General features: G+C 41.3%; 5 protein-coding genes across 6 annotated transcripts; 2 read left to right on the forward strand and 3 right to left on the reverse strand.

Moving 5' to 3' along the window:
• The first annotated feature begins 3,009 nt into the window (after positions 1-3,009).
• LOC114563123 (zinc finger protein 638) lies at positions 3,010-41,137 on the forward strand. The gene is made up of 27 exons (XM_028589930.1): positions 3,010-3,186; positions 3,515-3,713; positions 9,077-10,800; positions 14,167-14,228; positions 14,621-14,650; positions 16,158-16,357; positions 17,150-17,248; positions 17,684-17,883; positions 20,113-20,328; positions 20,842-20,940; positions 22,040-22,071; positions 22,190-22,236; positions 22,846-22,877; positions 23,115-23,234; positions 31,831-31,962; positions 32,134-32,175; positions 33,886-34,023; positions 34,231-34,392; positions 34,559-35,005; positions 35,123-35,368; positions 35,705-35,896; positions 35,996-36,067; positions 36,132-36,513; positions 37,736-37,987; positions 39,454-39,576; positions 39,730-39,851; positions 40,855-41,137. Exons 3-27 carry the CDS (start codon positions 9,454-9,456, stop codon positions 40,903-40,905), a joined length of 4,845 nt encoding a protein of 1,614 aa, XP_028445731.1. The 5' UTR covers positions 3,010-3,186; positions 3,515-3,713; positions 9,077-9,453; the 3' UTR covers positions 40,906-41,137.
• Positions 41,138-43,465: 2,328 nt separating this feature from the next.
• LOC114563131 (nuclear factor 7, ovary) lies at positions 43,466-71,710 on the forward strand. Its single transcript, XM_028589940.1, has 12 exons — positions 43,466-43,699; positions 53,208-53,781; positions 54,825-55,013; positions 56,343-56,523; positions 56,647-56,742; positions 61,633-61,722; positions 61,880-62,023; positions 64,624-64,771; positions 67,844-67,888; positions 68,019-68,045; positions 69,253-69,428; positions 71,057-71,710. The coding sequence occupies exons 2-12, from the start codon at positions 53,219-53,221 to the stop codon at positions 71,423-71,425; spliced, it is 2,028 nt and encodes a 675-aa protein (XP_028445741.1). The 5' UTR covers positions 43,466-43,699; positions 53,208-53,218; the 3' UTR covers positions 71,426-71,710.
• Positions 71,711-77,902: 6,192 nt separating this feature from the next.
• Positions 77,903-90,383, reverse strand: adisspa (adipose secreted signaling protein a). Of its 2 annotated transcripts, XM_028567376.1 has the most exons (6): positions 90,198-90,383; positions 89,365-89,437; positions 86,824-86,960; positions 81,943-82,096; positions 79,655-79,780; positions 77,903-78,613 (listed from the first exon to the last, which is right to left on the reverse strand). In XM_028567376.1, the coding sequence occupies exons 2-6, from the start codon at positions 89,381-89,383 to the stop codon at positions 78,513-78,515; spliced, it is 537 nt and encodes a 178-aa protein (XP_028423177.1). In that variant the 5' UTR covers positions 89,384-89,437; positions 90,198-90,383; the 3' UTR covers positions 77,903-78,512. The 2 variants fall into 2 exon arrangements, with proteins under 2 accessions (XP_028423177.1, XP_028423183.1); XM_028567382.1 differs by lacking the exon at positions 90,198-90,383 and having other exon boundaries at positions 89,365-90,187.
• Positions 90,384-100,816: 10,433 nt separating this feature from the next.
• On the reverse strand, positions 100,817-104,374 carry LOC114563140 (GTPase IMAP family member 4-like). The gene is made up of 3 exons (XM_028589953.1): positions 104,246-104,374; positions 101,121-101,812; positions 100,817-100,960 (listed from the first exon to the last, which is right to left on the reverse strand). The coding sequence occupies exons 1-3, from the start codon at positions 104,259-104,261 to the stop codon at positions 100,817-100,819; spliced, it is 852 nt and encodes a 283-aa protein (XP_028445754.1). The 5' UTR covers positions 104,262-104,374.
• Positions 104,375-106,719: 2,345 nt separating this feature from the next.
• On the reverse strand, positions 106,720-112,080 carry LOC114563149 (GTPase IMAP family member 7-like). The gene is made up of 4 exons (XM_028589965.1): positions 112,000-112,080; positions 109,953-110,736; positions 108,491-108,630; positions 106,720-106,727 (listed from the first exon to the last, which is right to left on the reverse strand). Exons 1-4 carry the CDS (start codon positions 112,019-112,021, stop codon positions 106,720-106,722), a joined length of 954 nt encoding a protein of 317 aa, XP_028445766.1. The 5' UTR covers positions 112,022-112,080.
• Positions 112,081-144,179: the final 32,099 nt, after the last annotated feature.

Here is a 144,179-nt window from a genome sequence, read left to right on the forward strand (position 1 = left end):
GTTTCATCTGATCTGAGGCCATATGTTTTGGACACTCGGGTGAAGAGAGGGGCAGAGCTGTCAACCGATCACCATCTGGTGGTGAGTTGGGTCAGGGGGTGGGGGAAGACTCTGGACAGACCTGGTAAGCCCAAACGTGTAGTGCGGGTAAATTGGGAACGTCTGGAGGAGGCCCCTGTCCGACAGACTTTCAACTCACACCTCCGGCGGAGCTTTTCGTGCATCCCTGTGGAGGCTGGGGTCATTGAACCCGAATGGACAATGTTCAAAGTTTCCATTGCTGAAGCTGCGGCGAGGAGCTGTGGTCTTAAGGTCTTAGGTGCCTCAAGGGGCGGTAACCCAAGAACACCGTGGTGGACACCGGTGGTCAGGGAAGCCGTCCGACTGAAGAAGGAGTCTTTCTGGGATATGTTATCCCGGAGGACTCCGGAGGCAGTTGCAGGGTACCGAAGGGCCCGAAGGGCTGCAGCCTCTGCCGTGAAAGAGGCAAAGCAGCGGGTGTGGGAGAAGTTTGGAGAAGACATGGAGAAGGACTTTCGGTCGGCACCAAAGTGCTTCTGGAAAACTGTTCTCACCTCAGGAGGGGGAAGCGGGGAACCATCCAAGCTGTGTACAGTAAGGATGGGACACTGTTGACCTCAACTGAGGGGGTAATAAGGCGGTGGAAGCAGCACTTTGAGGAACTCCTGAATCCGACTAATACGCCCTCTATGTTAGAGGCAGAGCTGGAGGATAACGGGGGATTGTCGATTTCCCAGGCGGAAGTCACTGATGTAGTCAAACAACTACACAGTGGCAAAGCCCTGGGGATTGATGAGATCCGTCCAGAAATGCTCAAGGCTCTGGGTGTGGAGGGGCTGTCCTGGTTGACATGCCTCTTCAACATTGCGTGGAAGTCTGGGATGGTGCCAAAGGAGTGGCAGACTGGGGTGGTGGTTCCCCTTTTTAAAAAGGGGGACCAGAGGGTGTGTGCCAATTATAGGGGTATCACACTTCTCAGCCTCCCTGGTAAAGTCTACTCCAAGGTGCTGGAAAGGAGGGTTCGGCCGATAGTCGAACCTCGGGTTGAGGAGGAACAATGCGGATTCCGTCCTGGTCGTGGAACAACGGACCAGCTCTTCACTCTCGCAAGGATCCTGGAGGGAGCCTGGGAGTATGCCAAACCGGTCTACATGTGTTTTGTGGATCTGGAGAAGGCGTATGACCGGGTCCCCCGGGAGATACTGTGGGAGGTGCTGCGGGAGTATGGGGTGAGGGGGTCTCTACTCAGGGCCATCCAATCTCTGTATGACCAAAGTGAGAGCTGTGTCCGGGTTCTCGGTAGTAAATCGGACTCGTTTCAGGTGAGGGTTGGCCTCCGCAAGGGCTGCGCTTTGTCACCAATCCTATTTGTAATATTTATGGACAGGATATCGAGGCGTAGTCGGGGTGGGGAGGGGTTGCAGTTTGGTGGGCTGGGGATCTCATCGCTGCTCTTTGCAGATGATGTGGTCCTGATGGCATCATCGGCCTGCGACCTTCAGCACTCACTGGATCGGTTCGCAACCGAGTGTGAAGCGGTTGGGATGAGGATCAGCACCTCTAAATCTGAGGCCATGGTTCTCAGCAGGAAACCGATGGAATGCCTTCTGCAGGTAGGGAATGAGTCCTTACCCCAAGTGAAGGAGTTCAAGTACCTTGGGGTTTTGTTCGCGAGTGAGGGGACAATGGAGCGGGAGATTGGTCGGAGAATCGGCGCAGCGGGTGCGGTATTGCATTCAATCTATCGCACCGTTGTGACGAAAAGAGAGCTGAGCCAGAAGGCAAAGCTCTCGATCTACCTGTCAGTTTTCGTTCCTACCCTCACCTATGGTCATGAAGGCTGGGTCATGACCGAAAGAACGAGATCCAGGGTACAAGCGGCCGAAATGGGTTTCCTCAGGAGGGTGGCTGGCGTCTCCCTTAGAGATAGGGTTAGAAGCTCAGTCATCCGTGAGGAGCTCGGAGTAGAGCCGCTGCTCCTTTGCATCGAAAGGAGCCAGTTGAGGTGGTTCGGGCATCTGGTAAGGATGCCCCCTGGGCGCCTCCCTAGGGAGGTGTTCCAGGCACGTCCAGCTGGGAGGAGGCCTCGGGGAAGACCCAGGACTAGGTGGAGGGATTATATCTCCAACCTGGCCTGGGAACGCCTCGGGATCCCCCAGTCAGAGCTGGTTAATGTTGCTCGGGAAAGGGAAGTTTGGGGTCCCCTGCTGGAGCTGCTCCCCCCGCGACCCGACACCGGATAAGCGGACGAAGATGGATGGATGGATGGATGGATTAAGTCAATGTTTGTTTTGCTGTGTGCAGAATTTACAGGACAGTTGGAAAAAATATGAAAGCCTGATTAAATCCTATGTTAATGCATATTTTGTGATAAGATATGAAGACCAATGTTAGATACAGTTTTCATGACCTGATTTGGTATTCAAATGGTGAGTATTTAAAAATTTAATTCTATATGCAATAAATGATATCAAACAAGGGACATCTCATTGAAAAGCTTCTACAAGAATTTACTTGAAAATCTTTTTAAATCATATTTAAACAGGGTACAAGTGGTCTGTGATGGGGTTGAACTCCAAAACAACTTTCAGTAAGAAAAAACACTCAATATCGATTAGAATTTCATGCCTGAGGTGGGAAAATGTATTTTCTTAAATGTTTGACTAATCCACTATCACATGAAATGATCAGAAATATAACTATTTAAGGTATAAAAAAAAAAAAAAAGGTATGACCCAAAAGGCACCCATCTCAGAGAATCACTCCTGTGCCTATGTTATCTCCTTATACCTACGCTCTCCGTCTCTGCAAGATTGGGAATGATTGAGATTTCTCTTGGCACAGCTAACAGAAGACAACTTTCAAACAGGTTGCTCACGTCACATCTACGTCTTCAAACTCAGTTTGCAGCTGCGCAGTAACGCTCAGCCATCACCCGAAAAATGCTTCTAATATCCTTCACTGGTTTCCGTCCAGAGCAACGGGATCTGTTGGTCCATCTTTAACTGTCTATGATAAAAACATAGTTAAGGGTAAATGGCAAACATTATGGGACAATGGGCAGACTGGAAGATAGTTCTCAAATATCCAGAATAAAGTGGGAAAGAGCAGAAATATGAACAGAAGCAAGGAGGAGTAGGAGGAGGATGTATTTTCAAGAATGAGGTATGGATACACAATATTAAATAATACTTTGTTAATAATGAAGAAGCATGCAGATGGCAACTGTGTATTCTGTGGTAGTCCAGCGTCTATAGAGCATGTTATTCTACACTGTCCTAAATATCAGGAAGAAAGACAAAGATTAATCTCATAATTGCAAGGAAAACAGTTAAGGTTAAACTTAGAGGAAATTCTACAAAGAAGCTCAGGTGAAATATGTTTTAAATATGTATTAAGCTTCCTGAGGAATACAGGACTAATTAAAAGAATTTAGTTTTCTTTTTGGTTTTGTTTGTTTGTTTTATTTTATTTTTGAATCATACTTGGAAAGGTTAGACTCCAGTACCACACCCCAGTCCAGCTGGTGGCGCCAATGAGCCATTCAAGTTTGTTACCAACCGCCATAAAACCGAAGGAAGAAGAAGATGTTGTTTCCTGATGGCGGAACCATAGACAGTAATGACAACGGTCTGAAAAGGAATCAAGACTTCCCGGTAACAGCAAAGGCACACTTCGACTCATTGTGAAAGGTATTTATGAATGTGTTATGCACTCGAAAATGGCACAAGTGGTCATTAAATGTAACGGAAGTGTTGATATGCTTTCCTCTCGGTAGCTAACGTTTACTAGCTAGCTAGCTATATCTATGGCTAGCTAGCTAGCTAGATAACGCTAGTAAAAACACCCAAAATGGCTGCTATGTGGTTCTACGTAGGGTGGTCGTTTATTCTCCGGTTTTCATTATGATTTGTCCGAAGAAATACGGCGTTTATTTTGTCATACTATTAACAGTTGCGTATATATGTATTAAGTGTGCAGTGACCCGGTCTGTGTGAATTTTAATCCAAATATTACACGGGTGTTTGTGGTTCAGAAACACTGGTGCCTTAGCTGTGCAGGCAATTCTACGCGACATGCACGCAGTACTAAAAGCAAGGCGAGGCAGCTTTATTTGTATAGCACGTTTCAGCAACAGGGCAATTCAAAGTGCTTTTCATAAAAAATTAAAGAGCAGTTCAAAACAATTAAAAATATAAAAACTGATATAATACGAGAAAACTGTACATTGCAGTTATAAGTAATAAACAATTCTTTAAAGAAAGGCAACATTATAAAGAGGTCTCCAGCCTTGAATTAAAAGAGCTGGGAGTTGCGGCGGACCTGCAGTTTTCTGGGAGTTTGTTTCAGATATGTGGAACATTAAAAACTGAAAGCTGCTTCTACCTGTTTAGTTCTGACTCTGGGGACAACAAGCAGACCTGTCCCAGACGACCTGAGAGGTCTGGGTGGTTCATAATGTAGCAGCAGATCAGAAATGTATTTTTGCCCTAAACCGTTTAGTGCTTTATAAACCAACAGAAGTATTTTGAAATCAATTTTTCGAGGGACAGGAAGCCACTGTAAATACCTCAGAACTTGAGTGATGTGATCCACTTTCTTGGTCTTCGTGAGGACTCCGCTGTAGCTGTCTGATTGATTTTTAACGGAGTGTATCTAAATATTAGCAAGGTTCGTCTGTATAACGGTCTGAGTTGTACGAGAATGTTTACAATCCTCTGAATACAGTGGGGGAAATAAGTATTTGACCCCTTGCTGATTTTGCAGGTTTGCCCACTTACAAAGAATGCAAAAATCTACAATTTTAATCATATGTACATTCTAACAGTGAAAGACAGAATCCCAAAGAAAATTCCAGAAAATCACATCATATGAATTTATTAAAATTGATAACCATCTGATGAGGAAAAACAAGTATTTGACCCCCTGGACAAACAGCATGTTAATATTTTGTAGAAAAGCCATTATTGGCCAGCACAGATGTCAAACGGTTTTTATAGTTGGTGACAAGGTTTGTGCACATTTCGGCAGGGATGTTGGCCCACTCCTCCCTGCAGACAGCCTCCAAATCATTCAGGTTCCGAGGTTGTCGCCTGGCAACTCGAATTTTAAGCTCCCTCCAAAGATTTTCAATCGGATTCAGGTCTGGAGACTGGCTAGGCCACTCCAGAACCTTGATGTGCTTCTTCTTCAGCCACTCTTTTGTTGCTTTGGCGGTGTGCTTAGGGTCGTTGTCGTGCTGAAACACCCATCCTCGACCCATCTTCAGCTCTCTCACTGAGGGAAGGAGATGTCGGTCCAGAATTCCACGATACATGGCCCCGCCCATCCTCCCCTCAATACGATGGAGTTGTCCCGTCCCCTTGGCTGAAAAGCACCCCCAAAGCATGATGTTGCCACCACCATGCTTGACGGTGGGGATGGTGTTCTTTGGGTTGTACTCGGTGTTCTTTGCCTCCAAACACGACGAGTTGAGTTGAGGCCAAAAAGTTCTATTTTGGTCTCATCTGACCACATCACCTTCTTCCAGGCCTCTTCTGAGTCGTCCAGGTGGTGAATGGCGAACTTCATGCGGGCCTGTACATGTTTCTTCTTGAGCAGGGGGACCTTGCGTGCGCTGCAGGATTTCAATCCATGACGGCGTAGTGTGTTACCAACCGTTTCTTTTTGTAACTGTGGTCCCAGCTGCCTTCAGTTGATTCATCAGTTCCCCCCTTGTGGTTTTGGGATGATTCCTCACCGTTCGCATGATCAGGTACACCCCACGAGGCAAGATCTTGTGTGGAGGCCCAGACCGAGGGAGGTTGGCGGTGGTGTGGTGCTTCTTCCATTTCCTGATAACTGCACCGACAGTTGATCTTTTCTCTCCAAGTTGCTTTCCGATTCTCTTGTAGCCCATCCCAGCCTTGTGCAGATCAACAATCTTGTCCCTGATGTCCGTAGAAAGCTCTTTGGTCTTGCCCATGGTGGGGATGTTGGATGCTGGTTGTTTGGGTGTTGACAGGTGTCTTTTATACAGGTAACGAGGTGAGGCAGGTGTATTTGATGTAGATAATTGGTTCGGATTGGGGCTGTGTCTTAAAGAAAGACTAACTGGCTTGTAGGAGCCAGAATACTTGCTGTTTGTCCAGGGGGTCAAATACTTGTTTTTCCTCATCAGATGGTTATCAATTTTAATAAATTCATATGATGTGATTTTCTGGAATTTTCTTTGGGATTCTGTTTTTCACTGTTAGAATGTACATATGATTAAAATTGTAGATTTTTGCATTCTTTGTAAGTGGGCAAACCTGCAAAATCAGCAAGGGGTCAAATACTTATTTCCCCCACTGTATATACCTGTCTGCACATCCAGACCACTAATGCACATATCTCTCTGTCGAAAACGTGCAGATGGATGAAATGGTTGCATTTATTCAACCGATGAATTTAAGCAGTGTGAGAAGTCAGCACTTTAGTTTTTATAACAAGAAGAGATGCTGAGGCTTGGATGTTGTTGCTTCAACTGCTTTTTTTTTCTGTTGAAATACACAATTATGTGGGAACTTTCTATTTGGGGAATTTTCTGTGCAGCTAATGTTACTCAACATTAGTGAAATGTATGTGAAGTAGCTGTAAAGGTATTCTAAACAAACTGCTACGACCCTTTTGGAGAAATTGTCAGACATAACGATATTCCGGACATATTGTTTTATGTATCCAGGCTTTTTTTTTTTTATATAAATACTGTCAAATCACAGAAGATATTTTTGCATCATGTTATCCACTTGTACACTTTTGCCCTCCTTTTTTTTTTTTTTTTTTTTTTTTGTATTGGGAATTATGTCAACCTGCATGTGATATCCTTTTCACTTAGGCTAAATGCTGCTTTGGTTTTGACCTTTTAGCTTAACCTTAAACAACATCTGGTGAGCTGATTAGAAATAAAATGAATGTGATATCTATCACTTAAATACTGCTTTACGTTACTTTGACCGTTTAGCTTAACCTTAAAGGTCCCATGGCATGACAATTTCACTTTATGAGGTTTTTTAACATTAATATGAGTTCCCCCAGCCTGCCTATGGTCCCCCAGTGACTAGAAATGGTGATAGGTGTAAACCAAGCCCTGGGTATCCTGCTCTGCCTTTTGAGAAAATGAAAGCGTGAGTGAATGAGTCGTTTTGGAATCTGCTTGTTATGAGGTCATAACAAGCAAGGTTACCTCCCCTTTCTCTGCTTTGCCTGCCCAGAGAATTTGGCCCACCCATGAGAGAGAGACATCATGGCTTTCAAACGAGAAAAGTGGCAGTTGGTCAAGGCCACACCCCCACCCTCCACCTTGCCCCCCCCTCTCTCCTCCTCAATAGCTACAGACACAGAAATGGAACATCCTAAGGAAAGCTCATTGTGGGACTGGCTCTAGTGGCTGTAGTTCTGCACCAAAGCTGAATTTCGGGAAAGAGACTTCAGCTACAGTATTAGGGGACCACTAAGGTCTATATAAAAGAGACTTCAGGTACAGTATTAGGGGAGCACTAAGGTCTATATAAAAGAGACTTCAGGTACAGTATTAGGGGACCACTAAGGTCTATATAAAAGAGACTTCAGGTACAGTATTAGGGGACCACTAAGGTCTATATAAAAGAGACTTCAGGTACAGTATTAGGGGACCACTAAGGTCTATATAAAAGACTTCAGATACAGTATTAGGGGACCACTAAGGTCTATATAAAAGAGACTTCAGGTACAGTATTAGGGGACCACTAAGGTCTATATAAAAGAGACTTCAGGTACAGTATTAGGGGACCACTAAGGTCTATATAAAAGAGACTTCAGGTACAGTATTAGGGGACCACTAAGGTCTATATAAAAGAGACTTCAGATACAGTATTAAGGGACCACTAAGGCCTATATAAAAGCATCCAAAGAGCACCATGTCATGGGACCTTTTAAACATCTGGTGAGCTGATTAGAAATAAAATGAATGTGATATCTTCGTCACTTAAATGCTGCTTTGCTTTACTTTGACCGTTTAGCTTAACCTTAAACAACATCTGGTGAGCTGATTAGAAATAAAATTATCTATTTGTCACTGGTATAGTTTGCCCATGCCCAGCATGCAAACTCGCTTTTTCTTCTGAAAAGCTAATATTTGGTCAAAGGTTGCTCTGCTTGGTCTGTTAAAAGGAAACCTGTCCTCAAGGACTGAAACAAATTGATTGTGCACGGTGCACACCAAATTATGTTTTGGTATATTTATGGGTAATTATACCAAAAACAAGCTAAATATTTAGATCAGATGAATTGTCATGTCTAATGATAGTCTGTGACCAAAGATTTGTGCAAATAGTGTACATTGTCACCCTAGCTTCAGTGGACTTGCTTTCTTACTTTTGGTCTTGCAAGACATATTAAGTATGTCAAACAGGCCTACATGTTGTTAAAGATGTTTTTGTAAGTGCTCACCACTCTTACTAGCGTTATGCAAAGAAAAATTTACATTTTCCAGGACATGGTGAGTGTGATTTTAGAATTGGTAGCATTGCAATGCTGTAATGTTACCTGCAGGAAATATTCAGGGAAAAACTGCACTACATTTTGTAGAAATATTTTGTTCTGCTGTGAACATTTTGGCAAAGAAGCTGCCATGTGTGGACAAAGTCCACTGTATTGTAATGTTGAACATGCATTGCAGGCTAGCAAGTGTTTTTTCGGAAGCAGGATTATATCTTTTTCCCTTTTTCTTTGAGGCCAAGAGCTTTAGGGTTCTTTGTAGTGTCCCAATAGGTTAAATCCATATTTTGCATTTTTCTTTTTCATGGTGTTTGTTGATTCAGTGTTGCATAATGTTACTTTGCTTTCCCGTCCTGAAAGAAAAGCCCAGGGGGACTACAGGAAGGAGATCTTGAAGCGATTTCTTAGTGGTTGACACATTTTTAAAGGAAGGAAACTACAAACAAAATGAGGATTGAGCCAACTTATTATTTAAAAAAAAAGACTCAAAGCTACTTTTGAAATGAGAAATTAAAGCTTGTTCATCTGTAATAGTATATCTCTGCTTTCCACCTCACAGCCTCGCTGTGCACACCGACAGTAATTTGCACCTTGCTCCTACCCTTCATTTGGAGCCCAGTGCAACCGTCTCCGTTGCCAGCAGCACCAGAGGGACCCATTTCATATTTGGACCTGTTGCTGCTGCTGTGACAGCTCTCCGATTGGCTCAGATTGAAACTCGGGCGCAGATTGCTCTTCAGCAGCTTGCTACTCTAGTGACCATAACTGTTGGCAACCAATTTCACAACAACAACAACGAATTTGCAGTGGCATTACCTACTCACCTGGCTCTCCTAAGTCTTCTCAATAGACAGCAGGTGTCAGCTGCTGGGTTTAACGTGGACACAAACTGAAAAACGTACAGATACACACACACACAACAAACTGTCTGCTACCATGTACCACCACCACTCCCAGCAACAAGGGCCACAGCCCTTCTCTAATGGGCCCAGGCCTCCTCATCATCAGCCCCCTCCAAATCAACATCAGAATCCTTCTCCCTCTAATGTGCTGTCGCAGGCGATGGTTTTCCAGTTTCCTCGTCCCACCCAGCTCCCTGATGAGCTAGAGTCCGCCCTGGCTATCCGGGGTGCTAGGGACATGGATCACCGTCTCATCGACCATACGAACCGACCGAACCAACACCAGAACCAAGGCTCAGGTTCTGGGATCAGTCAACATGGAAGCTACGGCTCTAACTTGATAACACCCACCTCTGATAATCAGCCTGGCCACCAGCAAGGAGTAGACTGGTCAAACTACCAACCTCCAGCTAAACTGTTTGCCAATCCTCTACCCAGTGCTAGCCACCAGTCCCAACGACACCAGGGCCCTCAACAGCAGCCACCGAGCAGCCACGCTGGAACAAGCATCCAAAACTGGACTTCCCCCGGAAGTGACTCAGCAACATCCCAATCCCGGCACCCCCATGGTGGCGGGGGGGATGGTCAGGCTTTGTACACACCAGAGAGTGCAGGGAGCATCTTGGCTAGCTTTGGACTTTCAAATGAGGACTTAGAAGTGCTGAGTCACTACCCTGATGATCAGCTAACGCCAGACACTTTACCATTCATACTCCGTGACATCCAGATCAACAAGTCAGGCAACCAGAAAACTGTTGCTTCCTCATCTTCGTTCTCACGTAGCCATGATATGTCACTGCCTCCTTCCCGCTCTTCACCGTTGGCCCGTTCACGCACACCAGAAGTGCCCAGCCTTCTCACTGTTACACAGACGGCAGGTAAAGTCATTGACTATGGTCATGCCAGTCGGGCAAAGGACGAGAGTGGTACCAGAGAGACTTTCAAAAGAGAGCCGCTGTCCAGTGATAGGACAGTTAAAATGTACCCATCCTCGTCCTCATCAGCTCCAAAATTGGATAAAGTTGAAAGGCGGCAGATTCGTTTGGAACATAGTGAATCAAGCAAGCACGGAGACCGGGACTATCGCAGGACCAGTAGCGACCATCGCAAGTGCAGTCGGTCACCTGGGAGAGAATTTCCATCATCCAAATCTCGTAATCTAGACCGAGACTACAGGCGTGAAGGACCCATACCTAGGCCCTCATCTGAAACCAAGAACAATGCTTCCTTGCGGCGGTCTCTCTCCTCTTCGTCTGGCTCAAAACCACGCAGCAGCAAGAAGTTACCTACCCCCACCATGATAAGTGATTTCTCAGCTGTGTCTCCAAAGGTGTATCCCCATACCTGCTCCCTGTGCCACATACAGTGTGATGAGGAAAAGGTGAGTGCCAACATGCCCTCGTACCAATGTCTGAAAGGAGTACATTCACATGTTTAGTTTTATTCTGCAGCCTTTCTTCAACAGGCAGTTGTCGAGATGAGTGATTCTGATGTCCTTCAAGTAGTGTTTTGAATGGTTTGCAATTTCCTGTGAAATAAGTAGACCTATATGATCCAGCTAGCTTCTAGCCAGCAAAACCCATTTTTAAAAAAAAAAATGAATATTAACTATGCGAGCATACTGTAGTTTCCTTTTGAAAGCTTCAAGCCAGATATTTGTACGACACATTGTAATAACTCCGTGTGGACCATAACAGAAAAATAACTTTTGGTACTAGACACCTAATCAGGCCAAAAAAACCAACATCATGGCTAAAAGCTAGAGATGCCCCGATCAAGTTTTTTTTTTTTTTTTTTTTTTTTTTTTTCTTCCACCCATCGTCAATGAGCCAATTGTGTCAAATATCGTTTTTTGTTTTGTCCTAGCAGCTGCTATCTGTTAGTTATTAGGTATGTTAATTGTTAACTGACAATAAGACCGACTAATACTATCACTTAAACAGTTTTTGCATAATAAAAAGAGACTATACAATATCTGCATTTAAAAAAAACAACGGCAACTTTTGTGGCTCTCTGCTGGACGGTGCTTACAGCTGATGGTTGATGTTTTGACTTTAGTTACTGACAGAAATGGTAGTGAGCAGATGAACCAGGCTTCTAAATTCCCCTCAGAAGATATTTGTGAAAAGACAACTGTCTGGTGAAGTAAAACAAGACTTTAGGCAAGGCAGCTTTATTTGTATAGCACATTTCAGCAACAGGGCAATTCAAAATGCTTTACATAAAACATTAAAGAGCAGTTAGAAAACAATTAAACAATTTAAAAACATTAAAGACAAGAATAAAATGTACAGTGCAGTATAAGAATTTAAAGACCGACTTCTCAAGCAGTTCAATCCATATTTTTGCCTCATCTCACCAACAATGGGCCATGATGCTTCACATGGATTGGAGGTTTCATTACCCATGATGACAGAAACTTTAGTATATTTTTCAAGGTGTCCCAAAAAGGTCGGGAGTGCCCTTCCTTTTTTTTTTTTTTTTTTTTTTTTTTTTTGAGCCACAAAACATGTTTCGAAGCACTATGCTACTTTTACAGGTATAGCCACAAGTATTAAAAGCTACAACTTTGAACTACTTTTTCAAATGCTACAGTTTCTCATCTAGAAGTTTCATTTGCAAGTCTATTGAACTTTTTCACATAACCACGAGAGGGGTATATGCAGAGAAGAAAAGTACTTTGGCTGTTTTGCTTATTAAATAAATAATTAAATCCAGCATTATGACATTTTGTGAAGTACCAGGCCTCTTTACAGTGCAAAGGAAATGTACAATAAAGAAACAAACCATCCATTTTATTCCTGGAAAATCATGAAATAAATCAAATTGTCATTGAGACATGTTTCACATGGCATTTTAGGGGTGTACTGTTCAATAATTCAGGTTATGTTATAAGGGAAAGTTCAATTTAAAAAGTTACTGTAAATATGAACTTTTATACTTTAGCTACATGTTTTCATATCTATAAATGGTCAGGGAAAATGTCTACAAGATACAATTATGTATATATACATTTTCATTTTGTTTTAAAAAAAATGGCTAATACTAAAAAGTTGGTATGAACTGATCAAAGCATAATAGAAATATTTCTTCCTATTCCTTTGTTCTCTGAGAAAATCTAGTGCTTTGGAATGGAGTTGCTCATGTTCTCAAATGGTGTTGTATTTGACTATAAGTAGGAATAACTGTTTTTAAAATGACTTGTACTATGCTTTAGTGTTCTAACAGTATTTTTTTGTAGTTAAATGTGACTGTCTAAATTTCTCAAATATGCCAAGCGTATATTTGGACAAAAGCGGCCTGTAGCCTGATGAATAAATAGTCCCTTATCATCAATCAATTGCATGTATGATCTAGCAGTGAAGTGGTCTTTTTCAACAATGACCGTAAGGTTCTATATGGTTGTTAGGTGTCAAACTGTAAACCTATTGGTTTATTTTAATGTTTGTAGTAGGGCTGGGCAAAAAAAAAAGATCCCTGATTTTGTTTCACAAACAATTTGATTTACGATTTTAAATAGTCATCATTTATTTCCCACCTACTTAAAATCAATCTGCAGGTGGACAAAGTAATTGTTAAAAACAAGTTTTAACTTTATTTTGTTTTGACTCATGCACATACACATGGGGCATGTATACCATTATGATTATTCATGCCAATTTTGTAGAAATATATATTGGTTTGAGTGTTTCCCCTACCATTGTTTTTGGAGGGGTGGCCCTCTACAGACCTCTGCCACAGCTCAGTTGTATCAGCGGCATTTAGTAGATGTGTTGAGCCACAACAGAGCTCCTCAACACCAGCTCCGCTGCTCTGCATGGTGCTCCGTCAGGTCAGCGGTAGTTCAGTTCTCTGAGAATAGGTGACTGTGAGCCGGGTACAGATCACTGTGAGCTGCCGGTCATTTTGGCAGAGATTAAGGTTAAGAAAGTAATGAAACGACTAGTTAAGAAAAGAACAAACATTAGACCCTGCCGTTTCCATGTTGTTTGTGTATCTCTATGGCAAACGCCAAATGGGGGAGGGCTGCCCATTCAGAACTACGGGAGCCCAGAGGTGAGAGTAGGCGGAGAAAACTGATTTTCATTTAAAAAAAGTCTACGTTAAATACACATTCGAGTTAATTGATGAAATCGACTTATCGCCCAGCCCTATTTTGTAGACTTGTTGAACATGGGGAAGTACGCCACAGGCTGTGACAGGAATTCCATAAAGCACAGGCAACAGATTGGTCGATGAGCAGATAGTGGTTTAATAAATGGTTTGTCCTCGTTAGGTCTTGGAACATAACTTAGTAAGTTAACTGAATAGCACTAGCAACAAGAAGTCTAGAAAAATATAGTTTTTTATTTAGTTTCTGCCCTTGATATATAGTGTGTTAATGGTTTTCTATTTCTAGCCAGGACCTGATTAATCCGATATTCAAAGCAAGTCTAAGCAGTGTATTTTTTTTTGTTTTTCTGCTAGCAGTTGTAACATAATGTGGACATGAATATGGCATTACATGGCATAACTGGGCCTCAACTTTTAGTTCAGGGTTTTCAAACAGTGTTAAAAACTGACCCCAGGAAACAAAGATCCATTTGAGTTTTTGTCTCGATACTTAAGCCTTTCACTGTAGATAAATGACTTTGTTTAGTTTTTGCTAGTTTTGTTTATCATCCTACATGTGAATCTACCTATGAGGATTGATTCCATTCGTGTCCGATTGTGATATCTTCCTCTCCCATTTGTCGTTTTTCTACAGGACTGGGTTGACCATATTAACACAGTCAACCACACTGCTGCCTGCAGAGACCTGCGCAACAAGTGAGGACTTTTTTTTTTTTTTTTTTTTTTCCTGCTAAAGCCTTGCATCTCCAGTATATCTTCAGTATTTTGTCATAGTTACTTAGGTAACCATTCTGCATTTAGTTATTAATAGTCAAGAAAGTGTCAAATATGAGGAAAAATAATGTGCATTAAGCAATTTGTTTTAAACAATAAAACGTATGCCCCTTTTGAGACCTGGTTTTAAAATCTGTCCTGAGTGATCTGATCACAGCTGGACAGCTCAACAGTGGCACTACAAATTGCAGATTTTAAACACTACAGCTTTGTATTGATACATGCAATTGCATTTAATAATTCTTTTTTTTAAATTTAGGAGTATTAAATGTTAATTGACATTCTAACCGATGTTTTTATGTGCGTCTCTGAAGGTACCCTGACTGGAAACCAAATCTACCAAGGTCAGTTGGACTCGCAGTGACTAGCAGCCAGTGGGAGTCAGTCCTGTCAGTTGGCAGGTCTCACAAATTTCAAATAACTTGACTGTGCATATACAGCCAATCTGACACAGATCTTATTGTTTTGTTGGTTATCCATTTGAATAAAATGTGTAAAACTTCAGGCTTCATAGAATGTGAAAGTATAGTTAATGTCCATGTTTTAGAATAGGCAATATCAATAACAAAATGATGTGAATAATATTTTTTATTTCTGTTTCAACACAATTTGCTTGCTACCTAATAGTCTGTACCTAATAGTCAATGACCGCTTTGTTTCAAGGTGTGCTTCTTATTTCTGAATATGGGCAATTAAATACACAACACGTTGTATTTACAACAGTTTTAAACAGTTGTTTGTGAGATTTAGAATCCTGAAATCTTAACCAGCCATGTTGCTCAGGCAGCACAAAACGAAAAACAAAACACTGGTATCAACAAGCGGTGATCCGATCACAAGTGGACAGCTCTAAGTAAATGTGTGAATGCACCCAAGACACATTAAGGACGCATTGAGATCTGACCACTCGCATTCAATTAGGGGATGGTTTGTGTCTCACACGGCCACATTGATGGACCGCCTACTCAACTGACGTTCTCCTGCGTAAGCGTAACTATGTAGTCCTTGGTTTGTCCGTGACGTCTGAGCCATTTGTAGCTCTGTGTATTTTAGCCGTGTTTTTTTTATTTTTATTTTTAAAAGTATTTCTCATGTCACAGAAATCGCTGTCGGTGATGGGTCGGTGTTTTTCTTCCGCTGCGCTGCACAGATCTGTCATCAATGAAGTTCTTTGTGCCGCAAAGGTGGCAGTGACAGAGGTTCCCATGTGTACTATAATCGCCACTGTTCATCATACACCCAACCGGCACCGGCAGATGCCCGACCGCTAAGGGCCTGGGTCTGTCCGAGGTTTCTGCCTAAAAGTTTTTCCACACCACTCAAGTTTTCCCCCTAAAAGGGAGTTTTTCCTCGCCACTGTTGCACTAAATGCTTACTCTTGGGGGGAATTATTGGAATGATTAGGTCTTTGTAAATTATAGATCGTATGTCTAGACCTACTCTATCTGTAAAGTGTCTTGAGATAACCCTTTTTATGATTTGATAATATAAATAAAATTGAATTGCTGACGTTTCTGTAATACCTAATGATATATGGGACAGTAACAACTAAACGTATACACACACAACAACAAACAATTTTTCATCAAAATATGTAGGATATCTATGCAAACGGAAAAGATGTGCGTTTTTTTTGCACATAGATCGGATAAGTATTATCCGATCCCAAGTGGTCACTCAAGACTCATGCGGAGACTCATTTTGTGTATACTGACGTAGTTAGAGCTGTCCATTTGTGATCGTATCCCCAAAGACGCATGTTAATGACAGGTGTGAACAGGGCCACTGATCTATGCAAATGCAGGGCCTTTGAACTACTACTTGTCTTGTTAATGATTATTTTTTATCTAGTCGGAGTGGACGATACGGCAGCCGTGCTCTGTGGGATCCCAAGGATCACTCTCCATCCCATTCTGCATCTCGATCCCTCTCTTGTTCTCCTACCCCAAGTCCTCCTCACGGCAAACACAGGGTGGGTCGCCCCCACCCCCATAGGCTTTCCACGGGGCCTTACTCTTCTCATCATCAACCTCGCCACCAACACTACACAGGTAGACCACATGCTAGAGAGTAGGCACAATATGTACAAAGTATGAAAATGTAAAGCTTAAGGACATGACATGGGGGCGCGGTCTTAAACAGGCCTTATTTAGGATCCTATTGGCCGACTTCCTTGATATTGGCTTTATTATTTGTAATGAATTAACAATCCATTAAATTACCAATCCAACATTTATTGAAAGCCTTGGTACTGGAGGTACATCGGATGGAAACAATGTGTCATTGTGTCAGTGATGTTTCCCAATGCACATTGTGACCAGTAAATAGTGGAATGGTACATACAAATAAACACTTATTTAATACTTTAACGTGCTTCAGTACTTTCTTCATGCTGGGTATTAAGTGAAAAAAAACAACAACTGATAACTGCGAATATAGGGTGGACATTCAACTGAAGTTGCATTAAATCAGTTTTTTTTTTTCTCAACTACATTTAAGTTCCCTGTTATAGACTAACCATATTCTAACAAGCAATATAAAAAAAAAAAAAAAAAATCCAGTTTATTCCCATTAGTGTGTTGTATTTGTTTGGCTGTTGAGTTCAAATATCACCAATTTTTGCGCAGAATCCCTTACTGCACCTTTTTAATACAGAATTATTTAGTTCTCAAGCATAGCTAAATTTGAATGGCATTACTTATTTTGATACAGGCTTACAGTAGGGTAAGTGACTACTGTGCTTTATTATGTAGGAAATATTGCATTGCACTTGGTATTAGATGACTTTGATCAGAAAAAATATGTCTACTCTAGTATAACCCATCTTTATTTGCTTTCCTAAGAACACAGCCATCGGCTGGACCACAGTCCCCCTCGCTCACATCTAACCTCCGTGGCCCTCAGAGAGCATTGGCCTGAAGGGAGGGACAGGGAATCATCAGGTTAGTCAGTGTGTTTGATTTTTATTTCAAGATTATTTGTTGGCATTTTGAGTTTGAGAGCTTATAGTGTAGAACAAAAAAAAAGCAAGTGGCTTGACATGCGACAAAGGTCCCCAGTCGTAATTAAACCATGGATGTTGCAGGTATGTGTGACATGGAGAATCCCATTTTATTAGATTGCAGAAGTAAACAACCGATCATGGTTTCATAAAAATTGTATAAGCCCAAATTTGAAGAAGCCAGGGTCAATTAGAACTTTTCATAATGACACACAAGGGCTATAAATAACCAAAAAAGCAAGGATTTAATTGATTTTTCTGTTTTTTGTATATTTGTAAATTGACTAAATTTAATTAAATTCTATTTTTGAAAATGTCATCACAATTTTATTTTGCTCCCCTGTCCTCCTCCCTCTGATTCATGACGTGTCTACAGGGGGGTCTTCTCGCAGTGGTGTTAAGCGTCCATATGATTCAACCAAGTTCTCCACTGACATCAGAAGACATCCATCCTCCTCTAAGGCGGGTCATACTTTCAAACATGGACCATTACAGTCCTCTGCCAAAATGGTCAAGAGCGGGAAGAAGCCTGGAACAAAGACGACTAAGATTGGAATTGCCAAGGCTGCTGACAAAGTGGGTGTTTTGGACCAAAATGCAATTTTACAGTTGTTGTCTTTTACAGTTCCAAAGAGAATGAAGGGTAGATCATACAGATTTTGATAATCTTTTGACGTGTGAATATTCAGAACCTTGGTGTGTGTGGCAACAATAGTAAATGTTTCATGTTCTATCTAGACAAGCAGTTTTGCACCTAAATGTGTTGCGTGAGCATCGCAAAAATTTACACAACCACATAACCACCTGCTAGTGTGTCTTTAATCCACTATGTTGATTTAGCGGCAGTTAAATAACTAATTGAAATCTGTTGGTGAAAGTCAAATATTGATTGACTCCTATCAAACTATCATTGGACCATTCCTAATATGAAGATGCTGAGTTCTCTGCTCTGACTGTAGAGGCAGAGAGCATTGTGTCCTATTTGGAATGCCACGCCCACCGTTGGGAAAACAACTCTCCGCTCTCCTGTATCGCATGAAGGTGCCTCATCGTCAATTCTGTCAAACAGAAAAGTGCCTAAAAGCTGCTGTGTGGTGGGATGCACTACCAGCATTGTAAACAACCCCTTACTTAAGTATTTATAAACTGTTGAACCAAAAAGCGCATGGTTTTTTTTTTTAGACATAGGTAGGTACAGACGTGAGCAAAAACTGTGGGATCCTGACACTAACCTACGATATGCCAAACGTAACATTTGCAGCAAGCTTTTTGTTACCAAGTTAAATATCCAAATGTTTTAGGCTAACTATTTCTCAAAGTTAAGCTAATACATGTAACGTCTGGCATATCATTAGGGTAATCTGGCTGACTTCTCATGTCTGTATCCACTGTTCTCTTCATAAAAGCTCAGTTTTTTGGATCGGCAGCTTATGAAAACTTAAGTTAGGGGTTCTTTACATTGTTGGTAGTGAATATCACCACACAGCAGCTTTTAGGCATTTTTCTGTTGTTTGCTAGCAGATGGAATTGCTAAGGAGGCGCCTTCATGCAATACAAATCAATGGAGAACGGCAAGCTGGGAAAACAGCTCCGGTGTGGGTATAGCTACAGAGCAGTCCTTCCAGAAAAATGCAGAGTTTTTTTGTGATTTGTTGCGGGCAAAAAATCCTTGATTATGCGGCACGTTTTCTTAAAAAATGCAATGGAATATGCGGGACATTTATGCAATTTTATGCGCTGAAATTGCGGAAACTTGCAAAAACTGCGGTTTGATGAAAAAGAGGGAAAAAAAAGTGATTCCCCCAACACCCTGCTTTTTGATGATGTTCACATCGCGTAATTACATCCTCTCATAACGTTCCCATGGCAACAGGGGAAAATTCCTGCTCTTGTGTGAAGTAAACGCAACATTTTTCAACTTTCTGTTTTTTTTTTTTTTTTTTTTAACCACGAAAATGCGGGGATTATGAAATCATGCAAGCGCAGAAATCGGCAATTTATGTGGCGTATTTGAAAAAATGCGGCCCCCGCATAAATATGCAGACTTTAGCTGATTATGCATTGAATTATGCGATCGCATAATTGCGTTTTTATGGGGGGACTGGCAGAGGCATTTTCTTTCCTGGTTCGGTTGAAACATGCCCCATAATCACAGCCCAATGGAGCAGTATCAGACTCCTATTCTGACTACAATCTGAGTATGACCACGTCAGGCTAGCATTGTGGATACAAATTCAGTTAAAAGGTATAATATGTAACATTTCTGCATTGAAATGTCGAAAAACAACTATACTCTTGTTATACATTTTGTTGATTTGTGTACTTACGTTATCTCAAATGTTTCCAACAATGTTCAAACCCAGAGTAATATGTAATTATAATCAAAGACTTGTCATTTGGTCGCCTGTCAATGGTGTCATATGACCTTTGACCTTTAGTCTAGTTGCTCTAACTTTTGGGAACACAGGAAACCCCAGATGATACTTCAGAGAGTAGTCGTAAATCATACAATGTAAATTAATTATACTCCGTAACCGTACTACAGCATCTGATGGATCTACATTGGAAATGGTGGTTTAACAAAGAAGAAAACCACTCCCATTATCCCATGCTACCTCACGACGTCATCAAAAAGTCTGTCTTTTGTTACTGTTTTGGTTGAGAGACCCTTAGCAGCTGAAACATTACAAATTGTATTGTACATATTATTTAAATACTTGATGAAAGTAGTAAAATCTTGGTTTGCTTGGTCTCAAACTGGATTTCTCCTAAAACTAACCTAAAATCTATGCTGTTGGTTCCTAGTCTGCCAAGCTTCCACCAGCCAAGAAGAAGAAAAAAATGGTGACTCCAGTCTTCCAGGATTTGTCTGTTGCAGATCGCCTGGTTTATCTGACCGGCATTCCAAAAGATGCGTCTGAGCAGGAAGTTACGGACTTGGTGGGGTCCTTTGGCAAGATCAACAACGTGGTCCTCATGCCATGCTCCGAGGAAGAGAGCGAGAACAGTGAAGGACAAAAGGTGCTATTAAGTGTAATGTACTGATTACTGATGAGTTTTGTAGGGAATTATTTGGTTTGATAGATTTTAATTTAAATGAGAAAATTAAAGTGTAATAAAATAATGCATTGCATTAAAGGTAAGCTGGACATAAGAAAATTTTGAATTGACACAATTCAAAAGTTGTTTTGCTCATTCGTAAAGCCAATATGCTGATGTTATGTAGCAATAGTACAAATAATAATTAAAGTTTAGAATCCGTTTTAATGCGTTTTATGTCACTGTTGCAGTTTGCTTGCTTATTTTATAGCAAAAATAAATAACATGCAAGCAGGAGCATTATTCAAATCTACATTTTCAATAGAAATACGGCTTACAAGAAAGACCTTCAAATCATTAGAATAGCAGTCCATCACTCATGATTCCTAAAAAACACTAGCTGTGGCTATGTTAACTATGAAAATGTCCTAGTTCAGTGTTGCAGAACGCCATCATGGTCCCACATTATAACTTTGTCATCCTCTCCTGTTGCAGGCATCTGTATGCTTGGTGAAGGCTGAAGATGCCCAGGCTCTGGCTAACTCTCCAAATCTCTCCATCAGAGACCAACAAATCACTGCTTTAAAAGCCAAGGTACCATGTGAAAAATATGCATGTGGCATGGATGGCATTACGGTTATCTTTTTGATACATTAAAAAAAAACATGAACCTCCCTTCTAAAAAGCAGATCGATTTTAAATCGATTTTTTTTTTCTCCCCCTACTTAAAATCAATCTGCACATGACAAAGAAATAGTTCAAAACAAGTTTTATTTTGTTTTGACTCATGGGGCATGTATACCATTATGATTATTCATGCCAATTTTGTGGAAATATAAATTATATGTATTAGTGTTTTCCCTACCAGTTATTTAGGGGGGGGGGCATATATTCAACAAAAAAACGGATGCGTGAGATAAAGCTGTTTTCACATATACAGGTAATTTACTTCTCTTTCCTCGCTAAAAGTTCAAATAATTTTAACTTTTTCACCTGTTGCTGAGTAACGTACGATAACATCCCGGGGTCTCTTGAATGTAGCAAGCTCCTCCGTAGCGATGAAAACAAACGTCGAAGCAGAGCTCCGTGCTACAGAGCGGCGATTGTTAGTTGTTTACGTCGCTACAGACCTCTGTCACAGCTCGGTCGGATCAGCAGCATTTAGTAGATGTATTGAGCTGCAACAGAGTTCCTCAACACAGCCTCTGGTGCCCCACATGGTTCTCCTTCAGGTCAGCGGTAGCTGGTGGTTCAGATATCCAAGAATAGGTGACTGTCAGCCGGGGACAGAGCACCGCAAACGGCCGGTCATTTCGGCGGAGATTACGGTTAAGTAAGTAATAAAACGACTGGTTAAGAAAATGTATTAATGTTAGTCCCTGTTGCTGCCATGTTGTTTGTGTATCTCTAAGAGGTGGCAAACGCGCGGGGGGAGGGCTGAGCCCGTTCGGAGCTACGGGAGCCCAGAGGGGAGCGTCGGCGGATGTTAAGGAGAAAATCAATTTTCATTTAAACAAATCGACGTCAACTACACATTCGAGTTAATCGATAAAATCGATTTATCGCCCAGCCCTAATATGTGTATATAAAGCAGTTGATAGTAGGTGTAAGAAGGGGCAGATGCTAATTCAGAAACAATTTAAAATTACAAAATGCCTTTCAGTTAACACCTTTTTTTATTCATCTGTTTTAGAAAGCTGAAGCAGGACCGTCCTCTGACAACAGGTTTGTCGCAGTTTTCATCCACTCAAGCATCCTAACTTTTTTAACCCCACATGCCACGCAGTCACCCTGCCAATTTCAAAACAGCTTTGCACTCCTATTAATATTTCTGTCTTCACAGAACCCCTACTTCAGGACAGGACAAAGGTGCTACTGGGGAAGACCCTGGCAAGTAACAGAGAGAGAGAGAGAGAGAGAGAGAGAGAATCCTAGCAGTGAACGTTTGCTTTACATGAGAACCTTATGGGGTGGGCATGATTGTTGCAGCTATTAGTCAAACCCTGAGGTGTCACCTGGTAAACGTAATGAGATTATGATTGCAAAAAGCTTGCAGCTATGACGACCTTCCAACTACAAATTCAAGCAGCTGCCTCCACAATGGAGGTTTTGAGCACAGCCCACTCAGATTCCATGTACCCAACCTCCCCCAGCATGTACAATAAATTATTCCGGAGCTGGCAATTTAAGACCTTGCGGACAGGATCTTGAGCCAAACATTGCCAGTTCACCCTTGTCGACGACAAGTTGGGTTTACCACGTCTGTGATGCCAAAGTGAAAACACCTAGGCCCCCACCTTTGCCTGCCACCCAACTCACAGTGCACTAGATTCCAGTGCCTATCCCTGCAAGTGGTGGGCCCACAGGCTAGTGGCTCCATGTGCCACTTCTGTAGCTAAGGCACATGTAGACAGGTTTGTGTCGTCATGGCTTGTGCTTGTGGTTTTAAAAACATACTAATTGTAGCTCTCTTTGCACTTTTGCCCCCCAACTTTGCAGGAGGGGATGCTGACCAGAAGACATATAATGAGGTACATGATGCATACATGCACTCTGTAAAATATAAATAACTTAGTACAGTATAACGGGCTGGTGAGTGTTGTCAACCAAATCCTGGGGCTTATGTGTGATTAATTGGACATCCAATTTGCTAATTTATTGTATCAAATTTGCAGTTTGGGTTAATGTTGAGCTTTGTCACTAGTAATTAAATCAGTAATCGGGCATATTAAACTCCATTTTACATCCCAATGTAATGTCTCCTACAGAAGGGCTTGGTGTTGATCACAGGTTGTCCTGAGAGTGACTGGTCAGAGAATGATATCATCAACCTAGTCAAGCCCTTTGGAACTCCCTCTGACATCATCCAGGCACCACAAATCGGAAAGGTTGGTATTTAAACACTGTTTCATCTGAAGCTTGTACTGTTTCGTGGAGAAGACAAACAACTGGACAGCAGTAAGCTAATGCAAGTCCTGAATACCTGGACATTTTTTGTGAGATTGTCTTTCTCTTAAGTTAAGGCTACAAACCAGTAGGGTAGTAACAACTAGTGTAGAATTTTCTGTACTTTACTTAGTTATTTACACCGTGGTACATCAGGCGCACAGCACGACAGAACATACGGGGAAGTAGTACACTGCTGCTTTAGCGCAAAGTCAGACCAGACTAGGCTAGCGTCATAATTCTACGACCCAGAGGATGAGATCTACTTTTACAGAATACTCTGTAATAGTGTAGCATTCACTAGACACCCTTACAGGGTGATTACTCTGTTTGGCACAGGGTTATTCAAGTACCCGATGCAGGCTGGGGTAAGTGCTCTAGCCAGAATGCTGAAGGAGTACCGGAGGTACGAATGGGTGGTGTGCTGTTCTGAAAGCGAGAAGGGAATGATAGAGCGAGCCCTGGTAGCCTGGTTAACACCAGGCCCTTCTCAGTTGTAACTGAGAGTGGGTCTGGGAAAGGTTCATTGACAGTTCATTTCCAGAGGGGCGTCACCAACGGACGCCACTCAAATGCCTCTGGGCTCATTGGATAGTCATTCAACCAATTGGAGCAACGATACGGGTGACTCTTTTCACATCCAACAAAAAAAATGTGATTTTGGTTTTTGGTGTGGTCCCTCCTCCACGCCCTACTTTCTCCTTGCAGGTGTTTCATATTGCTAACTTGTTATCTTCTGCACACACGCTGAAGAATTTCCAAACAGCTGATATGTTGCAGGTTAATTCACGGGGCTCCCTACATGTGCAAGAATAGCGCGGACACGCGCTTCACACCGCAAGCGGGTACACGCCACACACGGCGGAGAAGTTGAGTGGAAGGAAAAAGAGACTGTGTCTCTGTCCGTGTGTGCGTGCGTCCTTGAGAACTGTAACTCGTATAACTTATGTTGTCAGTTAATTATAGCATTGACCGGTATAAAATCGGCATATGTCAGACTGACCTGTCAGTCCCTGGTCATGGTGAAGCACGGCTTCGGTAGCCGTCATGTTGAATGTAAACAAAAAGCTGCTTACCGTCGCTGCGCTATCCTCGTCGCGTAAAGCTCGCCTCAGCGGTTGTGATTGGTGCCTCAATTTTGAGGACATTGGAAATGGGTTTGAATGGGCTCTTCGCCAGACTGACCTGCAGAGCAAATCTCAAATTTGCCGGAAGTTTGTCAGGGTTTAGCCAGGCTAGAGCCCTGGTGGACCCGGGTCCTATCTACCCGGACCCTTTCGTCAGACATGCGCTTTCGTCAGACATGCGCCCCGGTCGTACAGTCCGGCAGGGTCAGTAACCGTGTACCTTCCAGGGAATTCCAGAGACGCAGGCGGGTACAGCCCAAGCCAGCGGACTGGGACCCCAGGAAGACCGCAGGGTGGTTCAGATTGAGTCAGAACAGCCCAAGTGACCTCAGAGGGTAGTAGGGCTATCTGGGGGTTCCTCGTCTTCAGGAAGCCAAGGAAGGGAGATACCCAGCGGAACTGGAGACGGGGAAGCTGGGCACAGGACCGTAGTGCACATGCTGAGGGGGCCAGAGGGATGCCCTCAAAATAGCGGCACATAAGTGCTTGCCTCAGAATGCCTCAACTCGCACATGAGGAGAGAGCCTCTACCGGACTATGAACAACAGATAGTAGTCTGGATAGGAAGGGAGTACCTCACAGTGATACAGGCTAAACCAGTGTGTATGAAAGGAAACTTTCAGGCGCTTGATTGTCTGACCTCTGCACTGGGGATAGGCTATAGGGCCGTATATGACACACAGACAAGGTCCATGTAGGGAACGCAGAAGTGGATGACCTTGTTCAGTATGTGGGTAAAACGGTGAGTAACGATCTAACCGATCCCAAACTCCCAGATATCGATGGAACCAAGAAATACCCCTGTCCATGTGCCGACCCCAGACCCTCAGACACCAGAGGAATCAGCCTTCAAGATCTACCAGTATGGCCGAGTGGGGGACAGACGCAAGAAAACTAAGGTTCACCCGCGTGCAACTGGTGACCCGGCTATGTGGCAGTATTTCACACACGTGAAACTGGGATAGGGCTGGGCGATAAAACGTTAACGATATGTATCGCGATAGACACATAATCAATATCAATAGAAAATGCGGTCGATAAAACGTTTGATAACTTGTTTTTCTTCATCAGAAGAAACCAGAGGTTGTGAATCAAGTTTGGTTGCATGAACAAAGGCCCTCACTCTCTGGCAACCTAGCAACGTGGGGAGTGACACTCTAACAGCCAATCATGTAACAGTATCATGTTTGGTTGCGCCACATCGCTGTCTCGTGTTCTTCAATAACAGAACCCGGCGTGAGTGGAAAGTGAGTGCCGCAGCGAGCAAGGAAATCGTTGATAAAACAGGAAAAGTCAGTATGGCAGTTTTTGGGATTTTATAAGTCTGACCGTAGTCAGACCAATGTCGTCAGACCAACACTGGTAATACCATAAACTTGTTTTACCACTTTAGCCGCGCTCACACTTTGGAGCACAGCCGTATTCGCCATCAACGTCCAACAACATCTGCAGCTGCTACACGGCACAAACAGCAGATCGCCATGGAGAGGTACTCTGCATCAGCGCCTTACTAAACGCTACAAGCAGCAGACCGCCATGGAGAGGTACTCTGCATCAGCTCCTTACTAAACGCTACAAAGAAATAACGGAGGCAGTCATGCTGAGCACTGTCCAGAAGCCAGGTTACCAACCTAGCACTAAACCTGCAGAAAATAGTTCCTTCTCAGGTTTCTTAAATTTATCTAAGACTTTGCACTATTTTATGACACTTTATTAAGCATTTCTTACTTATTCTTTAATTTTGCACCTTAATGTTAAGAGATAATTGTTAAGTGTTCATTGTGATTTTAGACCTGTTTACATTTTAATTATTAGTGTTTTCCATGGTTGTGTTGACATTTCTGCTTTTATAACTGAGGGGATTATAATCAGAGCAGGGTTAAGTTTAAAATTAAAATGTTTAAATTTAATATATTTTTCTCCTGGTCCTTATTTTAAATAGGTCATAAAAATATCAATTATCAGGCTTGACCGATATGAAAAACTTATATCGTGATACAGTTTTCAACCATATCGCCCAGCCCTAAACTGGGACAGTTCCGACACAAATGGATGGTAGAACCTTCCACAGAGAATCTGGATTTCTCGAACGAAGACGGGAAATGCATTCCTGTTGATAAACATTGGCACGTGTTCACCGCAACCAGCAACAGGTTCCTGATTCTGACGAACCGTAGGCAGGGCCCCTTGGTAATAATTCTGGACTGTAATAAAATTTGAACACTGCTAGTTTTGTGTTTTTCAAGGGAGGATGTTGAACGAATGTTTGAATTGAAAACCCAAAAACAAAGAAATGGCAGAATCCATATCATTCCTTGCTTTATAGCATATATAAAGTTGTTAGTATTAATGGAATAACTATATCATTAATTAAATACAGGGCTTAAAGTATTCCGGGCACGGTGCCGGATCTCCGGCGTGCGGCCGTGAGGGGGAAAAAAACAAAAAAAACTTGCATGCGGTTTAATATTTGAGTCAATTGATTTCACATACCAATCATACAAGAGGAACGCAGCTCTAACTAACACAGGGTTGATAGTAATCGGACCTGGTGCCGGATTTCTGGCATACGAATATTTTGGATAAATAAATTAAAATGTCCACATGGGATTTGTTTTTGATTCGCTAGGTTTAACCAATCATCGAACTTCCACCTACCAGTTCTAGCCAATCAGATGCAAAGTAGGGCGGGTCTTTGCCGAAAAGCGAGAGTGCGGTGTGGTCTCCGTGGTAACGCAGCTAAAAAAATCGAGGCAGAGTTTATAAAACTTGGAGCATGTAGATACAGCTTTAGTTGAGAAAGTAGTTAAAATAAATGGCGCTGGGCATGAATAGAAGACTAGAGGAAAAAGGTGGAGACGGGAAGCCGTGTAGCACTTGGTGCCTCAAACTGAGGGAGCCGGGTGCTTGCTTCTGCAGCTCATGTTCAAGGAAGATACTGTACGGCAGCAGCGGTAAGACGGGGCATGCTAGTAGAGTTTAGATTCTCTGCCGGGCCGTTATTTTCCGCCACTATCCTCGGGCCGGGCCCTTGATTAAGCATTTGTGTTTGTTTCTTTTTTAATCATTACTTTATTAGCATAATTGGGTGGGGAGAAAGCTATGCCATAATCAGAAATATATTTAGGCCAAAGTAACAAATGTGTCCAAAAAGTTACACAAGTTGTAGGCTACTACAGTTACAAAATGTAACGCGTGTCATGCGCGGAGTCTCCTCCTCTCGCACGCATCACACCGGGGCTGCTGGCCTGTATGGTGTAGCTTAAGTGCAACATGGAGCTTGAGGATGTAAAGAAAAACAGGAGAATTAACTTTGAGCTAGTTTGGAGGAAAATCGGAGGTATGGAACCATTTTAAACAAGTTGTGGGCAGTCAGTGACAACATAGGCAATGTATCGGCTTTGTCGAGTGCATTAAGTGCGGCACGCTGCTCGCCTATGACAGCAAATAAAACAGGGACTTGGATGATGAACAGACACATGAAGCAGGCTCGCCATGGCAGAAAAGATGATAGTCAGCCTTCAATGTCCTCTTTTGTTACTTCTCCAAGCATAGGCTACCCCTGAGAAATGCATTGAGTTATGTTTTTTTTTTTTTTTTTCGTTTCTTCATTCAGATCCATTTGCGATCCATTCTATTCTGTATAAACAAACAGCGCAGTTTACATGCTTCGCTCTTGTTGCATTATTCATTAAGATAATTTTAAACAGATTTCTGCAGTTCAAACAACTCTGAATTGTAGTTGAGAACGTCCGTTATAACGGCCCACGCATTAAAAAAGTTTTGGGTTGAAATCGGCTTGGGCTCATAATTCCAGTTGATGTGTCGGGCCGTTCTCGGACACAACATGCACAGGCTCGGGTAGAGTCGGGCTTGATTTTTTTTTTTTTTGGGGGGCCCCATCTAAGCTCTACTTGTAGTCCCAAAGCTTCGGTCGTGCGCTCTGTAATACGAGTACAGGCAACGACGGCTACTGTTGCGACTGTTCCTTTACTGACCGACCGTGATACAAACAATACGTGTGTGCACGTTCACTGTAGCCATCTGAAGCCCAAACTGCCTTAACAAAGCTGTCTGTTTTGGAGTCAGCATGGCAGGTATTTAAACATAACGGTCTTGTCCCAGAGTTTAGACTTCTAGCTATATGAAAAGATAAACAATGCAATGTTTTTAATAAATAAAGTAAATAAAGCAGCTAATATCAACATGGACAAAATCATGAATGTACCAGATGCCGGCGCCGCCACCGTGCCTAAGAAAAAAAAAAAAAGTGTTCTTTGGGCAGCCTTCTTGCGAAGAGAGCAGCCTCATGGGCAGTAGTGAGGACACGGTTACATAATTTTCTCCAGAGAGAATGTCTGTGAAGTCCGCTACTGGCTTCAGCACGTTGTTCAGATTCCAGAACACTTATGTCTTGCCATGTCAGCTGGGGGAGTGGGCGGCGGCTTTTGTCTTGGGCAAACACATGTTTGATGGCTTGCTCCTGCTCCAGCATTCTCTCCACCATTTGCTGTTTTGAGCCCCATCGTGTTGCACAGTCCTGTCAGTAAAAATTAAATTATTAAATTAAAAAATACTTAAATTATAAAATACATATTAAATCATTTAAACAATAATTTGTTCATTGTCACGAATTGTTTTAAAAATTACCGTGATCAATGAGTGCTCAGGGAGTTTCATTTCCACTTGTGCTTTCTACAGCTCACGTCGCCTTAGCCAGCTGTGCGAAAACGCAGTGTTGACTGCCCGGCAAACCCCAAAAGCTCGGTCTTTGCTGGCCCTCTGTTGCGCAAGCGAGTTGTTTATGGCCAGGTTCAAGTTGTGGCCAAAGCAACTTAACCATGGCCATTTCAACTGCCGGATGGCTGCAACAATATTCGCTCCATTGTCTGTAGTTATACAGGCAATTTGTTTCTCCTGTAGTTTCCAGTCATTAATTGCCTCGCGCAGTGCTTCTTCCAAATTATCTGCTGTATGGCTTTCGGGCATTAAGCTAGTTTGTAAGCATTTGGACTGCAGTGTCGACTCTTTATTCACATAATGTCACTGACATGTAGGGCATCATATTGCAGCTGGACCACATGTCCGTTGTCAGGGCCAAATATTCTACATCACCCAGCTCTTTCGTGATGTTACTTCTGACCTCGTTGAAAAGGTTAAGGATAGCCGTTTGGAAAAATATTTCCGACCTGGCAGCTCGTATTGACTTTCAAAGGTATGCAGCATGGCCTTAAACGACGGCTTCTCCACTGTATTGAACGACACCATTTCTTTGGCCAGGAAAAGCGTTACCGCATCTGTCAACTGCCTCCATCTGTCACTGTCGGTTTTATATTTGGTGCTTTTTGCAAAAGCCCCAGTTATCGTCTGCTGACCCTGGCTAGCTTTTTTGCTAGGCCCAGGACATGTGGGCAAGGTGGCATATTCTGCTGGATGGCGCACACGCAAATGGTCATGAAGATTGGTCGTCTGCCCATCTTTTGCGCGGATCACACATAAGCAGATCTTGCACACAACTTGAAGCGGGTCCCTTGGCTGTCCACTCTCATCAGGTCTAAATCCAAAAAATTGCCATATAGGCGAAGTAGTGCCCTTTTTAGCAACCAATACCAACGCCATTGTATCAACTCTTAAGTGGAAGGAACGGAAGCTACTTTTTTTTCGTTCTTAACCTTATTGGAAAGCCCAGATGAGTAATTAGTTGGGTTAATAAAATAACGAAATAATAGTTTTTAGTAGAAAAAATATTCATGTAAAGAAATATATTAAAATAAAAATTGCGCAACGCTACCCCCCCACCACTTGCTTTCAATTTCTGCTTTTGTCACAAGATATTAAAACCACCTGAGCTCGGCTTGAGCTAGGGGACCAAACCTTAACATGCCCCGTGTGCGCTGATGCCCTCATCTGTTGGCATTTCTGAATGCCTTCCCATGGACGTACATGTGTCATTAGTATGAGGAAAAAAAATGAGATTTTAGCTGTGGCTCGGGCTTGGACATAAATATCTTAATGCCTGTCGGACACGGGCTGGGCTCGGACAGAAAAATGTGGCCTGATCCGCACTCTAGATGACAGTGGTGAATGGTGTGGTCATGAAGATAACGTTACACAACTCTGGCCGTAATGGCAAGAAATGTTTTTGTATATCGGAGTGAAAGATTCTTGCTCACAAAAAAAAACTCCTTTCTTGATGTCAGACTTTGAATCAGATGTTTAAGGTGTGGAAACCCTGATTTATTATGCTTTCCAAAAGGAGGCACAATAAAGTTCATAATGAAATTTTGTTTTTAATTAAAATAAGTACATTTAACATGAGAATCAGTTTTCAGTATTTAAGTACAGTAAATATCAGATACTTTATGATTTTCACTCAAGTAATATTCTAAAAGGGGACTTAACTTCTACCAACGTGGTTTTCTGGTAAGACACTTGTTCTTTTAAGTACTTTAATACAAGACTGATTGCAATAAATGATCTGAACACCAGAAACGCAAAACAAAATACTGTGTACAGAATAAATCTGTCCATACAGATTTTCCATGTATTGTTAAGTTGTTATTTTCACGGTTTGGCTATTTATTACTTATTAATAAATAAATAAATAAAAAAAAAAATATATATATATATATATAAAAATTAAGTAAGTAATGGGGCTGTCAGTCGATTACATTTTTTAATCGCATGAGTGTTTAATTATAAATTCTTCACACTTTTTGTATCTGTTCTAAATGTACTTTAAAAGGGATATCAGTCTTGTGGAGAGAACCATCTGGAAGGTTTTTGAAACTGAACTTGCCATTCAAAAGACCATTTTCTTTATCCATTTCTGCTTAAGGAGCTTTGTTTCTGCTAGCCCTCCACTCCCATTCATGGATGTATTCTAAGACCTGCTCCCGATCTGTTGCTCGTCTCCACTGCAGTCTGCAGTACACCCCGTCCCCCAACCCTACTGACTGCCGCTGCAGTGGTGCAGGACATGGGGGTGGGAGCTGTGGACTGCATGCATGGAAATGAATTACAATAGAAAATAATATTTTTAGAAGTCGCCAAGAGGGTCTGAAAAGTTGCTACATCTTGCGAGAAAATAGCCAAGTTGGCAACACCGTCCAAAACGTTACTGCTGCAGGTTCCTAATTTCCTTAACTATGGAGCAAAATCATAGAACGTGCATGCGTTAATTGCGTGTTTAGTGGCGTAAAAAGGAATTTGCATTTACTCATTATTGCTGCGTTAATTTTGAAAGCCTTAATAATGATTAACAGTGAAAAAATGCCTAGGATGTCTTTTTCAGGGTGGCTAATGTCTTTGGATGACCATTTCCTATGAAAGGATATACCTGTATTAGTTGAAAAACACAAAGACAGGAGGCTGATATTCCTACAACAATGTTATTCTTTTTGTATGTTAGGTACTGGTGTCAGTTCCAGACACAGAGATTGCTCAAGAGATGGTGAAAATCTACACCTTCACGCCTGCGAAGATTAACAACTGCGAGCTGAAGATGATCCATCTCAAACAGCGTATCAGTCTCAGCACACCGGTAGGGCTCTCATCACTTACCCAATCTTCCTCTACAGTATATTGATCGTTTGTTCTCTGTTGCTGTCTAATGTTCTTTGTCCATGATCTCCTCTTTGAGAAGTTGGTTCTTTGGCATTGTACTATGTTGAACAATGATCGTTGAGTTTAAAACAAAAAACTCTTTACACAGGTGGCTCTCTACAATCTTCTGATGGGATCAGTGGACCCATTAGTGAGTATTTCTACCAGTACAGTTCTCTGTCCAATTTATTTTAAAAGGGGTGAATATACTGTAGAGTACAGCCCCTTTCATTTTTGGTTTGTTGATTTAACAGGGATAGTGCACATTCATAAACTTTGCTGTAAATGCGCCAGAGTAAGCAAAAAGGGGAGTTTTCATCTGTAGTCCCTTGATAATGTTCAGCTAATTAATCATACAAAATTGTTTGTATGTCTTATAGATCCAAAGGTAAATTAACATGAAATTCTTACCACACTAACCAACCTTAATAAAGCAACTGCCCAATGACTACTTGACAATACATCCTGCAGCTGCCTATGTTAAATTATTCAGCGGTCATTTGTCCCTGGGATGCAGTGTGCTTTATTTACTGTTTGGCTTAAAGGCTCTGACCAACCCGACGACCGACCGTCGGACTGAATGCCTCCCCGAGTTGTTCAAAAAAGTGCCTCGGAACAAACCGAAGCCATGCCGACTTGAGCGTACGTTCCGCTCATGTGCGAGACCTAATGCGTCTCCATAACTGCAGTCGCTGCTAATCTGTATTGTCGCCCCAAAAAATTTAAACCGGCAGCTAATTTCGACAAATGCATCACGTGGGTCTGGCTTCTACCAAATTTCAAAGCCAGAACATAATGACGGCTCGTTCGGAATACGATCTCATATTTTACGAAAATAGTTCACGAAACGTGTTTCTGAAAACATTTTAAGCGAGAAATGGGCCATGCAGTTTCTGAATCTGTCTTCATTTCAAAGTGTAGTACCGTATTTTCCAGACTATAAGGCGCTCCGGAGTATAAGTCGCATCAGTCAAAAAATGCGTCATCAAGAGGGAAAAAACCATAAGTCGTACCGGACTATAAGTTGCATTTATTTAGAAATTTATTTCACAAAATCCAAGACGAAAATCAGCCCTTTTCAACTGTCAACTATACAATAGCACACAGAACAACTAGTTACCAGGGCGTGGAGACGTAACTGCACCGTTGACAGGCCCCTCCCGGCAGCACGCATCCATCTGTGGACTAGCTAGTTCCTCCAGCTCTGGCCGTCTTGCTTTCAGCCCGCAATTAGCCGATTAGCTTTCTTTGTTTTCTTCATTGCACCTTTTCGCCAGTCCTTCACAAGTTTCTCCCTCATTTCAAACTTTCTTTCTGCTGCTCGATAACCGTTTTCGGCTGCATATTTTACTACATGCAGTTTATCTCTTTTCTTTCTCAGTTGTCTTTAGGAGGAGCGTTCTGGTTGTCACAAGCCTAGAGCGCCCTCTCGCGGCTGTAGACTGTAATTTTTTCCCTATGAATTAACATGTTAAATTATATATATTTTGATATATAAGTCGCACCTGACTAAGTCGCAGGACCAGCCAAAGTAGAAAAAAAGTGTGACTTGTAGTCTGGAAAAAACGGTAATATTTGCAGTACCTTTTTTTTTTTTTTTTAAAAACCTTACAGCAGTACTGTCTTTGATGTAAGTTTGTGGTTCTGATTTAATAACTCATGGTGAATTAACAAACAAAACAATATTTTAGATGGTAAGCATATAATGTTGCAGGCTTTCAAGGGGCTGTGAAACCATTTATTGACATAGTTGATTTGTCTAACATCAATATTCTATACTTTGAACTGATTGACATCACTGAACTGGTGAGTAATTGTCCGCTGACTAATAAGTAACAGAATTTTCCTTTGCCTCCTGCAGGAGAGTCCTGGTCCAGTAGGCTGGAACTGCCTGTTGGTCATCAGTAATGTTCCCAACACCCCAACCGGCTCTTCTGAGGTCCAGAAATTGGTGCGACGCTTTGGTACCGTCATCAAGACCGTAGTGCTCAACAATATGGTGAGGGCTGTTTGTCTGTGCAGCTGCAAACGTGCTTATCCATCATCTCCTGAATCTGCTGTGTCCTGAGAATATGTGCCCTCTGTTGCCATATGGCCTGGATTGAGAAGGAATTTTCTCCAAATCTGTCATGTCTCACCTCCTTTATTTATCAGGCAAATAAATCTCATACGCTGTTAACATGATGATATATCTCATCCTGCTCAGGTCATTTGTGAGATGGCAACTGCTGCTATGGCCTTGTCTGTTTACAAACGTTTCCAGACGTTTCCGTGCATCATCCAGAACAACCCTCTGTTTTTCTCCCGCAAGCCTGACCCCAAAGCCAACACACAGACCAAAGTCACTGCATACCCTGATTCATCTGAGGTGGGTATCTTTAATACTTGATCTGCAATAGTTGTCAATGGGACATCCATTTAGACACGTTTTATCTACTATTGACATATATTCCTGCAGCTTTAACTCGTATTAAACACCTGAATGAATCAGTTTGAGGTAACACCAATCAATTCCTCCATGTCTCTGATCGTAGGATACACCTGCAAATGGCAAAGGCAGCCAAGCAGCAACAGCAGGAGCAGCATCTGCAGACAAAGAGACTTCTGAATCTCCATTGGAGGTGATTGAAAAAGCCGTTGACGGGAAGGATGAGAAGACAAAGAACACTGAGGAGACGGTTGGTGAAGACAAATCTTTGGAAGAAAACTGGAGCAAAGACGACGAGATAAAAAAAGACAAGCTTGCTGTTGATCTTTCGGACTCATTGGCTGCACCACAAGCCGAACCAGGAGCAGACTTGGAGACCGACATGAGGGACAAATCAGCTGTTAAAACTGTTGTGGAAACCGCAGAAGACGACATAGATGTCAATGCTCCCACAACAGGTAATTACAACACTCCTGCCGGTGAAGAGACAAAGACGTCAAGCTCTGATGGCCAAGCAGCTTCACGGGAGACGGCCATTCAAGAGCTCCCTAAGGTAAAATATCCCCAAAATCTGCTTCTGTGATTTTCATGTGAGCCAGACTTTGTCGCTAAGTCAGAAACCTCATATATTAATTCATATCTATGGGTTTTGACATCTCTGTTTTAACAGGTTACTCCAGAGATGGTTAAAGCACTGCTTGTGGAATGCCGAACTAGAACCGCCAGCAATCCCAACAACACAGCCGCTTCCACCAATGGAGAACAGGGGGGGACACAAATGGAGACAGAACAGGGCGAAAAAGCCGCAGAGGGGACAAAAGAGCCAGCAAAGAACCACACAGAGGAGGAGGTGAAGAAGCAGGAGAGGGAGCGAAAAGAAAGGGAAGCAAGAAAGTTGAGGGAGAGGGAGAGGAGGGTTTGGGAAAAGGAGGAGAGGACCAAGCGGGAGAGGGAGCGGGATGAAAGAGCCAGGAGGGAGAGGGAGAAGAGGGAGGAGGAGAGGAGGGAGAGGAAGAGAACACACAGGGAAAGTGTGTCAGGGTCGAGGTCGTCTTGCAGGTCGGAAGGGTATAAGCAAAGCTCCTGGAGGGACGAACTGTATAACAACTCTGAAGCGGAGACCGAAATGGTGAGAAGGCACTGTCTGGTCAGAAAGTGTTGAAACTGGCGAGTTAAATCGCTCCTTTTTTTTTCTTTTTTTTTCTTATCCTCAGTTGATTTCAGTTTGTTTTTTGTCCTGTCATGGAACCAGGTAGAGAAGAAGGAGGAGGAGGAGGAAGAAGAGTTTGGCGACTTCCCGTTCAACATGAGTGACTTTGTGACGGTAGATGAAGTTGGAGATGTGGCCGACCTTCCTTGCTCTTCTCCTTCTCCCTCTGTTCCCATGGAAGCCACAGATGGAGGGGAGGACGCTCCCACATCATTCCAACAGGACACTCTAGGGGTACAATTTAGCGTCCATATATCGCATAAAACATCTTCTCTGCATGGTTATTGGGGTGTCTGAGACATTATGGTCCTCTTCCTGTTCTCTTGTTTATAGGACACGCCCGTGGAGGTTACCCCAGAATCAACGATGTCCGATGCCCCAGCAACACTGGTGAAGTCTGAGCACGTATCGGAGTCTGAACCTGTGGCTGTGCCGATCGCTGAGACTTTAGATGGTTTAGTGTCATCAGATTCAAAACCCAGACTGGTTCTTATCGCTGCAGCATCCCCCCTCTCCGGCGTCACAAGCTGACTCATCACCCAGCCAAACACATGTGCCAATATGTCAAACAGAAGCCCCTCAGATCAAAACTGAGACTGAGAGCCCACCTCAGGCTGAGAGCCCACCTCAGACTCAAATCAAAACTGAGACTCAAATCAAAACTGAGACTCCGATCCCACCTCAGACTGAGATCCCACCTCAGACTGACATCAAAACTGAGACTCAGATTCCACCTCAGACTGCCATCAAAACTGAGACTCAGATTCCACCTCAGACTGAGATCAAAACTGAGACTCAAATCAAAACTGAGACTCGGATCCCACCTCAGACTGACATTGAAACTGACACAGGTAGGACCTCACACTGATTTAATCTTGATGAAGAAATTAAGGAAATTTAAAGGTGCCGTAGGTAGGATTGGGAAGATCCAGAACTTGGCCAAAAACTTTGAACATCGACAACTTCTCAGTCCCTCCCCTCTTTCTGCTAAAGCCCAAAAGGTTCTCCTAAGCCCTCCCATCCCCCATCTCCCCCGGCCCTGATTGGTGCATCTGAACAAGGAGTTCTGGATTTTTGCAAATCGCACTACAGGCTGTAGGTGGTGCCAGAGGTGCCGGATTGTTTTTTTTTATGACCTGCTTCATGTAGTTCTACTGGAACATAGGGTCAGTTTCAGCTAATATGACAGAAAGGTAGTTTTATAAGGCTTACCTTCTGCATCTTTTAAGCCTTAAGCCATTTTTCCACTCAACAAAAAACACTGGCGTTTGTCTTTAGCGGGAAAGGTTACAACCAGCATTCATTCCCGAGACAAATGACTGATGCAATATTGATGATTGGCAGTGATGGAAACAAAATTTTTTGGGCTGTCCTCTGGAAGTCGACTATTCAAATCAGCAGTGGTTGACCCCTCAGTCAACTGAGATTCGTCGTTTTGTTTGTTTTTTGTCAGTCTGTGTGCAGCTGACGTTACTTCTGGGGATTTTGGTCTCCACAAGTAGCTGCAGACTGAGTGCTCCTCACTTTCATGCTAACCTGCTGGGTAAAATTATTCCACTACGTCACCCCGTCCGCTCAGGGAAGATGTCAGCCACGGGTACAGGCAGCTTGGACCAGACCAAAGATTGTTCTGAGTGAGATGGCGGAAAAGAGGCTATGCCCGGTCAGGCTCTGAGATAACCGATAATACAAATAAATATGGTTATTAAAAGTGCGTTGGCCGAAAAAAAAAAAAACGGGAACAAATATTGTTATTGAACAGCCATATCAAATTTGAATTGGGCACTTCCCTACTAATTTTTGTCCCTTTTCTGGCCTAATGCAATGCTATCTCGGCCACAAATTCTGTCCGTCAAGCAGCGCTTGAATATCTTTCCAAATTAGTCAGCACTGCGTTTGAAAGAAATTAAATAAGTAACCACTGTAATATGGTCACTGGCCTCATTGCCCCTTTCTACTGTTTACTTACCTTGTTTTCCTATTTTGGTAGGAAAGGGGATTAGATATGTATTCTTTGATTTTAAGTTTAAGAGTGCGTAAATAATTTTGGCCTGAAATCTGTCTGTGTTTTAGAAGCCAGACTGGACTCCACCACTGAGGTTGAACCCCTTCTCGAACCTGCCCCTGCAGCTTCAGCTGCCCCGGCTGACTCCTCCTCAAACAGCCCAGCAGCAGGAGTAGTGACTTCAGAGAATGAGCGGGAGAACGATGTTCTTAATTACAGTCAGGTTAAGAAGGAGGAGATGGTGTCGGACAAAACGGAGGAAAAGGAGAAGATGCAGGTTGAAGAGGACAAAGAGACAGGAGCTCTTGCTGGGGAGACAGGTATGGTTTGTCTGATTTAGTTTGAAATAAAGCTTATCTGTATGTATGTATGCGCGTGTCCGTGTTTGGGGGCGGGGTTGGTGACGGTTAAGAACTGTTGGAATAAGGTTGGCGAAAAAAGGCCCTACGCTTTTCAGTGTATTATTTCGCTAAGAGGAAACTCAATAAAAAGCTATTTGCCAACACTATCTAGTGTTAAGTTGCTGTGAGCTGTATCCTACATTCACCACTTCTAAACCGAGGCAGAACATAACATAATTGGAGATCATTCCTTCACAGCACTGTGCAATGCGAGAAAATCTCAGAGCTGAACCGGCCAGACACAGCAGTTTTCATCACTCACCTTCATCACATTACCGTCGCCAAATTACCTCCGCGAAACAAATCCCTTACTTCACCTTTAACTGTCAAGCCACTAAACCTGTATGGCAATGAACAACTCTGCTGGTTAACGATCATACAACACGAGATCTCTCTCTCGCTCTCTCTCTCTCTCTCTCTCTCTCTCTCTCTCTCTCTCTCTCTCTCTCTCTCTCTCTCTCTCTCTCTCTCTCTCTGCGCGCACACAGTCCAGTTCTGGTGGTTGATTAACGCAGATATGTGCTGTTTAGCTCTCATAACGGCCGGGTGGGTAGCGCACTGCCATGAGTCCATGACCCTAATGTCTGATTACTCCACATTGTCATTGTGATATTTTTTGATTACATTCTGAATCTGCAACATTCTCTGTCGGGTAAGTCCGTTGTAGGCTGTACAGTGGAGTCGCATACTAAGTGGTTTGTGGTCCTTCTGTAAGTAATTTTGGGGTACAATTTGGTTTTGAAGAATTCTACAAGCAGCAATACCACAGGCCAAGCAGTTGACCCGTTCCAAACAGGCACATTTTCAACAGGCACTGTACTAGTTAATTAAATGCATCATGCTGTTATGTATAATGTCCTAGTTTACCTCATCGTATTTGGGACGATTGTGTCTTGTCTATGTGGTAGTAGTTGCTCCTTTTAGCAGGCAGAAACCTCTGAACCTGACTCTTGGTGGGCGGCATCTGATGCTGCCGGTTGGGACAAATGATGAAACTTTTATGGGGCCCCATCTTGCAGCCAGCGCAGGGCAGCACAAAGCCTGACGCAAGTGTCTTTGCTAGTTTAAGACCGGCCAGGCACTTCACGCCGTGCGCTTATATCGTTAAAATAGGGCCCATGGTGTATCAGTGGATATCATTTTAATATTTTTTTTCATAGACCATTTCATAAGAGGTATGACAGTAACTGGAGTGTAAACTATTTTGTTTTTGAGTTTTTGCACTTTTCAGTTTTAATTCGCCATGTTACAGAGCCAGACGAGACTTTGCGGACGGGCTGCACATTCACACAGCAAAATAATTTGTTACACTGTGTGCCTGAAAGCCACCGTTTGTAACCTCTTTGTGCGTACACAACGTTTATCCAGGTCTCTGTTTTTCACAGTGAAGCGCAAGAGGTCTGAAGATCAAACAAACGCTGAAGAGGAGAGTGTGAAGATGAAATTAAAGACTGCCACTCCCATGAGTACAGACTCCCTCCCTCCTTTTGATCCCAGCAGCCCAGTTGGTAAGACACGGCTCTTTTTACTCACCATGTCTGACACTGTATTTTCACTATTGTGTTCGTCTGCCTTTTTACATGCATGTTCACAATGTTTAACTAATTAAATAGTTGTCAACAGCTTCTAAAGTTGACTTGAGGGCTTGTGTGTCTCCACAGGTATGGAGTTCTTGGTCCCAAAGACGGGTTTCTTCTGTAAGGTGTGTAATAGGTTCTTCAGCGGAACCAAAGAGGCAGAGATAAACCACTGTAAAACGCTCAAACACTACGAGAACCTACAGGTAAGACACACACACACCACTTTCCTCTTAACAGGTTCTGATAGTGTCTGGGGAAAAAAACTAAACATGTTTTAGAAGACTTTTAGTAACCATTTCACTACAAAGTCTTCCCAAATATCTGTAGTAGTAGTCATTAGGTTTTAAAGTGTAGTTACTGGTGTTAAGGGAGGGTATCAAGAACCGGCACTTAACTGGTACTGGTTCCAGACTGGTCAGTACCAAAGTATTGATAACCTCCTGGACAAACGGTACTGCTATTAGTTTTTATGTAACGCCGCTGGGTACCCACCAGGTCTAAACAGCTGGGAATATTTTTAAACTACAATGTGTTAGGCTACATAACAAGTGGTGAGAGAGAGAGAAGTTTATTTGTCGGTGAACAAAATGAAACCGCTCTTCAAGACCTAAGCAAAGTTCCCCCAGCTGACTTAAGGGGGTTAGCCCTGACGTTAGCAACAAGCTAAAGCGGTCCAGGCTCTCTAACTTAAGGTGGGCTGACCTTAAAGGTGGTCCAGCTATTATCATTTTAGTGACGAGCTGCTCAGCTGAACTTGGTGTGAGCTGTTTTGACATCCACGTAAAACCAATGTTGTATTGTTTATAGTTGTCAGACCAAATATTTGTAGCAATTTCCTCCCTTATTGTATACAGAAAACTCAGGAAAGAATTCGACTTATTTCTGCAAAAAAGTCAAACTGTTGAACCGTTTTATTTTATTTTTATTACAATTCTAACGATACCCATCCCTACTGGTGAGCTTTTTAATTATACCATCCGCATTGCTCCTGAGCTGGCTTTTTGGAGTTTTTCCACCCTATCCAGAACTCAGGTGGCCTGTAAAGTAGGATCATTCATTCATATATTTTCCTGTCAAATGACTCATTGTGCATTCCCCATTTTTTACTTTTTACTTTTTTTATTTTCTCTATTGTAATACATGCATTTGGCCACAAAAAGGCCAGTATTCAGGTCTAATCCAGTTTTCTTGTTTATTTTCTTCTAGAAATACCTGCAGACCACGAAGACAGTGACTGTCAAACCTGAACCCATCTGAATAGAGATATCAAGTATTGACTGAATTCACCATTCCCCCTTCTGTTTTTGTCTCTTCATTTCTCACTAAGGGTCCAGATTATCATTGGTGTAGATTAGTCTCATGTCCTGTCTAAATTGGATATCTGCTCTAGACTTTTCATGTACAATTAAGATATATGTGTAGAAACTGTGTACAGTGGAAGATGGCTGGCAGTAAGAAGTGTGCACAATCAATAAAACGTTGTACTAAATTGTCTTTTATCACTTATTCCCAATTTAGTTTGGTGCATGATTAGAGCTTTGATGGGGAAAACAACGTAAAGAAAAGGCTTTGAGCATCACTGCTCAACATATCTGTTCTTCTCAGCTCGGGAACTGCACCACTTTTATAGCAGTTTTGACTGCACACAATGCTGCATTGTTAGTCAGTTGGGGCATCAGCAGCTATTTTGACCGACTTCATTCACCGTCTACTTTTGGTGCGTTCTTTTTGTCTTGTAATCGCGACTAGTAGCTCGAGTGAGACGTCACATCCGTGTCGGAAAACGAATAACCGCGGGGTTGTTGCGTTCTTTTTGTCACACAATACGAGTCAAAAAAAAGATGGATTTTTGTAACATTTTTAGTAACATTTAGGATTCTATTCACCCAGTTATTGACATATTACACAAATATATTTCACAGTTTGATACATGAAAATTACGTTTTGATTAACATTAACGTTGGGCTACTGCTCTGCTTTCTGCTCAAGACTCGGCTTAAAGCCGTTGTTGTCATACAGTAACAGAGCGTCTCTAGCCAATTTCAGCTGCACAAGCTCCAAAATAACTAATCAGGAGGTATTTAACTCCTAATAAGACTGTAGAGACATGTCTATAGGTAGCAGTATACAGCACTATGTTTAACTCCTAATAAGACTGTAGAGACATGTCTATAGGTAGCAGTATACAGCACTATGTTTAACTCCTAATAAGACTGTAGAGACATGTCTATAGGTAGTAGTATACAGCACTATGTTTAACTCCTAATAAGACTGTAGAGACATGCCTATAGGTAGTAGTATACAGCACTATGTTTAACTCCTAATAAGACTGTAGAGACATGTCTATAGGTAGCAGTATACAGCACTATGTTTAACTCCTAATAAGACTGTAGCAACATGCCTATAGGTAGCAGTATACAGCACTATGTTTAACTCCTAATAAGACTGTAGAGACATGTCTATAGGTAGTAGTATACAGCACTATGTTTAACTCCTAATAAGACTGTAGAGACATGTCTATAGGTAGTAGTATACAGCACTATGTTTAACTCCTAATAAGACTGTAGAGACATGTCTATAGGTAGTAGTATACAGCACTATGTTTAACTCCTAATAAGACTGTAGAGACATGTCTATAGGTAGCAGTATACAGCACTATGTTTAACTCCTAATAAGACTGTAGAGACATGTCTATAGGTAGTAGTATACAGCACTATGTTTAACTCCTAATAAGACTGTAGAGACATGTCTATAGGTAGCAGTATACAGCACTATGTTTAACTCCTAATAAGACTGTAGCAACATGCCTATAGGTAGCAGTATACAGCGCTATGTGTACGACTTCTTCATTTGGTTACAACGACAAAAGTGCTTAAAATTGTAGAAAACCACAATGTTTACTACGTGTGATGTACGACGTAGCCATCTTTGAAAGTGAACTCGGGGTCCGCTGAGTTCAGACGACTTGACGAGTCGTATATACGACCTCGGTGGCGTTCTTTTTGCAACTTCCGGTTCATAACTCCCGAAAACAACTCGTAAATCGACTTCGGTGGACAAAAAATACCTGTAGTAAAGTTAAATGTTGTGAACTTGTAATGTAACCATTGGCTTTAGATTTTCCTTTTCTTCACGCTGACATTTTACTTGAGTTTACCTCGACACAACTTTGTCTTGTTTTTCTCATGTCATGTCTAAATTTAAAGAGTAACTTAGGCTAACTCCATTTTTTTGTTCACAACTATCTTCAGTCATTGTCAGTAGACCTTCTTCATGGCAGACATGTTGACATGTCATGGTAGGAAAAGCACAGGTGTATTCAAAACCATTAATGATGGCTGCATTCCACTTAGGAGAGGCCCTGGTATTGTGCATGCTGACTCACTGAAATAGCTTACTGGGACACTTGATGGAACTGAGCCATCAATTATCAATTTCAGCTCTGCTTTTCCTACTATGACAAGTCAAAATGTCTGCTGTGAAAAAGATCCATTGATCTGATCTCATTCTATTGTGTCCATTACAAAAGAAGTTAATTTGCCTTTTCCAGAGAAAATCCAGTAGTTCTTAGCTGTAGATCCCACCAAAATTTCCCTCGATGTCTTGTAAGTAAATCCCATAAAAGAGTTTGATTGGCCTACTTCTGATATCTCCTCTTAATTGCGTACTTTCACATATAAATTGTGTACATGCATCAATTACTGTGTCATTTTGGCCTGGTTTTGTGATTTTAAAAAAAAAAAAAAAAAAAAAAAAGCAGGTGACTGTCCGTGTGCTGGAGAAGTAGGGGCAGAGAGAGAAGTAGAGATTGTTTTAAAAAGGCATAGCGCACAGCTGCACCTGTTGAGCAGGTTGGATTGGATAAACCTTTCAGGGGGAGGGGTCAACGGCACAATGACAGGAGCAAGGAGAAAGGAGAGGAATTTGCCATCTGACACACAGACAGTGATTGATGTGAGGAGAAAAGACGTGCGACAGTTTTGGGAATATGCTGCATCTGTTTACTGCCAAAATAATCTCTCCTCTGGAATCACTTCACTCCTCAGAACCGGTAAGACATGTTTAATTTGGGTAGAAACCCCATCAGTGGGATCGGTGTGTCTTGCATGTTGTATCTTACCATATTCTCTTCAGTCTATCGGTTGTCTTTCATAGTGTCTGGATAGTATCTAGTCCATGCTAAACGAATAAACCGCAGTTTGTAGTACATTCATAATAACCAAAAAGGTTTTCAACACTGCTGTCTGTTATCCTAAAAGTGAGTTAAGATCACAGACAATAGTATTGTAAGTATGTACAGTGGTGGAACGTAACTAAGTGTTACTCTAGTACTGTACCTAAGTACACATTTTGATTCACTTGTATGTTGGGGGAGTCTTTTCTTTTCATGCCACTTTCTACTTCTACTCAGAGTACTCTTTACTCCACTACATTAATCCAACAGTTTGAGTTACTAGTTACTTTCCAAATTGAGATGTTTGCACACAAAACATGTAGTTAAAATGTTTTATTATAAACTGAACTACCCAGCAATGTACAGGCCTACAAGTACGGCTGATATGATTAGCTGAAACACTTAGTTGATTGACAGAACTGATTAGATTGTTTCCAGTTTTTAGGATTTTTCTGCATCGAGTACTTTTATTTTTAGTACTTGAAGTACATTTTCCTGATAATACAACATTTTATTTAGTAAACTTTTCAATGCAGAACTCTTACTTGTAACAGAGTATTTTTACAGTGTGTTATTAGTACTTTTGCTAAAGTGAAGGACCTGAATACTTCTTCCACCACGGAGTATATGCAAGTACTGGTACCTAATGCTTTATCAGGAGAAAAGTCCATTGGCATGTTCTTGTGAGTACACACAGGTTTTAAAAGGTTCAAGCTGACCACAGTGTTTGGTGTCTTTTCAGATGAGCGCAATTTTTAGTATTAGAAAATTATTTTAGTTATTATTATTATTATTATTATTATTATTTAAGTATATGATTGTTAACCCTTGTACTGTCCTTCGGGTCACCGGGACCCGTCCAGTTTATTTGACGTTTTGTATTGGCCTGGCGTTGAGCTTCTGTGTGTGTGTGTGTGTGTGTCCGTGTGTGTGTGTGTGTGTCCGTGTGTGTGTCCGTGTGCCCCCGGTGACCCTCGCGTACTACGTGATGTCATTTCACATAACGTCAAATGGGTCCCGGTGACCCGAAGGACAACACAAGGTTAACATGTGTATGTGAAAATAAATGTAATGGGTGGAGATTGTAGAAATCACAAATTCCACCCAGTACGGGCATTGCGTTATCTCTTGTTCCTGTAGAGGTTGAATATTCTCACTTTGGACAAAAGCATTTGCTTTATGTGCTTAGAAAGAAAAGAAGTGAAGACTGGCCTGTACAAACATCTGTAGGATTCTTGATATACAGACCACAGGAAGTCAGATGGCCTTAAATATGGTTAGAGAGAGACACCACGCTGGAAAAAGAAGAAGCCTTTTGCTGGAGAGTGTGGAAAAACATGAGAGATCGCTTTGAAGCAAAAAGAAACTGCCTCATGGAAAGAGTGTAACGTCAAGAGGCAGACAGTAATTTGGACCTGAAGCGACAGTAACTAATTAATTATAATTACAGGTCACAAATGCAATGTTAGGCGTAGGAGCGTAACGGTACATGTATTCGTACTGGACCATTTCGGTACTGGACTTTCGGAACGATGCTAATGTACACCGAATGCAATCTCTAACAGAAGTTATTAGGCTTGTTTTGCGTGCGGAACATACTTCAATTCTGAGTTCCCACAAGTGTCGGGCCAGAAGTTTGTTTAGTCTCCGCCCTGCACTTTGAGCATTATACACACACTTTGCCTCTCGCTAGCTAGCGTAATGGCCACTTAATAGCTTGAGCCCACCTAAAAAGGGTCTAAAATCACCACTGCCCCCTATATTTATACTTCCTTGCTTACCTAATTACCTTGGCATAGAAAAATGATTCATTTGATCTTTCTGATTTATTTTCCGAACTAGAAAATTGTAAACTGATTGTTAGTTACAAAAGTTCATAATAAACAACAAGCACATTGTTTTACTTCTTTATTAATATTTAATATATTAATTGTGGATAAACCTCTACAGATGAAGAAATGTATTCACTGTTTTATTGTGGAAGACAATAAGAATATATTGGACCTCACAGGCCAGACAGTTCCTGCTTATCAAGATGGAGCCAGAGCCTTAAGGCCGTTTCACAGTCGCCGTGGCCGAGCTGACGCACGCCAACGTGACGTCAGAATGACCTAGATCTCGCTGGCGCGCCAGGATTTAGAGTGCGCGACCAGAGGTTTTTCAGCAGCGTGCAACAAAGCGGAAGCAGGAAGCATGAAGGAGCTTGAGGGTAACTGGATGCCAGGACTCTGAGTGACTGCAAGTCTCTCTTATAAACTTACTGGGTTAAGATGAGTTCTGTAAGTAGGTCTCCAAGTAGGTCATCCAATCAAATCGAAGCATTGATGTCAATGCTGCTGCCAGTTGTTTACCTTTTTGTTGTTCTTCTTCTAGTCCGTAGAAATAGCAAAGTCGGTAGCCTTTCCTCATTAGTGCCACCTCTGTTCAGGAGAAGACTGCAACTAGTGTTGCAACCACCACGCCCGAGTATAAACCGTTATGGCGCTCCCATGACGTCACACTGGCGCTCGACAGGTCGGCTGCGCCAAGTATACCCCATATTTTATTATGTCAGCATGGGCAGCATGGTGGCCCAATGGTTAGCACTGTGGCCTCACAGCAACAAGGTTCTGGCTTCGAATCCAGGTCTTTCTAGGCCTTTCTGTGTGGAGTTTGCTCTGATTTTCCCCCACCATCAAAAAAGACCTGTACTAGGTTCTCCAGTCAGTGGCCTTGATCAAGGCACTGGCTCAGATCTGGAGTTGGTCCCCGGGTGCTGTAAATGGCTGCCCACTGCTCCCTTGAGGGATGGGTTAAATGCAAAGAATGAATTTCGCTACATGTATGTGACAATAAAGTACCTTTTACCTAATGTCAGATTTCATTCAATATTCTCAAAGTTTCATTCCATATATTCAGAATTTTATTCCATATATTCAGACTTTCATTCCATATATTCAGATTCTACATTTTGTATATATGTACAATCATTTCCTGAACTGCATGCCATAATATATACTGACACAACCACTGTCAATATAGCGACGGTGGGAGCCGCCCCCACTTTGATTTTCAGAAATCAATGGGTGACGCCAGGGACACTCTGTCCATAGTTATATATACGGTCTATGAGTAAAACTGAAAATACATGCAGCGTTGCACTAGCCGTATGTGTAAAACATAGCAGTTCTGGATTAAAGGGAACTTGACTACTAAAGTTGAATATGTTTTGCCGCTGATGATTATTCTTTGGCATTGGCTAAAACCTCTATGCAGTAAAACCCTGAGTGTTAAGAATGCACACGTTTTACCATACCACGCATTTACCATGTGTTGACCGCGGGCTGTGCGAGGATTTCAGAATGGTCACTGCAGCACAACAACATGGTGCTCCCTGCGTCTGTGCATACTGGAGCTGCAGGTGGGAGATAGAGAGCATGAGTTGCAAATTGATATGATTACGGTTTATTTACATGGAGTCTGGTGGGTTTAGCGAGAGCAATTTATTTTTATGTTTAAAAAAAGGCATCTTACTCTTTAACAGAAAGGTCGACCTCCTTAGAAATCCTTTCCATAATGTTGTCAGACACTTAGAATGTTAATCTAGGGAAATAGGGTTGAAAAAAAACTGTAGTTACCCTTTAAAACCAGCTTTACCTAATATAATGAGTGTCTGATGAGGTTTTAAAATCAATGTAAGATAATTAACTCATATGAGACAACATACAATTTTAAGAAGATGAAATGACTCACGGTCACCTTACAAGAAAAAAACAATATACTAAGTGAAAAACAATAATAAATACTTGTCAGCAACCGGTCATATGGTAGATTAGGAGGCAATTTGGCCTTGTGTGCCCTGATTTATTTGGCATGCAGTTAACACACCAGTCACAATTTTGCTTGAATGAGAACTCAACTCCTGGCAATTGCTCCTGGTGTTCCTCACCACTGTTTTGGAAGAAGGAAATAATGAGAGTAACAGGTGAACTAACATTAAAAGTGAGTTTTCTTTAAGTGCCGTGTAGTGGATAGAGATTTTAATGTAGTAAGAAACGGATCCCACTTTAACCCCAGCCTACAAAGGTAAACCTCTGGATGGTTTACCATGTTTACTTATTTCTACCCAGGGGTAGAAATGTAAGAATTTGCATCCTGGTGACGATGCTGCTAATCAGATTATAGAACCCGTATCAATGAAATCTTGATCTCAAGCATTGTCACATGTGGCTCCAAAACTGTAAAGACCTTCAGAGAAACAAACAATCAAACCTAATTTCTTCTCTTATCCAACTATGATTATTACTCTTAGGGTGTTTACTGCATAGCTAAACCCCTTGCCTATGGTTCACTAACAGGAAACTGGCACTACCTGTACTGCAGCTGCTCTGTGTGGAGTTGTAGTCTTTTATCAGGAATAGAAAGCTGCACGTGGGCTACATTCATTCTTCAATTCCAAACAGGATTCAATTTGGGTAATGGTTAAAAAGAAAATGGAACTTTACAATGCGTCACATACAATTGTACAGTACAATGTAGTGAAATTAAATCTCTGCATTAACCCATCCTAAGCATTAGAAGCAGTGGACACATACAGCGAGGGAGCAACTTCGGGTTAAGCGTTTTGCTCAATGACACTTTGACACGTGACTGGAGGAGCCTGGGATTGAACCACCAATCTTGTGGTTGATACACAGCCACACCAATCTTAAGATACAAAAACACATTGAGAACGTTGGAGCTTTATCGCACAGAGGAAGAAGTTATGTCAGGCTTTGATACACACACTGTTAGGATTAGGGTTAGCACACACCACAATGTGGTGTTACCACGCACACACACACCACATTCATTGCCGGTTTGGGTCTGGTAAGTAGTCTGGTACCTAGCTAATATTTCTGATCGCAGAACAAAGAGAAGAGGAAATGTGGATGACTTGCAGGTTGAGAGTTTGTTGACATATTTAACATTTAACGATGACCGACGAGTGTTCCAACCAAACCTGAATTTCCTGATCTTGTGAAACTACTCCCTTGTATTGTGTTACTGTGAATGTTAGTGTCGGTGTGTCAGTGCAGGAGCAACACACTAATTTACAAAGACTTACGTACTACCCGAATACCTACACGAGTACAATGTTTCGAACAGTGCTACAACACTCACTCCAAATATTGAAGCATTTTATGATTGATCAGGTTAGAAGCAGGATTTGTTTGGAGTTAGGCATCTGGTTCAAATTAAGGATTAGGTTGAGTGTTAGGAAGGACTAATCTGTCTTAATTGTGTCTTTTATTTATATATATATATATATATATATATATATATATATATATATATATATATATATATATATATATATATATATATATATACACACACACACACACACACACACACACACACATAAGTTTACAAAGTGAAAAAGTCCAAAGGCATTCACTAATGTTTTCTTAACTTGGATTTGTTCTTAGCTAAGAACAAAATCTACGAACACTGAAAAGCACTCTTATGCACGTTTGAGTGATGACAATTTGCTCCAAATGATTGCTTACTGCATTTTATTTAATTCTACAGTCGTTTCCAATGATAGTATTGTACTGTAATGTATTTCTGATCATTTGTTGAAAAAAATATAGTATGCAAAAAAACCACTAACACTGCAATTTACATCAGCAATTAAACTGATTGAATCCTGTATTATTTGGTGATTGATCACTATTTATAGGGCCAAAATGCAGTGGTGAAATGTAACAAAGTACAAATTCGTCCTAACTGTACTTCAGTACATTTTTCACGTATCTGTACTTTACTTAAGTAGACTCAATAGTGCATAGCCTACTTTTGACTTTTACTTTGTTACATTTTGCAGCAATTATCTCTACTTTCTACTCCACTACATTTCTACAATGTTCCGTTACATTTTCTGATCAGTGTCCCCCCGCCAAAACGTCTTTCTGACCGTCACACGTTTTTCTCACCAGTAAAGTTTGGTTGCCGTAGATACTGTATATATGGGTTGCCGTAGATACTGTATATATGGGTTGCCGTAGATACTGTATATATGGGTTGCCGTAGATACTGTATATATGGGTTACCGTAGATACTGTTTATATGGGTTGCCGTAGATACTGTATATATGGGTTACCGTAGATACTGTATATATGGGGCACCGCTGATCCAAGCCGGCTCCGGTGCTGCAGAGCTTGGGCGCAGCGCCGCTGACCCTCGGTAATACAGCCTCCGGTAAAAGTGAAAATGAAAACGTTTGTTTTTATTATTCCCGTTTTTAAATCAAAGTAGCTATATCTATTTCTCACCACAGCGTTGTTTACTCCTCCGCCAGGCTGCGTAAGACGCGTTCATATCTTATTTATTTGGCTGGACCTCTTCACATCTCCCCATTTCCGCTGCTTCACACACTTTATTTGCTTACTTGCATGGTTAAAGAAAATAAAATACATCCATGAATAAAACCAACTGCATTCCAATTCTAACAACACATTTCCGTTTCATGGTTAGGATTGGAACTTTTTTTAGAAGCCAGGCCTTGTTTGTGGTAGTGGACATCTTCTACTTTTACTAAAGTAAATATGTCTCTTGTTATTTGTACTTTTATTTAAGTACTGAGATTCAGTACTTCCTCCACCACGGCTCCGACAATCTCCGAAAACCTGTCTCCCAGGAGGTGCACAGGAAGTGTCATGTCCTTATATGGGAATTTGCGGGGCGTTTTCTTATGCTAATTAGGAACAACTGGCACGCGCTTTCAGTTACGAAGACGTGGGATTCATCAATCCTAAGAACACAGGTGCGAACAAATCTGCTGTTTAAGAACACGTCATGAATCCGGCGTAGACTTTTCTTAGGAACCTTCTTAAGAACATATTTAAGAGAAAACTTAGGAAGATATTGGTGAATGAGGCCCAATGTTCACAAACTGCTCCAAACAGCTCTATTGTAGTCCAGCCTTTACTTCAGAGACAAACGTGGTCACTTTGTAACATACGTTATAATGCTCACCTAGCTGCTAGCATGGCACGCCCTCATACTCTGCTTCTGACTGGCTAGTAGTCCTTACCTAGGTACTGCGCATGTGCGACTCACAACAAAGATGGTACAAAAGTGCAATGCCTCACTCTGTAGCTAAAACGGAAAGCTCAACACACAGGGTGAAAAGAGGAGCGTCAGCAATTTGAAGTACAACAAAAATGTTTTTTTTGAAAATTAATGTTACCTTTTCTGGTGCAACCTCTAAATACAATTATGAACCTGAAAATGAGCATAATATGAGCACTTTGAAGTCAGAAAAAAGAACATTTAGCAGCTCCATAGCTGGATGATATCTCTAAACTTTCCTGTTCAAGGTATTGGGGGAAAAAAGTAGGGCTGTCAAAATGAACGCGGTAATAACGAGTTACACAAATTCTATGGCGTCAGCTTTATTTCATATCTCGCGATCGCAATAAAACATGCTCACGAGCAAATTGTATCATTTCACACAGGCAGTTGTACAGACAGCTATGAGTGTGAAACAAAACATGGGAGAGAGAAAGAATGGCACCTGTGTGTATAAAACAGGTAAACTCTCCTCTCAAAGTTTATTTCTGCTCGCCCGAATGAAACCGACTTTTGACATTTTGGTGACGAATCATAAGATGGCCAGTACCTCCCTTGGTTTCCGCCCCAAAAGCGCACGCAAAGCAGACACTCGCACGCGTGTTGGGGCGTCTCTGTACGCGTGCCATTCTTTCCATTTCCCTAGCCCTGTAAAACCATTTGTATCATATTTGCTACGCAAGTTTTTGAAACCTCTATCTCATCAAGTTGATCAATAATTTCCTTAAACACCTGTTGTATCTAATCTGATACATGTATTCTGCCCTCTAGTGGAGTATCATGCCACTACAAGCATTGGAAGGTATTTCTTTTTACCTTTTCAAAATGGCTGCTGTCATTAAATCCTCCACACACTTTTGGCAGGGAACAAGTTGCTAATTTTCATATAGTTATGGTAAGAATAACATTTATGTTATAACTATTTTTTTAAATAAATATCTTCTTTATTGAAACAATGCATAATTACCTAAAAATTTATTATTTATATTATAGTTAAATCGTGTTAAAAATGTGTGTATCAAATTTGATACTGCAGGGATTTAAGGTTCTTTATCCCTGAACTTTCAAGTCACATTTTTGTAATGTAATCTACATAATGCCTACCACTATACAAACACACACTATTTTGATGATTTAATTAATGTAATTAATGACTAAAATGCCATCTTAAAATACATTTTGGGTATTTTCAAAATAACAATAACATAATCGCTATACTATATCGACCAATTTGTGTATTTTTAGATGTGAAAAAGACTAGAGGAAGAAGAAGTATATTAAAAATGTCATTAGCATGATAGTACATGGCAAATCAAGTGACATGGAGCAGTTAGGGGAAGATGATGAGGAGGAGGAGGAATGGACTCCTAAGGTTATGCATGATAATGGAAGTTCAGATAGCAGTGATGAGGAAGACTATCCAGATGAAAGTGTAGCCCATAAAAGCATGGAAGTTGAGGTCCCAAAAACAACAAATTTTTGTACCTAAAATGAACATTGTTGTGAGTAAAACGTTGCCCAAAACGCCCAATGTATCAAACATGATACAAAAAATATATCATAAACAAAATCATATGGCAAAAAAAAAATGTTGAATTTTGTAATAAGGTTTAATAAACATATGAATTCCAAAAAATTTGAATTTTCTGGTTATTTTATCATGTGTCAGGTTGTTTTGTTTCAAGCTCGCAGCTGCCTGTACAACTCTTAAGTGTTGGATTGGTGCGCAAAGAGTAATATCTGTGCATGTGAAATGATATGCTATGACTGCGAGATATGACATAATCCTAACGCCATAAATTCCTTTTCATTCATTTTTTGACACGCGATTAACGCACGCGTGTTCTGTGATTTGCGTGTACTGTCGATATGAATTGAGTTACCACCGGCGTACATCGAGTCTCAAATACCACTCATCTTTCTTACCCAATATGTAATGTAGGATTAGTACCTAAACCATTTCATTCCTACACTTCATATATCTATCTGGTGCACATGCTAAAACTCTAATAATGAGTTAAGTAATCAGATACAGTCACATCCATATCAAGTTATTATATAAGTTATATAACCTATTCTATAAGTTGCACCACTGTGAATCAACAAATAAGGTTCATTCAAATATGTGTGGCAAGATTTTTTACAGAGAAGTTTGATGATTGATGTCCTCTTTCTAAGGCTGTCACTCAATTAAAATATTACCAAATCGTATATGAGCATAGGATAGTAATTGGTATATATATCCTGAATTACATATTTCTTTCTAATGCCAACACTATCTCTCACACAGCTTATCATTGAATGGCTATGGCGCTGCCTGTAGCCTTTCTGTCTGAAGACCAGTTCACCTGCTCGATCTGTCTGGACGTGTTCAACAACCCAGTGTCAACACCATGTGGCCACAGCTTCTGCCAGGCCTGCATCTCCTCCTACTGGGATGGAGGAGGAAAGGGCACCTTTGTTTATGAGTGTCCCCTCTGCAAGGAGTCCTTCGGAAAGCGACCAGAGCTCCAAATCAACCGAACCCTGAAGGAAATTACTGAACAGTTCAAGCAGATGGCCAACACTGGAGTACCAATAGATGAAAGAGGTGGAGGACGAGTGGATGTTACAAACTCAAAAAAAAATCATCATCGCCTGGCCCTGTCTCCACCACAGAGGCTGGGGGAGATGCCGGAGACCATCTTTGCTGAGATGATGACTCGTTTTCAGCGGCTGTCAACTTCCGGGATACCTGAGACCACCCTGCCCTATCTCAATGACCCCCACCCCCAAAGCCCCAGTCCAGTCAATGCTCAGACGTCCGTCCATGCTCAGAGCAATGAGCACCATGAACCGCCTCCACCCTACTCACGTCCCCGCAGGTGCCAAACTACATTCCTTAGGCTACATTAAAATGGGTTTAACTCTCCACAGAACAAGGATATTATGAAAAAATAATGGGAGTGAGTAAATGTAGCATAATAATGACATAAATGAACCACACTTTAAACTGACACATTTATGGTATGATGTTAGGTGGGCCAAATAACAAGGAGACATGCTAAGACAAAGAAAAGAGGAATGTGGGAGCAAGACTTGCCAGTATTGCCTGACAGAACCAACATCATAAGCCCTTTTTGCACTAGACTAGTATTACCTAAGGAACCTCTAGTAACTTGTAATAACTGCATAGGTTGGACGGATTATTTCCCAATTTTTTAACCTTACCTTACCAATGGGGCTAACGTTTGTTATGAGGGTGGCACTAGAGTCATTAAAATTAGATACTTTCAAATCCTTCACATATGGTCTTTAAAGGTCACCTACATTTTTTACTCGTCCGTGGAACAGTCTGGCGAGGTCAGTGACTCGAATCTGTTCGGTGTGTCCCGTGCCGTCGTCCGTCTGGGGGGCTGTCGGCATTCATTTTGGCCGACCTGACATGTTCAGTCGGCGGCAGGGCAGTCGGGACTCACCCGGAAATGGCAAGCAGAATGAGCAAGTCTCAAAATCTGACAAAAATCTTTTAAACTGACCTTTGTTGAGCTGAAATGAAGACAGATTCAGCAGCTGCACGGCCTATTTCTCGCTTAAAATGTTTTCAGAAACATGTTTCAGTGAACTATTTTAGTACAATATGAGATCGTATTCTGAACGAGCCGCCATGACAGTCTGGCTTTGAATTTCTGGAGAAAACAAACCCATGTGACGCGTTCGTCCAATCAGCTGCCGGTTTTCACTTCTTGGGCAACAATACAGAGTAGCGCCGCCTGCTGCTATGGAGACGTATTACGTTTCTCAAGTCGGTGTCGCCTCAGTGTGTTCCGAGGCAGTTTTTTGGACCTCGGGGACCCGACTGTTAGACAACTCAGGAAGGGAAAGCAGGACTTAGTTCACCCAGACTGGGGATATGGTTGAGCCGTAGAGAGAGCATCTTTGAGGACCTCCTTAACCCGACCAACATGTCCTCTGTGGAGGAGGTAGAGTGGGGAGAAGCCTCATCTATATCCATGGCAGAAGTCTCTGAGGTAGTTAAGAAGCTGTTCAGCAGCAAGGTGCCAGGTGTGGATGAGATTACCCCTGAGATGTTGAAGGCTCTGGACATTGTTAGGATGTCTTTGCTGACACGCCTCTATAGTGTCATGTGTACTGTAGGTCGCGGACAGTGCCAGCAGAATGGCATGGTGGTTCCCATTTTTAAAAAGGGGGGAGCACAGAGTGTACTCCAATTATCACACTGCTCAGACTCCGTGGGAAAGCTTATGCCAGGGTGTTGGAAAGAAGGCTCTGACTGATTGTCGAACCTGAGATCCAGGAGGAGCAATTCAGATTTCTTCCTGGTTGTAGAACAGTGGACCAGCTCTTTACCATTGCAGGGTTATTGGGGGGTCATGGTCATAGTTTGATGAGTATGAGATACAGGGGGCCGTTGATATGAGCCAACTGGAGTGAGAGTGTGTTTGTATTCTTAACACAACCACAACCCAAGTGGGTGTCTGCCAGGGTTGTCCTTTGTTACAATTCTGTTTGTGATATGAATAAACAGGATATCATGGCACAGCCTGGAGGAGAGTGTCTGGTTTGGGCCCCTCAGAATTGCTTCTCTGCTCTTTGCAGATGATGTGGTTTTCTCACACTTTTTTTTTGCAGTTGAGTAGTGGGAAGCAGACGGGATGAGAGTTAAGACCTCCAAGTCTGGGGCAATTGTTTCAGCCAAGAACGGTGGATTGTTCCCTCTGGCTTGGGAGTGAGTTGCTGTTCCAAGCAAATGAGGTTCAAGTATCTTGGGGTCTTGTTCACGAGTAAGGGTAAAACGTAGCATAAGATGGGCAGACAGTTTGGTGCCACGTCAACAATAAAGTGGGGGTTGTGCTGGTCTGTCATGGTGAAGAGGGAGCTGAGCCAAAAGGCAAAGCTTTCAAATTACCAGTTGATCAACTCTCACCTATGGCCTTTGAGCTTTGGCTAGAGACTGAAAGAATTGTATTCTTGACCGAAAGATCCAGAGTACAAGCAGCTGATATTTGGCCTTCCAGAAGCTTTTTAATCCAGCCTAGAGCTACAGTGCCTTAAAATAAAATAAATCTATAATTATGAATTCATAAATTGAGAAATAGAGTTTCAGTACTCCTGAAACCCCCTGAAGCGACATAATAAGGTTAATACTGTATAGCAGCGATGGCGGAAAGCAGCAGCATATATCTTTTGGGTGAGCGGCATGGCAGCAGGCATGCAGTAAAAGACTGAGCAGAGCATTGACAGCTTAAATACGCCACCCGATTAAAAGGGTGGGTTAGATATTTGCATTGAGAAGAGTATATGTCATGTGAGTGTAGCAGTAGAATTGACTTAACTTGCTAAAAAAACCTGCTTGAAATTATTATTTGATTATCAAAATAGTGGCTGATTCATTTTTCAGGATTTTATTTTAATATTACAACAGGTACACTCTGAGCGGGCCCGGTGACTCTTCACCCAATCTGCCTCTGTGTCCTGTCCACCTGAGAGGTCTCGAGTTCTTCTGTCGTACTGACAACACCTGTGTCTGCTGCATCTGTATGGAGACAGCAGAGCACCGAGGACACAGCGTCATCCCTGCTCAGAGAGAGTGGCACATCAAGAAGGTACCTGACGCATGCTCTTGCATAGCAAGATGTATAGTCCAAGGGGCAATCCATTTGTGGGTTGGGTTAGGATAAGGCGGGTTATTAGTTATAGAAACAGTTAGTGTTGTCTGTCTTCTCTAGTCCCAGTTAGGTCTTGCAGAGGTGGAGCTGAAGGATCTCATCTGTGAGCGAGAGAGGAAAGTAGAAGAAATACAAAACTCCTTACGAGAGATAAAGGTGAGTTCTCAGTCTGTACCAAGAGGGATCCTTTTTCCTGTTCAGTCCTGGTTTAAAACTGTGGACACATAGCAGTCTAAAGCCTGGCCCAGATGGCCACATTATTAGCTGTGTGGTGGTTTTGTTCCGTCGTCCGCCATGCATCAAAAATAGTGTAGTGAAATACAATCAGGACTCTATTTATTACTCTACTTTATTTTGAAAATGAGCAGATGCTCTAGTCCATCCACTCCCTGCCCGGCCTGTTGAACGCCCTGCTGCTCCGTAAAAAAATAGACATGGAAGAGGCTGGTGGAATAACATTGCACATTGAGTGGCCGCAAAATTGTTTTTTATTATTTATTTAGTTATAAGTGTTATACGTTTTTTTATTTTTTTTATTGCAACTGTTGTGTTGAATAAGGTTGGGGAAAAAAAGGCGCTACGTAATGCTGGCTTTTCCATGTCTATTATTTCACTAAGAGGAAACTCAAGCCATTTGCAAACACTAAATATCAAACAAAAGCCAGACACTATATTGTATTAAGTTGCTATGAGCTGTACATTCACCACTTCTAAACAGAGCCAGAACATAACCTAATCTCGGAGCTTATTCCAACACAGCGCTGTGCGATGCGAGAAAATCTCGGCGCCGGACAGACAAAGCAGTTTTCATCAGACTCACCCTGGCTCCGGTTAATTCTTTTGCTAACTTATAATATTATAAACAAACCTGTATCAAATCCATACTTCACATTTAACTGTTAACTGTCAAGCCACCAGTGTTAAATTCACTAAACGATCATAGGAGACGAGACAACACTGCCGTCATTATAAATGCTGACTGTGGTGATATACACTAAAATGGTATCTCTCTCTTTCTCTAGCCATGCTGTGTTTTTATCTTCCCCTAATAAAAAAGGAAGCTTTTTGTCATCAGTGTAGGTAGTGAAATTGTATTATTATATCAGATGTATTTACTCCTTGTTACTATTTATATGTATGTTTGTTGTTGGGGCAATACCTGGTCCTTCCAGTGGACAACATCCAACTCCATGAGCTGGAAGATTATTATTAGATATTTCAAGACACCGTATCAGGAGATGCTGGAGACAATGTGGCTCGATTGTTGCTAACCATTATCATAAACACGGTCTTTAACACTCAAATACCTCTGAGTTTTGATGTTATGTACCTGGGTCTTGTCTCTTTTTTGGAACATTGGAGTGAGATAAAGCTGCTGCAATTACTCTTGGTGGCAAGTAAGAAAACAATTACAAGGAGATAGTTATGCCTGATTCCGCCTACCCTGGTAGATTGGATTGGAATTACTCTAGAGATATTTAGGATGGACAAATGGACCTATCAATTATAATCCAAAAGGACAAATTTTACCAAATTTGGAACAACTGGATTTCACTCATAGCCCCCACGAGAACAGACTTTATTTGATCACACTGGTAATATTGTTTTGTAATTTACTTATTTTATTTCTGACTGGTTATTGATGATTATTTCTCTGACAGCAGCAGCAGGCGGACACCCTGGTTCCTGTACATAGTTTCATGTATCCTGTTCTATCTATAATTAAGTTGTATCAGAGTTCTCTCTAAATGAACATGTGAACCTCATCTGGCTCTGTTTATCCCGGGATAATTGTCAGTACTGTCCTTAAGAGGATAATGAGTACCTACTGATGTTATTCTATTACAGTTGCTGTGAAGTTTAAGTTAATAGAGGAGAGTGGGCAATACAAAGGATGAACGTAATCTGATCCACGATCCATGACAATACTTCATTTGGTCCCGCATGCCTGGATGACTGGTGATGCACTTTTTCTGGACTCAAAATAAACAAAACAGGAAGGGCATGTGTTTTTATTTCTACTAATGTTGCTATGCTGGTGTGTTTACTTGCCCATCCCAAAAGATACAATTTAAAAAAAAATAAAAGAAATTGATATTGTTAATATAGCAGACATATATTTTTTAGCACAAAGAAGTGGATTTTGCCTATTTTATTAACTAATTCACCTTCAAGTTCACAAGCTCATCCATAAGGCGCTCCTCATTCATTTTTTCATCGTCATTAAGATTATCATCCCCATCATTTGCCGTTTTGGGGCTTTGCATATTTTCAAATTCTGTGTTAAACACAGAATTTGACCTCCAGGTGTGTGGGCCAATCCAGAGGGCCCAGTGATGATAGCTCGGGGGCACATCAAAAGGGTTCTTCTGACCATCTTTGTGAACAAATATGAGTATTAGCTATTATTATCACAACATTAAACACGTATTAATATACTTTACTCTCTCTCCAACTGTTCTTAAGCTGTTCTGTCTTTTGACAAGACTTACATGGAATTAATCCCTGACTGATTATTTCTGTGGCCACAGCGTACCAGAAGTGGTTTATGTCCACATTAACATCATAACTATCAGGTGGACTTGGGACTTGACCAACTGCCACTTTGCTCATTTGAAAGCCATGATGTCTCTCTCTCTCAGGGGTGGGCCAAATTCTCTGGGCGGGCAAAGCAGAGAAAGGGGAGGTAACCTTGCTCCTTATGACCTCATAAGGAGAAGATTCCAGCAGGATACCCAGGGCTCGGTTTACACCTATCACCATTTCTAGCCACTGGGGGACCATAGGCAGGCTGGGGGAACACACCTCATAAAATGAAATTTTCATGCCATGGGACCTTTAAGTATTTATCAGTTAATCACCATAACAAAAAGCTTTCTACCTCAGGTCTAAAAAATAACAAAATGAATTAAAAGAAATGCAGTGTTTCCTCTATACTGATTGGCAAGTGGCGGTCCGCCACGGTTAGATTTCTCCCACCACGGTATCAGAAATGTACAAAAAGCCATCTATCAGCAGTGATTGTTAGAGAGTCGGAGAATAGCGAAGACACGCACTTCACTACGTGAGTGGGCACACGAGCCACTCAGAGAAAAGGGAGAAAGAAAAAAGAGACAGGCTGTCCGGAGGACCCGGTTGAGATGGCATGTGTGCATCCTTGAGAACTGTAAGTCATATAGCTTAACTTATATTGTCAGTTCATTTAAGCCTGTATTAGTCTATAGTGCTTGCACATTTTTAGTTTCACCTTCACCTGCTAGCTAAATTGCACGTGGTTGATTCAATACAACGCCCTTGATATCATATCATGGCATAGTAGGCTAAACCGTGATTATTTCATACATTCATGTCCCAAAACATATTTGGGGAAATTCATTCAACATAATTCACAGTCAAATAACAATTAAAAGTATGTTATTTGAACATTTATAACCTAACCACTGCCTCCGTTTTGGTGTCTGCTGTGGTGCGCCGCTTCCCTTTTTTTCCTCCATGAACTCGGCTCTCAGCTCCTCGGCCAGGTGCTGCATGAACTTCCTCCGGGACATTTTACAGCTGGTGCACTCCTTGGAGAGGATGTGTGTAATGATTCCAGCCAGTTGTAGCATGTATAAAGTTATATGAACACGTAGACAGCTACCGGCCATCTAGGCTACGTGTAGGCCTACGGCGCCTTTCACAGAGCGAGCGCCCGGTGCTGTTCTACTGATTCAGAACAGAGTCCACCCACGCCGTAGCCCGGGTTACCGACTCTGGCTTTGCCTTCGGCCCATCGGTGATGCCCACACTTGTTACTCGAGACGGCTAAGTTTCTCTGACAGAGACTATGATTATTACTAAGCAACCAAGATGCATCTTCAACCACGCAAAAGATTAAAAACAAAACTGCGAAAATCCGAGCGGTCAATATCACCGTGTATGGCCAAAAAAAGTTATTACACATATAAATTCAAAACAGTCAAAATGACCGTCCTGGCCGTTCTAGTGTTAAGGACCAGGCCACAGGGGACCATCTAGCAGCATGTATGCTACTCAGCATTAATGGGACACCTCTTTCTGTATTCCCCTATAACCGAGCCTTGGAGTTATTTTTCCAAAAGCCAAGAAAAATCAAATGTACACAGCAAGGCTGCCCCCACTGCTGAAAGAAATCTTAGAGGAAACATTGTCATGGATAGCTTAAAATAAGTATACGTCTGTTGTCATACCAAGTTTTAGGTAATATCAGTCTCTTCCATATATAGTGTATAATAGTGTTTATTTTCCCTTGATTGCAACAGTTTTTAAAAGCCAAACGTCTGTTTTCTGTGTGATTTCCATACCTTTCGGTGAGATTGAATTTCTGTTTAGTTTTAGTTTTGTTTTATAGTCATTTAACAATTCCTGAAGCATACATATCCTGATAGCCCAGGTTGTCCTGAAAGCCCAAAGACTGCGAGAAATGGCTAAATGAAAGTTGAAAGTGCTACATGTGTATATTACCAGCCTCCCAACAGGATTTAAGTCTCTAAGTCTTTAAATAGTTCAAACTGAACAAACTATCACCTTTCCCCATCTTGCATCTTTTGTGTGCACATTTTTTCGACATTGGCTTCGCCAAGTGGTAAAGCAGGTTTTGGTGGTTCGGCTGATTGCACAGATACTGCCATTTGTACTGGAATTTTTTTTTTTTTTTTTACAAACAAAACCTATTGTATTGCAGTTTGTTACTGTTTTGGAGGTGTTATATTCATAGTATTTTTCTTGACTTGAGAAACAAAGAAAAAAAACCTACACCGCAATCATATGACCATCAATATGTCAATCTTGCCCATATGGTATAATCCCATCTATTCCATGTCTAAGTATATTTAAAGGCCTCCTGAGAACAGTTTGCCCACCCCCCCAAGAACTATTTATCAGTGGTTTGTCCCACACTTAGCCAGCCAGATATCCTCCAGGCTGCCCAAAAGTTTACCTGTGAGCATATGGAAGTAGCTGAATTGACAAACTTTCATGGCGTGCCTTTAAACATCTCACATCTATTTCTGTTCATTTTCTATCCAGGCTGCTTCTGAGAGAGAGACAGACGGAGCTGTCTGTGTGTTTTCCAAGCTGATCTCCAGTTTGGAGCAATGCCAAGCTGAGATCTTGGAGGTAAATAACAATGACACAAGTGTTTAGATAATCTTAAAACTTTATTTAAGGCCTTTTCTGTTTTCATTGAAATAAAAGTAGGTAAGTCCTCTGATTTTTAACGGAAATTAGCTTTTTGAAGTATATTAACTAAGCTCCATGCATCCGTCACCTCCAGGTGGTAGAAATGAGTCGGCGAGCGGCTGAGCACCAAGCTCAGGGCCTGTTGAGAGAGCTGGAGGAGGAGATAGCTGAGCTAAAAAATAGAAGTACAGAACTGAGCCAGCTGGCTCTGACTGAAGACTACGTATTCTTTCTCAAGGTATGGATGAATGCATGGGTCAATCAAGTGAAACAAGATAATACAAAACCTAATATGTGCTAAATTGTGGCCAAATAAAAACAGCAAATGTAATTTGCAGCCAGGCTCGTCTATCATGTCTATGTGTTGGGCTTGCGAGCCCAACATCTTGATGTGGGTCTGGCTTGTCAGGCTAAGCCACTATATAATCAAATCTAAATGTCAATAAAATACATAATATTCTTTAAATAAAAATATGAGTGAAATACACCCTTGTGCAATAAAGGTAAAATCTCTATGATATACAACCAATTTGTTAATATTTCTAAAGACTCAACAAACCATAAAAGACTGGATTGATGATCTCCAAATGGATGTTACAGAAAATGAATGGGAAAAAACTTGTATCCAAGCACAAACATTATCGATCAACACACATTTTAAATTGATCCAATATAATTGGATAATGAGAACATACATAACACCTGAAAAGTTGAATAGATTCAATCCTAATATCTCAGATATCTGTGGAAAATGTACAACTCATAAAGGAACATTATTTCATTGCATTTGGCAATGTGAGCACTTACAATCCTTTTGGAAAGAAGTAATCGGTGTATTATCTAAAATTATTGTTAAAGAAATCCCTGTTTGTCCCAAGATTTGTATACTTGGTCTACTTCCACCTGCCTTATCTTTGGAAATACATGAACAGAAGCTTATAAATCTGTGTTTATTGCGTATTGTATTTAAGCGAAACGCCTGATTGCCATACACTGGAAAAGTACTTGCTGTCCATCTTTATCACTCTGGATCAAAGAATTGTATACCAATGGAAAGACTGACTTGCTCAATCAAATGAAAAAAGCACATATTTTACAGGATCTGGGACTCCTTCCTTCATTTCTTAGAACAGAATGGAATGACTCTTGAGTAATACTAATAATGTGATCTTGGGCTTTTATTTATTTATTTTTTTATAATGGGTGGGAATGTACCTGTATGGCTCTCATGTTGGGGCAGGGAGGGTGTGTTTTCTCTCTTTTTATGAAAATCCTGTATTGTACATGTATTATTAAAATAAAAATTAAAAAAAGATGTTCAAAAAAAAAAAATACACCCTTGTGTAGCTTGGGTCGTAGGTCTAGACCACACTCATATATAATTTACAGCGACCCAACAATTCCCCCCAAGAGCAAGCATTTGGTGCCACAGGGGCACGGAAAAAACTCCTTTTAATAGGCAGAAAACTCAGAGAGAACCTGACTCTTGGTAGGCAGCGACCGGTTGGGGGGGGGGAGATCAGCTATGTTTTCAAGTGCTGCTGATTCCTCTTATCCGTCAAAAACTTACACTTGCTCCTGTCAATAAGCTATTGGAAGTGGTCAGACAGACTGCTCCAATATGGTTACAAAATTAATTTCCCCGCTTTTTCTTTTTACCTCACAAATCATCTTTATAGACTGGGTTGCTTTATATTGACAACATTGTGGCTGACCAGCTAAGGTAATGACACCCTGGTGTTACATTAGTAACCAAAGTCATACTTTTGTATATTATGTACACAAAATGATGTGGCCATGGCAAACACAGGAATGTACTTCGACGATGGGCCATATTAGTATTGATACCCTGGGTAATGACTAGGGATGATAATTTAGAACTTCTTTTCTGACTGATAGCCAACCCTTGTTAATCGATCTTTAACAGTTAACCGACAAGCAGGCAACAGAGTCCAAGTTCATCGGTCCAGGAGGCTATGACATACATTCCACGTCCGTGGACAGCTGCGGACTTGTACTGGTGTTGTGTCAAAGTCTGTTCCCCTATCGAGATCGGTTTCCCTCCTGTTAAAATGCGTAGCAGAGAGCCACAAACTTAGCAGAATAATGGAGCTATAAACACAACTAGCAGTTGACAAAATAAATAAATAGATTTTTTCTTTTACAATCGAAAAATCTTTCTTAGTTACTTTTGTATTTTGTTTTAATGATATTGTTCTTGATATTGTCAACTGCAAAATGCTCCGCCTGTCCTACCAACACCAGTATCCTTCCATTATCCCAAATTAAAACTTTCTTTTTTTTATCCTTGTCGGTTCAAACAATCATAAAAAAAAGTGATGCAGAGATTAAAAATTGGTTGATGGCTTGCCACTATGGTACAATGGCATAAGCTGTTCCACTAGCGTTCCACCCCATACTGAGCAAGGAAAAACACTGAATTAACACTAGTCTTTGAGGCCAGACCAACATCTCTTACTGCCTCCGCAGGAAGGTTTCATAGTATTTATAATTATAATTATTAAGTATATCTGTTCCATTGTTACAGACATGCACGCACGCACGCACTCACAAGCACACACATACACACACAACTAATCTTTCTGTAAGAGCCTCTCTCAAAGCCTTGTATCCTCTACTATGGTTTTTATCAGACCACTTTAAATTGCCAAGATAAAACATCCATGGTTCAGTCTTATTACTCTCTCTTTACACGTCTTAACAAATAATCTCTGCCTACTGCATCTAAATAGTTTGCAGATACAGGGATTTGAAGATCATTTTGACTGATGGAACTATGATGTATTTCATCTGTTCAGACATTTCTTCTCTCTTCAGTTGTTCCCTACCCTGTCCGCCACTCCATCAGCTAAGGACTGGTCCAGTGTCTCTGTGGTGTCGGAGCTGACCTCAGGGGTGATTCTCAGGACTGTCACCCAAATGATGGAGCGCTTTCAGGAGGAGATGCAGAAACTGCCAGAAGTCTGTAAGTCTTCATTCATACCGAGAGTAAAGCTGGATGTTCCAGTAAAGATGTTGAATTTAAAGCTACATTGTGTAAGAATTTCTCCCATCTTGCGGTGAAATTGTGTATGACAACCAACTCAACAGCCCCGGCCATTCCGAGTGTGTTTAAACTACTACGGTGGCCGAACCCGAAATTGATGTTCCTTCCAGTGTAATAATAGTTTTACGTTATTTTTGTACCATTTCATTGCTAACATCAGCTATCAGGTTCCCAAACATATGCATTCTAATGTTAGTAAAGTATCAGTGCTATCGTTATTCTGTATATTGAACGAGATTAATAGTGTAAGGCAATGTTTACAGCGTAGGAGAGAAGCAATAGAGCTTTGTGTGTTTAATATATTTCTCTGACAATGAAACCGAAATTAGCTCTTAGTATCTCCATCGTTTACATGCAGCTGTTAGCTGTAGCTAGTCTGTGTTACAACTCCATTACGTGAGCTGCCAGGGAAATCACGACACATATGATTACGCTTATATTACAAGGTAGACAATGATTTTTCATCATTGACGCGAGGAAAAGTATCCTAGACGTCGTTCTAGCGTTATGCACAACCATGCCATGTTAGCCAAGCAAGTAGCAACTATAAAACTTTGAATTTACACAAATAGGTAGAATTACCTGTTGAGAAGAAAGCAGGCAACTTCAGTGTCCCTTTTAAAATCCTTGCTCCTTATGAGCTCTTTCCATTTTGGAAAAGCCACTCCAATATTAACTTTGGTCTCGTTGCTTTGACTGTCGCGTTGTTGTTTTAATTCTCTTTTTAACTTCCTTTGTGAATCTGTTACATGTCCTAGAGAAAGGCATGATCCTCTATTTTTAACAGGCTTTCAAATCTGCCAGTAGTCGCTGAGTAATCATCTCCCCCTCCCTCCCTCCCTCCCTTGCATTCGTCACGGTGCCACTGAGTGAAAAGCGCGAAATGCGGAGGTTTGTCCCTCTTTGGCTGATGTATTTTAAAAATGGAAGCGCTACATGGTAGAATACATTCGCGCGACTCGCTCGTATGTATTCTGAATGATTCTAAATGTCAGATTCTACGCTTACGAGGGTTCTTTGATTAATTGATGGAAGTAATTACACATGAATGTATGGAGGAAATATTTATTCATAATTCAAATTAAAAGTCCAAAGAGAAATTGAAAGTCCAAAGGGAAAACAAAGCGAGATCAAATTAAAAATATTATTATTATTTTTAAAATTTTCCATTTGGCTTTGGCTTTTGAATTTAATATTTGGCTTTTGAATTTCAATTTATCATTGGTTTTTAATTTTCATTTAATATTTGGCTTTTGAATTTCAATTTAACATTGGATTTTAGTTTTCATTTAATATTTGGCTTTTGAATTTCCATTTAACATTGGATTTTAATTTTAATTTAATATTTGGCTTTTGAATTTCAATTTAACATTGGATTTTAATCTTCATTTAATATTTGGCTTTGGAATTTCAATTTAACATTGGATTTTAATTTTCATTTAATATTTGGCTTTGGAATTTCAATTTAACATTGGATTTTAATTTTCATTTAATATTTGGCTTTTGAATTTCAATAATGGAAATTGTAAAAAGTTTCCAGTTGTTTGCTGCGGCTACTACGGCAAACTCCCGATCTAGATTATAGAATCGATTGCTTTTTTATAATTTCCATCTGCTATTCCACCACTAAATTCACTATTGAGACTTTTTTATGCGATAAATTAACTGTGTAGAGTTTGAATATGGGCAGTTTTACAGACGTTGATGGCCAACTGCACATTTTCTCCGATATTGTCAGAAGCTTCAGTCTGACGGGACAGCCAGCTGGTGGCGGCCGGGATCGCCAGTGATGCTCACAGACACCGCTGTTAGCTGGAAGTCTGAAAAAGTAGCCTACACGGGCTGAACAGAAGGCCTTCAGTCAGGAGTGATAGTTGTGAGGAGGCTCCATGTTGGAGAATAACGCGGACACGCACATCACACCGCGCGCACCACCCGGAGAAAAAAGTGAGAGAAAGAAAAAGGAGAGGTCGCAGTTCGGACGATGACTATCCGGTTGAGATTGTGTGTGTGTGTGTGTGTGTGTGTGCGTCCTTGAGATCTGACCACACACAAACACACGTAAGCAGAGCTACCCACACCCATGTTTCTACTGTTGCTTAATTAAATATAACATCAAAAGAGAGAAGTTGTCTGAGTCGTGTTTTAAACAGACACACCTGGGGCGAAGTTGGGAACCAGAATCAGCTTTAAATCCAGTCCTAATCTAGTCCTCACTAACACGGGCCCAATTATAGTAACTACATGAAAACTTCACTGTTGTAGCATGAAATGTGGTTTGTGTTTAGCCTCCATCATCATTTTCTATCATGTGAAACCAGAGCCAGCCTAGTGGTGAATCTGCAGACAGATGCTTAACAGTGTGCTCCTCAGCAGTAAGCTCCCCCTGCTGCTCATAAGGTGCCTCTGCACCCCTTTGGTTTCAGACCCTCCCACCAGCCTTTGGGCCACGCCTCCTCATTTACATTGACATGTGTCAAGTCCAAATTAAAATCCAATGTTAAATTGAAATTCAAAAGCTAAATATTAAATTAAAATTAAAATCCAATGTTAAATTGAAATTCAAAAGCCAAATATTAAATGAAAATTAAAATCCAATGTTAAATTGAAATTCAAAAGCCAAATATTAAATGAAAATTAAAATCCAATGTTAAATTGAAATTCAAAAGCCAAATATTAAATGAAAATTAAAAGCCAATGATAAATTGAAATTTAAAAGCCAAATATTAAATTCAAAAGCCAAAGCCAAATGGAAAATTTTAAAAATAATAATAATATTTTTAATTTGATCTCGCTTTGTTTTCCCTTTGGACTTTCAATTTCTCTTTGGACTTTCAGTTTGAATTATGAATAAATATTTCCTCCATAGTAGAAGGTCTAATATTTCTCTTACCTTTCTGATTCAGAGTTTAGATTGTATGTTCACTCAAAGGCTTAACTGTCGAGATCCAAAAAGCAGTATAACAGAAATGTTCTTAACCCTATTAACAGGCCAGCGATCCTCATTGGGCCAGTCTGTACCCAGGCCCAACCCAAGTAAGATTTGGATTAGCTACCAGCACAAAATATTACTTAGTTCAAGTTTTTCTGATCTTATTAAATTCAATGAATCAATAAAAAGTGTCAAACTAAATAAGAAAGTCACTATGCTTTCTTTTCTTTACAGAGCCAAGAAGGGTTCAAGAATATGCAGGTATGGGTTGCAAACATTTCTGCCTTTAAAGTTTGTTGTCATTTGTGGGATGAGCAGCAGCGCTGAGTATGTGGGTTGCGCCCATAAAAAATTTGCCAAATCTTCTCTGCCAATGCCAAACAGCTTATTCTGCCATTGACTCATTTGGTGGATTGGGTGATTGAAGTTTGAAAAAACAAGACATATTGGCAATTTAACAATGTATTCATTTCACAAACAGGAGCCTCAGTAGCGTGTGTAAGAACCATACACAGCCACACTAGCCTGGCACCTCCTCCTCATGCTGGTCACCAGCCTGGTCACACACTGCTGTGGGATGGCATCCCATTCTTCAACCAGCATTTGTTGAAGGTCAGCCAACGTGGTTGTGTTGGTCACTCTGGCACCAACAGCACGCCCAAGCTGATCCCACAAGTGTTCAATGGGGTTGAGGTCAGGACTGCTGGCAGGCCATTCCATCCTCTCCACTCCCACATTCTGGAGGTAGTCTCTGATAAACCCCACCCTGTGGGGGTGAGCATTGTCATCTTGGAGGATAGAGTTCAGTCCCAGACTGTGGAGATATGGGATTGCCACTGGTTGCAGAATCTCATCTCTAAATCAGGCACCTGATTGGCAGCACCTGGGGGTACCAGAAGCTCAAAACAAGTGTCAATAGCAACAGCAAAATAACTTGTTTGGCAATGGCAGAGAAGATTTGGCAAATGTTTCATGGGTGCAACCCACATACTCAGCGCAAATGTTCTTTACAAATGGGGCACCATTTGAAAGGGAACTAAACAGGTTTTCCAACGGTATAAGATTTATTGCCAAAAAGCATTGTTATCACAGAGAAATAATCTACCAAACAAATGTCCTTACTTTTTGTGCTAAGTTTATATATATATATATATATATATATATATATATATATATCCGAAATGGTGGAATGAGCTCCCCATATATATGGGGAGCTCCTCCCACCATTTCGGAGCCAGGACAGCAAACAGTCGGGATTTCATTGAGTGATTAGTTGTCCCTCGTTGTGAGGGGGCAGCAAGCCGGTTGGCTAATGCAGAGCGAAGTGGGTGGGTTGGGGTATAGGATTTGACCATGTCCTGGATGTAAGCTGGGGCTGATCCGTTCATGGCTCTGTATGTAAGTACTAGTGTCTTGATGCGGGCAGCAAAGTTTAATCCTTGACCATCACTCTCTTTAAATCTTTCAGCCAACATCACTTTAGATGCCAACACAGCACACCCACGTCTCGTCATCTCAGCAGATGGGAAGCAGGTGCACTGTGGTGACCGCCATCAGTTGGTACCCGACAACCCTGAGCGCTTTGACCGGGTGGTGTGTGTGCTAGCCCGTCAGGGCTTCAGCTCAGGACAGCATTACTGGGAGGTTGGTGGGACACTGTGTGAAGCTGTGTACATTTCAAGGGAGAGGGTGCACGTGCAGCAAACCCACCTGACACAAAGCTTAATTAAGAGTCAGGAAGCTTTTATATATGTAGTATATGTATGTATGTATGTATGTATGTATGTATCTATGTGTGTATCTATGTATGTGTGTGTGTGTGTGTGTGTGTGTGTGTGTGTGTGTTTACAATAAAACTATAATTTATATTGTTTTGGGTTGAGCTATTCCTTTAATTAATTATTGATACTTATTTGAAATAAGCAAATTAATTAGTTTTTACTTCTTTTTTAAGATTACCAGTTTTTATTTTGATTTATTACAAAACACAAAACATACAGTTCACAACATGAACACATCCCCTACCCCCCTGAACTCATCATCACCACTTACTTACACTCATCATTAAACTAGTTTGGATTTAAGTGATTATCTACTCAGTTTAGGATTGACCCATCTCCTAGAACATTTAAGATACTATTTAACAATATAAAATGTTTGCATATCACACACACACAACACACACACACACACACACACCCACACACATTTGTAATTATTTGTATGTGTTGTGATAACAGCTGGTTTTACAGGTCAGTGCTCGAATTTCACTCCTCTACTGTTTTTTTTTATTACATTTATTTTATTTTATTAGCTGTTCACTTTATAAATGTGAGATAAATCATTACATTAATCAATATCTGTAGTTTTAAGAGAACACCACCTTTGAGAATGTATCCACAGTGCAGTTATTGCCCCCTGATTCCAGGGTGGTGCTCCGTTTGATTATTTGTTAATTTCATAAAGTTATTAATACACATATTCATTACTTATTACTCATTACTTACAATTAATATTGATAACATTTCTTTGATATTGCTAATAATAGTAACACTGCTTGTATGAAAACTGTGTGTGAGGCAATCAGGTACATTTTCCAGGTACAGTCTTTACAGCTTGCTAAAATATAAGGTGCATTTCCATGAAACTCAATATTCCATGAATAATCAGAAAATGAGCCCACTCAGAATAAAACTGCCTCATGTATCCCCGTCAATCAGAAGAGACTGACCTGATCAGAAGGAATTTTCAACCGGGTTGAGAGGGTTGGTGTAAACCTTTGATATTCTGACCCAGCTGCACTGGTCACTGTACCCTGACTTGGGCAGTAGAAAAGTAGCACCATCTGCTGTCAGACTAAGAAAATTCATGTATGTAGTTCCAAATGATGGAACTCCTTTTAAATCAATCTGCAAAATCACAACTAAGGCTTTTCCTTGGGAAAAAGTTATAATTGCAGTAAATCAGAGCGAATTTCTTTCATTGATGAACTAGTTCTTTTTTTGCTTTCAGTTATTTCACTTGACACAATGACTTGTCTTCTAGTGCTTTTGGATATTAGCATAAATACTAAAAAATTAAATGAAAAGATTCAAATTTGCAAAGAGATTGTAAAATGCTATAGTTATTAATGTTGCTTTGGTCAAAGGGAGGAAATGTAATCACTGATGTCCAAACTAAATGTAATTTCTATTTTATATTGACCTTATAATAGTAATAGGTGGAAAGTCTGCACTCTCTGCATTAAACTGTGCCACACTATCCTCTTCTAGGTGGAGGTAGGTGAAAAGACTGACTGGGACCTGGGAGTGGCAAGCCGTTCCACCAATCGGAAGGGCAAAATCACTGTAAGCCCCGCCCATGGCTACTGGTTCCTCAGCTTGCGAGATCGGAGCGACTACGCCTTCCGAACAGAACCTTCAACCGCCCTGACAGTCAGCCATAGACCCTCCCGGATTGGAATCTATGTGGACTGTGATAAAGGACTGCTGTCCTTCTACGACGTGGAGGCCAGACTGCTCATTTATACATTCACAGATATTTTTTCTGACACTATCCATGCATTTTTCAGCCCCTGTACTAATAAATCAGGACGGAATAAGGCTCCACTAACCATTGTCCCTGTTGCAAAGACGGAATGAAATGGGCCAACAAGTTAAAGACACCTTTACTAATGGGGAATGCTCCTACATGCCTCCATGTATGTCAGAAGAAGACTAGATGCACAAACATACTTCTAGAACAGAGTTGATCACATCTTCACTTCATTTGTTTATTGCATTAGAGTAGATAATGAACCATTAGCATGTTAACGTCCTATTATACATGGCCACAGATAGCATGTTAACATTATGTATGTATTATGAGAATAGGATACTGGTTTCAAGATAGTAACCATTTATCCAAATTAAAATGCTTGTACAACACGTTTTTTTAAGGATTCTCTGGCATCTGTTTTTGGGCCTATAGAGCATGTGTAGTAGAATCCCTCTGTGGCCAGTCTGGTTTAAAGCATTCAAATTAAGGATTTCCTCTGAGTGAGCAGTCTGACTTCCTATTGGCTCAGGAAGTTGGATTTCTTTCCCCAACAAATAAGATTAGAGATAAATTGGACCTACTGAGGCATTTGTGTGAGCAGTAGTCTTGGGAAAGGTTTTCTGTAGCATTATCAATAAACACAATATCATGAGTAACATAGACTTACTATATTTGATTTCCCCCCGCAAATTCTATAAATATGCACTTTCATTTTATGGGCTATGTATACGTCGTCCTTGTCTCACCCTCTTTTGATTGCAACCAACCTCCAATTTCCAGAGCCAATCGTTTAGGAGAAATCAGCCTGAGTTTCCGTGTGAGCCTATGAGCGTTCAGAAAATATCGAGGGGAGGGTCTAGAGCCAGGACAACAGGCAGAAGTAATGTTTTTAAAACATTATTACTCATCATCAAAATGGCATAAACGTTCTTAAGGTCTTATAGAATGTTTATGAGTTAATATTTTGACTTTTTGAAAGGTTTCACATATTTACAGAGGCACTTTTTCTGATGTGAATGTGAGTGGAAATTCCCAGCCGTTTAGAATACTGTGAGCCGTTATGGTAATCTGGACGTGTCTACTGACTATTTTTTCAAGATTTCTGTGCATTTATATGTTATTGGACTTTTTACTGTGCTGTGTGTCGGAAATGTCTGGAATACAGTGAGTGTACTATAAAGAGCAAATTGGCTTTTTACCAAACCACGCATTACTGACCACGTTTACACTTTACACACTCTAATCAATCAAAATGTACACCAAAAAACATAGGTAAAAAAGGCTTTCGATTTTATTTTGGCAAGAGGTATTATATTATAAAATTGGTGTAGGGGATGTCGGAAATAAAGTTTTTTAGATTGTAGATTTAAAGTTTATTACATTAGTCTGAAGGATGAACAATGGAATAGGTGAAGTACATAACATGACATGTGATTTCAGGAAGAACTGCATTTTTGTAATAAGCATGGCTCAAACGTCTCCTGTCTGAGGACAGAAACTATTGTCCTTTTGGTGACTTAAAGACTGTATGTAAGGACAGCTACTTTTAAGGGATGAGAGAGAACACTGGCATCTTCTCCTGTGCACACGTAATAAAGGTTTTAATTCATCACACCGAGTGTCTCTGCACTTTTTAAGAGAACAAGAAGGAGAATTTCTACGACGGGTAAATTTACAACATAATTTACCAAATATTCTACCAAAAATAAGTAGAGGCTTCAAATAAGCCCATTGGGTTTCTACCTCTCCCTGCATTGTACATTATGTTATGTTCATTTTAAATAAAAAAAATAAAAAGTCAATGAATCTGAATATTAAATGTGGAGTAACAATTGGAAACACATCTACAGGGCTCTTTACTCAAGGGAGAGGCATCTTATAGGGAAACCGCCCATCTCTAAATCTAACATCTACTGTACATTATTGACCTAGCAGTACTGTTGGAGCAATCTGGAACCCCTGGCATAACCCTATAAGGGCGTTAAATTCCTGCTCTATGCTGATGACCTAATGCTGTCACACAGAACAGGGACTACAGCAGGTCCTGAACCTACTTGAGCAGTACTGTCAGAACTGGGCCCTAACCAATCTAAAATGATGATCTTCCAAAAGGAGCACAGATTTAGAACATTATTACCTATTTAGAAGTTTTACAAAGTAGACAGGCTAATTACAATTTGGACTAAAATATTTTAAAAGTGTAATTCAACCAATTGCGCTTTAGAGCAAGTAGTGAAGTTTGGGGTCCACTTAGACATCAAGACTAAACTAGTCTACATCAACAACGGTTCATTTACAGGATAGTTCCAGTGCCGTCGGAAGGTCCACCGGATGTCCCTCACTTTCTGCTTTCTTTGAGTTAACTTTAAACTCTGGTTGCATCAAGCAACATTAAACGGGACCTCTGAGCAGCGTTACAGGCTGAAAATGACAAGTTCTAAGGAAAATTTGGATGGTGAAACAAGAAAGGCCTGCTTGGTTTGTTAGGGGAATGATTGTAAAGATTATGTTTACGGCATTTACTCTCTAACTGGGATGTTTTGGGACCTATTGGCGGGGATTTGCTATGGACAAAATACACCTGGTGACATGGTTAAACACAATTTTGCTCTTACCAGTGGGTAAGAGCAAAATTGTGTTTAACCATGTATCCAGCTAATTTATATAGAAATGTTACTGTACTGTATGAACAATTAACATCATTTAATATTGTATGTGGCATTTTCTTTTGCGGGGTGCAGGTTCCACCAAAACAAATTTCTTCCCAAGACTATTTTGCAGAGCCACGCTCACTGCGCCCGGAACTTTGCACCGCCCAAGAGGCACCTATGTAATATAAATCTAATTAAACAGAAAACTGCATGACCTTGTATAGTATACATGTGAGAGCATACTTTATTGACATTAAGTAAACAGACAAATGGTATAGTCCTCTGATCCGAGGACACAGTCAGAAAACAGAGCACCACAAATAAACAATCAACAATGTTTAAACAAACTGCTTTGATAGCAGTGCAGCAGAACCAAGGTACCCTTAAAAAAGCTGAAAGAGAGACAGAGCAGGGACCCCCTACTAAAAATATTATAGAAAAATGTAATTGCATATTAAAGCGTTTTAATGAAGATGGATGGAAATACATATATAACTTAATCATCATGTTGTAATGTTAAACATACACGTGGAATGCACAGTATATCCTTAAGCTTAACTGTAACTTTGAATGGCTACCATAGTAGTTACCTTACTTAGTGAGTCCTCAATAAGGATTTTTTATTTATTTTTTTTACAAATAGGTCAATTCATCTTTGCTAATAATATGTTAATGTTAATATTTTTTTATATCATAGTTTAGACATATTTGCAAACTTAGAAGTCAAACTGCATGAATAATCCTAAAAATAGCCCAGTCAGAATAAAACTTCCTCATGTAATAGTGTGTTCCATTTACGGACCTTGGAAGCCGGAGCTGGGAATGACGTCACTCCCGAGTTGACTCCATTTAACAAGTTGGATTTCAATGTGGGGTTAGCTCTAGCCAGGTTAGCCATTGTTAGCAATACCGTTTGATAACAACACATTACGCTGTTTTTTGTGTATACAAACAGATAGAACAGATAGAAGTTAGAAATGACTATGTGTGTTATTTATTTATACAAATGAATGAATTTTGAGCTTGGGGTGCAAGGTTGTCCAACTTCCCAACTTCCAACTATGACCTCGGAAATTCCTACTTCCGAGTCCAAGGAATTTTCAACTGGATTGAGAGGGTTGGTATAAACTTTTGATATGTTCAATCGAAAAAAATATTAGTGCCTAATAAACATGCAAATACTTAATTGCGTGGCTGATTTTTAACAGGCAGAACCACTTCTACTCGTTCTATACTCCATGTATTAGATTAATAGAATTTTGACCATAAAGTTGGCGGGGAAAAATGCCTATTCTTCTGTTATATTTTCAGCAGACTAGACGCTCCACAGCTGGTGGAACAACTTTGCACAAGTCGAAAAAGTTCTATATCTTGTCGGATCACTTTATTTAGTATCCATGTATAGTTACGATTATCTCTAATCAGAATGATTTCAATAGGGTTGCAGAACCGCAGCTTTTGTTAGTAGGTTACATTTTCACAACTTGTGATTAAAAAAATCGCACTCCTACGATTGCGATTTAAAAAACGATTAAGAAACAATCACTTAATTTAATGTGTGCTAAAGGGTTAGCATGAAGTCTATTACTCAACAGAACGTATGCTAAAATGTTAGCATGAAGCTGATGATCTACCAAGAAACACATTAGTGTTATTCAAATCAGAAAACAAACCAAAAACTTGGTTTACTCCTGAAATAAATAATTGTGGTTGCAGCTTACCTATTCTAAAGTTACAATTCAACAACTAGCATACAGTATAGTAAAAAACAATAATATTTGACACATTTCTGTTGCCACTATGGTCTATTATTCCCCCAACCTGATTCCATTTCTTATGATATAACATAGATGATGCTAATAAAGGGAAAAACTGCAATCTTTTTCTCTGTTGGAGCATTGGAACAGTGTATTAAAAACAACTCATAAAATTCTTATTATTGTATGACTTATGACAGTATGTGCTGCCTCTTTTTTCTTAATGTTAAACAGTTATATTGTACATATTTGTTTCTATATTTGTTGTTTATTTCATATTAATGTTTAATATGTTTATGTATGCACCAACCACCAAGGCAAATTCCTTTTAAGTGTTACTTGCTTGGCAATAAATCATTTCTTATTCTGCTTCTGATGCTATCATAATACACAACAAAAAACAGTCAACAGAAAAGATGCTTAAGACAAACAGCTATTGTTTCCAAATTGCGACTTAAAGCTCATGAAGACACTGAAGTTGGTAGGAATTACTTCCCAACTGGGGAAATGGGACCATCTAAGGAGCATGTGAATGCACCATTGGTCTGCACTTTCCAAGCACCATTCTAGTACTATATTGGGATTTGACCTTTTTTAATTTCAAGATTACTACCTGCAGGTAGTCAACAAGAACACAAGAAGACCTAAGAAATGTGAGTGACTCCAGGCCAGCCGGCTCTGTCTTTGAAACCTTGAAGTCTTTAAAGATCCAGTGTGTAACGTGTTTAGTTGTTCATTATCAAAATCTGTGTTGCCCGTTCACAAACGTGTCCTTTTTCATGGATATTTACCACCACCATCAATTCCAAGTATTCCTATTGGCTTGAATGATGAACTGGGGTAGATGCTCCATATTCATGCGCAATCTTGAAATATGTTAGCCGGTAAGGGACATACAGGACATACTGCTCCGCCTTCCGCGTATTCACTGTTACATGATAAACTCACAGGTGCTGCTAATGCGGCTAAAGGGTATCGTCGCATCCCGACCCCGGCAAGTTTGAAGAAGGAAACATGGAGGACCACACATATTAAAAATCCAAATTTCAGGAACAGGACTCTTCTTCTTCGCCCAGAAAAAGTAAAAGGAGATCGATAAGAGCAAGAGACCGGCTTTTTGAAGCGTGAAGGCTACCGTAGCTGTAATACGTACTTTGAACTGCGTGGTGCGAGAGAGTTGATTGCAATATATGATCTCAACGCTAGATGGGAGAAATTCCTACACATTGGACCTTTAACAGAGAAATTACTGGCTTTGATCAGCAACACTCATGAAACTACAATTTAAATTTTTGTGCAAAGATCAAATAACACTGATTTTTGCGCCATTACCATTTTGCAAGTCTAATGTTTTTCTTGATGTATCTAAATCACAAACAATATAATGTATTGGGTTTAATGAGTGTTTTTGGTTCTTGGCTCTCGTATATGGTAGGTGTTGCACATAGTTAAGGAACAGTTACTTTACAGTCTACAACTATATGTGTAGATTTTATTTCTTCGGGCAGTGACTTGGTGTGTATGTGCGTGTGTGTGTACAATATGTAAGATGGCTAGTGTTTAGTGCTGATTTACTATACCTCCAAAAACAGAGGCTCATGGCTTTCTAAATTGGATAACATTTGTCAAATGACCATCCAGAGCTGCAGGCTGGTTGTACTTTAAGCTTTTTTGGGGAAAAGTCTCCTTATCAACATATTTTACACATTTAAGCAATAGCTCACGACAACGAGGGACAACATTTTAAGTTGAAGCGTTGCCTTGTCTCCCGCTCACACCATGAGTTTCGAAGCATGCCTGAGTCAGACCCAGGCTAGGGTTTCAGGTGAAACTTTGAACAGGCTCTGTGTCACTGCAGTGTGGCATGCAGATGAAATTCACCAGAGGTGTGAATCTTCACTGATCCCCCGAATCGATTACGATTATCATGTCAGCGATTCAATTCAATTCAATATCTCGATGCAGGATAGGATATTTAATTCATAGCTTTTCAAGCTTCAAAAACAAAACATTCTGCAGTGCTCTAATACTAAATAAATTGGATACATAACACTACAGAACTGAGCCCATGGCACTTCCTGAATGTGCAAAACCTAACAGAATATGTAAACAGAAATGTTGTTAGGCCTACATTAAATTGTAAACAGAAATAATCGATTATGAGCCTGCCGATTATCGATGCAGCATCGTCCATGTCCACGATTCGATGCATCGATTATTTGATTAATTTCAACACCTGTAAAATTCACCTGTCTTCCCTCTAGATCGCCAGCTCCGGGCACCGGTGGTATGAAGAGAGAGCGGGCACCGTTCATCTGATAAATACAGGTTTTTAAAAAACATTTGGAGCGAGCGGTGAGAGATTTGGGTGGAGCACAGTGAAATCGGAGTTAAGCATGGGGAAACATTCAGCAACATCCGCTCACATCCTCTGATGTCATGTGATCTTTTCATTGTATCTGGTGAGACCAAAGGGGATTTTCTGGCCTTGGCTGGACATTAACAGTGTATTCTATTCTTTTCTAAGATACTGCATTTTTAAACTGTTTTGAAATCTCACCCATCTCAATTTCAGCATTTGTTTGACCTGTATTTTTCCAACAAATATTTTAAAATTTCACTATTGCAAAACATAGCACCTCCAATTATTTACCAGTCAAATTAAGCTGTTTCCAATTAGGGGAACATATTTTACTGTTCCTATACTATCACACTGGGCCCTGACCCAGTCTCTGAATCACATTGTTCTAGATTTATATACATGATATCTGTGTATCTTTTCATCATATCTTCTCACAGTCGCTGCTGTGCTTTGTGTGGGAGTCTTTCCGAGCACTCAGGCATCTCACCCCCTCCAGCAGCATGGGAGTCCCGTGTTGTGGGTCTGTACAGAGGAAGAGAAATAGATGAGGACAGTCTGCGTTCACTCCCTGTATTATACTTGTCAGGTGTCAGGCTCAGTCAGAGCTGAGGTAATACAGCCTGTGTCCGTAACCTTCTATATCAGGTCACTGCTGAGTGCATTATGGTGCTTATACCAAAAGCAGGCTGTAACTAATGGTTATTCTGTCAATTATTTTCTCAATTAATAGATAACTTGTAAAAACTGTCAATCAGTGTTTCCCAAAGCATGAGATGTCTCAAATGTCTTATCCACAACTCAAACATATTCCTATTTACTGTCACAAAGGAGTAAATAAACTTGAACATTTAACAAGCTGGAATCAAAGAATTTTTACTTTTTTGCTAAAAAATGACTCAAACCACTTAATCGATTATCAAAATAGTTAACGATTAATTTAATAGTTGACGACTAATTGATTGATTGAATAATCTCTGCAGCTTTAATGCATTAAAACCTTTTTGGGTTTTGTTTGTTGTCAGTTTTGTTAGGTTGGTTTTCCGAGTGAATTTAAAATGTGTTGACTTTTGAGTGTGCTGTTAATGCATTTGTAACATGCAATGCATAAAGGGCATTTGGGAGCTGCCCATGTCTGAAAAACCTTTAATTACATAAATGCCTTTGTGGATTTCAACCAGCCTTATGTCATCTTTGTGTGGGAAGTGTGTGTAGATTAATCAGGCAGACCTTGAAAGACCAGAGATTTTTGTAAAATCTAACTGTATAACCGTTTGATATACAGTAAATGGGCAATTCTTTAAAGTGTCTGACTGAATTGTGGGTGGAGGTGAAACAGCAACAGAAACAAAGGAATAAATATTGGTAACATATCTTTGGAATAACATTTTGCTGTGTGTTTGGGAAGTTAATCTGGCAGTGGCATTTAAAACTTGCAGTTTAAATAAAGTTTGTGGTTTGTGAACACACTACACACTCATAACCTGACTAGAATATGTTTATGCACAGCTTTATTGAGAGTGTGTGTGTGTGTGTGTGTGTGTGTGTGTGTGTGCTGACACATACCAATGACCCTGGCCTGGAATCTGACCTTCAGACTGCTGCCCTTCCTCCCTCTGGTTACCAGAGTGATCTCCTCCTGCAGCACCCCCTCCTGGTGAGTCTTGTACTCACATGTTACCTTTACTCCTCCTATAAGAGGAGGATACATATTTATTGCACAGGCTTCATTAAGTCTCTTTTGAAAGCTGCTGTTCCACTGGCTTCTTCGACTACCGTTGGTGTTCTCCTCCAGGCTTGCGTCATGGTACTTCCTCTTACCAATCAGTCCACCTGGTATACCACCATGGGTCACCACATAGCTGTCAGCCAACTATACTGCACGTCATGGGCCGTCCACCTCACGGTCATTTAGATAGAGATCAACCTCCCTGAGGATACTGACTTTTCACTGTTCAAGCAACATTAAGTCTTTCAATCCCTGATAGTCAAAAGCACTACATGAACTCATCCAATCCACAGATCCAAATACGATAAGTTCTGCTGCCCTCTCAAATCAGGTAAATGTCGCCTGTAGGCTTCCAGCACAGCCTTCCTCAGAGCATTGTACTCAAGGCCCACACCAGTGTCCAATGCCACTGCTCTCTGAGTTCTCCCAGTAAGCACACTTTGAACTAGCAATGGCCCTTAGCCCAATCACTTTTCATAGCCACCTTCTCAAACATAGAAAAACATCAATAGCGCTTTCATCTAAAGGTGGCATGAAACCCCGTGCCCGGCTAAGATCAAATGCCTGCTCATCACGGCGTCTCTTTGCAGCAGCTTTCTTACCTCTAACCTGGCCAACATCTCCAGATTCCAGGCTCGTTAAATCTCCTTTTCTCTCTCGTGTCGCATAAACTCCTGTTGTTTCTCTTGTCTGTCCATTTCTCTACCCTGTTCTGCCCAGACTTCCTCTAACTGTAACGTCTCAATCAAACCTGCTGCTATCTCTGTCTGCTGTCTTTGCTCAGCAGGACAAAAATTCTAATTTTAAATTGATGATGGCACTAGATAAAAAAAGTTCCTAAAGATCCATTTTAAAAAGAAATAAAATTCCCAAACAGACTTGTCACCTCTGCATTGGTTTATTTGGTCAGTTGACGTTTCAAGGACCTTTCTCAAGACACAGAGAGAAAGGTCCTTGTGATCATACGTCGACCAACCAAATAAACCAGTGTTGAGTGTGTGCGTGAATTTTCTTTCTTTCTTTCTTTCTTTCTTTCTTTCTTTCTTTTTGAACTAGATAAAAAGTAAGAAGTCTTCCTAAGTCTTTACGATGAATTGTCTGGGAACCATGAACGTCTGTATACATTTTTTTTTGATATTCCACAGGGTAAATTAGATCTTTGACCTTCTAGTGGTGTTAGGGGAAACGGGTTAGGATTACCAAAATTAGGATTCATCCTCTGGACACCATAGATATCTCTACTAAATTTCATGGCAATCCATCCTTTTGCTTCAAGACATTTCACTAAAAGACAACATTTTAACCAGCTGGTGGAGCTAGAGGTGAAGTCAGGAATCACCAAAGTCAGGAGGCTTCATTGTCATCCTCAGTACCCTCATTCTGGTCTCATTCTGGACCAAATTGGTGGTCCGACTGACTGACATTGCAAGATTAAGAGTAAAAGAGAGGTGTAGGAGCCTTTTTGCTTGGTTGACAGCAGTCCGGGACTATCACACACAAGATGCCAATCATTCTTAGCTCCACCCAGGCTCCATCTTTTTGCTCAGTTTTGCATTTTCTGGCTCCAGTAACTGACAAGCTGGAGGAGAGCCATCTTGAATACTTGGCCCAATTAGAATATTGGTAGCCATTGATCAGTCCAGTAATCTGATTGTACACCTGAATGTGTTACTAAAAAAAGTCTGCATTTCTAGAGGTCAGCTCATATTTACCTCTGTGTTTGTGGGTCTGAGTGTTTTGTAATCAGAACTTCTACAAATGCGCACACGTCTGATAGCGACAGCTTTACCCTCTGTGTCCTCAGCTAGATCGATTGACAAAAGACTGCAGAGTCTGGGAAACACAATAGAGAGGCAGATGGATCAGCACACTGCACGCATCCAGTGGCAAAACCTCAAGAAGAAGCCAACCAAACAGGGACATACATGGGAGTCCTGTGTGTGCACTATACGCTATAACAACAGGAGTGTTATTTATGTTACTCATTTGAACAAAACACTAGTGTTTCAAAATAGTGTTATTTTTATAAGTTAGTGCGTGATCAGATGGCAGGGTGTGTGACTTTTTCCGAATTGGCACACAGGTTCTGCACTATTAGGGAGGCGGTAAACAGTTCTACACTTACTCTCCACTATGGAGTCGATACGATTGACCCGGAGGCAGGGGAACCTCCGAGTTGGAGAGGAGGAAGGAAGACAGGAGAGCTCTTTGCCCAGTGTGGGAACATCTGGGATGGTGAAGACAATCTCATAACAGTGGTGGCTCTTCAGGAAACCAGCCTGGAGAGAGAAACGACAGGAGAGGGGAGAGAGAGAGATAAAAGGAGAAGTAAAGCGATTAAAAAAGCAGATGTTGAGTTTAATAATAAGCTGAAGTGTTTATTTGGCAATATTTCGGATTTAAACAGATTCTATGAATACATGGATTAAAGCATTATCACTTCAATTTGCATTTGTAATACAAGTTACAGAGGAGACCCCACGTTAGAGGTAAAATCTCTTTTACTCCTGGTTAGAGTCTACTGAATTTATATATCTATCAAACTGTCATATAAACATTTCAGAATATATACACATGTATTGCATTGTTTATCTCTTATTAGTTCACTCAATATGACCCATGAATACCCTAGCTCTATACTAATTTTTTGCTTTTATGAACAGAAATTCTGCACAAATGTTGTGACACTGTGCTGGTAAGACCTCAGACTTTCTAGGGGGGTCTGGGGGCATTCTTTTTTTAAACAAGTTCAATGCATCAATCTGGTGTAAATTGTGAGCAAATTTGAGAGGCCTTCTGGTGAGATATGCTTCTGTCAAATCAAACTTTAATCTCTGAGGCTGTCCTGACCTGGTTTTAACATCTGTTCTCAGTGATCGGGTCAGGACAGCTCTAGACGTGTGTTTTCACCTGTCTGTAGAATGTGTCTCCAAATGCGTCCTCAGTGACCACTTATGATCGAAAATGGTGAAATAAATGTGTACATAATTTCTGTTTGCATATAGGCTGTTGTGTGTAGGGGAGACCAGGAACAGTTGTAACAGGGGATGATTGTAACACCTTGAATTCCTCCAATCAGAAACCACCTAGAGTGATGACACTCACTGTGCTCATGCTCAGTTAGTTTCCCTACGTTCTTGCTAAAAAGGGAGCCACATTTGAAACTTCCTGATGGCGTTATCTACAAAAGGTTATTTTTGAGGTAAAAAAAATACTATTTCTTCTGATGTACTTTTTTGGATGCTGTTATAAGATCAAATGTCTATGAATTCAAACACGTTTTATTAGAAACACTGTTTTGTAAGCTAAAGATAGAAATGGCTAACAAGTGTCAAACTAGCAGTCTAATCAAGCTAGCTCACATGAGATGAAAACATGGTTGGTGATACAACCGTCCCAGTATCGCCAACCAAGTTTCATTTATATTTTAAAAACTAGCTAAGGTTGGGGATAGAGTTGCAGATATTGGTATTAAAGGGAAACTATGCAGTTTTGTCAATTTCTTTGCCGTTTTCTCGCCGGCCCAAAGTTGCATGGCTGTTTTTTCCGCTCACAGACGCTAGGGGGGAAGCGAGACGGCCACCATTCACCCCAGAAAAAGTCATATAACCATTCCTCCAGAGCTGTTAAAGCGGAAATCCCTCAATCTTGTGGTAGAGGGTCATACTTAACATATCTAAAACCCATTTAACAACGAATTTCCCCTTAAAAGTTAAGGTAAATTAAGCTAAAAAAAAAAATGCATAGTTTCCCTTTAATGTAAGTAATAATAATTTAACACTTGCCACAACTGTGACTTGGACTAGGCCCCCCATCCCCCCTCTCTCTCTGTTGTTGAGAATGTTTGAGTTCATGTTTAAACTTTTTTGAGGTGTTTCACCCATTAAATCATTTTCTTGCATTATAATTTGAAGGCTTCCCCTCTTTTTTGTGATGCAGTATGAAAAAAAAAGGTAATCAATGAAAAACATGAAATGAATAGTCACAATAACATGACTGATAAATAATATTTTCCATTTTGAGTATATGATAGATTCATTATGTATATTTTAGACATGTTACAACCATCCCTGTACACTGGGACAGTTGTTACAGTGGAGAGACTGTATTAAAATCAATTTTGCAACCTGTATATCCATTCCATCAAACCACTTAAATACATTGTTTCAGCAGTTGACAGATGAAGTTTATAATATAACAAATTGGTTAATCCAGTGTAAATGGTTTTTGATGTATTGCTAAAAATTGCAAAAAGTGTTACTTTTACATAAATTAAGTGAAAAATTAAAAAGCGTGGCCCCCAGTCTGTGTGCCGACCAGTGTTGGGTGTAACGTACAGTAACGTAACTACTTTTTTCGGGAAAAAGTAAAGTAACGTGTTACTACTGAAAATTTGGTAACGAAACGTAGTTCCTTTTCAATTTGGCGCAACGTTACTTTTCCCAGGGACAGATTTGACAGCGACACTCTCAGCTGCGTTCTCACAAGCTCCACATGGACGTGACAGAGGCTGCTGGTAGCGGGGCAATGCTGCAGCCAACGATAGCTAACTTTTGAGAGCGTTTTTAGCTTCGTGGCGGCACTCTGAGCGGAGAGCTATGTGACACATGCCACTACATCGCTGAGGACTGCAGCCGTCCTACAAACAGAGCACGCCAGGCAGACACAAAGCTGACAACCTCACAGATGGATGTGGTGGAGATGGGCTCATACATAGACTAGACTACACACAGTGGTGGAGATGGGCTCATACATAGACTAGACTACACACAGTGGTGGAGATGGGCTCATACATAGACTAGACTACACACAGTGGTGGAGATGGGCTCATACATAGACTAGGCTACACACAGTGGTGGAGATGGGCTCATACATAGACTAGACTACACACAGTGGTGGAGATGGGCTCATACATAGACTAGGCTACATGCAGCGGACCGCTGTGGACATGTGTTGGTCGCACGGACACGCAAGGACTTCCAGAAAAGAGGCTGCATGTGTCTATGACAACGCACGGACCATCGTGGTTGCGCGACCAGTACTACAAGTAGATATGGACGTTACACATTAACACTGTAACGACGATGACCTGCCGATGTGCATTCAACCGCGCTGGACTCGCTCATAATGAATCAGCCATCACTCTGTGAGTAGAGAATCTGTAGTCTAGTTCAGACACTTCACTGATAAACCATAGATTGGTTTTATGGTCAAAGATAGCTTTTGTATGATTAACTTCAGGCTCTGCGAGAGACAACTGCTTTTAAAAGTAACATAAAAGTAACGAGTAAAGTAAAAAGTTACTTTCCATAGGGGGTAACTAAGTAAAGTAAAGGATTACTTTTTTAAGAAGTAATGAGTAATGAGCAAACACTACTTTTTAAAAGTAACTTCCCCAACACTGGTGCCGACTATAGACTGTATCCTAAATAAAAGGCATGCCGACAAAAGGAGATGTACTGACTGGCAGCGAGACCAATGCAGGAGAGAAAGACGTTTTTAAAAGTTTCTGTGTTCAGCTTTCAGTACGTTTGGAGCTTTTAACGGAATCTCTGTGGTTTCAAATTTATTTTATATTATAACGGCTTTATTTTACGTTTCATGTTCGCTAGGATTCACATTACGTTACTGCTGATGACCCAACATTTCCTGATTTTGCTGCTTCATAATAAAAGCATTCAAATACCAAAATAACAGGGGGCTTTTATTGTGAAGAGCTTATAGGAAATTATACCATTTCACAGCAGCTGCTTCGACCACTCATTTCACCGTCAACTACAGACAGCGCTGTGTAGCTCTGGCAATGCGAGACTAATAATTAACAGAAGGGAGACGAATAATTGCAGGAAGTTTTGTAGTAATGTCCATATTGTTGAATTCAGGGACGTTTTATGAAACAAAAAAATAACATTATTTTCAAGGCAACAGCGCTGCAGAGAGCTCGAGACAGCTGGGGATATAGGAGTAGGCAGCATGCAGGAACAAAAACACTGACACATCACTAACAGTATATAATAATACCATCCAAAACACACGATTCACTCTCAGTGGTTTCTGTGACATGAGAAATACTGCTGGTGAGTGGTACAGAGGACTGTGCGGTCTCCTTTTCTGTTCACCTTATACACCACAGACTTTCAGTACAACTCAGAGTCATGTCACTTACAGAAGTTTTCTGATGATTCTGTACTTGTTGTGTGTATGAGGGATGAACAGGAGGGATAACAGTTTGTTCAGTGACCTCCTCTCCACCACAGCTTCAAATGTCTCCTGTTTGCAACCAATAACGGAGCCAGCCTTCCTGATCAGTTTGTTCCATCTGTTTACTTACATCTTTATTAATGCTATTTAAGTAGTTTAATTTTTATTCCCAACTTGTTATATATGTCTGGCTATACCACAGATACATCCCAGCAGAAGAGAAAAAAAATGTATCTGGGTTGTTAGCATTTGTTTAAACCGATCACAATCGTCTTGTTTGGCGCTAAGCTCCGGACGCAGCAACGGTGCTTCAGTAGAATAGTGGAATTTGAAGGAACATGTTTTGGTGGAACATTTGCAAGCCGCAAAAGAAAACGCCACATACAATATTACATGAAGTTAGTCTTTACAGAACCCAGTAACATGAGCTATTTAAATTAGCTGGATATGTGTGTAAACGCAATCTGCTATTCCCAGTTTATCGGCGTCTGTACTTCGTCCACAACAATCACACCAATCGGTCCCAAAACATCCCAGATAGATAGAAAATGCCGTAAACCGTAAATCTTTACAATCATTCACCAAAAGAACCATGTAGGCCTGCCTTGTTGCCCAATCCAAATCTTCTTTAAAACTTTCCATTTTCAGAGTGTAGCTTGCTAGCTCGAAGTTTGTAGTTGTTTCCCGAAGCGAGGGTGGGTTGACATGGTGACCTTGTTAGCAAACAATTGCTTATTTCCATTATGCATATAACGGGCCATGGAACAGCCTTTCCATGTACACACACTCACACACATGGACACACCTTGACCAAGTAGCTGCCATCCTTCTCTGGGATAGCAATGAGAGTAGAGAGGTTTGACTTGTCGTCTTTCCGTGTTGGAGAGCCGGGAGGCTCGTCGTCGTCAGGGAAACGCACCCCACCTGCCTTCGAGGTGGAGCCTGGTGACGGAAAGAAAATACAGGTTTTAAATCATCTAGCAACCACTTAGCCACAATGATGATTACTAGACGTGATTAAAAACAATGGCTATATACAAAATCTATCTTGATGTCACAACAAAGCAAAAACAGCAATGAGTATTTTAATAAATGTTTGATAAATTCACGTAAAGAAGGAAACTGAAGATGCAGACAAAGATGAATGAGGGCAGATGTGAGTTACATGTTTTTACAATTGCTTAAGCACGATTTTCAAAAAAGGCCTCAATGAGGGGTACCTGAGCCTGGGGCCTCAATGAGGGGTACCTGAGTCTGGGGCCTCAATGAGGGCTAACTGAGCCTGGGGCCTCAATGAGGGCTAACTGAGCCTGGGGCCTCAATGAGGACTAACTGAGCCTGGGGCCAGAGATCGTAAACCCTCGCGTGAATATGGCCCCCCCCCTTCCTCCTTGTCGTTCTCGACCCTCAATCCTCATGTCACAGGGAGGGGTATCAACAGTACTGATATGGTGCATCCAATGAGCAGCTGATTACTGTAACTGGAGACAGATTTTCTTTGACCTGTTTCCTTGTTGAAATGTCCTTATGACAGATGCCGCTGTATATCTACTAAGATTTGGCTGAACTCTTAGTCCAGTCTCCCTCAGCATCAATCCGTGGTTCATAACATGGTCCACTAGTGTGCCTCTACCTCTGGCTGGGCCTCTTCCTCTACCTCCTTTTCCTCCTCTGTGGATTCTCCCTCTCACTCTCATTCTTCTTCTTCTTCTGACTCCTTCCATTTTGGTTGAAGGCAGGTGAACTTACCTGCTGCATTTTATATAGTGCTTAAACCCGATTGGTGTGTCTACAATTTAGCAGTCATGTGTTTGCATACCTGGTGGCTGTGTTTAACCAATTGGTTCATGTGTGTTCATTTGAAAGCCTTTGCTTTGAAATTGCAAGGAAGTGACATCATGATAAATTTCTGTGTCAAATGCATACAAGTGTGTTTAGTGTTTTGCAATCACTGTGTGTAATGTTTTGCAAAAAGTCTGAAGCTGACAATGTGCTTACAGTTGTGCAAATCTAGCCTAGTGTTTTGCTCCTTGAGTCTAAGGTTTTACTAATTGTGGGAAAGTTTTAATTTTAGTGTGTAAGCAATTGTAAAAAACTGTAATAAAAACATCTGGATAAATTGACCGCATGCCCACTACCTTCTGCTGCACAACACCACCCTGACTACTACAACAACTACTATTTCTAGTCATACTTCCATTATCTTTATTGTGACTATTATTGTCATTGTTCATCACCCCCCCAACCGGCACTGTCAGACACCGCCTACCAAGAGCCTGGGTCTGTCCCAGGTTTCTTCCTAAAAGGAAGTTTTTCCTCACCACTCAAGGTTTCTGTGTGTGTGTGTTTAGTGTTTTGAAAATCACTGTGTGTATTGTTTTGCAAAAAGTGTGAGGCTGACATTGTGCTTATAGTGGTGCACATCTGGGCCAATGTTGTGCTCCTTGACGTTTTGATAATTGTGTAATACTTTTGATTTCTGTGTGTAAGCAATCTGCAAAAAACTATACTTTCTCTTGGGGGAATTACTGGAATTGTTGGGTCTTTGTAAATTATAGCGTGTGGTCTAGATCTGTAAAGTCTCGAGATAACTCTTGATATGATTTGATACTATAGCCTAAATAAAATGAATGAAATTAATTTAATGAATTTAATTGAATAGAAATAGAAATGCCTCACAGATGCGTCCGTGCAGAAGTGGTAGATTCAGCAGAGGCAGAACAGTCAGAGATTAAAAAATGCATTCCTCAGTTCCTTGGTTTTGTTGTCTCTGAATTTTCTCCCCACCTAACTGTTGACATGTTGAATTTGGGAAAAGGTTATGTGTTTGTTTGTTTGTTTGTTTGTTTGTTTGTTTGTTTGTTTGTTTGTTTGTTTGTGTGTGTGTGTGTGTGTGTGTGTGTGTGTGTGTGTGTGTGTGTGTGTGTGTGTGTGTGTGTGTGTGTGTGTGTGTGTGTCTGTGTTCCACCTGCCATTAGGAAACTGTATGTGTGGTGGTTGTAAGTGACATAAACCGCCAAGAGATTAGTTTATGTCACTATACAATTGTGGCATACTAGCCACGTTTCAGTCTCAGGGTCACTCTTATATTTGGTCAACAATCTACACAAAGTCTCTAGTAATGATAAAGTAAAACAGAAATGAATTGTATCTCATAGAGGTTCATTTTTAGTGCATGCTTATTATGTGTAAATTACACAGAAAAAAGACGGGGAGCCAAATGCATTGTAATGTCTTTCTGTCTGGGAAGCCTTTTTTCACTGTGTCTAAAGTACAGCAGCTAGGCTTACAGACATAACTGTGTGAAGGCCGAACTATTCACACACACAGGCCGGGTCAAACTTACCTTTTCTTCCTGTTGCCATGGTAATGTGGTTAGGGATTGGGAAGTGTCAGACAATCCCAGAGTGAGGTCATCACTGACCTCCCGAGTATGAGGACAGATAATGGCACAAAGGAGAGAGACAGGACCATGATTGTTGGCTGTGACATGTTATGTGGCATCATTATCTAAAGTAAGTCTTCAAGCTGTCCTGGGCTTCAGAAGAGATGGTGCACAGCATATTGATTAGGGCTGCAACCTTATTTCTTTTTTCGATTAATCTGTGAATTATTTTCTCGATTAATCAATTCATTGTTTGGTCTATAAAATGTTAGAAAATTTCAATCAATGTAGAGCTGCAAAAAACAATCGATTAGTTGTCAACTATTGTGTTTTTCAAAGCCCAAGATGACGTCCTCAAACGTCTTTTTTCTGGGAATGCTAAACAAAGAGAGACCCTCAGCTTTTGTTAGCCCAAACAAGTCTCTTTGTAATCACATATTCAGAACATATTACATCATGTTTTTGGATATATGGATACCGACGTAGGCAACATGACAGACTCTTTTAATGTGAGGCTGGTGTCTCCTTTCTGAAGTGAGATGAGAGTGAAAGGCAACACCCCTGCTTAGGCTACATTGAATGAGCATCCCTCCTTCTCAACTGTAGGCTACTAAACATGACCGTCACGTTAAGCTCGTGAACACTTAATGGTTAAACATATCATTATAAGTAGCCTACGCACGGACAATAAAATAACCAGTTAAAACACAAGTAACGTTACACGCCTATCAATTTAGCGTCCTGCAGCCTCAAAGCCTAAATAGCCAATGGATTCAACCACATGGGACACGTACCGCTCAGTGTAGATGTGCTGGACGTTTGTAGTGCCTTTTTACACGCCGTTAGTCCCTTCTGAGCATCTGTCCCGAGGAAGCACTGCCAAAATACTATTGCGATGTCCTGCTACCGTCCGGGATGATGAGTCTATGGTCCAGACAGAGGGAAGGCTCGAGCATGTTTCACGCGCAGGCGTGTGCCTTCTCAGCGGACACGCGCGTGGCGTCGACTCGGCACACTGGCTATTTATAGATTATAGCCCTAATAATATACACAGGACCGCCCAGGTCCTGCAGGCCGGAGGGTGGCGTTGTTAGCTTGTTCCCGGTTTATCCTCTGAACTATGGCAAGCCGTTTTAACATGTAATAGCTATCTGGACATGTATTGTAGATATCCGTAATTCAAATCTTACTAGTCAAAAAGAACATTTCAGATTTCCACAATTACATTCTTCCTATCTACAAATGTAATTTCAGCTATCCACAAAGTCATTCTTACTAATATAAATTACATCACCTTTGCCATTCATGTGTATTGGCCTTAATTACACATAAGTCATAGGCCTATATATATATATATATATATATATATATATATATATATATATATATATATATATATATATATATATATACATATATATACAGTACAGGCCAAAAGTTTGGACACACCTTCTCATTCAATGCGTTTCCTTTATTTTCATGACTATTTACATTGTAGATTCTCACTGAAGGCATCAAAACTATGAATGAACACATATGGAATTATGTACTTAACTAAAAAGTGTGAAATAACTGAAAACATGTCTTATATTTTAGATTCTTCAAAGTAGCCACCCTTTGCTTTTTTTGATAACTCTGCAAACCCTTGGTGTTCTCTCAATGAGCTTCATGAGGTAGTCACCTGAAATGGTTTTACCTTCACAGGTGTGCTTTGTCAGGGGGTTAATTAGTGGAATTATTTCCCTTATTAATAAAAAAAAAGCAAAGGGTGGCTACTTTGAAGAATCTAAAATACAAGACATGTTTTCAGTTATTTCACACTTTTTGTTAAGTACATAATTCCATATGTGTTCATTCATAGTTTTGATGCCTTCAGTGAGAATCTACAATGTAAATAGTCATGAAAATAAAAAGGAAACGCATTGAATGAGGTGTGTCCAAACTTTTGGCCTGTATATATATATATATATATATATATATATATGTGTGTGTGTGTGTGTGTGTGTGTGTGTGTGTGTGTGTGTGTGTGTGTGTGTGTGTGTGTGTGTGTGTATGACATTACTCCCCTGAAGTAAATTCCACCAGCCCCCATGATGTTAGTGAGATTTGGCTGTATGGAAACAAGTTCTTGATTGATTAGTGTGACAGAACTGTATTCTGTCACACTAATGCAAAAACTGGAGGCACCATCATGAAACCAAAAAGATATAATATACATTTCTCTCTTTTGTTTTCAGATCTTTTATCAAAGGGTAGGTGATTGATTGAGTGTGCAAACATTTTATATTGTGAAATATTATCTTAAATATAATTTAATATCTCCTTGGGCTATATCAAAATAATGCAAAATTAACACAATGGCAGTGTGAGAGTATGATATGATGAGTGAACCATGTGTGAACTGGCCCTACTAACCTACAGTGTATATAGCTCTACTTTAAAATTAGCTTTATTATCATTCACTGAGATAATGAAAAAGTAAATTGTGATTTTAGTTCTGTGGATGAAATAATAGTTTCATTTATTTCTGTGTAGGAGCTTCTAGAGGGTTCCTCTGTAGTTGTGCTGCCTGAATCACTTGAACAAATCCCAAATTGCTTTTCCCAATAGTCTAACTACCTTCTTGCCAGCATCAAACTAGTACTTCACCAGCTACTAGAGGATACAATGGATTAAACTTGCTCTCTGGCCTCACTTTCATGTCTGTTCTGCAGCATTTCTTTTTCCTCTCCCAGTTCTCTGTCATGCTTTTCCTTCATTGTATCAATCATATTTGCATACTCCCTTTCTTTCTCCTCTCCTCTCTTTTATTCATTCTGATTCTCTCTCCTCCCTCTTTCTCTCCACATTCATCTTCTGCCTATCCCTCTTCCTCTCCTCTTCTCTCTCTTTCATCTCCCTCTCTCTTCTCTCCCTCTCCCTCTCTCTCTTTCCTCTCCCTCTCTCTCTGAAGTTTTTCATTCATTTTCTTCATCTTTGTGTAGTGGCTTCCTCCGTTCTTCTGGTTTAAATTTCTGATCTTCTGGAGCAGCTTTTTTATTTGTTCGTGTGTGCCTGCGTGCACTTGAATGCTATTGTGAGCATGCACGGAATAAACAGTCAGTGAGTGTTCCCAGACCAAAAAGAGACGATGGCGCTCTGTCATTTTTCTCCCGTGAATATTAGCCACTAGGTGCTAGCTAACCACTTTGGTGACTGTTACAATGATAGACTGCTGCAGAAATGTCTAACGCTACACACCTGTTGCCCATCCACCTCAGCTTTGCCCTTGGAACAGTCTACAGTCATAGACTTTGCACTTGTTGTCCCAGAATGGTGTTTCCAGTGGCACTCTTCCCAATTCATGTCTTCCCCACCATCACTATCCTGATATCCTCATTATTTTTTTTTGCTTTAGCCTGTTTAGAAGAACGAGTGACACTGAATAAGATTCAGGTTGTACATGCATTGTAGTTAATGCAACTTATACAATGATAGGAGAAAATAATCATCTGTTTTGTGGCTTTACGAAAGCTCTTTGTGGAATCCAATTATGAATGTTTACAATGTGGACTCTCCATTTGAGACACATAAACATACTCATTTGTATATGTATTTGGCTTTCTTTCTGTGATCTAATATGGCTTCCATATATTGTTTAGTTCACTATTTACAGTGTATAATTGTAGAAGACTTAGCTCCAAGACTATTTGCTGTCTATCAGGACTCCTTGCAGAAAGGGATAATGCCAGCAAGTATGAGATCAGCTGTTATCACCATACCTCATTATTGTGGAAATTATCAGCCTATTTCATTAATCAATGTTTTTTTTTTAAGATTATTTTTTGGGGCTTTTTCCCTTTATTGTGTAGCGACAGTAGAGAGAAAGATGGGGGGTGACACGCAGCAAAAAGCAGCAGATTGGATTCAAACTCAGCGCCGCTGCAGGACTCAGCCAACATGGGGCGAACACTCTTACTGGGTGAGCTAGAGGCCACCCCCTCATTAATCAATGTTGATGAGAAAATCATCTCTAAAGTACTGGCAGCTAGATTAGAGAAGGTGCTTCTTAGTCTGGTACACACAGATCAAGTGGGGTTTGTTAAGAATAGGTTTTCTGCTGACAATTTACGTAGATTATTGCATGTTATGTGGAAGTGTCGGAAAGAAAATGATCCCGTAGATGCAGAGAAGGCGTTCGATAAAGTTGAGTTTGCCTTCCTTTTTAATGCACTAAAAAAAAGTCCCTCCTTTATACAGTGGTTACAGCTAGTTTATACGGAGCCAATGGCAACTGTTCTTACTAGTGGAGTCATGTCACCCTCATTCAGCCTTAGTTGCAGCATTTGCCCTGTTTTTAGAACCTTTTACAATTGCGTTGCGTAAAAATATTATTTTTTTTTAACGATTATTTTTTGGGGCTTTTCCCTTTATTAGTAGTAGTGACAGTGGATAGACATGAAAGGGGGAGAGAGACGGGGGATGATGCGCAGCAAAGGGCAGCAGGTCGGATTCCAACCCTGCGCCGCTGCAGGACTCAGCAATCATGGGGCGAAAGCTGGTGAGGTAGAGGCCGCCCCAGGACACAAACCTTTTCTATATGGGGATGATATTCTTTTGGTGTCAAGTAACCCACACACAGCAACATCTGAGATCTCTTCAATTATTGATTCCTTTTCTGAAATTTCCAGTTACACTATTAACTGGGATAAATCAGCTAAGCTATGTCCCCCAGCCACGAGGGAGTCCTGGCACTTCAAGTGCATGCCGGCAGGTTTGACTTATTTAGGGATTAAACTAACAACAGGCTTGGAAAAAATAATGCAAACTAATATCTCTCCAGTTATTCAAGCTATCCAACCTGTCCTACATACAAAACTGGGCAAAAATGAATATATCTTTATTAGGAAGGATTCATTTGGTTAAGATGATTGCCACTCCCAAGATTAATTATATTTTCTATATGTTACCTTTACATTTTCCACCCCACCTTTTAAAACTGTTTAACACTGTTGTAGAGAGCTATGTGTGGGCAGGCAAAAAATCTATTTTAACCATACAAAATTATATGCAGCTAAAGAGAGTGGAGGGTTTTGCACTTTCCAAATTAGACTGGTATCACTATGCAATCTCACTTTCTCAGCTATCTAAGATAAATTGAAGTAAGTAAGTAAGTAAGTAAACTTTATTTATATAGCACCTTTCACAGACAAGAAGGGTCACAAAGTGCTTTACAGAAGGAACAAATAAAAGAAACAACAACAAATAAAATACAATACAAAGCCATATTGCTAACTAAATGCTTGTCTAAAAAGATGTCTCCGGGAACCATCACCTTATCGTGGTGGAGAGGTTTGTGTGTCCCTATGAATCTGAGGGCTGTGTTGTCTGGAGCTGTGTGTTCCTGGTAGGGTCTCCCAAGGCAAAGTGGTCTCAGGTGAGGGGCCAGACAAAGAATGGTTCAAAAACCCTATGAGCCAACGTAGAAGAGGTGAAGTTACCCTGCCCGGAGGAAGCCCGGGGCCCCCGTCTGGAGCCAGGCCCAGATGGTGGGCTCGTCAGCGAGCGCCTGGTGGCCGGGTTTGCCACGAAGCCCGGTCGGGCACAGCCCGAAGAAGCAACGTGGCAACTCCCTCTCCATCCCATGGGCCCACCACCTGTGGGAGGAACCGCTGGGGTCGGGTGCGCTGCCACACGGGTGGCAGTGAAGGTCAGGGGCCTCGACGAAACAGACACGGGCAGCAGACGCTGGCTCTGGGGACGTGGAACGTCACCTCTCTGTGGGGGAAGGAGCCGGAACTGGTGCGGGAGGTGGAGCGCTACCGGTTAGATATGGTGGGGCTTACCTCTACGCACAGTCTCTGAGCGTAGAGGTTCTGGAACCATACTCCTGGATAGGGGTTGGACTCTTTTCTTCTCCGGAGTTGCCCAGGGTGTGAGGCGGGTGTGGGGATACACACAAGCCCCCGGCTGAGCGCCGCTACGTTGGAGTTTACCCCGGTGGACGAGAGGGTCGCCTCTCTACGCCTGCGGGTTGTGGGGGGGAAAACTCTGACTGTTGTTTGTGCATATGCACCAAACAAGAGTTCGGAGTACTTGGCCTTCTTGGAGACCTTGACTGGAGTCCTGCATGGGGTTCCAGTGGGGGACTCCATTGTTCTGCTGGGGGACTTTAACACGCACGTGGGCAATGATGGAGACACATGGAGAGGCGTGATTGGGAGGAACGGCCTCCCTGATCTAAACCAGAGTGGTTGTTTGTTGTTGGACTTCTGGGCTAGTCATGGATTGTCTATAACAAACACCATGTTCGAACATAGGGATGCTCATAAGTGTACTTGGTACCAGAGCACCCTAGGCCAAAGGTCAATGATTGATTTTATAATTGTTTCATCTGATTTGAGGCCGTATGTTTTGGACACTCGGGTGAAGAGAGGGGCAGAGCTGTCAACCGATCACCATCTGGTGGTGAGTTGGGTCAGGGGGTGGGGGAAGACTCTGGACAGACCTGGTAAGCCCAAACGGGTAGTGCGGGTAAATTGGGAACGTCTGGAGGAGGCCCCTGTCCGACAGACTTTCAACTCACACCTCCGGCGGAGCTTTTCGTGCATCCCTGTGGAGGCTGGGGGCATTGAACCCGAGTGGACAATGTTCAAAGTTTCCATTGCTGAAGCTGCGGCGAGGAGCTGTGGTCTTAGGGTCTTAGGTGCCTCAAGGGGCGGTAACCCACGAACACCGTGGTGGACACCGGTGGTCAGGGAAGCCGTCCGGGATATGTTATCGCAGAGGACTCTGGAGGCGGTTGCAGGGTACCGAAGGGCCCGAAGGGCTACAGCCTCTGCCGTGAAAGAGGCAAAGCAGCGGGTGTGGGAGAAGTTTGGAGAAGACATGGAGAAGGACTTTCGGTCGGCACCAAAGTGCTTCTGGAAAACTGTTCGCCACCTCAGGAGGGGGAAGCGGGGAACCATCCAAGCTGTGTACAGTAAGGATGGGACATTGTTGACCTCAACTGAGGAGGTAATAGGGCAGTGGAAGGAGCACTTTGAGGAACTCCTGAATCCGACTAATACGCCCTCTATGTTAGAGGCAGAGCTGGAGGATGATGGGGGATCATTGTCAATTTCCCAGGTGGAAGTCACTGATGTAGTCAAACAACTCCACAGTGGCAAAGCCCATGGGATTGATGAGATCCGTCCAGAAATGCTCAAGGCTCTGGGTGTGGAGGGGCTGTCCTGGTTGACACGCCTCTTCAACATTGCATGGAAGTCTGGGACGGTGCCAAAGGAGTGGCAGACCGGGGTGGTGGTTCCCCTTTTTAAAAAGGGGGACCAGAGGGTGTGTGCCAATTACAGGGGTATCACACTTCTCAGCCTCCCTGGTAAAGTCTACTCCAAGGTGCTGGAAAGGAGGGTTCGGCCGATAGTCGAACCTCGGGTTGAGGAGGAACAATGCGGATTCCGTCCTGGTCGTGGAACAACGGACCAGATCTTTACTCTCGCAAGGATCCTGGAGGGAGCCTGGGAGTATGCCCAACTGGTCTACATGTGTTTTGTGAATCTGGAAAAGGCGTATGACCGGGTCCCCCTGGAGATACTGTGGGAGGTGCTGCGGGAGTATGGGGTGAGGGGGTCTCTTCTCAGGGCCATCCAATCTCTGAACAACCAAAGTGAGAGCTGTGTCCGGGTTCTCGGCAGTAAGTCGGACTCGTTTCAGGTGAGGGTTGGCCTCCGCCAGGGCTGCGCTTTGTCACCAATCCTGTTTGTAACATTTATGGACAGGATATCGAGGCGTAGTCAGGGTGGGGAGGGGTTGCGGTTCGGTTTGGTCCTGATGGGGCGGCTGTGGCTCAGTGGTAGAGCGGTTGCCTGCCAATCGGAAGGTTGGCGATCCTTGGCCCTGCAGTCCCATGTCGAAGTGTCCTTGGGCAAGACACTGAACCCCGAGTTGGCACCTTGTACGGCAGCCTCGGCCGCAGTGTATGAATGTGTGTGAATGGTGAATGGTTCCTGTACAATGTTAAAGCGCTTTGAGTAGTCATTGAGACTAGAAAAGCGCTATATAAGAACAGTCCATTTACATTTACATCATCGGCCTGCGACCTTCAGCACTCACTAGATTGGTTCGCAGCCGAGAGTGAAGCGGTTGGGATGAGGAGAAATCGGAGGCCATGGTTCTCAGCAGGAAACCGATGGAGTGCCTACTCCAGGTAGGAAATGAGTCCTTACCCCAAGTGAAGGAGTTCAAGTACCTTGGGGTTTTGTTCGCGAGTGAGGGGACAATGGAGCGGGAGATTGGTCGGAGAATCGGCGCAGCTGGTGTGGTATTACATTCAATTTATCGCACCGTTGTGACGAAAAGAGAGCTGAGCCAGAAGGCAAAGCTCTCGATCTACCGGTCAGTTTTTGTTCCTACCCTCACCTATGGTCATGAAGGCTGGGTCATGACCGAAAGAACAAGATCCAGGGTACAAGCGGCCAGAATGGGTTTCCTCAGGAGGGTGGCTGGCGTCTCCCTTAGAGAAAGGGTGAGAAGCTCAGTCATCCGTGAGGAGCTCGTCCTGGTCCTTCGCGTCGAAAGGAGCCAGTTGAGGTGGTTTGGGCATCTGGTAAGGATGCCCCCTGGGCGCCTCCCTAGGGAGGTGTTCCAGGCACGTCCAGCTGGGAGGAGGCCTCAGGGAAGACCCAGGACTAGGTGGAGGGATTATATCTCCAACCTGGCCTGGGAACGCCTCGGGATCCCCCAGTCGGAGCTGGTTAATGTTGCTCGGAAAAGGGAAGTTTGGGGTCCCCTGCTGGAGCTGCTCCCCCCGCGACCGACACCGGATAAGCGGACGAAGATGGATGGATGGATAAAAAGATGTGTCTTTAGGTGTTTCCTAAAAGTTTCAACAGAGTCCAAGGCTCTCAGGGCTAAAGGGAGAGAGTTCCAGAGCCTTGGAGCCACCACAGAAAATGCATGATCACCTCTTGTTTAAAAACGTGTTCTGGGAACAGTTAAGAGGTCTTGACTTGAAGACCTCAGAGAGCGACCAGAAGTGTGTGCGTGCAATAGATCCTGGATGTAAGAGGGAGCTTGGCCGTGTAAGGCTCTATAAGTAATGGTTAAAATTTTAAAATGCACTCTAAAACCAATTGGTAGCCAGTGAAGAGCCTTAAGCACAGGAGTAATGTGCGATCTCCTGTTGGTATTAGACAGAAGTCTTGCTGCTGCATTCTGTACAACTTGCAATTTGTCAATGGATGGAAGTGCCAGCCTGGGCAGGGATTGAGGAAGAATTAGTGGCCCCGACTTCTTTGGAAGGCTTCCTGACTCTACAGATAGACCCGTGCCTGTTAAGAATCCAGTGTTGTGCATATTTAGGACCGAATCTCCAGTTTTAAGATTCACTGTATCTCGTTTTTGGGTCAAATGGCCTTTTGAATGGGAGTGCTAGGGGCACTCTCATGCTAGTCTCAAAATAGCTATTTTCGAAACACTAAGAAGGCTCGACACCACATGAAACTTTGCTTCAAATATCACCAGGGGCTCTACACCTTAACGCAAGCATTGACAAAATTCTTTTTGTACACAGATTTACTAAAAAACAAGTTTTAGAGCAACTCACCGCAGCTGTTGTTGTTTCCAGCAACTACCACTCAAAACGAGTTGATACCCGAATGCGAATGAACAGACTCCATATGAGGCTCCTTTTTCAACTACAAGGTCAATATTGTTTTTCAATAACGAGAAAACAACAACTTATCCGTGCATTTATATGGAGCTAAGCTTTAGGAACTTTCCGTCTTTACTCTCCTCCCTGTTACATTGCATTCAGAAATCGATTGTTTTTGACTGATAAAATGGCTTCGGCCGGAAACAACAACAGCTGCGGTGAGTTGCTCAAAAACTTTCTTTTTAGTAAATCTGTGTACACAAACAGTGTTGTCAATGCTTGCATTAAGGTGTGCCCCTGGTGATGCTTGAAGCAAAGTTTCATGTTGTGTCGAGCCTTTTTAGTATTTCGAAAATAACAATTTTGAGACTAGCATGAGAGTGCCCCTAGCTCTCTCATTCAAAAGGCCATTTGACGCATAAAACGAGAATACGGTGAATCTTAAAAGTGCCGATTCGGTGCTAAATATGATTTTAAACTAAAGTTTGACTCACGTACATTCACAAAAATACCCTAGGATGCATTTTGGCGAGTTACGCTTTAATGTGTAATAGATGAATGTAGTGGAGTAAAAAGTCCAATATTTCTCTCTGAAATGTAGCAGAGTAGAAGTAGAAAGTGGCATGAAAAGAAAAGACTCCCTTAAAGTACAAGTACCTCAAATTATTAGTTATGATTTCACAACTTTAAAATTATTTCACAATTTATTGGTTCACTAATATTTTACTGTTTATTAATATAGTAAATTAATAATATAGTAATATGAATTATATATTTACAGTTTTTTCCAACTGCTTGCACACAAAATCTTTTCATGTCACACGATTTTTGAAACCTCTGACTCAGAGTGCAGAACTACCCAGCAAATAAGCTATTTCTCAGCCTTTCACTCAGCTTTCAATTGAATAAAACACTTTTTTCAAAACATTACACACAATTCTCTACCTAAGACACAAAAATCTAACAGGAAGTGACTTGCTTTCCTTTTCTAAACACAACCAATCAAAATGCTACACTTATTTACCAGGGCACACACACACTCCTCACATTTGCAAACACATTATGTCATAACTGACCACTTTATTAATCACTGCTTTAGTACAGGCCTATACATAGGTCAAAGGTCAGATTACCTGTTTTGAACAATGGATGCCAACAATAGACAGAGAGCAAGGGGAGGAGGAGGAGGGAGAGACAGGGGACGACAACAAGGAGGAGGAAGAGGAGGAGGAGGAGGAGGAGGAGGGAAGAAGAGGAAGAAGGAGAGCCATCTCTGATGAGATCAGGGTCACACTTATTCATCATGTGATCAACCATGGATTGACCAATGAGAGAAGCCCATCTTGAGTAGCTTTACAGTGGCATCCATACTTCTAACCTTCAGAAATGAGAATAGACATGCAACTATCTAATGACTATTTCAGCATTACAAATCAATCAGACTTTGTTTTGCACAAAGTGCATACAATCAACCCCTCTCAGCAGATGACTTTCTCTCTAGAACATTGTAAATGTAGCTATAAGCCTATGAAAGACAAAAGAACTTTAGATTTAGAACAACAATGTGTACATGGTATATCCAAACTTTACTATTATGAAAAAAGTGTTTGCCATTTGATGCAAATGCTTTATTTTGAGATGTGTTTATGGTATTTTGTATTTTCATTTTGAAGGAGATGTGAGGCATTTTGCATTTTGTGTGTGCAGTTTTGGGAATTGTGTGTAGAGTTCTGAAAAAAGGAGACAGTTTTGAAAATGTGTGTAAGCAGTTGGAAAAAAAACTTAAAACCCCTCAGCTTTCTCTATGGCCTCACTTTCATGTCTGTTCTGCAACTTTTCTTTTTCCTCTCTCAGTTCTTTGTCATGCTGTTCCTTCATTTTATTCATCATGTTTACATATTCCCTTTCTCTCTCCTCTCTGTCTCTCTTTCTCTCTTATTCTCTTTCCTCCTCCCTCTTTCTCTCCTCATTCATATCCATCCTCTCCATCTCCTTCTCTCTCTCTTTCCTCTCCCTCTCTCTCTCTCAGCCTGAAGTTATTCATTAAGTTATTCATTAATTAATTCAATTAATTTTCCTGAAGTTTTCTCTCCAATTTCTCTTTTTTTTTGCGTATTTGCTCTTCTTTCTCTTTCAGGATGCGCTGTTTCTCCTCTTCGATTGCCCTCTCGGCCTCTTGGAACATCTCGTTTGTGTAGTGGCTTCCTCCGTTCTTCTGGTTTAAATTTCTGATCTTCTGGAGCAGCTCAGTGACCTGAGAGCGATCCTTCAGCTTATTATTGAAGACATGGTACTGGTCATTACATCTGGTCACGAGTTCTTGCAAGTCTGAGGATTCCATCAAGAAGTCTTCAATAGTTGTGTCTTCAAGAAGGTCCCCATGAGTAAAGAGAACCATGCTGTATCTGTCTGCAGCCTGTCCAAAGATTTCTTGAATCCTTTGCACTGTCTGCTTTTCCTCTTCGGTGTATCTGCCCAGCCGGATGACCACCAGGAACACATGGGGTCCAGGAGCAGCATAAGAGATGCACTGGCATATGTCTTTAGTTGTTCTATCCGTGCCAAACCTGGTGTCAAACAGGCCTGGGGTGTCGATAACAGCCACCTGTTGCCCATCCACCTCAGCTTTGCCCTTGGAACAGTCTACAGTCATAGACTTTGCACTGAACTTTGATTCAAAGCACTGTCGTCCCAGAATGGTGTTTCCAGTGGCACTCTTCCCAATTCCTGTCTTCCCCACTATCACTATCCTCATATCCTCATTATTTCTGCTCCAACCTGTGTAGAAGAATGTGTGACACTGAATATGAATCAGGTTGTACATGAATTGTAGTTTATCCTACAGGAAATCCTATTGTGGCTTATAATGTTGGCTTATTTGGCTTTCTTTCCATGATCTAATATGGCTTCCATATATTGTTTAGTTCACTATTTACACGAAAAGGCAACAGGTATTTTAAAGTACCCCATGCATTAGTGTCTAAGTGACTAATGTGTACCTAAAGAATCTTTGAAATTGGTCCAGTATTGAGCAAGAATGCTGTACCCGGCAGCCGCAAACCGTGCTGTAATGTAATCATATACGGCAAAAAAGACATATGGGGTGCTGTTTGTAAAGCGGCTCCCTCTGAAAATAACAGCAACATTTTGTCACATTTAGCTTCAAACAATGTTTAAAAAACTGGTATGAATTTTTGAGGGTCACTTTTTAGCACATTTAGAACAATATTTGTCGACTTAGAGATATTTTAAATAGTTAAATCTAAACATTAAATGTTACACCTAAATGTTAAATTTAAATATAAATCTAAATATTAAATCTAAATGTTAAATCTAAATCTAAATCTAAATGTTAAATCTAAATATTAAATCTTAATCTAAATCTAAATGTTAAATCTAAATATTAAATCTAAATCTATATCTAAATGTTAATTCTAAAATATTAAATCTAAATCTAAATGTTAAATCTAAATATTAAATCTAAATCTAAATGTTAAATCTAAATATTAAATCTAAATCTAAATGTTAAATCTAAATATTAAATCTAAATCTAAATATAAATGTTAAATATAAATGTTAAATCTAAATCTAAATATACATGTTGAATCTAAATGTTTCGGGTGAAACTAAATATTTAGCTAATATGTAAATTCAAAATACCGGTAATCGTAAGTACCAAAATAAAAGCTCGAGGAGGTCAGTGTGTGTTTATAGTGTCAAATAATGAATAACAAAACATCTCATCCAGGGAAATGGACTCTTGGACATGGATTATCGTGATAATAACTACCTAAATAATAAACACGTTTGGAGAAATAGGGTTAGGGGTTAGAAGAGTATTTACATTACCATCTCACAAGTTTGAGAACATGTGCCTTGGTTGTAGTCTAAAACTTTGCTTTCCTTGGTCTTTTAACAGGTTATGTTTTGAGGCGGTTGCTGTCGCTGTTGAAAAAGTTTGAATAGCCGCCAGGACGGCTCTGCCGATGTTCTCGGCTAACGCCGATTTGTTGGACATTTTCGCAGCGTGACCATGGCCAACATTACCGTACCTGGTCAGGCTCTTGCTGGCCTTCATGCAAGCGAACATGACAGATCAGTCAAAGTGAGCCCCCTCGTGGCTGGCTATAGTGGCTACAGGTCATAAGTCTCCCCCTTCATAAAAGTGACACTAAAAACTCAAAGTACTCTTCAAATACAGTTTCTCCAAATGTGTTTATTATTTAGGTAGTTATTATCACGATAATCCATGTCCAAGAGTCCATTTCCCCGGATGAGATGTTTTGTTATTCATTATTTGACACTATAAACACACACTGACCTCCTCGAGCTTTTATTTTGGTACTTCCGGTTACCGGTATTTTGAATTTACATATTAGCTAAATATTTAGTTTCACCCGAAACATTTAGATTCAACATGTATATTTAGATTTAGATTTAACATTTATATTTAACATTTATATTTAGATTTAGATTTAATATTTAGATTTAACATTTAGATTTAGATTTAGATTTAATATTTTAGAATTAACATTTAGATATAGATTTAGATTTAATATTTAGATTTAACATTTAGATTTAGATTTAACATTTAGATTTATTTAGATTTAATATTTAGATTTAACATTTAGATTTAAGATTTAGATTTAAGATTTAGATTTAACATTTAGATTTAATATTTAGATTTATATTTAAATTTAACATTTAGGTGTAACATTTAATGTTTAGATTTAACTATTTAAAATATCTCTAAGTTGACAAATATTGTTCTAAATGTGCTAAAAAGTGACCCTTAAAAATTCATACCAGTTTTTTAAACATTGTTTGAAGCTAAATGTGACAAAATGTTGCTGTTATTTTCAGAGGGAGCCGCTTTACAAACGGCACCCCATAAAAAGACATCGTCAATTTCCATCCACCATAAGTTCTTTTCTTGCCACTGGCACAGATTATTATTCTGTCTGATAACATTATCATAAGGATCCATACAGAGATAGACCTTTTTGTTAAAGAGTAAAATCCTTTTAAGTTTAACTACCCAGTAGGCTATGTCTATGGAAGCATTAGTCTATAGGAGCTACACAAGACATTACATGAATAAGATTTAGCAGTGATCACCGTTATAACATTATTGTTAATATTGATCAAAACATTAAAAATATAACCAATTATTAAAACGATTAATAAAATGGATACAGCATCATAACTTACCAAAATTGCTGGCCATGTTTAGGTTGTAATAGTTCCTGTCCCTGTTAGGGTTAAAGAGTACGGAGTAGATACTGCTGCTGAAGTAAAGACAGAGTTCAGAGTGTGTCTCTATATATGAGCCAAACCACACCCAGGAATACTTATAGACTTACTCAAAACTACAGATGCTGCTGCACAAATATTTCTTTGACTGATTTTTTGGTCGTGAGGTGGTCAGTCCTGGCACTGGTTTGAGTGTATCTTTTGGTCATTACATTTTCATTTCATAAACAGGTATTAAAAAACTAAAAACGAATAGTTATTTGATTTTCGTTTTAAAATAAATTGAAAATTGAAATACAAGGTTTTTTTTTTTCCTTTTCATGGTCAAAAGAGGATGAGAAAAATTTTAAATATGCTTTGATTTTCATTTTCTATTTCATATAAGGAAAAATAAATCACTAGAACACAGAAACAAAAAAAGGCTATTGTCATTTCCAAGGCAACAGCGCAAGTGTACCACAGCACAGGCTAAAATGACTTTGGATTCCTACTCTGATGTGATTTTAGACATGGCGGAAAAGAAGGCCTGTCATGTGCAGCAATCTCTGTGCGCATATTACAGGTAAGTGGGGGTGCAAGAGGATTTTCTGCACGAAATGTGAGGAGATTTTGCACTGAAAATGAGTCAAACATGATGTGACCATAGACTGTATGGACTCATCTGACACCACGCTGAAGTTAGCTTCCGCTTGGCAGTGTCTGATTCTGCAGCTAAGGGAAACTTATACCCTAACTTCCTGAGCGACTGATCCTCCGTTTTTTTGCACCTCTTTACATAAATATACATAAATATGGTTATGAAATACATCCTGAAATTAATAAATGAGGCAATACATATAAAGATATACATTAGTCATTATAGTTCAATAGCATATGTGTTTTACTTTTATTTATTTCAGGGAACTTCATTTTATGTGTAACGTTACACATTTATTTCCCTATTTGCACGTTTTTTTTTTTTATTAAGTTTGGTTATCTTACAGAGTCAGACTAAAAGCAACTTAGCTGGCTTCCCTGGCATAGTGCCTCAAACCATATGACTACCTGCCAAAAGGAAATAAAATCTTTATACACCTACGAATAAAACATGTGCACAAACAGACACACACACATAAACACACACAGACACACACAAACACACACACACACACACACACACACAATCAGACACACACACACACACACACACACACACACACACACACACACACACAGACACACACACACACACACACACACACACACACACACACTGACAGACACACACACACACACACACACACACACGTTTCTGCCCGTTTAAAGGAAGTTTTTATGTAGGTTTTTATGGGTATGAGCATGCTAGTGTTGTTAATGGAGAATCAGATCAGTTCAGTTTTAATCATTCTTTTATTAACATTATAGCATATTTATATTTGACATTTATGTTACCCCCAAATCATATTAATCACCAGCGGTGGAAGAAGTATTCAGATCCTTTACTTAAGTAAACATACTTATACCACAAGTAAAAGTTCTGCATTGAATATGTTACTTAAGTAAAAGTATGTAAGTATTATCAGGAAAATGTACTTAAAGTATTAAAATTAAAGTACTCAGCAAAAACAACCTCAAATTTTAGAAACTAGGAACGATCAAAACACTTCTTTGTTTTATCATCTTATCATTTTAGCTGTACTTGTAGGCATGTGTATATTGTTGGGTGGTTTAATTTATAATAAAACATATTATATAAACTACATGTGTGTCTTGTGCAAAAATCTTAAAGGGTAACTACCGGTTTTTTTAACCCTATTTTCCTATGTTTTTGTGTCTGAGTGACTGACCTCAGACTTCAGAGCTGTTTCTGGTTAAACAGAAAGGTCTCAAAGAGGTTTTGAAGGTCTATCTCTGAAGGGATCCTTTCCATAATGTTGTCAGACACTTAGAATATTAATCTGAGTCTGTCAGCGGCAGAACCAGCCCTTTAGTGAAGGTAAATACAAGCTGGACAATTGTCCTGTTAACTTACATTGTAGCTTGTGTCTCTGCTGCTGACTGCAGCGATCTCGCTTACTACTGGACCAATGTCAAAGATTGTTGTTCCCATCGGTCACTTAGACACAGAAACATAGGAACACAGGTTGGAAAAACAGTAGGTACTATTTAATGTGTAAAGTAACTAAAGCTGTCAGATGAATGTAGTGGAGTAAAAAGTACAATATTTCTCTCTGAAATGCGGAATAGAAGTAGAAAGTGGCATGAAAAGAAAAGACTAGTACCTCAAATTATAATTATAAACTATTAGGTATGATTTAACAACTTTTAAATTATTTCACAATGTATTTGTTCACTTATATGTTACTGTTTATTAACATATCGGTAGTAAGTTAATAATATAGTAATTTGAATTATTTCTCTAATATAGGACATTTTAGATTTCCATCATTTGCTCATTGACCTAGATGTAAACAAGTAAGCATAAACAAGAGTCAAAAGATGGCAAAGCAAGTTTATTTAAATAACACATATTATACACGAAGGTAATTCAGAGTGCTTTATAACATGCATGAACCACATTAAACATTAAAGTACAGAATGAATAGAAACCACTGCTTACATTTTGTGTAAAGACAAAAGAGAATGACTTTATTGATGCAATATGTGGAAGGGGAATATTAACTGAATTTTATTTCTAAAAAAAACAGGTAGTGAACTTCAGTGCTTAATTTGTAAAGTGGGAGGTCCCAGAGTGCAGAGGGGGGTGGATCCGGCGACTCAAAACTGGGGTTTGAGGTAACAAAAAAATAAAAATGACACTGCCTAGTAGCTTCTCTGACTAAAAAAACCTAAACAACGCTGTGTGTACATCAGGGCAATGTTTATTTTTATTTCAGAACACGCACTGCATCGGTGCGAAATGTAAACAAGTTTTCATAAGCAGCAGTTATCCATCGGACTATTAAATGAACCAAAAAACCCAGCGTGGTCTCCACATTCTTGATCGGCAGAAACGTTTTTTGCTTGTTTGGGATCCGACTGGCCAGCGTATTTGAGCAAGTTAAGCAAACTTTGTTGTCTTTCTGACATTTTTGCCCTGAGTGAAATGAGGCTATATTAGTAATCTCAACTAGAGTTTAGATTCTCTGCCCGAGCCGGGGCCGTTATTTTCCGCCACTATTCTCGGGCCGGGCCGTGCCGTGCCCTTGATCAAGCATTTGTGTGTTTTTTTAATCATTACTTCATTAGCCTAATTGGGTGGGGAGAAAGCTATGCCATAATCAGAAATATTATCTATATAGGCTATATTTAGGCCAAAGTAACAAATGTGTCCAAAAAGTTACACAAGTTGGACTAAAATGTAACGCGTGTCATGCCCGGAGTCTCCTCCTCTCGCACGCATCACACCATCTGTGCTTCGGAGAAGCGCGGTCACGCCATCTACGCTTAAAAATACATTGCGCGTCTACACAAGGTTGCGTGGTAGGCTCAAGGTGTATGTGCTTGGTGTCGGCCGACTTTTAAAAAAGTCAAATCAAATCCAATTGTTTTCTGATTAGTGTTCTACATCTCACAGACTACCACTCTGGTGATTTTCATGTTGTTCTACTGTTTTATTATTTAATAATGGCCTGCCAAAGTCCTATACTGTATACCTATACCTGGCTACAGCAATATTTAATAAATTCATATATATTGAGTCATGTATACTGTATATTGCTGTAGCCAGGTATACAGTATAGTACTAAACAGTAGAACAACATGAAGATCACCACAGTGGTAGTCTGTGAGACGTAGAAAAATAATCTGTTGGAGTTTGCAGAAAACAATTTGATTTTAATTCTTTATGAATTTATTAAATATTGCTGTATACAGTATAGTACTTTGACAGGCCATTATTAAATAATAAAACAGTAGAACAACATGGAAATCACCAGAGTGGAAGTATGTGAGATGGAGAACAATAATCTGGTGGAGTTTGCACAAAACAATTTGATTTAAAATGTTTATGAATTTATTAAATATTGCTGTAGCCAGGTATACAGTATAGGACTTTGGCAGGCCATTATTAAATAATAAAACAGTAGAACAACATGAAAATCACCAGAGTGGTAGTCTGTGAGATGTAGAACACTAATCTGTTGGAGTTTGCAGAAAACAATTTGATTTGATTTGACTTTTTTTAAAGTCTGCCAACACCAAGCACATACACCTTGAGCCTACCACGCAACCTTGTGTAGACGCGCAAAGTATTTTTAAGCGTAGATGGCGTGACCGCGCTTCTCCGAAGCACAGATGGTGTGACCGCTGTCATCCCACCGGGGCTGCTGGCCTGTATGGTGGAGCTTAAGTGCAACATGGAGCTTGAGGATGTAAAGAAAAAAAGAAAAACAGGAGAATTAACTTTGAGCAAGTTTGGAGGAAAGTCGGAGGTTTGTCAAGTGAATTAGGCTAAGTGCGGCACGCTGCTCGCCTATGACAGCTGATAAAACAGGGACGTGGATGATGAACAGACACATGAAGCAGGCTCGCTGTGGCAGACAAGATGATAGTCAGCCTTCAATGTCCTCTTTTGTCTTCTCCAAGCATAAGCTACCCCTGAGGCAAGTTTTTTACAGATCCATTTGCGATCCATTCCATTCTGAATAAAGAAATAGCGCAGTTTACATGCTTCGCTCTTGTTGCATTATTCATTAAGATCATTTTAAACAGATTTCTGCAGTTCAAACAACTCTGAATTGTAGTTGAGAACGTCAGTTATAACGGCCCAATTATTCAAAAAGTGTCGGGTTTAAATCGGGCTCGGGCTCATAATTCCAGTTAATGTGTCGGGCCGGGCTGGGCAAGGACACAACGTGCACGGGCTCGGGTAGAGTCGGGCTTGATTTTTTGGGCCTGAACTAAGCTCTAATCTCAACCAGCACAAGTGCAGCGCCGCGCTGTTAAAGTGTCTCCCCTCCCTCCGTCCTCCCCCCTCCGTCTTACCCTGAAAATTCACCTCAAAACGCATCGAAAATGCAAACGCAAGATTTTTGTGGAACTTCAATGGGGAATAAAGACTAACAAGACAGATAACAACATTACACAAGCAGTAGTTTATTTTTTTCATTTAGGCGATTGATTTTTCCTGGTGGGACAGGAGGTGCCGGATTCAATAAAAAAGGTTCCGGATCCAACGTCCGAGGTGTTCCGGCATGTTCCGGCTCAAATTAAGCCCTGGTGAACTTGATTCTCAATGGTAGCCAATATAGTACATGTATTATATGCATTGTTGCCGATGATGTCGGCCAAGAAGGATGGCCTGGTTCTTCCCAGTTGTAAATTGTTAATGTGAAGTTTTAAAGTATATCAGTATGATAACTTGAGGTAACAATGGCTGATAAGTTGTCATTACCATCCAGTGTTATAGTGAGAGGAGGGACGTTTGGCTCTTTCTTTCTCATTTTAGTCAAGATTTACAGAAAAACCAAATCAGAGAATCGTACAATCATTTTCTGAATCAGATAGCTGCTGTGCTTGGTATCTCAACCTTTCTCTTTCTACTTCCAGTTCTCTTTCACGCTGCTCCTCTAAATATTTCCGCATAATTGCAATATGTCTTTCTCTCTCCTCTTCATCTCTCTTCCTCTCTGCTTCTCTTTCCTCCCTCTGCCTCATCCTCTCCCTCTCTCTTCTCTCCCTCTCTCGCTTCCTCTCCTCCTCTCTCTCTTTCCTCTCCCTCTCTCTTTCAGCCTGAAGTTGTTCATTCATTTTCTTCATCTGTTTTTCATATTTTTCCTGAAGTTTTCTCTCCAATTCCTCTTTTTCTTTGCGTATTTGCTCTTCTTTCTCTTTCAGGATGCGCTGTTTCTCCTCTTCGATTGCCCTCTCGGCCTCTTGGAACATCTCGTTTGTGTAGTGGCTTCCTCCGTTCTTCTGGTTTAAATTTCTGATCTTCTGGAGCAGCTCAGTGACCTGAGAGCGATCCTTCAGCTTATTATTGAAGACATGGTACTGGTCATTACATCTGGTCACGAGTTCTTGCAGGTCTGAGGATTCCATCAAGAAGTCTTCAATAGTTGTGTCTTCAAGAAGGTCCCCATGAGTAAAGAGAACCATGCTGTATCTGTCTGCAGCCTGTCCAAAGATTTCTTGAATCCTTTGCACTGTCTGCTTTTCCTCTTCGGTGTATCTGCCCAGCCGGATGACCACCAGGAACACATGGGGTCCAGGAGCAGCATAAGAGATGCACTGGCATATGTCTTTAGTTGTTCTATCCATGCCAAACCTGGTGTCAAACAGGCCTGGGGTGTCGATAACAGCCACCTGTTGCCCATCCACCTCAGCTTTGCCCTTGGAACAGTCTACAGTCATAGACTTTGCACTGAACTTTGATTCAAAGCACTGTCGTCCCAGAATGGTGTTTCCAGTGGCACTCTTCCCAATTCCTGTCTTCCCCACAATCACTATCCTCATATCCTCATTTTGTTCTGTATGGAAGAATTAATAGCATTAGAAAAAGAATGAATGCTCTAGATATCCATAATCTTTGTTAAGTGCATCAACATTGTGAAACAAATGAAAAAATAATATTAGACTTAAGACTGTAAAATATCCTATTGCTCTATGCTTTTCATTTCAAAAGAGATTCAGTGTTCAGGAGCAGTAATTTGCAGCACATTCATATACTACACAGTAGGTTACCCCCTCATAACATGGCTCCTGTGAAATAATATTTGTCCCAAACTGGCTCTTGAAATTTGACAAGAAGGAGCCCATGCAAGGCAACTTTTAAGTAAAAAGTAATTCTTTACTAAACAAAGGTTAACTCAAATTAACAATGGAGTGTATAAATCAACAATATCAACAATGCAAAAGATTTTTGGCATGTGTGTTGTAGGAATGTTGGGGCCAGGATTTATAGCTGAAGCAAACAAGCACCATAGGCCTATGTCACGCAACAATTGAAGACCGGAAGAACGTCTCTGAGTGGGGATATAGTGGAGCTTTTTACAATGGCAGAGCCCGTAGATACTGCTGGACCAACTCTCTCCACTACCTGCCTGAAGTCACCTACGACGATGTGGTTGGGATTGTAAATGAACTCTCAAAGTAAAAAACATTTTGAAAACGACAAAAAAGATTGTGTAAACTATCAGAGACTTTAATGGTAGAAGCTCCCTCTAGCCATTTACTATGGTAACAGTGAGTTGGACCAATCAGAGACATTGTTGTTATGCTTAGGATTGTGGGCAGTGTAGTTTTTCTCGATAAGATTGCGGCTAAAACATGTTTTTCTTAAAACGAGGTAGATTTCATACAGACTTATAGCTTCAACAGGAGCAGAAACGTTCATTTCACAACCTCGGATGGTTTAGACATTATGGCTGATAATCTAAATCCTCATGGAGAAAGGGACTGTTGACCGGAAGTTTTGATTCCCTACTCTGAGTTCCGGAAGCAGGAAGTGTGACATAGGCCTATTGACACTTAGCCGTGTCATATTCCCCAGCGCTGCCGTTTGTCCAAATATAGTCACTTCTCTCTTAACTTAAAGAGAAGGTGCTTAAACGATAGAGGGTGAAGGGAGGTGTAGCACCAGTCTCTTTGACAGACAGTATGAGAAAAATAATGTTGTTTGTTTTTACATTAAAGTATGTAAACTAGTAGATCCCCAAAATATAAAAGCATGAACCCAAACACAACCATAATATGTCCCCTTTAACAACATGAGTAATAGTATCAGGACTTACCATGGTAGTATTTGCTGGCCATTTTTGGTTGAGTGCAGGTGCTGGGACAGTCTTTCTGCTGCTTCTCATCTTTGTCAGCTGGCTGCTTGCAGCAAACCACACCTACAAGCAGTTACACAGTGGACATAGTGAAACTCAAACTGCAGTTAAAGCAGGGGTTTTACAGTCCAAATGGGAACATCACTCTAAGAAATAAATCTGTGAACTAATCTGGACTTGTGTTTCAGTTAAATAACCATGTCCATGGTAAAAAAAAAAAAAAACAGAACATTATTTGTTATTTAACGGTGTACCTACAGTAAAAAAAAAACAGAACATGTTCTGTTACTAAATGGTGAACCTACACTGTGAGAAAAGTCCGTAAAAATACTGGCTAATATACTGTGTTCATATGAAGGGATTTTCTGTAATTGTCATGTTTCGTCCCTGTGTCTAGTTGTTTGAGTTTGTGTTACATTTTCTGTTTTGTTTTCCGCTTCCTGTTTTATCTTGCAAGTTTTCTCACTTCCTGTTGTGGTCTTGTTTTACGTCCTGCTAGTATTTTTCCGCTTGTGTGATTACCTGTCAATCACTGCTCATGCACGCATAGCGTTCTCCCCTCCCCCTTCCCCGCGCACGAGCTGCAGAAAGGTTTCCCAAAACTCGGGTGAAGTGGCTTTTCAGAGGTGGCATGAGCTTGAAGAAGAAGAACGATACAGACGTAGCCACATTTCTTCTCAACAGCTAACATAATTACCAAGAATGATTTATCTTTCACTTGGTTATTAGTAGTCAAAAGTCCACAAAGCTACGTTGGTGAGGATGATAGTAACGTTTGCACAGTGGTCGGTCTGATATGATGCTGAAATGGCTAACCGTAGCCTGCTAGTTAGCATTGTTTTACTGTTGGGGAGTAAAGTTAACATTGTGTTAGTGTTTAGTTATTGAAAATGTTGTCTGACATGCCGGCAGTTGTCCAACTCACTTGTGTGGGAGGGGCTTAGGAGAAGGTTTGGGCTTCAGCAGAAAGGGGGGAGGGACTGAGAAGTTGTCGATGTTCAAATTTGTTGGCAAAGTCCTGGATCTTCACAATCTTACCTACAGCAAATTAACCACCTAACGTTATCACAAGCTAAAATGGGGTCGGTTGGGCCAGCTAGTTAAAGTTGACCGTAATGTAACCGTCAACGTTCACAGATACTCATTATGGCAGGTCGACAGGCTAATGGTATATTATTAGAGCCGGTTCGTCCGCTTTGTATCTAGCTAACGTTTCAGGCCCGTTGGCGGTAGTTGACTAGCTAACGTTACAAATGATAATGTAAGCCGTCTGTGCTCTTCTCACGGTTGGGCACACTATTTAGCTAGCTAACCAGATATCACAAGCTAAACAGGGCCGGTTGGGCCGGCTAACGTTAGTAGTGTTGGGTTTTAAAAAAGTTTAAACATTTGGTGAAACACACGCGCATGTATCCTCACACAGTTTTCACACTTGCACATATGGTCAAAATAATGTAGTCATATCTGTAGTGACTTAATATATCTAAATAAGCCACTGAGGGCAAACATGTTTTCTGGGCTAAAAATAAACCAATGTCCTGTATAACTTTAGATTCGGCGATCCATTTATTCACATTTCTGTAAAACACATGTTCACTGTAATGTTTTTCTACGAGACAGAGACAAAGAGTAAAGTTCTTGCATGGACCCCTATCAGCTGACTCCCCCACTGTGGCCTGGCTGTGCGATCCCCTGGTCTAATGTCATTTACAGCAGGGTGACGTTAAGTATCCTCAGCAGCCATCACGGCCGTGGTCAGGTCATTTTCCTCCGGCCGCTTTTCTTCATCACGGTTGGTGACAAGTTCACCATATCTCTCAGTTTTACTTACAGGTTTTGATAAAGTCTCCACACCTTGCCGTTTAGGGAGTAAAAAACTATCCATTGCTAGCAACTCACTTCTATAATCCTAACAGCTCCAAATATTGAGCTCTTCTTCTTCAGGGTGAAAAAGTTACTGCGGACGTAAGGTCAAAAGTTCAATGTTTGCTGCACCCTTTCACCGAATACGATCACCTGTGTTTTTTAGCCTAAAAATAATTGTTTTATTAATGTATTTATTTATTTTTCAAATATAAATTATACTATTTACACATTAACGATTTTTTTATTTATTTATAAATCAACCACAGCAATTTCTTGGAGGTGCTAAGGAAATCCCAAGGGTAGCTACAGCACCCCCAAGCCCCTCCCTGGTGCCGCCTATGCATCAACCCTAACTTCTAAAGAATTGATTAGGTCATGTCTGTCAACAGCATATATGTATATATAATATGTGGCATATTTAGTAGGAAACATGGTATGAAACATTAAATGGTTATTTCATTGTAATAATTATTATACCACAAGAAGATTGACAAATAGCAAAAAAAACATTGGGTTGTTTTTGTTCTCTCACCAATCAGTGAGAAAAGTGAGAGCGACGGGATGAGGCAACCTTTCTGATGTCAGGCCTGTATTCTGTTGGGGCGATCCTGAGGCACTGTCCAAGATGTGAATCTGAGAGTCTGTTTCTGTCCTGGCTCTTGATAGCATTTACTGAAGAAAATGCTGATTCACAGATGTATGTTGAGGTGCAAGAAGGCCAAATGTCATCTCAAATCGGGCCCTTGTTCTTGCATGGGCAAGATTGTATGCTTGCTGTGCTGCTGTCTGAGGGTCTGCAAGGGAAGTGAGAAGGTACGTCTCACAGGCATAACCCTTGTCTCCCAGCAGAATGCCAGAGAATTCACCTGAGAATACAAAATGTAATCATAACAACTACACATAAGTCAAACCTTTGACGCAATTGTGTTTATCAGATCATAGATAAGCTTTTCCAGCCAAACTGGTGCTACGCAATCAATGTAATAATTTTGACTGTTGACTTGTGTATATCCCACTCTCTACTTTATGTGTGGCCTACCTTGTGATAGTCGCTGGGAAATGGTACTGGACCTAAAAACTCGGGAGTCATGGACGGACCCAGGCCACTTTGCCTCCACTCAATTCAATTTTATTTATAGTATCAAATCATAACAAGAGTTATCTTGAGACACTTTACAGATAGAGTAGGTCTAGACCACACTCTATAATTTACAAAGCCCCAACAATTCCAACAATGACAGTAATTTCCTCAAGAGCAAGCAGTGCGACAGTGGCGAGGAAAAACTCCCTCTTGGGAAGAAACCTCGGACAGACCCAGGCTCTTGGTAGGCGGTGTCTGACGGGCCGGTTGGGGGTGTGATGAACAGTGGCAATAGTAGTCACATTAATAATGGAACAGTGACTTCAAATGGTAGTCGTAGTAGTTCATGTCATATCAGGGCGCTGCAGCGCGTTATAAGGAAACAGAATGTCAGACCCATCAGCAGATGAATGTGAAACAGTGTATTTGGGCAGACATGTTCCGGGACCTCCCTACATCGTTGGAGATCTCAATGTTAAACCGAAAGTTACATTCTTCTGTCAGACAAAGCAGGTGGAGAACTGAATGTGACTTTGCAGCTTCTCTCGCCCCCGTTAGACTGAGATCAAATGCTTAGAAAGTCACCTAACCGGTAAATGGCAGCAGCTGGAGTCTGAGAAGAGTGGGAGAATAGTTGTGGAATTTGTTTCAACACACTTAAACTTGATGTGACTGATATGAGGAACACATCAGATGATGCTGTTGCATGACCACATTTACATTAGTAGGCTACAGGACAGCGTCTTTCAAAACATGACCTGCGCGAAAGAGAAAAATGAATGTGTCATTGTACCTAGCACTTCTGAAAATGCACTTCCTAATGCGTCTCGGTCCCCAGCACATTTCAAACCAAACTGACCCAAGTGAGATTTCAACAGGCTGAACATAGTTAAAGTGTGTCTTGTAATATTGCTAACCCTAACCCATCCACCAAATTAAAAGGAGTCACTTGGGAGAGAATCAGGAGGAATCAGGGCTGGACTGGGACAAAAAATTGGCCCTGGCATTTTTGGCCCACCGTGATTGGTCAGACACATTCCCTGCAGACAGTCCTCTATAAATATGCGTGCATTCTATGATATGAGTTGCCTAGTGTTCAGTGTTCATGTGATCATTTTGGATCCTTCAAGAGGGGTCTCAAGACTTATCTGTTGATCTTACACTTAAGTAATTATTATTAGTTATGATTTGTATATTTATGATATTTTTGTTATTTTTTATTATTGATATTTTATATTGTATTGTCATTATTGTTTTTATTACTATTTTGACATTCTGACACATGTACACACACACACACACACACAGCCTCCCTTGCCTACTCCTTACCACATCGTCATCTACTCTCTTATGGAGCTAAATCGGGGCCAAATGTTTTGTTCATTTGAAAAAAATATATATAGTTGAAAAAATAAAGCTTGAAATTGAAAATTTAAGTGTTGGTCAAAACTTGGAAAAAATAAAACCATGTATTCAAACTTAAAATAAGTGTACCAATTTTTCTTTCAGTTTGAATAAAATATAGATTAAATTCTGGAATTATTTTGAATAAATTATAAATTTTCATTTTTCACTTTAATATTTGTTTTCAGTTCCACATTTCATGTTTTCAGATTCAAAACTTATTTTTTTACGCCTTCAAATCTTTTTTTTTCGGTTTCAAATCTTTTTTTTTTGTTTTCAGATCTGTTTTTCACTTTCAGATAATTTTTTTTCGGTTTCAGACTTTTGGCCCTGATTTTGCGTGGGGGCGTGGCTTCAACTCAGAGGGGCGTGGTATTATGGTGACAGCCTAACAACGAAGGCAGAAGACTCCTCTGTCATGTTGACTTCAGGAAATGGTGTTACTGTGAGAACTATGACTGAATGCTTTCTATCCACTATATACATGTGATGTTTACTTAATAAACTGATGCAAGTGACAAAGTTCCATTTAAAAAATTGTATTGGACAACACATGGTACCAATTACACTATAAGAGCAATAAACTGATTGTGCAGTTCGGCAGGAACAATGACTTCTCCCACTTCCATGTATGACATTGAATGTAGCACCACAGTATTCACTCGGCAGTCAGCATAGCGTCCGCTCCGCCAAGGCAACCTGCTGGCGCAGCCCACAGGTAAGACATGTGAAAGATATTAGCCTTTTTGAATAGATACTTTGGGACATTATCCCGCAGTGGCATTTTTTTGTCATTAACACATAAAGGGAAAATAGGTGGACAGCTGGAAATGAAGCATCGCTAGCACAAAAGTTAGCATTAACTAACGTTAGCTTCACACTAGCTGGTGTTTTTACACCAATTTTAGTGTCCAGCTCAAGTTTTTTTACTTTAACGTGTATTGGTCTTTGTTAACCTCTGTTTGTCAGAATGACCATAACTCGACAGTGGCTGCCTGCAGCCGTACAGCCTTATAAATGTAAAACATTATAGATAACTAACATTGCTAGTGTTACCTTTTCATGGTTAGTTTAAACAACATAACTTGTCCTGGTCCGCTTTGTTAATCAATCAAAGCTTTTATTACGGACACACATGGTCCAGAAAACAGACAGTAAGACATACAAATACAAAAAGACAAGTTAGTGTATTCTGATACTTAAGTTAGGCTGTGGTAGAAGCCTTCAAAGTTTGCCCACTTGGCATATTTTGTAAGGCATAACTGTCATGCTGTTACATGTAACGTTATAGTGTAAAACGTAATTTATCAGGCTACAGCATTAATGTAAAGTCATATTTGTCTACTCTATAAAAGGAGACCTTCTTCACTGCAGCCAGTGTCAAGTTATGGTCATTCTGACAAACAGAGGTTAACAAAGACCAATACACGTTAAAGTAAAAAAAACTTGAGCTGGACACTGAAATTAGTGTAAAAACACCAGCTAGTGTGAAGCTAACGTTAGTTAATGCTAACTTTAGTGCTAGCGATGCTTGATTGCCAGCTTTGTCCAGCTGTCCACCTATTTTCCTTTTATGTGTTAATCAAAAAAAAAAAAAATGCCACTGAGGGATAACGTCGCAAAGTATCTATTCAAAAATGCTAATATCTTAAACATGTCCTACCTGTGGGCTGGTGCCAGTGAATACTGTGGTGCTATAAGTCATACATGGAAGTGGGAGAAGTCATTGTTCCTGCTGAACTGCACAATCTGGCACAGTTTATTGCTCTTATAATGTAATTGGTACCATTTGTTGTCCAAAACATTTTTTAAATGGAACTTTGTCACTGGCATCAGTTTAAGTAAACATCACATGTATATAGTGGATAGAAAGCATTCAGTCATAGTTCTCACAGTAACACCATTACCTGAAGTCAACATGACAGAGGAGTCTTCTGCCTTCTTTGATAGGCTGTCACTCATAATGCCACGCCCTCTGAGTTGAAGCCACGCCCCCACGCCAAATCAGGGCCAAAAGTCTCAAACCGAAAAAAAATATCTGAAAGTGACAAACAGATCTGAAACCGAAAAAAAAAAAGATTTGAAGCCAAAAAAAAGATTTGAAGCCGTAAAAAAATAACTTTTGAATCTGAAAACATGAAATGTGGAACTGAAAAGAAATATAAAAGTGAAAAATGAAAATTTATAATTTATTCAAAATAATTCCAGAATTGAATCTATATTTTATTCAAACTGAAAGAAAAATTGGTACACTTATTTTTAGTTCAAATACATGGTTTTATTTTTTCCAAGTTTTGACCAAAACTTAAATTTTCAATTTCAAGCTTTATTTTTTCAACTATATATATTTTTTTCGAATGAACAAAACATTTGGCCCCGATTTAGCTCCATACTCTCTCTTCCATCTTTTCCTCACTCGCTCCCATGGCCCTGTCATGGTCACTCTCCTCCTCCTCGGCTTCTTCCCTGTCATGATGTTGTTTCTGCTTCTCCTCCTCGGCTTCAGGTAATGCAGATGTTGAAGCACCTACTACAGCCCCAAACATGTCAGAAATTTTGGCACATTTTGAGGAATCCGCCTGTAGATTCTTAATCTTTTTCTCCCGTAATTTCTCTGCACCTCCCTTTCGCTTTAGTGGTTGTTTGTCCATTTTAACGTGAATGCTAAACTTCCAGCATAACTACAGCTTGTTTCGTAAATTTGCGGCCAGGAGTGGGGAAGGGGGTTCCTGGATTCGATTGGGTCAGGCCAGTGCCAATAAAGAAAATTAACCAATGGGCCACTGTGAGTTCTTTATGGGCCGGCCCGGCCCCCAAAAAAAAGGCCTATTTATTGGCGATTCGACCCAAAAGTGCGTCGGCCCACCGGGAAAATGCCCGGTATGCCAGATAGCCAGTCCAGCCCTGTGAGGAATGATAATTATGTATGAATCTGAATATACCGATTCAATAGAATTAATCAAAAGAGGTGAATTTGATATCAACTGACGAAGACATATTCTGCCCCACATACATTCCAGACTGAAGGTTGTCATGGCATTGTGTAAAGACATTGTTGTTTTGTTTTTAAGTCAACTGTTTTAAATGTTTCCTCATTCCCCAAAACACAAGACAAGGGACACAACACTTGATTAAGTGTCTGTAAGAAGAAGCAGGCACAGAGCCAGAAGTATAAGGAAACAGTCTACAGATACTTTCCTTATATGTCTGTAAGAAGAAGCAGGCACAGAGCCAGAAGTATAAGGAAACAGAATGTCAGACCCATCAGCAGATGAATGTGAAACAGTGTATTTGGGCAGACATGTTCCGGGACCTCCCTACATCGTTGGAGATCTCAATGTTAAACCGAAAGTTACATTCTTCTGTCAGACAAAGCAGGTGGAGAACTGAATGTGACTTTGCAGCTTCTCTCGCCCCCGTTAGACTGAGATCAAATGCTTAGAAAGTCACCTAACCGGTAAATGGCAGCAGCCGGAGTCTGAGAAGAGTGGGAGAATAGTTGTGGAATTTGTTTCAACCCACTTAAACTTGATGTGACTGATAAGAGGAACACATCAGATTAGGTAGACCAGGAGAACCGTCAGTTCAAAACTGACTGGACTGAGAGGTATTGTCTTTTTTTAACCGGACCACAACAGGGCTAAGCCCACATGCTTAATATGCCTGCAAAATGTTTTTATATTTGATCTTGACTTGTTGCCAGGTTCTTTTTTGCCCAGTCACATTTGTTCTGTATGAACATTCATTGTAGAAAGATATTTAGAATTAGACATAGCTTCTAGAGATTTGTGCACAAAACGTTCTATTTTAACCTCATCGGTCCACAGAGCTTGTTTCCACAATGCATCAGGCTTGTCTATATGTTCATTTGCAAACTTCAAACGCTGATTTTTGTGGTGAGAATGTAAGAGGTTTTCTTCTGATGACTCTTCCATGCAGACCATATTTGTACAAGTATCACTTTATTGTGGAATGGTGTACCACAACTCCAGTGTCTGCCACATCTTTCTGGATGGATCGTGCAGTCAAACGTGGGTTTTGACTTGCTTTTCTCACAATCCTGTTCTGTTTGATATTTTTCTTGGTATTCCAGATCTTGCTTTAACTTCCACTGTTCCTGATGACTGCAATTTCTTAATTACATTATGAACAGAGGATATTGGCATCTGAAAACGCTTTGCTATCTTTTTATAGCCTTCTCCTGCTTTGTGAGCGTCAACTATTTTCAGTTTCAGTTTTCTAGAAAACTGCTTAGAATGATTGTTGGGGCAAGGTCAGATGAGTCAGGGCATTTAAAACCTTTGAGACTGACATCACCTGGTCTTTCCAGACGATGATTGAGAACAATCCATGGCACTGTCAGGTCTCAGCTTTCCAAAGGGGGCGGTGCCCAAAACTTTCGAGCCCCACTGTAGCACACAACGAGATACAGCACTGAAACCAACACATGAAACAAGCATATTAAAAGCAATTAAAACAGAGTGTACAACTTTGCTAGTAAGTAGATATTTTTAAATCCTTACGCATTCAGTCGGTCCGCTATTGTCTGCCAGGCTTTTTCTCTCTGTTTAATAACAGCAGCCGAATTTCCTTTTCTGCATATTATATGCTTTACCTCCTCATAACTTTCCATAATGAGTTGCTGCTCAACGGGGGAAAAATATGCTGCACGCGTCTTCTCCATTTCTGCATCAGTAAATCTGTGATCGATACCGTGGTCTATTTAAGAAAGCTGTGAACGTGCACTTATCCCAGCTACCAACATCAGGCTTGACATAGCTTCACCTTTTTATCCTGGCTCGGCAAACGTGCAACCGATTAAGCCGCGATGAGCGGATCACACTAAGTCAAGCTGCGCTTTATCAGTTATCCTGGATTTCTTCATTCTACTTTTGTGCAACAGGCCCCTGGTGTTTTGTTTATCAAACAACAATCTTGTAACTGAAAAACACTTCAGTGCTACATTTCAAATGTTGATTGTTTCACTTAAAGAATTCATTATTATAGTTTAATTATTTTAGGAATTATGCATGACTGATATAGATCACCGTTGATCTACCGAACTACAGGTGTAAAAGTGCCCTTAGTTTTACTAAATTTGTTGTCTAAAATGTAGCATCCCCCTGTCAGCAGGCTCATGTCTGAGCCTCCGGCAGGGACCGGCCAGGCTCACATGGCACCGAGGGCCCACCCACTACGAGTCCATTTGTGCTTTGACACAGTAGAGCTTTGGTTGCTGGGATAGGCTGTGGTTGCGTGGTAACGTAGCCCATCGGCGAGGGGGCGGGCACAGAACCCCAGAGGCACACAAAGGGAAAACTCAGACCCACCAGACAGCAGGCTGGACAGGAAATGACCTCATCCTGCTCAGAGGACTAGGCTGGCTAGGGCCAGAGGACTGGAGCTGGGAGCCGCTGTAACCATTTGCACGCTCTCCTCCACCCCACCGCACCTGCTGACCAATCACAAGGGCTGAGCCGTTGTTGTTGTCCAGTCGTGGCAGAGCAGGCAACGTGCGCGGTCCGTTGGAGATGGGGAGTCGCCAGCCATTGGTCTGTAAGGAGGAGGAGCAAGTGGAGGTGAGCAGGGCTCTTCCAGGTGAGGAGTCAATGACTCCCTCTGCTGGCTCAGGAGACTTGGTACAGTCCATGGGTTCTGTTAGATGTACACCCTCCTCCTCCTCCTCTTCCTCTAACCGCTCCAGACACACCATCTCCAGCTCCACAGAAAGACATGAATCCTCTTCCATCCCTTCCTCCTCTGTTAACAACTCTCTCTTGTCAGTTATCTCCATTTGCTCTACCTTCAACCTCTCCTCTACCTCCTCTGACGCCCCTGTCTTCTTCCTCATGTGGTCCCCCACATCCTCCCCTGTCCCTCTTGTAATCGCAACCTGTCGTCTTCTTCATTCTTTTCCTCCTCCTTCCCCTCCGTGTCTCTTGGCAAGGCTACGGTCCAGCTGAGCTCTGGAGTACAGGGGAGCGACTGGCACCTCCTCGGCAGCGCTCGCGTCCCTGGCATCCCTCGGAGAAGGTGGGGGGAGGAGCAAGGGTCGCGAAGCGCCGGGAGGGTAAATGTCAGGGAGATGACGGACTTGCTAGGTGTGTCTAAGAGTTTACACCGCCCCCCTCAGGGTTCGCTGTTATCACCGCTGATATTTGCCCTGTTTTTAGGACCTTTGGCAATTGGGTTGCGTGAAAGTGAAAATATCAAAGGGGATAAAATGGGCCAGGTAGAACACAAACTTGGTGTCAGCTAAAGAGAGTGGAGGGCTTGCACTTTCCAAATTAGACTGTTATCACTATGCAATCTCACTTTCTCAGCTATCTAAGATCAATGATTCCCTTGACAGAGTGCCAGCCTGGGCAGGGATTGAGGAAGAATTAGTAGCACTGACTCAACAGGTAGACCCGTGCCTGCTAAGAATCCAGTGTTGTGTTTTGCCAAAGAAACATGGACAAAGACCCATCAAATAATTAAGGCTAGTAAATATCTTACCCCTAAAGCCTCTGTCTAGTTTAATCAAAAACAACCTGAATTTTAACAGCCACATAAAGACAATTACAAAGTCAGCCTATTATCACCTTAAAAATATATCAAGGGTTAAAGGACTTATGTCTCAGCAGGATCTGGAAAACTTGTCCGTGCTTTTATCTTCAGTAGACTTGACTACTGTAACGGTGTCTTTACAGGTCTCCCTAAAAAATCCATCAGACAGCTGCAGCTGATTCAGAACGCTGCTGCTCGAGTCCTCACTAAAACCAAGAAAGTGGATCACATCACTCCAGTTCTGAAGTCTCTACACTGGCTTCCAGTGCCTCAAAGAATTGATTTCAAAATACTTTTACTGGTTTATAAATCACCATACGGTTTAGGGCAAAAATACATTTCTGATCTGCTGCTACATTATGACCCACCCAGACCTCTCAGGTGGTCCGGGACAGGTCTGCTTGCTGTCCCCAGAGTCAGAACTAAACAGGGAGAAGCAGCGTTCAGTTTTTATGCTCCACATATCTGGAACAAACTCCCAGAAAACTGCAGGTCCGCTGCAACTCTCAGCTCTTTTAATTCAAAGCTAAAGACCTATCTTTTTGATGTTGCCTTTCTTTAAATAACTGTTCATTTGTTATACTGAAGTGGCATTGATGACACTGTATGACACTCGATAACTGCTCTTTAATGTTTAATTTCTTATACTGCACTATCAATTTTATTCTTGGCTTTTGATGTTTTAATTTGATTTTAATCATTTTCTAACTGCTCTTTAATGTTTTATGTAAAGCACTTTGAATTGTCCTGAAATGTGCTATACAAATAAAGTTGCCTTGCCTTGAAATGGGAGGAGAAATGAGCCAAATCAGGAATTTATCTTCTTGGTGACTTGGTTAGGGAAAACAAAAAATTAGATCATTGGATGAAATTAAGAGTGACTATGATCTTAGTCATGATTTTTGGAAATTTCTACAGATTAGACATTGTTTTCTAACCAATAGAAAAAACAATCGTGAACAGCCAACTAAGATCCAGGAGCTGTTTCGTGTATCTTGGCAGAACAAATGTGGAGCCTCCAGGTTCTACCATCTTTTTCAAGACGTACATGTACCCAGATTGGAAGGTTTGACAATGTGTTGGGAAATAGAAAAATTCCAGATGACAGATGGGAAAAGCTGGTTGCCTCTTGACATATGTGCTCACGTGAAGCTCAAACTCAATTCACTCTGTACGAACTGTTAAACAGGAGTTACTGAACCCCAAGTACATTAGCCAGACTTAAGCAAAGGAACAGCAACACCTGCTGGAAATGGGAGGAACAAGTTGGTACTCTTGTACACATGTTGTATTACTGTGAGAAAAATGAGCACCTTTGGGAAGGTGTTGTTACTTTCTCTAAATCTCCAGCTTTATGTCTTCTGGGTCTTCTACTGGGCAACATAGTGTTGAATGAACAGAAGAAATTACGGGTTCGTCTGGCCACAATGACAGGGCCTAGAATAATATTAAAACACTGGAAATCAACTAGCCCATGCTGTTTTAAGGAGTTGATTGAGTTGATGACAAAAATGGCTACTTTTGAACGGGTTACTTATAGAGTCAGGGGGAGGGAAGATATTTTCAGAAGAATGTGGGGCTCATTTTTAGATGTAATAGAAGAAATGTCTGTCTGATTTTTATTACTGGCAACTGGTATAATGAATTGGTGCTTGGTAACTGGTTCTATCAAGGTATGTTTAGTGTTTAATTTTTAATACATTTTGTGTTGTTTATTTATTTTATTTGTATTGGTTTGTATTCCTGGTATTGTTAGGGTTGGTTTGTGTTGTCTACAGCTGTGTCCCATTTAGAAATTGTATTCAATGGCCGACAGGTGCAGCCTGAGTTAATTAATTGTGTTAATTGTTAGTTTAGTTATTAGTAAATAGTTGTTAATTGTGAATGGAATGTCGTAAAGTTCTGGAACATCTGTTGTCCTGTCAAAATATCAATAATAATAGTTCAGAGTGTATCTCCTGCAGCTCCTTTGGAGATATGAGTCACACCCTTAAATAACTAGAAGAAACTAGAGCTTTATATGGTTGTTTGGGGAGTTTTCTTAATATCCGGGAAGTCCCAGTGTTTCCTCTCCACTTCTAACCTTGCTCTCCCCGACCACTAACAAGAAATAGAAGCACTCAAAACATCAGATTTTATAAACAACCAGTGTTTTTTTGTGGAAAAATTTTAATGTGTTACTAAAGCTGTCAGATTAATGTAGTGGAGTAAAAAGTACAATATTTCGCTCTGAAATGTAGCAGAGTAGAAGTAGAAAGTGGCATAAAAGAAAAGACTCACTTAAAGTACAAGTACCTCAAATGATTAGTTATGATTTCACAACTTTTAAACTTTTTCACAATGTATTGGTTCACTAATATTTTACTGTTTATTAATATAGTAAATTAATAATATAGTAATATGAATTATTTATTTACAGTTTTTTCCAACTGCTTACACACAAAATCTTTTCATGTCACACGATTTTTGAAACCTCTCAATCAGAGTGCAAAACTACCCAACAAATCTCCGAAACCATAAGCTATTTCTCAGCCTTTCACTCAGCTTTCAATTGAATAAAACACTTTTTTCAAAACACTACACACAATTCTCTACCTAAGACACAAAAACCTAACAGGAAGTGACTTGCTTTCCTTTTCCAAACACAACCAATCAAATGCTACACTTATTTACCAGAGGCCAGAAGCAGGATTTGGCGTTAACGAGCTAACTTAAGGCTCAACCCAGGATTTTCTGTACTACGAAGGTGGATCAGTTGTTATCGGGTTCAATCGCCGTGGTAACTCATGCTGAACACCTAACCTGGTCGGGAGCAGGTTAAGTTGGAGATCAGAGATCAACTGGTGTAAAAGCACCGCCTACTGACCAATCAATAGGTTGATTGATAACGGTGTCACCGTTCTTAAAGAAGATGAGGCGGAGCTCAGTGCAGAGAGAGAGAAAGAGAGAGAGAGAGAGAGAGAGAGAGAGAGAGAGAGAGAGAGAGAGAGAGAGAGAGAGAGAGAGAGAGGGAGGGAGAGAGGGAGAGAGGGAGAGAGGGGTGCGCTCATAAAAGTTAAAACATTTAGAGACCAACAACCCCATTAACATGGGTATTTTTATGAAATATAGCCTATATATTTTAATGGGAGGGAATTACATATCGGCTTCTTGAGCCGTGTGTCACCAATGCGCACATCGGTCTGAATTATGTTTTTATATTTTTTATTTGCTCTCACGGTCGCTTCCCACTGCCAAGGTTGCAACTGAAATAATAGGCTAAAGCAACGACAGTTTATGCAAAGCACAAGTGTAATTATGGTCAGATCTTGGTCCTGACTGATGAGGAAGTGATATTAATAAGCATTGTGATTTAAACATCTACAGCGTCGGCTATTTATTTATTTTTTGGCCATCTTTCCTCCTGTTTTAGGAAGCAGCGACTGTATTGCGTTTTCCCTGTAAAACCGTGTCTGTGTTCTTTATATTTATGGAGAATTATAATTTGCTCTTCTTATATAACATGCGGCTCTGGTAGATGTTTGCGATTGGTCGTGGTGCGCAAACACCGCCTCTTTTATGTGAACCCACACACCGCTGGATTGGGAAACCCTGAGTTGACTGAACTAGTTGATAACCAGCGTCGTAGTACAGGTTATGCGGGACCGCGGTTGTTAGGTTAGGTGAAGCCAATTACTGAAAGAAATCCAGGACAAGTTGATCTTGCTTCATAGTACAGGCCTCAGGGCACACACACACTCCTCACATTTGCAAACACATTATGTCATTACTGAACACTAACAAATCACTGCTTTAGTACAGGCCGATACATAGGTCAAAGGTCAGATTACCTGTTTTGAACAATGGATGCCAACAATAGACAGAGAGCAAGGGGAGGAGGAGGAGGGAGAGACAGGGGACAACAACAAGGAGGAGGAGGGAAGAAGAGGAAGAAGGAAAGCCATCTCTGATGAGATCAGGGTCACACTTATTTATCATGTGATCAACCATGGATTGACCAATGAGAGAAGCCCATCTTGAATAGCTTTACAGTGGCATCCATATTTCAAACCTTCAGAAATGAGAATAGGCATGCAACTATCTAATGACTATTTCAGCATTACAAATCAATCAGACTTTGTTTTGCACAAAGTGCATACAACAGTTTTGGGAATTGTGTGTAGAGTTCTGAAAAAAAATAGTTTTGAAAATGTGTGTAAGCAGTTGGAAAAAAACTAAGTTTTATGGTATAGGACATTATTTTATTATTATTACTTCAACAAAGGCTTTGTCTTACAGTTTTTCTCAATTGCTAAAACACTAAACCCTATTGTCTGAACCAAATGCTCAGTTGCCTGAACCCACTGATTGAATCAATCACTCTTTTGGCAAAACCATAAGCACTTTTCACCTGTTTAGACACAACTTGCCAACACATTTTCATTGTGATGCACCCGTGCTGCATAATGGTGAGCACAGGTGACAAAAGTCAAACACAATTAAAGCACAGGTGTCACCACTTGAACACAACAACTCAAAATGTATCACACTTGTGGCTAATGATGTGAGGGAACATATAAACCAGTTCAGAGAGCACTGGTTTGTGAGGCCCTACAATGGAAAGAAATCTGAGAGGAAGAGTTCGTGTGAGACGAGGTTGAGGTGGTCGAGGAGGTCAGCAAAGACAAACAACAGTAATATCTGATGAAATCAGAGCTACTGTGATTGACCATGTTCTTGTCCATGGTATGAGCATGAGGGAGGCTGGACAAAGGGTACAACCAAACATCAGTAGATTCACTGTGTCCACCATAATCCGAAGTTTTAGAGAAGAGAACAGGTAATAACCTTTTTTTGACATTATAGTACAGTATGTAAATGTTGACAGCAATTACTGTATGACATACTATATACTGTACCACAGTATACTGTAAGTAAATATATGGAGGCCGTAATGTGATTGGCCATTGTTGGTGTTCCTGGGCAGCGTGTCACATTATGTGCTGCCATCAGCAATCATGGGGTTGTCCACCATCATGCCAACCTGGGGCCCTACAACACTCACCAGCTCCTCATTTTCCTCCATCCCATGCGAGATGCTCTGTTAGGGCAGCAGGATGAGCATCCCATCTATGTTGTTGTTTGGGACAATGTGAGTTTTCACAGAGCCCTCCAGGTTAGAGAGTGGTTCAATATGAACCAAGGTTTTATCAATCTTTGCCTTCCACCGTACTCCCCTTTCCTAAACCCCATTGAGGAATTCTTCTCCTCATGGCGGTGGAAGGTATATGAACGCCAACCTTACACCAGGGTAAATCTCCTGCAAGCCATGGGACTTGTCTGTGGTGACATAGGTGTGGAGGCATGCCAAGCCTGGATATGGCATGCCAGGGTTTATTTTTTTATTTTATTTTTTTCCCCCGTTGCCTGGCCAGACAAAATGTGATGTGGATGAAGTCCTGTGGCCTGACCCAGTACGGAGACATGATGCTGTGTCTGAGTAATGAACTTATTTGTATATTTTTGTACTTTATTTTTACATGGGCTTACTGTACACAAGTGGCAAACTCATAAGATTTCTGTTTGTTTTTACAAGTGCTACGTGTAAATGCACGAGATTTCTGTTTTGTCTTTTTGTACAAGTGCTAAATGCACTTTTTTTTTTTTTTTTTTTTTTTTTTGCAACAATAAAACCTTCATTTCTCCAGCTTCATGTCATTTTTCTACGTAGTGTTTAGTGACTGATCTTTAGTGTTTATAGTTTTGATTGACTCGGGGCACAATTTGACAACAGTTCAGTTTTGAGCACAGGTTGAACTGTTTTGAGGTGAAAGTTTGGTTTTACAAGAAGGGTCTGAGGTTTTATGACTGTAGCTTGAAAATTGGGATTTGTGTTCAGTTTAGAGAAAAGGAGAGCAAGAAATGTGTCTTAGCAATCAAGGAAAAACTAATATCACATCTTTATTTCTTCAGTGTAGCACATGAGCACATAACTTGTTCTTGAGTGACATCAATTATCAACATAACCCATGAACTAAAGCCTTTATGACCAACAGGAACAAAATAAGGATTTACTACAATATATTCATGTAAATCTGACTCGGTTTTTATTAAAATAATGCAAAAGGAACACTAGATGGCAGGGTGAGAGTATGATATGAATGAACTGGCCTTACTAACATACTGTGTATGTATATATGTGTGTGTATATCTATCTATCTCTTAAGGTCCTCGTGATTCTGCTCACTCACAGTTGCCAAAAAAGTTAACTTCAGGCCTGCTTAGCAATCATAGTAAGCGCAGCAAGTATTATAAAGGACAGAGGTTTTTTTTGGGGTAAGATGAACATGTTCTTTGACTGATTAAATGAAAACAAATTTTCCACCTTTTTTATAGAACTCTAAAACAATATTCCAATATTAGATAAATAAATCAGACATTGGGAAATAAATACTTGTTTCTACAGTAGTGCCGCAATTAAAAAGTTGCTGATGGCATACCACTGTGGTACAGAGGCATAAGTCCCCGGCGACGTTACTCATTCAAAATAGCCTTATGGTGAATAACAAATTACATTATGCCATACGTTTACCTGGTTAATGTTCCGCAACGTGGAGTTTTATATGATGGAACGTGTGGTCGCATGCTACTATTAAACAAAAGTAATGTTTTATTATAGTGTATGGTTTTAGTTTGCTCTGAAATTGTTAACTTTAAATCTCTGTTATGAAATAGTCAGACTGTAAGCTAAGGCAGCTCTAATATTAATTTAGGGTGAATCAGTAATCATGTATGAAATTACTCTAACATAACCAGGCCCGGATTCGCTAATTGGGAGCACCCAGATTCCGTCGGCATGAAATCTGTTAACAGTCACCTCACATCTTTGAGTTTGTTAACAACACTATCAGGTATATTATGTTGCATTTTCAGGAAGATGGATATCTCGCCCTGGGCAGCCATTCTGACTGCTACTCTGATTGGTTTCTTGTGCACACCAAAAATTATCTTGTGCTCTCCAGAAAGTTTCTCGTGTGCACCAGAATAATAAATCTAAATTGAGAAGCAACACTTACTGTATTGTTAATGAATTTTGTGAATGCTGATTCAGCAGCATTCACAGTATTGTTATCCGATTCTTCATTCTTTAAAGGGGTGATAGACTGATTATATAGGGTATTTCACACTGTTCCTTAAGGTCTCCTAATGGGGTATGTATAACATATAACGTTACATTCCTTTTATTTGTTAATCGTAAGTTGGCTCTATATTTCTGTTATTGAGTAGAAATAACAGCCACTTTCTGGCTACGGTGGCGAGGCGAGCAATAGCCATGTTAGCTCAGGCTAGCTCTAATTTAAACTTTTGGTACATCAGCAAGGATAAATCAAATGAAATTACTTTACTTTTTGTCACTGACAGTTGGACGGTGGAACCCAAGCGACATGCCACTCCGACAACCGGCAAATGCCGCTGTAGTGTAGTGTGCGGCCTGTGCCGTGAGGGGACTTGTTTATGCCTCTTTACTACAGTGCACATGCCGCTGTAGTGAGCAGCCTTTGCCGCCAGGGGATACGCCTGTGGTACAGTGGCATAAGAAGCATTAGTATCTCTGTATCTTACTAAATAGAATGAAATTACAACACAGTCTCACTCCCAGTCGAGTTAGCAAACTGAAGAGATTATTTAGACGTGTATTTTAATCAGATGGGTCATATTATTCAAGTTATAGTATAAGTGTCTCAAGTGCCTATATGCGAGTTGTGTGTTCTGTGGGAACAGTTTGGGTGCAGTTTTCTAGAGTAAACACAGGAAATAGCCAGTAGGAATGTGTGTGTTCCTGTTTCAATCTTATCTGGATTAAAAACTAACGTCCTGCCTTCCTGGGGTGTGCATGGAGCAACCCCCCACACATTCTGATGACGACAAAGGAGGACTACACCCAGAAAGAATAAAAGGACTTGGCTCAGAGCTAGGAAGATAGGAAGACACTTGGAAATCTTAGTTGTGAAGCCCACATGTGTATTGTGTATCTTAGAATACTGTACTAAAGAAGTGTTCATTTTATTCTATCGTCTCAGTGATTTATTTCATTCCACCGGTTAAAAGATCATCATCAAAGAATACGCTAAAGAGGGATGATTTAAAGTGTAAGGCAATTGGAATCAGAATCTGAGTTCCTGAGGTTTCAGAACCACACCTATCCTTCTTCAAAACCCAAAATACCATTACTTCATATATGATAAATGTCATAGAGATTCTCAAGACCAGTTGCTTTAAGAAAGTGTTGCATTCTGGGTATGAGCATGTTAGTTATGTTTTTGCTGGAGAATCAGATCAGTTCAGTTTTAATCTTTCATTTACTTTATTTACAGTGTAGCCTGTTTATATTTGACATTTATTTTACCCCCAAATCATCATAAGCAGCGGTGGAAGAATTATTCAGATCCTTTACTTAAGTAAACGTACTTATACCACACTGTAAAAATACTCTGTTACAAGTAAAAGTCCTGCATTGAAAATGTTACTTAAGTAGGTATTATAAGGAAAATGTACTTAAAGTATTAGTAAAAACCTCACATTTAAAAAAACTGGAAACAATCAAAACAGTTCTTTGTTTTATCATCTTATCATTTTAGCTGTACTTGTAGGCATGTGTATACTGTTGGGTGGTTTAATTTATAATAAAACATCATATTATATTTACTAGGCCTACATGTGTTTTTTGTGCAATAATCTTAGAGGGTAACTACTTTTTTTTTTTTTTTTAACCCTATTTCCCTATGTTTTTGTGTCTAAGTGACTGATGGGAACAACAATCTTTGACACTGGTCCAGTATTAAGCGAGATTGCTGCAGTCAGCAGCAGAGACACAAGTACAATACAATGTAGTTAATTCAATCAGAGACTTTTGCAGATATGCAAAAAAATTTATTGTACAACTGCATAATAAATGTACAAAGTCTTTTGGAGATTAGACTCCATCAAATTAATAATATTTTTAAATGGGTAGAAAACAGGAACATAACCCCCCCCGATGGAGTCTAGAGACTGGCGGCGGCGGAGAAAGAGACCGGAGACCAGACCGAAGAGGCAACAGAGTGGTCAGACGGGAAAAACACGAAGACCGGAGGTGGCAGAGGAGGAGGAGGTTTGAGCACTTTGCCTGAAACGACAGCTGTAAGCATAGGGAGAGAACAGATTTAAAGCAGAGTTGTAATGCTGTGATTGGCCCTTGAATTTGGTGGCCGAGTCTGATTGGTTTAACTGAAAGTGTCGCTTCTAAAGAGAGTAGTGATTGGGTTAATGACGTCTTCCTGAAAGAATTTACACAGTTTCATTAGGACAATTGTCCAGCTTGTATTTACCTTCACAAAAGTGCTTGTTTTGCCGCTGATAGGCTCAGGTTAATATTCTAAGTGTCTGACAACATTATGGAAAGGATCCCTTCAGAGATAGACCTTTAAAACCTCTTTGAGACCTAGGGTGACCAGATGAGAATGGGTAAAATTCAGGATGGGACAAGAGGTAACATGAATTTCATTACAAGTGCTTCCGCTTTTGTGCGACCGAAGAAGATGTGTTTAGTTATAGCCAAGTCAGAGTACTGTTAAGGCTGTATATATGACCCAGCACAGAGATGCCACTCAGGACACAGATAAACAGTTAAAGTATTTATTAGGCGTAAATACTCAGTGGAGATGAACAATCGAGGCTGAGCTTGTAGTTTTCTGGGAATGGACTGAAGCTTGAGGGAACCAGGCAGTGGCAGATCCGAAGGAGTTCACAGTAGAATCCAGGCGAAGCAGGTGGTTGTGTCTGAGTGGCATGAGGCAGGCAGCATGGCAGCACACGCAAGGTAGGAAGCGGGTAACAGCAGGATCTGCACAGAGGAACTGAAGTTAGACAGAGCAAACACTAAAATCAAGAGAGTTGCTAGGAACACCAGCAGGGATACTGAGCCAAGTTACCACGTCGGAGTATGTAACGATCTGGCGCTGAAGAGGTGAACAGCCCGGGTTTAAATACTGCTGGTGTGACTCATGGAATGAGCAGTGTATGAATGTGTGTGAATGGTGAATGGTTCCTGTACAATGTTAAAGCGCTTTGAGTAGTCGTTGAGACTAGAAAAGCGCTATATAAGAACAGTCCATTTACATTTACATTAACATAATTAAAAAATCAGCCTATTATCACCTTAAAAATATATCAAGGGTTATGTCTCAGCAGGATCTGGAAAAACTTGTCCATGCTTTTATCTTCAGTAGACTTGACTACTGTAACGGTGTCTTTACAGGTCTCCCTAAAAAATCAATCAGACAGCTGCAGCTGATTCAGAACGCTGCTGCTCGAGTCCTCACTAAAACCAAGAAAGTGGATCACATCACTCCAGTACTGAAGTCTCTACACTGGCTTCCAGTGCCTCAAAGAATTGATTTCAAAATACTTTTACTGGTTTATAAATCACTAAACGGTTTAGGGCAAAAATACATTTCTGATCTGCTGCTACACTATGACCCACCCAGACCTCTCAGGTGGTCCGGGACAGGTCTACTTGCTGTCCCCAGAGTCAGAACTAAACAGGGGGAAGCAGCGTTCAGTTTTTATGCTCCACATATCTGGAACAAACTCCCAGAAACCTGTAGGTCCGCAGCAACTCTCAGTTCTTTTAAATCTAAGCTGAAGACCTATCTTTTTGATGTTGCTTTTCTTTAAATAATATATTTTATTAACTTTAATTTCTTATACTGCACTGTAACTTTAATTCTTATACTGCACTATCAATTTTATTCTTGTCTTTTAATGTTTTTAATTTGTTTATTAATGTTTTTTAATTGTCTTCTAACTGCTCTTTAATGTTTTATGTAAAGCACTTTGAATTGCCCTGTTGCTGAAATGTGCTATACAGATAAAGCTGCCTTGCCTTGCCTTGCCTTGCAATCCAGGCAAATAGCCACTACTTTTAAACAATAAAGCAGAGTTGAGTACATTTTTGCTGGAGTAGCAAACTAGCGTCTGTACACAGGAACACCGGAAGTGAGACAATACGCTTATTGTAATGGGGACTCTTACTGGTTATGAAACTTAGTCACCAATATGGGGTGTCTAGTCAGGACACGGAAGGCAGGGATATTCCTTGAAGGTTTAATATATATTCTCAAATACAGATGCACAGGCACTATATCTTTAAACACTTTACAGTGTAAGTGTGCTTTTGTGGTCACTGACGCACACGAACACCAACTGAAACTTAACTGATAAACTGAAACTCAACTGACAGCCCTCTGCAAGCCAGGGCATGTCTCAACATGTTGGAAAAAAGGGGGCGTGGCCTGAGCGAACACTCTGTACAGGCTCTGTCCATGCTCACAGCACTTGAGCCTTTTGCACAGCCGCCCCATAATTTACAGTGTAAATTATCTCCCAGAAAGGCTCAACTATCCCCAGAAGCTGTCGTCGAGGCATCCTCTGGGATGGCAGGCAACTCAATGAGCTTGGCTACTGGTCTGGTGTAGGTCCTCTCGTCCACCTGCACCTCAGCAGTCCTCACTTTCCCATCGACACTCCTAATGGTCTTCGTGACTCGTCCCACGGGCCACAGTGCACGTGGTAACCTTTGGTCGATTACCATCACCACCGTACCAACAGTGAGGTTCTCCGTGTCCTTCACCCATTTCTGTCTTGACTGCAGGAAAGGTAAGTAGTTCCGTATGAAATGGGTCCAAAACTGGTCAGCTAACACCTGACTGTGCCGCCACCTTCTCCGACTGAGAATCTCAGATTCAGGGTACACCACTTGAGGAAGCGAAGAGTCTGGCCGCCCCATGAGGAGGTAGTTGGGAGTTACGGGATCCACATCAGCTACATCTGTCGACACATAGCCCAGTGGCTTGGAGTTGAGGATTCCCTCTACCTCAATCAGAACTGTCTGCAAGACTTCTTCGGTAACTGTCTGTGCTCCCAGAGTAACGTAGAGTGCAGCCTTAATGGATCTTACCTCCCGCTCCCAAGCTCCACCAAAGTGAGGTGCATTTGGTGGGTTGAACTGGAAACGGATCTGGTGCTTGGCCATCTTGGTCTGCAGCTCTTCGCACATGGCCTCAAAACTCGCTTTGAGCTCATGCTCCCCTCCGCGGAAGTTGGTCCCACAGTCAGAGAGAAGCTCGAAGGGAGTTCCCCGTCTAGCCACGAACCTTCTGAGTGACATAAGGAACGAGTTGGTATCCATGTTAGACAGCACATCTAGGTGGATGCACCTGGTGGTCATACACTTGAAAACTATTCCCCATCTCTTGTCCGTACCCCGACCTCTCTTGACCTGGAACGGGCCAAAGCAATCTACTCCCGTTGAATAAAATGGAGGCTTCAGGAGGCGGAGACGACAAGGGGGCAGATCTCCCATCTTAGGAATAGCAGGCTTTGCTCTCCATTTCTGGCACTCCGGGCAGGATCTTTGATGGCGACGCACAGCTTCGCGGCCCTGGAGGATCCAAAACTTGCGTCGGAGCTCTGCAAAGACCCTCTCCGATCCAGAATGGAGTAACTTATTGTCATACTGTCGTATGATAAGTTTGGTAATATGGTGCTTAGGTTCTAGCACAATTGGGTGCACAACATCTTCTTCCAGACTAGTAGAACGGCGCAACCTACCACCTACTCGGATGAGACCCCTAGAGACGTCGTACTCTGGAGCAAGTGACAAGAGCCGACTGCTGGATGGAAGTGCTTTCCCTGATTGTAGGCACTTGAATTCGTCTGGAAAGCTATCATATTGCGCTCTCTGAAGGATTCTGAGTTCTGCCTCTGCGTAGTCATCTGCACTGAGGGCGCTTGACTGGGAGGCCGCCCCGTGCAGTGACCTACTTGTTGCCTCAAGGAGATCTTGAAAGTAGAGTAGTCTTCAGCGGCTGGGATCTCTGGAGCAGTGATGGCTGACATAACGCCACAGAATGCAGACCTCTTCATTTCTGTCTCATCTGGGACTTCCATGAAATAAGTTGTGGCTGGCCAGCTCTCACGTGGTAGCTGAAGGAAGGCAGGACCTTGACTAAATTGGTTTGGCTCGGCTAGGTTGGACAGTGTCATCCCTCTGGTGATAGCATCTGCGGGGTTATTCTGTGTGTCCACATACCTCCATGACCGGTGATCCGTCAGCTCCTGGATCTCAGATACACGAGTCCCTACAAACACCTTGTATCTGCAGGACTCTGACTGTATCCAGGTAAGTACCGTGGTGGAGTCAGACCACAGCACTGTGTCCCTCAACTGAAGGGTGAGCTCTCTCTGAATCATCTGGGCAAGCTGAGCTCCGGTGAGGGCGGCGCAGAGCTCAAGGCGTGGCATTGACTGTTGTTTCTTCGGTGCCACTCTTGAGCGTGCCAGCACGAAGGCTACATGGACTTGGCCAGTTGGATCCTCACCACGCAGATAAGCAACTGACCCATAGGCGGACTCTGATGCATCACAGAAGACGTGAAGCTCGAGGGTGATGGCACTTACATCAACGTCCGGTGGGAAGTAGCTCCGGGAGAAACTGACTGTCGGGAGCTGAGGGAGCTCTTCTTCCCATGTAGTCCAGGCTTGTAGGAGGTCGACTGGTAAGTTTGGGTCGTCCCAGTCACGGTCTTTGGCCCACAGTCTCTGGACCAGAACTTTGGCCCTTGTGGTGAAGGGCAGGATATGACCTAGAGGGTCATACTGGCTTGCTAGTATCTTATAGATATTTCGCATGGTCGTCTGGCTTGGGGCTACCGGGCGATGCCTGTAGTGGAGTGTGTCCTCCATGAAGTGCCAACTGAGGCCTAGCGTCATCTCCTGAGCTTCACCATGCATCTGAGAAACCCATCTTTCGCTACTGTCAGACTTGGCCTCCTTAGGCAGGTTGTGAATCACCTCTGGCTGGTTACTGGCCCACTGGCGGATATCGAAGCCACCTGCAGCTAAAAGGGATCTAAGCTTTGTCACAAGGTTACTGGCTTCTTCTTCAGTAGGTAGACTCTGCAGGCAGTTATCAACGTAGAAACACTGTTCTACACTGTGGCGGACATTTTCACCTGGTTGACTTGACTCATTGACGTGTTTCTGTAGAGCAAAGATCGCGCAGCAGGGACTGCAGGTTGTCCCGAAAGGCAGGACCTCCCACTGGTACACTGATGGTTGTTCGTCCGTCTTTAGGTTCCTCCAAAGGAACCTCAGCAAGGGCTTGTCTCTGTCCAGCAGGCGGACCTGGTGAAACATCCCTTTAATGTCTCCACTTACTGCGACTCGATGCTCTCTGAAGCGCAGGAGGACTCCGAGGAGTGAGGGTCCTAAGGCTGGGCCTGGAAGGAGGTAGTTATTCAGACTTTGTCTGCCAAGCTGGAAGCTGCAGTTGAAAACAATCCGTTCCTTGCCGTTGTGCCTGACCATGTGGTGGGGCAGAAACCACGACTCCTCTGACGAGTCCGCCTCACAGGAATCAATCTTGGTGGCGCACCCAGCAATCTCTAGTTTCTTGATCTCCTCCTGGTAGGTAGATGCACGCAGTGGGTCTTGTACTAACCTCTTCTCTGTGTTTCGCAGGTTTTTCATAACAACTTCCTTTGAAACTTGCAGCTTGGGCATGTTTGGGACTCGTAGAAGGGGTGTAGCATACCGACGTACTCCGTTTACTTCTACACGGATGGTCTCGGCCTCCAATAGGTCCACTGAGTACTTGTCCTGTCTGGATCTGGTCACCAACTTCTCACTTTTGAAAGGCAGTGTATCCAACTGCCACAACCGTTCAACTTGACTGAACAGCTCAGCAGAAGGGGAGGAAACTGTGGTGAACAAGCACTGTGTGGTGGGAAGCTGTTGCTGCAGGTACTTTGCTGGACCCTGGAGTGTCCAGCCGAGATTAGTCTTGACTGCTGCGGGACCACCAGGGGAACCCAGGTGCACTGGTTCAATCGGAACGATCAGGTCAGCATTATCAGACCCAATCAGGAGGGTTGGCTGAGCTCCATCGATGGGTGGGATTGCCAGACCGCGTAGATGCCGATACCTTCTCTGGAGCTGGGTAACTGGGTAGCTGTACTGGGAGAGGCCTAGGTGTTCCCCTGTGAATGCGCCTTGAATGGAGAACCTCTTTGCTGGTTGGGAAGCTGGAGCAATAGTAAAGGACACACGTGAGCCTGACAGTGTCTTGATGTCTTGGCGGATAGTACGGAGTGTGAGGTCTTCTGCTTGACCCTCTACTCCCAGGTGGCGTGCTGCAGAGGAAAGCAGGATGGTTCTCTCAGAGCCATCATCCAGCACTGCATACGTGTCAAGCACTTTATCCTGGTATTGCAAAATGACTCTGACAATCTTTAACAGCACCTGGCTATATCCATTTGGCTGATCCAAATAGTGAGTCTCTGCTGTCGACCTGATGGTGGGCTCGTTCTCACTCCTCTGGTTGACTTCATGAAGGACCGAAAGGTGTTTTGACTTACAAAGGCGACACGGCTTCTTGAGGTCGCAAGCAGAGGCTAGGTGAGAACGACCACATCTCCAGCACCTTCTCTTGACTTTAATCCAGTCCACCATCTCTGCTTTGGTAAGCTTAGCGAAGCTCTCGCATTGACTGAGGTAGTGCTCTGCCTCGCAGTAAGGGCAGTATATCTTACCCTTCCCTTGGGTTTGGATAGAATGAGCTACTTGAGATGGGGTGTTGGATGGATGGTTACTGGCACTGCCTGTCCCATGCATAATAGTAGTGATCTTAACCTTGGATTTCTGCTGCTTGAATTCTTTCTTGTCCTTCTCACTGTGTGCTTGAAGTGAGGGCATCCCGACAAGCGACTGCACTCTGATGGAAAACTCGTCGAGAGCCTTATCATCTCGGATCGGGGGTAGGCGTTCCATGTCCTCTATCTCCTTCAGCACAAACTGATATGGACGTCCATAGCGTTCATCCAGTGCTTTCAGAGCTTCAGATTAGGGCATACTAGACTCTGCATGAGCTAGCACAAGGCGATGTGCATGTGGAACCTTGACATGCTTCAGTAGGATGGCATACTTGTAATGCTCGGACTGAGAAGGATGAAGGAGTGTGCTAAGTGAAAGGCGTAGCTCCACATATTGAGCCCTATCCTCCTTAGTAAAGTCAGGAAATGTTGGGCCTTCTATATTGGGGGGTGCATGCTGATACACGGTGGAGGGATAATGGGACAACATGGCTGGGTTCCCTTGGTAGAGGGGTTGGGGTACATAAGCAGGCTGATGTACTGACTGGTGCACAGGTGGAGGCATGGATAGAGGCTGGGGTGCTGTCTGGTGCACTGGTGGAGGCACGGAAAAAGGCTGAGGTGCTGTCTGGTGCATGGGTAGAGGCATCATCCGATCTGGAGCTGGATTTACATGTAGCAATCTGGGAGGAGCCGCATGTGGGAGATAGAGATGAGGCTCAGGTGGCACCAGATGTGGGTTTCCTAACCAAGGCTCCCTACCTTTCTCATGTTGGCTGCTGGGTGCGGCTGCATTTGGCTGACAATTAGCTGACATGGGGTAGGACAAGAGTGAGCTATGTGATGAGGCATATCTTAGCAAGCCTACTGGCTGCTGTGGACCCTGGGGTGACCCATTTGGATGGCTGGGCTGAAGATGAGCGGCTGTATCATGTTCAGTCTCCTGTCTGATAGCCTGAATGCCATAGCGTGGATCGAGCGTGTGCTGAGGGGGTTGAGTGACTCGGCTGAGAGGCGGAGGAATTGTTAGTTGTTTTAGCTGGTGGGTTAGTTCTGCAGATACGCTTGGGTGATCATCAGTTCGGTGGGGGTGAGTAGCACGGACTGGGGAAGGCAGTGGTTCACCTACTCTGTCTGGGTAGAGTCGTACTGGGGTCTGATGCCGTGATGACCTCCTTGACCCCTGAGCTGAGGACCGGGGGGAATGGTGCTGCAGGACAAGCTCCAAAAGCTCTGTTTGTTTCTTAGCCGTTTCACTCTGTTGCCGCGCTGTCTCCAAAGCCTGATGAACGATGGCTTCATTTGCATTCTGCGTTAATGGAATTGAGGATGTGCTTCTAGCAGGACTGAGTGGCTCTCTCTCCTCTTCGTGCCTGTGCATCTGTGCTAAGCTATGTTGACCGACTAAATAATCCTCCAAATATCTTGGGCGTTGGACTTGCCGTTTGGGGCGCACAGGTGAAACAGGGAGGCTGATTCCTTCTTTACTGGTTGCCATATCGTTGACTCTATCCGGCTCGAAGGACCATAAATTGTAATGGGGACTCTTACTGGTTATGAAACTTAGTCACCAATATGGGGTGTCTAGTCAGGACACGGAAGGCAAGGATATTCCTTGAAGGTTTAATATATATTCTCAAATACAGATGCACAGGCACTATATCTTTAAACACTTTACAGTGTAAGTGTGCTTTTGTGGTCACTGACGCACACGAACACCAACTGAAACTTAACTGATAAACTGAAACTCAACTGACAGCCCTCTGCAAGCCAGGGCATGTCTCAACATGTTGGAAAAAAGGGGGCGTGGCCTGAGCGAACACTCTGTACAGGCTCTGTCCATGCTCACAGCACTTGAGCCTTTTGCACACTTATCGTAAACGTCAGCACGTCACACCGACCAACAGTAAGATGGCAAAGCAAGTTTATTTCAGTAGTACATATTGTACACAAAGGCAATTCAGAGTGCTTAAAAACATGCATGAACCACATTAAACATTAAAGTACAGAATGAATAGAAACCACTGCTTACATTTTGTGTAAAGAAAGACAATCACTTGATTGATGTGCTTGAGGTCAATTGTAATGGCATTGGAATACATAAAAATATTTATCCTGGTTTTAGGTAGTCAGAGATAGTCTGATTTCTATTATTGATCCCTCTGTTGTAGTCTATTCAATTCAATTTTATTTATAGTATCAAATCATAACAAAAGTTATCTCGAGACACTTTACAGATAGAGTAGGTCTAGACCACACTCTATAAATTCCAAAACCCCAACAATTACAGTAATTCCCTCAAGAGCAAGCATTAGCAGTGGCTATTGCGACAGTGGCAAGAAAAAACTCCCTTTTAGGAGGAAACCTCGGCTGACCCAGACTCTTGGTAGGCGGTGTCTGACAGGCCGGTTGGGGGCGTGATGAACAGTGGTGATAACAGTCACATTAGAAGTCACAGTGACTTCGAAGGTTATCGTTGAAGTTCATGTCATAGCAGGGCACATCGTGTCATACTGAGTAGTGCAGTCTCCTATACCGGATCCTGACTATTCTGTGCATAGGAACATCACAGTAGGGCGTTGCGGGATGTAACGTGGCACTGCAGAGCACGGGTTGGTGCGGCAGGTGCGGCAGGTGCAGCAGGACGCAGCAGGATGCAGCCGGGAAATGCAGAGAATCGCAGAGCATAGCTCTGCAAAGAAGAAACATAAGGACTCCGGGGAGTAAACTCCCCAGAGCTAGATTAGTAACAAGCATTTCTGGGACAGGATGCATATAAAAGTAACAAGTAGAGATGAGAAAGCAGCTCAGTGTGTCTTAGGGAGGAACAGCCTCCCCGGCAGTCTAGAATTGTAATAGCATAACTTAAGAGAGGCAGGTTAAAGAGAGGTGCCTGGTTGGGCTAGAACTCTCCCCAACCGGATCGGGCTGTACTGGCCTGCCTCCCTCTACTCTCGCTAGATTATTAATTATACAGTATATAAAACTGGTGACTACGAGGAGAAGCAGGTGGGCCGGGTTAGGCGGACGCTGCAACTCCTCACTCCTTAACTCTAAGCTTTATCAAAGAGAAGGGTTTTCAGTTTACTCTTAAATGTGGTGACGGTGTCTGCTCCTCGAACCCAGACTGGGAGCTGGTTCCACAATACTGGAGCCTGATAGCTGAAGGCCCTGGCCCCCAGTCTACTTCCAGAGACTCTAGGAACCATAAGTAGCCCCGCATTCCGGGAGCGCAGTGCTCTAGTGGGACAATAAGGTACTATGAGCTCTTCTAAGTATGATGGTGCTTGACCATTTAGAGCTTTGTAGGTCAGGAGGAGGATTTTAAATTCGATCCTATATTTCACTGGAAGCCAATGCAGAGAAGCTAATACAGGAGAAATATGATCTCTTCTCTTAGTTCTCGTCAGAACACATGCTGCAGCATTCTGGATCAGTTGGAGAGTCTTAATGGACTTATTTGGACAACCTGATAATAAGGAATTGCAGTAATCTAGTCTAGAAGTAACGAATGCATGGACTAGTTTTTCAGCATCGTTTTGAGACAGGATATTCCTAATTTTGGCAATGTTACGAAGATGGAAAAAGGCTATTTTTGAGGTTCGTTTTAAGTGGGCGTTGAAAGATATATCCTGATCAAAAATAACTCCTAGATTTCTGACAGCAGTGCTGGAGGCCAGGGTAATCCCATCCAGAGTAACTATATCTTTCGAAAACGAAGTTCGGCGGTGCATTGGTCCTATCACAATAACTTCAGTTTTGTCTGAGTTTAACATCAGGAAATTGTGGGTCATCCAGGATTTTATATCCTCAATACACGTTTGAAGTCTTGCTAACTGACCACTTTCATCTGGCTTAATTGACAGATATAATTGGGTATCGTCTGCGTAACATTGATAGTTAATTGAGTGTTTCCTAATAATATTACCTAGAGGAAGCATATATAAGGAAAATAGAATTGGTCCAAGCACTGAGCCTTGAGGAACGCCATGGCTAACTTTAGCGTGCTTGGAGGGTTTATCATTAACATTAACAAATTGGGATCGTTCAGAGAAATAGTACTTAAACCAGCTTAGTGCAATTCCTTTAATGCCAACTAAGTGTTCCAGTCTCTGTAACAGGATGGTATGGTCAATAGTGTCAAATGCAGCACTAAGATCTAGTAGAACAAGAATGGAGACAAATCCTTTGTCTGCAGCAGTTAGAAGGTCGTTAGTAATTTTCACCAGTGCCGTCTCTGTGCTATGATTCTTTCTAAATCCTGATTGAAAATCATCAAATAGACTGTTGCTATGTAGAAAATCACATAACTGATTAACAACCACCTTCTCAAGGATCTTGGATAGAAAGGGAAGGTTAGATATAGGTCTATAGTTTGCTAAGACCTCAGGATCTAGGGTGGGTTTTTTCAGAAGAGGTTTTATCACAGCAATTTTAAATGACTGCGGTACATAACCTGTTAGTAAGGACATATTGATCATATCTAATAATGAAGTGTTTACCACGGGTAACGCTTCTTTGAGTAGCCTTGTTGGGATGGGGTCTAAGAGACAGGTAGATGGCTTTGCTGAGGATATCTTTAACATTAATTGTTGAAGGTCTATAGGATAAAAGCAGCCCAAGTATATGTCGGGAGTCGTCGTTCTTTCTAGGGGTCCTGCATTTAAAGATGAACTGTTAGAAGTTAAGGGCAAAAGATGATGAATTTTATCTCTAATTGTTATAATTTTATCATTAAAGAAGCTCATGAAGTCATCACTACTCAGAGCTAGAGGAATAGATGTCTCAGTAGAGCTGTGGCTATCTGTCAGCCTGGCTACAGTGCTGAAAAGAAACCTTGGGTTGTTCTTGTTTTCTTCTATTAATGATGAGTAATAGTCTGATCTGGCCTTTCTTAGGGCCTTCCTATAGGTTTTCAGACTGTCTTGCCATTCCAAACGGGATTCCTCCACTTTGGTGGAGCGCCACTTACTTTCGATGTTTCGTGAGATTTGTTTTAATTTGCGAGTTTGGGAGTTATACCAAGGAGCTAATTTCCTTTGCTTTATCGTCATCTTTGTGAGAGGAGCGACAGAGTCAAAGGTTGTCCGTAGGCAAGTTGTAGCACCGTCTACAAATGTATCAATTTGAGAGGGACTGAGGTTAACATAGAGGTCCTCTGTTATGTTAAGGCACGACATAGACTGGAATGCTTTAGGAATATTTTCCTTAAATTTAGCTATAGCACTGTCAGATAGGCATCTAGTGTAGAAGCTGCTATCTGGTTTAGTATGGTCAGGTAGCAAGAATTCAAAAGTAATTAAAAAATGATCTGATAATACCAGATTCTGCGGAAATATTATTAAATCCTCAATTTCAATACCATATGCCAGCACAAGGTCGAGGGTGTGGTTAAAACAGTGCGTCGCCTTGTGCACACTCTGACTGAAACCGATTGAATCCAGTAATGAGTTGAAAGCAGTAGTAAGGCTATTGCTGTCAACGTCCACATGGATATTAAAATCACCTACAATAAGTACTTTGTCTGATTTAAGGACTACACATGATAAAAACTCTGAGAATTCAGATAG

This window comes from Perca flavescens, chromosome 2 (genome assembly GCF_004354835.1).
Source record: "Perca flavescens isolate YP-PL-M2 chromosome 2, PFLA_1.0, whole genome shotgun sequence".
Taxonomy (NCBI): Eukaryota; Metazoa; Chordata; class Actinopteri; order Perciformes; family Percidae; genus Perca; species Perca flavescens.

Bases quoted from the DNA above. Each gene is read 5' to 3' on its own strand.
- LOC114563123 (XM_028589930.1), top strand. From the start codon at position 9,454: ATGTACCACCACCACTCCCAGCAACAAGGGCCACAGCCCTTCTCTAAT. The intron at 16,358-17,149 runs GTAGACCACATG...TGCTTTCCTAAG, and splicing joins TCGCCACCAACACTACACAG to AACACAGCCATCGGCTGGAC. The intron at 35,006-35,122 runs GTAAAATATCCC...CTGTTTTAACAG, and splicing joins CCATTCAAGAGCTCCCTAAG to GTTACTCCAGAGATGGTTAA.
- LOC114563131 (XM_028589940.1), top strand. From the start codon at position 53,219: ATGGCTATGGCGCTGCCTGTAGCCTTTCTGTCTGAAGACCAGTTCACC. The intron at 56,743-61,632 runs GTGAGTTCTCAG...TTTTCTATCCAG, and splicing joins ACTCCTTACGAGAGATAAAG to GCTGCTTCTGAGAGAGAGAC. The intron at 62,024-64,623 runs GTATGGATGAAT...TTCTCTCTTCAG, and splicing joins ACTACGTATTCTTTCTCAAG to TTGTTCCCTACCCTGTCCGC.
- adisspa (XM_028567376.1), bottom strand. The intron at 82,097-86,823 runs GTGTGTCCATGT...TTCTCTCTCCAG, and splicing joins ATGGCAGCTACTTGGTCAAG to GCTGGTTTCCTGAAGAGCCA. The intron at 78,614-79,654 runs GTATGTGTCAGC...TCCTCTGTACAG, and splicing joins ATTCCAGGCCAGGGTCATTG to ACCCACAACACGGGACTCCC.
- LOC114563140 (XM_028589953.1), bottom strand. The intron at 100,961-101,120 runs AAACTTCAGGAA...TAAGAGAGAAAG, and splicing joins AAAAAGAGAAATTGGAGAGA to AGAGACAGAGAGGAGAGAGA.
- LOC114563149 (XM_028589965.1), bottom strand. From the start codon at position 112,021: ATGGCCAGCAAATACTACCATG. The intron at 110,737-111,999 runs GTAAGTCCTGAT...TCTTCCATACAG, and splicing joins GGCCAGCAAATACTACCATG to AACAAAATGAGGATATGAGG. The intron at 108,631-109,952 runs AGAGAGGGAGAG...TACATCCTCAAG, and splicing joins AGAGAGGAGGAGAGGAAGCG to CTCCATGTTGCACTTAAGCT.